The 144,179-nt window shown below is 39.2% G+C and overlaps 2 protein-coding genes across 4 annotated transcripts; one reads left to right on the forward strand and one right to left on the reverse strand.

Moving 5' to 3' along the window:
- The first annotated feature begins 202 nt into the window (after positions 1–202).
- Positions 203–80,793, forward strand: KIDINS220 (kinase D interacting substrate 220). Of its 3 annotated transcripts, XM_055810217.1 has the most exons (30): positions 203–358; positions 7,520–7,669; positions 14,536–14,634; positions 16,088–16,186; positions 17,687–17,785; positions 18,663–18,764; positions 19,369–19,467; positions 20,336–20,533; positions 22,548–22,646; positions 25,133–25,231; positions 25,629–25,727; positions 26,627–26,804; positions 27,251–27,415; positions 28,787–28,966; positions 29,319–29,484; positions 30,410–30,561; positions 31,022–31,311; positions 36,842–36,982; positions 37,605–37,848; positions 38,016–38,104; positions 39,078–39,222; positions 40,773–40,935; positions 57,007–57,185; positions 58,515–58,741; positions 63,381–63,491; positions 64,384–64,440; positions 70,762–70,908; positions 73,280–73,378; positions 74,505–74,753; positions 78,404–80,793. In XM_055810217.1, exons 2-30 carry the CDS (start codon positions 7,562–7,564, stop codon positions 79,673–79,675), a joined length of 5,355 nt encoding a protein of 1,784 aa, XP_055666192.1. In that variant the 5' UTR covers positions 203–358; positions 7,520–7,561; the 3' UTR covers positions 79,676–80,793. The 3 variants fall into 3 exon arrangements, with proteins under 3 accessions (XP_055666192.1, XP_055666193.1, XP_055666195.1); XM_055810218.1 differs by lacking the exon at positions 64,384–64,440; XM_055810220.1 differs by lacking the exons at positions 63,381–63,491; positions 64,384–64,440.
- Positions 80,794–102,229: 21,436 nt separating this feature from the next.
- ID2 (inhibitor of DNA binding 2) lies at positions 102,230–104,287 on the reverse strand. Its single transcript, XM_005238151.4, has 3 exons — positions 103,836–104,287; positions 103,542–103,606; positions 102,230–102,860 (listed from the first exon to the last, which is right to left on the reverse strand). The coding sequence occupies exons 1-2, from the start codon at positions 104,181–104,183 to the stop codon at positions 103,550–103,552; spliced, it is 405 nt and encodes a 134-aa protein (XP_005238208.1). The 5' UTR covers positions 104,184–104,287; the 3' UTR covers positions 102,230–102,860; positions 103,542–103,549.
- Positions 104,288–144,179: the final 39,892 nt, after the last annotated feature.

Genomic DNA, 144,179 nt, shown 5'->3' on the forward strand with positions numbered 1-144,179 from the left:
AGGGCTCCCGGGCAGGGTTTTTTGTTTGGGTCCCCGTTATTAGCGGCTTCTATGCGGTTACTAGCGCGCCGGCCCCGCGGGGCTGTCCAACGCGAGGCTCTCGGTGCCTGCCCGGCGCCCCCCGGCCGGCCGCCCCCGCGCTGGGCGCTGAGCGGGTCCGGGCGATGGCCGCCCTCCCTCACGGCGCTGGGCGGGGCCGCCCCCCAGCCCACGTGACCGGCGCGGAGCGGGCGGAGGGAGGTAAGATGGCCGCTGCTGCCGGGGGAACGTGAGGAGCGCTCGGGGCCGCCGCCACCTTGTCAGCCTCCGGCTGGGCCCGGGGAGCCGCCCGCAGGGGCCGAGTCCGTCCGACCGCGGGGTGAGTGGCCACAGGAAGGCGGAGAACGGGGCGGCGCGGGCCGGGCGCGGAAGGACGGGGGAAGGGCACGGGGGAGGGGGCGCTCCCGGCTGCCAAACAAAGGGCGGCCGCGGGTCCCCCGCCGCTGCCGCCCGTCCCCCACCGCTGCCGCCCCCTCACGGTGGCGGGGCCCGGGGGCTGGAGGGGGCAACGGTGGGCTTGTGGGCACGGCCCCCTCCCGCCCGAGGCCGGGCTGGGCCGGAGGGCCGAGGGGCGGGAGCGACGGTGCCCGGGCCGCTCCACCCTGGCCGGCCCCGGGGCGGCGGCAGCGCCGTGTGCGACCGGCGGACGGGGCGCTGGGGGCCGGGGGCGGCTTCCCGGCGGTGAAATGGCCCGTGGGGTGCCGCGGGCACGGCCCGGTGCCGCTGTCAGCGCCGCCTCGTGCGCCGTTTTTTTTCTCCCTTTGTTAATTTGGGAAGACGGGTACGAGCCCGACCCGTTAGCGAAGTTTGGCACCTGTTTCCGAGGTGAAGAATCACGGAACGATTGAGGCTGCGAGGGACCCCCGCAGGTCACCTGTCCTACCCCCTGCTGTGGCAGGGCCACGTCCAGCCAGCTTCTGTGTGTCTCCAGGGAGAGAGCCGCCACAGCCTCCCTGTGGGCAACCTGTGCCGGTGCTGGGTCACCCTCACCCTGACAAAGTGTCCCCTGGTGCCCAGACAGCTCCTCCTGCCATTCAGGAGCCCCTTGCCTCTGCTGCTGTCACTGGGCACCGCTGAAGAAGTTGAGTAGCAAAACGTCTTCAGAATAGGGCTTTGCTACTTCTCACGTATGCTTAAAAATTGGTTGGGAAATGAGATTTCCTATCTGTAACTTCTGACAGGAGAAATAATACAATAATTCTGGAAAAGTGTTTGAATTATGGGATTACCTGACAACCCATCGCACCCCCCCATCAAATAGTAAAGAAGTGGAAAGCTAAAAAGGAGGGGGTTTTAATCAGGTTATAATGTGTAAGGGAATATGTGTGTTTGTCTGCTGGATAGGCATTTATTCTCTGTTCTGCAGTGGTGGTTATTCAGAGTAACTTGGTTAATAAGAAACTCACATCTACTTGAAATCCTATGCAACTGCATCTTATAAAATGTGACCTTAAAAATTTAAAAATCTTATTAACAAAGATCTCCATTACACAACTGACTTTTTTCTTAGGTGAAATACTCTAAAAGTTAGCTTTTCTTTCAAAGGGTTTGTATCTGTGACTAACAAACAAAATCTGTGATTTTATGATCACAGAAACACGTTGGCTTTACAGCATTGTGTAAGATGATGTTGTAGACTTTCTTGCAATGCTTGTGTGTGTTTTATACAGGTTTTAACAGAATTGGTTCATATTGGTATAATTTCTTGGAAAACTTAATATTGGCATCTGTTTCTATTTACTTTCTTTTATTTGAAGTATTTGAAAGCTGAAATAGTGTTTTGTCAAACTGAGCTTTTTGTATTCCTGTGTACAGGAATTGAATTTTGTCTTAGAATTCAGATATTCTTAGCAATACCGTATTGCTCATTGACCATATTTAAATTCCATTTTAAAGGTACATTAGTTTCTCTGATAAGGTTTAAATCCTGTGGTCAGATAATTCACAACCCCCTTCTTTTAAGTCGTCTTTTTAACTAGGATAGAACATGGATGTATCTGATAGTTGCTGTCAGATGATAATGGTGACTCCTTGTTTAAATACATATTTGCATTTTTCCAGTCTTTCGGATGTAATCCCCAGTCTCGGTTGTTTTGTTTTAAAAAACATTTTTAAAAAGCCCTCTCACTACAATATTTTGAAACAATTGTTGCCTAAAGTGCCTAAGGTGGAAAAGAATTACTTATGTATCTCCAGTTTCCTGTATTTCTTACTGTGTACTGTGATAACAGTTACAACCATAGGGACCTCCTTTTGCGCAAACTTTTTTTAGTTCTGTTGGTTAAGGGTTTCAAAATAACAAAGTCTGCATGTGTATCTTTAGTTACCTTTTTGTGTCTTTTAATATTTTCTAATTATGCTGTTTGTTCTTTAATGTGAAGTAACAAACAAATAGGGTAATGTATTAAAATGTTTCTCATCTGGATAACAGGAGTGTCGCTAAGAGAAGAAGAATAAATGTTTCCAGATAAATAAGGAAAAGACGAAAACTGGCATAAGGTCATTAGTCATACTGGAGCTTCAGGGACTGGAGGAGAGCTGTGGGTATAGACTATTTATGGAAACTTAGATTTTATTTATATAACATAAATATAACATATAGATGTTATTTCTTTCTGCCAGTGAATACCAGAAATTAGTATTTTAGAGACTCACTTCAACTGTTTTGAAAATTTGTTCTTTAAACAGAATCCTGGTTGACTCAGTCCCTATAGAAAGAATAGTTAAAAAATATTTACTTCTTCACATAATGCCTGACTTGTGATCTCTTAATGCTTATGAAGTATGTCCATTAGCAAGTGTTTACGATACGGTGTCATCAAGGATAGGTAATGTTTGTATTAGCAACATTCTCTGCAGCGTGAGCAAAGGTGATGTTCCAACATGTTTTTGAGTTCTTTATGCCATCATGAAGTATAAAAATGTTTGAGAACATGAAATTTATTTCTGTTAGTCTTTTATAATAAATTTTATATCTACATTTCTTCTGTATTCCATACTTCTTTAAATTCTGTTTTGGAAATGTGGCATTTCCAGTTCTTAAGAGTGACATACTGCATGGTTCGGTATCTGATTTGTACATGCCCAGATTTCAGCAGCACTGTAATTACTTTCTTTTACAGTTAACTGAAAGATCTGCCACAGTACTGCATGTTGGGAAGGTAGCTTTTGTGTCTGGAAATAGAAGGAAACATGTTAAAAAGAAGGTGACAATTTCTGCATTGTATGATGAAAAGTATGAATTTTATGTAAGTCACTACAATCTTTATTAAAAACAAAACAAGAAAAGAAAGCCTTCTCAATAAGGCTAGTGTTTGTTGACTGGTTTTGATATTCATCAGTAAGCACAGCTCACACAGTAAAAAAATTATGGGTGAGAGCTATGAAAAAGATGGTGATATTTGGAAAATTTTAGCGTAATAATAATTTTCTCACGTAGTTAGAAGCTGATACAAGATTCTGAGAGTACATTAAGTATCTGCAGATTTGAGTTATCAGAACCTCTGTTGTCAGTATTGGAGTAGCTGAGAGAAACTAAATTCTTGTAAATCAGCAAATTTTTGCAGTCCTTCCAAAACAGTGATAACGATAATGTCTGCTTCAGCTCAGGATGTGAGTGCCTTACAAAAACAGGTTAATCCTTGTGCAAACATTACCTTCACCTGAGCATTTGTGCTCTTAGAATATCTTTTCATAGTTCTTGGCGTGTTGTTAGTCTTATAAAATACCAGGATTTGGTGCCTGGGGGCATTGTGAGATTTTTTCAAGCTTGGAAGTTTGGATTGTGAATGAAGAGCTGGTTCATGGGCTGGGAATCAGCTCACTTTGGTGGGAGGAAAAAAACACCCCAGCATTAATCCTTACAGGAAAGGGGATCAGTTTCCAGATGGGCTCTTGATTTTCCACTAGACTTAATGAAATTTGGCAGGGATTAAGTTCTCGTCCTTTATTTTGGTAAAGGATATGCTACTGAGGTGTTTTTGTTCTAGGGTTCTTTGTTCTGAGAAGGGTATGAATATGTATTTCAGGAGCTTTTTCCATTGGAGGGGCCAGAACAGAGTTACTTACCTAGATAGAGACTGTGCCTCAGTCTCAGTTCAAAGCATTTATGATAATTTAAAAGAAGTCTTAAGTATTGGAAGAAATTTTAGTGTCCAGCACCCATATGGACTTTGGGTGCTTAATTTTCATAACATAAATCTTACTTACTAAAAAGGCGGACTCTGTCTGTGCTCTAATTTATATTGGCTTGGTGTCATGAATGAAAACATCATGAATGAACTTCAGCCTATTTTCGGGTATGTTTATTGTTCTTGGGGGAATGCTTCCAAAAATCATACCACCAACCTTGTTTACATATATTTTGTTGGTATGGTGGTGGGGTTTTTTTTGTCTTTTTTCTTTTTTTCTTTCTTTATTTTGCTGGGTTTATTAAAGGATGAGAACAATACTAACACATAGATTAACCTGGTGAATTCAGGTTGCATTTTAAATGGAAATTTCTGTTGCTGACTCTATAAACAGTGCTTTCCTAAAGCCCTCCAATGATACTAATCTTTTGGATGCTCCGAGAAGCTCGCCTGAACAATGGCAAATGGAAGCACAAGGATATGAAATTCATAATATCCGATTTTGTTCTTTTTTTAATAAAATAGATATAAAATATCAATTCTGAGAAGGGGATATGTGACAGTGAAGCATAGGGGACAAAGAATATTAATATGCTTGGAGGTGCTTCAGCCCTACAAAACTTCTATCATTTTTAAAAGTAATATTAACATGGAGTTAATGCAGCTCTGGATGTGTCATTGGCATCAGCTATTTCGCTGTTAGGCAAAGGTTTGAGTTGCCTCTATAAGGATTCAGATCTATATAAAGGTAGAAGCTGTGCTGTCGTGATAACTGGGAGTTCAAGTAATGATTTGTGAAGCAGGATACAGATCTGTAGTGCAGCGGGGCTGCGTCTGCCCTTTTGAAATATCACAGTAGGGAAAATCAAGGGAAAAATCTTTGAGGAGGAAGCAAGGCCAAATACTTTTTCTCACTAGCTCGGAATTAATTGGTGAAATTTTGATAGCAACTGCATAGCGTAAATCACTTGGTGAAACATTGTCATGTTTTGCTGGTGATATTAAATCTTTTCAGTTTAGTATTTGGTATGGAACATAGCATGGGGGTTTAAGGTACAGCTACAGGAGAGAAGGTGGGATGCTGCACAGGGAAATCAGAAAATGTGGTAGCAGTGGAGCTAGTGGCAAGTCATATTTCATGAATTTCTGTCAAAATATGTAAAAATGTATGGGAGGAATTCACATGCCTGCATGTGAATATCTAAACAATGTTCTAGGCGCTGGAGAATATCAGAGACATCTGCATAGGGCTGTAAGATACTGGTGCAGGCCATAAAGGAGGTGGACTGTTCTGGACTGGCAGCTGAATGCCAGGCAAGATGCTGACTTTTCTGGTGGTTTTGTATCTGAAATAGCAGTAGGAGCCTGTGTGTGGGCACTGAGTCACTACAGTCACTGTTCCTTTTCAACCTTTCATTTTTGGCATAGTTTAGGATTTTTAAAGTTTGCAACCTCTCAATTAGCTCTTCATTCTACTGAAAAAAAAAATAAAGACAGTTATGTGACACCACTGTTGTTCACCCCCCTTTGCATGACAGTACTTTTAACTATGCAGTAAACATTACAGACTTTTTGTATTCTTAGTTTATTTATAACTTCCTTGTGGTAGAGACTGGCTGTTTGTGCAGTGCCCAGTAAAACTTGCTGGCCTTTGTATGTCAAATCTAGATATTTTTTTGAACTGATTCTAGGTTTGAGTTTTAAATAATGTCTGAATGATATGATTAGCTTTGTGCATTTTTGCATGGTATGTGGACATTCAGAGCATGGAGAGTCCAGGTGCCGAAATCCTATTTGGAATTTATCCTTTAAGCTGCAACCTGGATTTTAAGCCCAAATTTAACAGTGGGAATCACAGTCCAACCTTTTCCTCTCTTCTTCCTCTCATGCTCTTCTGTTTGCATGCCTAAAATGTATGGTTTATTTTGTTGTTAAGCATTCGTGTGTTCCTAAAGTTCTTCTACATGTACCCAGAGCTGCTGTCAACTGAACTGGCTGGGTGTGTTGGCTTCTTTGCCGGCATTTTTATGTGCAAGGCATTTCCATATGCGAGTCATCTGATGGCTGTGGTGCTGCAAGTGGGCTCAGGTTGTGTCTAACATCCTGACAGCAGCGTGTTTGTCTATGTTTACTTGCTAAAGGAGAAAGGTTGGCGCAATACTGTTATGGTCTATGTAAGCAGTCTAAAGCTGAAGTAGATTGTTCCATTCAAACAGCTAAATCTAAGCTAACTTCTCCACGCTAAACATTGTGAAGTTCCTGCTGGCTTCCTTTCATTTCTTTTTTCCTAAAGTTCCATTTCGGTTGGGAGTGCAGAAAAAGTCACTGGCTGCTTTTCTGTGAGAATAAAAGTTAGAACATTTGCCTGGGAAAGCGATTGGTCTTTGGCTTCTGCCTGGTAGAGAATAGCCTAACCAGTAGGCTTTAGCTAGCACTAAACTGGAGTTTTTCCTCTGCTGTTACATTGCTATAACACACAAAAAAAAAGCCAGAGAGACCGTAACTCATGTCATCTACTGGTGAGGAGAAAGGTGGTAGTGGGAAGGGTGGAGTCTTAAATTTAGCCTAAGACTTCTCTGCATCCAGTGGAACTTAATTTAGGTGCAGTGAATAATTTAGCTTCTGGAGCTGTATGCATATAAATTTGGCACAGTAATACTGCTGGTTCTCTGAGCTTACTAGCCAACAGCTTTTTAGGAAGTCTTTAATGGTTCTTAATTGTCTGCATTCAGCAAGAAAAAGCTTTCCTGTCTTGGATACTGGAGGTTAAAAACATGTAATCAGTTGACAGAAGCTATGTTAAGTTTGACTAGCAAGTTAACAATGTGCCACATGCAGCATTTCTGGATAAAATTGGTGATAACTGATTTAATAAACGGTGTTTCTCAGACTTCCATATGGCTGCAATTTAGATAATATTGCTGTATTTCATAGTGCTGAATAGTGTCAATATTCTGCTTATGTACATAGAAGACAAGGGTTATATTGTAAATAACTAAGCACATGTAAAGTATGTAACATTTACAGTATTCCTATAATGTTATATATGTAGAAAAAATATGCAAATGAAGACTACTATGCATTCCATTCAAATTACATATGTAGACAATACCTAAGAATTAGAATAAATTCTGTAATTTTCCAAGAACTCAAAAGAGTAAGCAATTGAGTTTTCATTGAAATATAGTGTGTTTCACTGCAATTGTCTCTACAGCATTTTGATGAGGAGAATGATGGGTATTTCTAGCCAACCAATAACTTATTGGCATGTACAATTCATGGTTTCTAATGTCAAAGGTAACTCTCTTAGCCTTTACTTAAATTTTTTTTTTTTTCCTTTCCTGAAATAGAGGTAAGCTTTGTTACAGAAGCATTTTAAATACTGTGCGAAGATGGCAAGTCTAATGAGTCAGAGTCTGTTGACCTACGTAGAAGAAGGAAATGTTCCTGCTCTGAAAGCACTTCTTGAGAAATGCAGGGATGTAGATGAGAGGAATGAGGTAAGATGATTTTTTGAAAGTTCAGTTTCATATTGCAGCTTATTAGTTATTAGTTGCAGAATGAGTAATTAGTGAGATCACACTGGTTATTTAATGTACAAAATTTCAGTTTTATTTTCAAATGATTGCTTACCTTTGCACAGAGTGTTCAGTCTCTTTCAACATCTCAACATCTTTCATTGCATTTGTTTTCTGAGTGTTCTTCTGAGCTGGAAAATGCAGCTCCATCCTTACGTTGTGAATGAAGATTATACCTGTATTTCCACAACTAGGAATTGTTCCTTAGTTCGCAGATCCAGCTGCATGTGCGTTCTTGCCCCGTCCACTTTGGGGTGAAACCCGGGATAGTAACAACTCTTCCACCACATCCTGGTTTCCAGGCAAGAGAAACTTTGTTATATGATCCAAATAGAAGCATCTTTGTAATTTACTTTGAGCAGATGCTCACCTGGATGAAAAGACCTGTATCCAAAAAGTTAAGTCTAGATGTAACCAGGAGGATTAAATGACTTTACTGGGATTATGCGGGAAATCTTGATACACAGTAGAGAGTTTAAATATGGATTATTCAGAATCCTGTGATAGTGCAATAATTGTTAGTGTCTGATTTGAGCATATTGCCACCACCAATTTAAGCAAATGTGCTGCGGTGCTGTGGTTTCAGTATGCTGCGCTACAGATTCCTGAGAGTTTCTTGGGAGGTTTGATTCATGCAAATGTCTGTTGCTAGTGACTGTTTACATTGTTTTGCACAATGTTTAAAATTCAGGTTATCTTTATGTACTATTAAGTCTTCTGTGTATTTTACAAATAAGTTTAGATGATTTGATTAATTTGTTTCATCTTCTGTGTAGTTTTTCTGATTTGTAAGCATTTGGACTTTTCTTTCATCTGGATGTGCAACTTGTATCATAAAATTTTATTTTTGTTCTGATTTTCTAAATAGTGTTGTAGATCTGGAACCTTGTCAACTTAACATAGGATATTCAGAGAATCAGATTTGCAGAAAGATTCAGGATAGGAGGGACCTCTGGAGGTCATTGTATTCAGTCTCCTCCAAATTGCAGGACTAACTTCATTGTTATATCAGGTTGCTCAGGGACTTAACAGGCAAAATTTGAAAGTCCCTAAAAGCTTGGAGAACCTGCAGCCTCTCTAGGCAATTCTCCAGTGCTTAACCAGTCTTTGTTTAAAAAGATTTTCCTTTCCTTATGTTGTATTGGAATATCCTTTGCTGCATCTTGTGGCTGTTGCTTGTCTTCTTGTGTGTCCCTTGAGAAGAATCTGCCTTTGTCTCCGAAGATTCCCCTTCTAAGTCGGGTAAGACTGATGTTAATGCCCCCTTACTCTTCCCTTTTCCAGACTGAACAAATCCAGCTCTTAGTTTCTGCTTGCATGTCTTGTGTTCCAGTCTCATAACCATCTGAGTGACCCCATTGCTGGACTCTGCAGTTTGTCAATCTCTCTGTTGTTGGGAGCCCAAAATGGGGCATTGTGTTCTGGATTCAGCCTCACCAGTGTTGAGTAGAGGGCTAGCAGTGGTCTTGTTAATGCACCCCAGTATTTGAGTTGCCTTTGTTGCTGCAGGGGCACACTGCTGACTTGTGGCCCTCTTGTCCATTGGGACCCCATGCCTGGTTCTGCAGTGTGGCTCCCCAGGCAGGCGTCCCTAGCCAGTACTGTTGCCTGTGGTCAGTCTGATCCAGTCTCTCTGCATTTGCCTTTGTTGAACTGCAGAGGGGTTGTCAGGCCTTTTCTCTGAACTGCAGGCATATCAGCTGCTCTCCATAGCTTGGGGCAGTCTGTAAACTTGATTAGAGCGCTTTCTGTTTCATGGTTTGTGTTGATGAAGATGCTACAGTGTTAGCCCCAAATCAAACCCTCCCAGACGAGCATCCGTTACTGTGAACAGTTGGCAATTACCCACTGAGTCTAACAGTCTAGGCAGTTTTTATACATACCTTACAGTGCATGGAAGAGTGGCTTTCTGATTTTTTTATTTTTTTTTAAGTCTTCGAAAATGCATGTTTTGTTCTGCTGCGTTGTTTTTTTAAATTTGCATAAGATGGCAGGAATATTTTTGGAAAGAAGTCGAATGGCATATACCACTCAAAACCAAAAAGCATCATGCAATTGTGAAACCAATGTACAGAATTTAGCCTTACTGTAGTTATCAGTTCTGGCTTCAATTAAGACAGTTTTCTCTCATTGTCGACACATTTATTTCATGCTGTGCATGTGCATATGCTGAGGTAATTGAGATGGGAGAATTTTTGTTTCAGAGTGTTTACTGCATGCCAGGTGGTGAGGTTCATGTGTATCTGAGGAGTAGCTTGTTCCCTCTGCTGGTAATTCCTCTCAACAGCATGGCCAAAATTAGATGGATAGTCTGTGTTGACTTTATCTCAGCAGTGTCACTGCCTTCACCACCTTTTCTAAATTTTACTTCTCTTTTTGATGGGACTAAGTGCACTCCTGGGTTTCAGTAACTGCCTTTTTTGCAGAGATCATTTCCCTGATACCGAATTTTTTCAGTCTTCTGATATATTGCATTGGAGAAGGCAATTTCTGGAGACATGTATGGTTTGCATCAGTGTTAAACCCAGGGACAACAACTGTTTGTATGTATCAATGATAAGAGTTTTTTTTAAGTGGTAGCTCTTCACTGGAGTTCAGTGGCATTGAGTGCAAATTCTGTTTCCAGTTCTGGACCTGCCAAGATGTCTTTTCTTCTTGGGTAAAAACAAAATACCAAAATGAGAATGTCAGTGGAGTAGATCTAAAAAGACTTCTGACAAGCCAAGGTTTGCTAGTGGCAGGACCTCCCAGGCTGTAGTGACTTGTCCAATGGTAGGATCACCCACATTGTTACCAACCCTTTATATCTTGGCTGTGATCAGTTGCTGGAAACATTGGGATGTTCCAGTCAGTTTGCATATGGATGGTTTTTTTGGATTTACACCAGCAGTTGCAGTTAAGTGGAACAAGTCTCAGTCTCTCTGCCTTCTCCCTGCACATCCTTTTCCCTGTGTGCATTCTTCTCTGACACCAGATACATAGATTACTTAACAGCTAATGATAGATGCTTGCCTTGTCTGATACACTTTGATCCTAACAGCCTTCAGTTTCCTTTGATGTGTCTTTCTTTCTGCTTCTCTGCTTTTGATACTGAAGTACTTTATGCATCTTCAATTCTGAATCTTCCATTCTCTCATGGACTGCGAGAGAGCTAATCTGTAAGGTAACACTGCTGAATGGTTTCCCTAAAAAGATACAGGTGTGCCTCTTTATAATTTGGATATTCCAATATTTACACTTGGCTGTGATGTACAGATATACAGTACTTGTGAGAAATATAAGCATGTAGTTGTTGTGGAGTGTCTAGACTCCTGGGCAACTTTTGATACTTAATCTAGGTGTCACAGGGATTGTTTCTGTGTTGGTGCAAATCTCCATTATTTGCTAAAACATTGAAACTGTATTTGAGAATCTCCTAGCAAAAAGGGAAGGATGTTTTTAGTACCCCTATAGAAAAGTTTTACATCTGGCTAAGAATACCAGAGCCTAGTCTACAACTTATGACACGTCTTACAGGAGGGGATCCTTTCCTTACCCACAACATCCTCTTGACCAGAGATACTTTTGTTCAGTTTCTGTTACCCACCTGTGGAAGACAACAATCACAATGATAACAATAGTAACTGTTCAGAAGGAGATAAGAAGAATGCTCATGCTAAAATAGGGATTTTATTGTGTATTGCTGAGCACTGTTTGGAAGGGGCCTCTGGAGGTTACCTAGTCCTGTGTCCTGAGCGGAATTTGCTGCGTCCAGCACAGGGCAGGCCCAGCGTCTTTTCACAGAGGCTCTGTGCAGCTCCCCCAGCTCCAAAGCCTGGACACTTACATTCAGTACAGTGAGGCTCCTGTCTGCCCGTTTCTCCAGCCTGTCAAGGTCCCTCTGGATGGCAGCACAAGCACCTGGTGCATCAGGCACTCCTCCCAGTCTTGTACTGGCTGCAAATGTGCTGAGGGTGCACTCTGTCCCATTGCCCGGGTCATTAATGAAGGGCCACAGTATTGACCCCTGTGGTGCTGCACTAGTGACTGGCCTCCAGCTGGATGTTGTGCTGCTGATCACAACCCTCTGAGCCCAACAGCTGAACCAGTTTCAGTCCACCTCACTGTCCATTTATCTAGTCCGTTCTTCAGTAGTTTGTCTGTGTGGATGTTCTGGGAGACAGTGCCTAAATCCTTGTTAGAGGTGGGCTCAGCAGTATCTCAGCTCTTCATCCACCGAGCCAATGATACTATCACAGAAGGCAGTCAGATTGGTCAGGCGTGATTTCCCAAATCACTTGGCATCTGTATTTCCAAAATATTCATTTGCAAATAAAGAACTCTTCTTAAGGAGCAAAAGTTATGACTGTTCTCTCCTCTGGAGAGCTATTATCTTCTAGAAAATAGTATTTTCCTTCCTCTTGATTTTTTGAGCATTTTAGGGGTTTTTTTTGTGTCCAGACCTAAATACAGCTGCTTGTTGATACAAAATATACCTTAGGAACTATGCAGGGATACCATTTTGAATGTATACAGTGTATGGTTATAACAATATAAACTTATACGAGAGCATAATTTCTTCCTGTAAAAAAATTACACTGTTAGATATTAAGTTATATCGTGTCACAAGTAATACTGTTTGTCATCCATAATGTCGTGGGGAAAATTCTGTGAAGTCTGGTTAGGGAGTAGCTCATAGGCTGGAAAGCTTTTTTGAAAGAATCAGTGCATTTCTGTGACTGAATTTTTTTTTAATTATTTTGTTCAAAATATATATATATAAAGAGCAGAATGAACCCCTCAAATATCTTTATTAATCTTAATGTTAACTGTTTTACTAACAAAGATTAGTGATGTTACTGTGTTTTGATTCTGCATTGATTTTTATTTTTTTCAGGGAAGTTGCTGGTATATAACTCCTAAGATGTAACTTTTGAATTATTTAGAGACTAGATAATTTGAGGTTTCTATATGGTACAGAGAAAAGACAGAAGAGAGGGCAGGACGAATTCTTTTTGTTTATTAAGCTTGTTGAAACTCACAAATCTACTGTCAAATTTACGAAGTTTTACTTTTCATCATTGTGGTGGGTTGACCCTGGCTGAATGCCAGGTGCCCACCAAAGCTGCTCTATCACTCCCCTCCTCAGCCAGACAGGGGAGAGAAAATGTAACAAAAGGCTCGTGGAATAAGATAAGGACAGGGAGAGATCACTCAGCAGTTACTGTCACAGGCAAAACAGACTCGACTTGGGGAAAATTAGTTTAATTTATTACCGTTCAGATCAGAAAAAATACCTTCTCTGCACCCCTCCCTTCTTCTTGGATTCAACTTTACTCCTGATTTCTTTACGTCCTTCCCCTGAGTGGGGCAGGGGAACAGGGAATGGAGGTTATGGTCAGTTCATCACATGTTGTTTCTGGCACTCCTTCCTCTTCACACTCTTCTCCTGCCCCAGCGTGGGGTCCCTCTCACAGGAGATGGTTCTCCATGAACTTCTCCAGTGTGAGTCCTTCCAATGGGCTGCGGTTCTTCACCAACTGCTCTGCTCCAACATGGGTCCCCCCCCATGGGGTGCAAGTCTTTCAGGCACAGACTGCTCCAGCCTGGGCTCCTCTCTGGCATGGGTCTGCAAGCCCTGCCAGCAAACCTGCTTCCACATAGGCTTCCCCTGAGGTTACAGCCTCCTTTTGGGCATCCACTTGCTTCAGTGTGGATATCTGCTCCGCTGCTAACCTCCACAGCCTGTCTCACCATGGTCTTCACCATGGGCTGCAAGAGTATCTCTACTCAGGTGCCTGGAGCACCTCCTGCCCCTCCTTCTGCACTGACCTGGGGGTCTGCAGAGTTGTTGCTCTCACATACTTTCACTCTTCTCATTGCTGGCACAGATTTATTTCCCCCTCCCCCCTTTTTAATATGCTATCACAGAGGTGCTATCACTATTGCTGGTTAACTTGGCCTTGGCCAGTGGTGGGTCCATCTTGGAGCCGGCTGGCACTGGCTCTGGTGGACGTGAGGGAAGCTTCTGGCAGCTTCTCACAGAAGTCACCTCTGTAGCCCACCCCCTACCGAAGCCTTGCCATGCAAACCCACTGTGGTCGTGCAGAGCAGTTGTATCTCAGAAGTTTGCTGACACAGAAATAGGCTAATGGAAGGGTGACAGATTGTAGCTGACTTTGAAAATGTCCTTGAAGGCAAATAAAACAGCTTTTCTATCTTTTCCCTGAGGTGAGGCTGTGTGTTAAAAACCTGTGTTGCACAGGGCAGGAATAATTTGGTCTGTGTTTGATGTAATGTCAGATGAAAGTATGGTATATAGGTTGACTTTTTTGCAAGGCTTCAGCAAGAGATCTTACTGTTACTCTGAATCAGTGTACATGTTTTAATGGCCATTGTTGTTCTTACATTGGATTTATGTACTTCTGAACAAGTGACCGAGTTACTTCAAGATGTAAAGATGTACGGGGTGTATTAGAGATGTCTTCAGTGGGCAAATCATTCAGAAAGAAAGATATTTAGCAATGTAACTTTTTTCTGGTAGCCATTTTTAATGGCTGAAATGTTGGGTTTTTTTTGGTTTTGGTTCTTTTAATCTCTTATGGGACAGGGTTTAATGCCACATTCTCCATTTTAATTGCAAGTTTACTGCATTGTTTGAAAACCAGTCCTTTTCAGTTCTTCTCACTGGCAGTTAAAATGTAGAAACAACTTAACATTCCTGTATAGTATATGGCCTTTGATTGTTGGTGTGTGTGTCATTTGCATTGTTTCCCAATGCATCACTTTTCCTATCATTTTGATTTCAGAATGGCCAGACTCCGCTCATGTTGGCTGCTGAGCAAGGCAATTTAGAAATTGTCCAGGAGCTTCTCAAGAAGGGAGCTAATTGCAACTTGGAAGATGCAGTAAGTATTAGTGCTTTATGTGATGGTACCTAACAGCAGAGGAAAAAGAAATTTCAAGAGGCAGGCAAAGAAAAGGAATTTAGGTTAGAGTTGAGGGGAGGGAGAAAAAAAGGTGGAAAACAGTGACATATAAGAGACATTTTATCCAAAGTTGCTTTGCTCTGTATTTCTCTGATTTGATTCCTCATGAAGAATAGGGATATTTAAGATGTTTTAAATGTCTGAGGGTCTCTGCTGAATGTTGCTGCTGATTTCTTAGGATTGGCAGTCATTGACATAAAAAGGCAGGTGGAATAGAGAAATTCAGCATCAAAAATGAGGTCTGGGTGATTTTGCTCATCTTGGTGATGTTGTGGTATGTCAGGATATTTTATTTATTTATTTTATTTGTTTTTGTGTGGCCTTGGTGTTTTCCAATAAGTACTGAGGGAGGATTTCAGTTAAAGGGTTATTTCAGGTGAAAACCAGAACAGTGACAGAGAAGGGTTTCAAATTTATGAACTGTCTTCCTGCCTTTACAGAAGAGGTTGACTCTAGGTGAGAGATGCCCAGAAAGGATGAATAGGACAGAGGTGGTGTTAAAAAGTTTTGAAAGGTCTGTATATTCCAATGAAGAGTGACAAACAGGGAAAGGATGTTGCTTGGGTGGTTGTATTTTATTCTTCTGTACCTGGTTTAATTTTAGCAGTGTAGACATCCAGAAAAGGTCTGGTATGAAACCTGTCACTTCTAAAAAACCAACCAAACAAAAAAGTCTCTGTCTTTTTTGAGACATTTTATTATATTTGCTGTAAATGCTACAGTTCTTATAGGGAGAACAGTTACCACGTGAACTGTTGCTGTATTTACGTGTGAATAGCACATAAAACAGTAGTCTGCACCTGGACGTGGTTTGAGCAGTGGATGGAAGGGAAGTGTAATGCAAGAGGAAACGTATCTCCTGAAGTGATCCTAAATCTAAGAGCTGTGGTCCAAATTCCCCTGCATATTAGCCCCTTGGGTGCTGCCTATTAGCTCCACTTGGGTGGTGACAGACCACCACCTTTTTATGTAGTCTTGGTTGCCGTCTTATCCCTACCCAGCAGTTCTCAATGTCTTGACCTCATTCTCTAATCTTTTGTAGGTGTTGCTTCCTCCATAAAATTTTTAAGAAGTTAACCAGCAGTGAAGTGAGGAGTGGAGAGTGATGGATATTGGGTGGGAAAGGAGATAATTGGAGGGGAGATTTTGCAGTAGTTGTTGGTCTGTATTTTCATGTGTATAGCTGGCAGGTAATGTATGAGTACTTTTCTGTGTGTTTTGGTTGGTGTTGTTTTTTGTTGTTTTTTTTAAACAGCAGCTTTTTTAAAGAGTTGTAGATTTCCTATTGGGCGTTAAACACTTGAAAAACAAGGTAATTGTACTGAAATACTGAATATCGCTTTTTAAATGTTTGGTTTTTTTCTTTTCGTAGGATAACTGGACAGCTCTTATTTCAGCAGCGAAAGAAGGACATGCAGCTATTGTAGCAGAGCTACTCAACTACAATGTCAGTTTGGAGCATCGGGATTTGGTATGTGCTGCCCTAGTGTAAAAATAAAGTAGTTCTTAGTAAGAACAACAGTTTTGGCAGTTGGAGATTTCAGTTCTGTAAAACAAATCAAAGATCTTTTATTCTTAAATTATGTACTCTGCTGTTAAAATGGAAAAGAATATATATTTAAATGTTGGTTTTACAGCTGTAAAATAGTTGTTTTAGTGTTAATAATGGCAGCTTGTTTTCTTCTAGGGCTGTTTTTTTCTTCTTAATTTGCTTTGGAAAAAGGTTAAACTGAAGAACAGTTGGATTTTTGGCTGTGTTTTGTGGGGGAGAGTTTTTTGAGGAGGGAGGGTTAGTTTGTTTTGTGGTTGGTTTTTTTGTGATGATGGCTTTTTTTACAGTATTCTGGTAAAATAAATTTTACCTTTTCACAGAGGGTACCTGTCCGCAATTACTTTTCCTCTGGACAATTGTGATTACTCACATAGTAGTCCTTGTTCTTGATATCCTGGAATTTTTTTTCATTCGTCTTCCCAAATTTTTCATATGGGAAAGTGGGTGCTCTAGTCCACTCCACATAAAGCCTTACAGAAGTTACTTACATGATTAGAAGATTAGATGCCTCTGAAGAGGTATAGTCTTGTCTCCATTGACTGAAGAAGGAATTAGGTACTTGGAAGGACCAATTTAATTCTGCTTAAGTTAGAGTATGGAAAACCACTAGGGGAGCATTGAGGTGCTTCCTTCAATTAAAGTTCTATTCTGTCTGAAGGCTGAGGCATCTTACATCTTACCATGTCCTGCTAACCTAACTTTTTCATAAGCATAATGTTAAGCACACCCACGAGGCCAGTGGTTGATTTCTAGGGCAGTGTCAGTCTGAGAAGGATTTTTTACCTCCTCAAAAGTGTTTTATAATAAAAATTGTGTTTACAATTATCAGAGACATACTGTTATTTTAGACTAAGTTTTGGTTACCTAATCTGGCAAATGCCTTAGGTAGTGAAACTTCTTGTCTCCTAGTTTACAAACTTGAATGAACACGCTAATGCAGTTTGAAGTTCATTGCTTTTATTACTCCCTTAAGAGGACACAATTCGCTTCTTTTTCATGAGGAAGCAAATCATTACATAATTACTGTACAAAGGCCAGCTGTCTGTTACACAGATCAAAAGTAAACACTCCATATTAATTGATTTGGGTTCTAGACTTTTGTTTGAAGATAGTGCTTTCTTTTTTGGTTTGTTTATCCAGTGACTAGATTTGTATGCGCTTGAAGTCTGAACTGAGTGTTTACAGCAAATTCAGGAACGTTTAGGACATGGTATACTCCCAAGTTTTCTACACAGCAGGAAATTGGTACTTTCATATGTGTTCTGTTATTTACCCTACATAAGTAGGATTACAAGGTTGTGTAATTAATCTTTACAGTGTTTTGGATTTAGGACAAATACAATATGAAAGAAAAGTTAGTAATTAGGATTCTAAAGAGTATTTTTCATTTTTTGCATTTCTTTGAATTGTACTCGCCAGGGAGGGTGGACTGCCCTGATGTGGGCATCATATAAAGGCCGTACTGAAGTAGCTAAACTGCTGCTTGAGAAAGGAGCAAATCCAAACATCACAGGAATGGTAAGTTTTAGTCTTAAATGCCCCCTTCTCCCAGATGTTTAAAATCTGGAATTGTACATTCATCTTATTATCTTGATTAAACATTTTGCATGTTTTTGCAGTATAACCTTAATAACTATATAAAGGGATTGCTTTAATAATCTGTATGACAGCCACTGGTTTTTTGATTAATTTTTTTTAATTAAAGCAAGTGAGTGTATAGTCCTAATAAGATTCAAATTAGCAGGAGAGGAAATAATAGAAAAGATCAGTAGTGTATCTAATGCTACTTGTATAACAATTGTAATTTTTCTGCATCTGTGTAAGTTAATGTAGTAACTAATACGTGTAATTTGGAAACAACAATTCATTTTAGTTGTTTCACAACAGTTACCAAATGGGCTAATTACATAAATATGTACGATACATGTGAAAGAGAATAAAAAACCTTAAGATTTTGAGATTTAGTTCATTTGCTTAGATTTTTTTTCATTTTACCTTGCTGATTGCTGATTCCACCTGGTTTGCATGTGCAGCTTCTGCATGCGTGACATGACTGGTCTGCGGTCCTGATTACTTAAGGATATTGCATAGCTGTCTGTTGCTTCTCCCTTACATTATGTTTATATTAAGATAAGGATGTGAATTTTTAAGCCTTAAGACATTACAAACCAAAATTACCTCAAAACAGTAGACATCTTCCTAGGTGTCATCTAGACAATGTACTAGGCAACGGTTACCGATGTGTAGTTAGATTTATTTCTGTATATTCCTTCTTTTGTGGGTTTATTGTCTCTGGGAGCATTGTGATCCATACTGTTCATGAAAAATAATTAAGACTGTAATTTTATTTCATGTATTTGGTTTTCTGTTTTTTTTTTTCTTCCCCAATTCTAAGCAATACAGTGTTTATCCAATTATTTGGGCAGCAGGACGGGGCCACTCAGACGTAGTACATCTCTTACTGCAACATGGAGCTAAAGTGAACTGCTCTGACAAAGTAAGTTATATGTATATAATACTCAAATTCTTTTATGCTTGATATCTTTCTTGTAAAAGTAAGTTTTATTAAAAAAATCTATGAGTTTTTGATGGGAAAAACACCTGCGGTTTTATTTTACCCTTAAGATTAGGATCTGTGTGGTATGCTGGAGATGGTTGTGAACATTTACTTCAGTGGAGCATACTTCTGTTCTCTAAGCTATTGGAAACCTTGCTATCCTAGGTTGCATAGAAAAATAATGTACAGCTATTGTCTACAAAGAGGAAGTTAAAATGGCTTTTCAAATGCTTGAAAATTCACCAGACCGAATTATGTCTTTGTAAAAACTAAAGCAATAAAGCAGGGGTCCTCAAACTTTTTAACCAGGGGGCCGGCGCGCGGATGAAGTGGCAGGCAGTCATCTGCGGCTGCTTGGTTTCCCCCCCCAGCCCCCACCGGGGGGGGTCTGTAAATACCGGGGGCCGGATTGAGGACCCTGGGGGGCTGTATCCAGCCCGCGGGCCGTAGTCTGAGGACCCCTGCAATAAAGCATAGTATGAATACTAGATTGTAGGGGGGATACAGAGAGCAATATGATAAAATGTTCTAAATGTTTTTTCAGTATGGAACCACTCCACTGGTTTGGGCAGCAAGGAAAGGTCATTTAGAGTGTGTGAAATACTTGCTGCAGATGGGAGCTGATGTTGATCAAGAAGGAGCTGTGAGTAACTGTTTTCTGGTGATAGGGTGTGGGTACATACATGTGTGTTCTGTTTTATTTTATAATATAAATACCAAGAAATCCATGAAACAAGATGAAAAGTTGATGATGGAATAATTACCTTGTAAGGGTTATTTAAACTGCTTTGTGCCTTTTAATAAAAATATGCAACTAGGGAGTCATATAGACAGTTGACACACTGTTATGTGAAGTGTAGATTTTAATGAACATGAATGAATTTCAGTTATTGTTCTCTGAAGGTTAACACTATCAAAATTCATTCTGTACCCAAGCCCGATATGTCAAACAATTTATTCTTCAGTGCCATTTGAAAAGTAAATCAAATGCAAAGCATCTTTTGAAAATAATAAAGACTGTTGTACCTTTTCAGAAGGTGGAAATTTTTTAGACATTTTCAGCTGTGTTTTGTTTTCAAATAAAACAGATTTTATTTTTTTAAATGCTTGTCAAAATAAAGAATCGGTAAAAGTGGATAACTTTTGGTATTCACATGATTATTTCTGAAGTTCTTAAACACATTTGTGAGTGGGATAGGCAGACCTGCTTGCTCTAATTATACTGTGTTGTCATATAACAAGATAATAACTTTACCATGCGTGTAACATTCAGGAGTTAAACTGATCTGATGCTTTACTGTTTGCGTTTGAAGTGTTCTCTGCTATAGTACTTAGTTTATTTCTTTTTTTAAAAAAAAAGCATTGGAAGGGTACTTTAAAACATAAAACTGAAGTAACATTTGGATGGCTAAGAAAGTAATACCAGTGAGTATTCTTTCGTTACTGAAACTGCTGAGGTAATGATGGTTTCTATATCCACTGTACAGTAAAATCTGTTGTTTTGTTTTAAGAATTCTATGACAGCACTTATTGTCGCAGTGAAGGGTGGCTATACTGACTCAGTAAAAGAAATACTGAAAAGAAACCCAAATGTAAACTTGACAGATAAAGATGGAAATACAGCTTTGATGATTGCATCGAAGGAGGGACATACTGAAATTGTGCAGGATCTTCTTGATGCTGGAACTTATGTGAACATTCCTGATAGAGTGAGTTAATTTTCATCATAATTGTCATTTTATATATATGAAATAATGATATATATTTAAATATCAGCGTACACAAATTTGTGGGTACATGGTTTTTCTGGCTTTCTAATTTTTCTGCCACCTAGGGGTATTTTTATGTGTTGCTATGTTACAAGTTGATGTAAGTGAAGGTAAAGGATAAACTACAGAAGCTACTCTTTCTTTCTTTGAGATTCTTGAATTCTGAGTTTCCATAGGGCATGGACATGATTTATGTTTGTATATTTTTGTGTACATAACGTAAAACTAATACTGAATTAACTTGCAGGTTTGGGGTGGCGTTTTTGTGTGTTAATACATGTGGCAGTGCTGTTGAAATTATAGAACAATGGATATTATAAAAAAGAATATATTTTGTTCAGTGTCTACCCTTACATCTTTTACAATGAAACTTTTTACTATGAAACTTGCGTATATAAAAGGAAGACTTCAGGTCTGGGTTAAAATGTAGATGTAACTGTGGAAAGGTGTGCTGTGTACCTGAGCTGTGATTTCATTGTTCAGTAGACACATGCAGTGCCCAGAGTGTGAATCTGCTTGCTAGTGACTCAGGAATTAATGTGGTTACTTATATAGGTGCCTTGGAATGTCTGCAATGTCCTCTTGACAGTAAGGTTTTTTTCTAAAGTGTCACAAGTGGTCCAAACACTGCACCATGGGGCTGTGGGTGGTTAGAACTTAGGTGTCTCTGTCAAGATCAGTGTTTTAGTTTAGAGCAGCAATATGGTTTTGAGGCTGAATTCCCAATCTCTAAATGGAACTGCTTAAGGTTTCACAGAAGAGAAGAAAACCTAATATTTGCCACATTAAAAGGATTTTTGGATGCGTTTTCCTTTATTTCATATGTCAGCTTAGTGTGTTTCTTAGATGGTTACATACTGAGCTGCAGTGTTTCATGTGACAACAGATTTGATCTCAGGCACATATCAAAGCAAAACTTTTAAATATTTAAAAAAATACATTGCAGTCTCCATTCCCGCCTCTTCTGGCACGAAATTCTACAACTGCATTCCTGTGCTTTTAGGAAGGATAAATTAAATTACAGCTTTAAGTACAGCTGACTGTATCTCAAAAATAAAGCAAGCAATGAGTAGTCTTAGTTTTGGATGCGAGAGTAGGTTTTGATAAGGAAAATCTCTTGGTTTGCAGCCAAGTATGTAATGACTGATTAATAGGGGATCTACTGCTACTGAGGTTTCTAACTGAATTCCATACCTGTGATTTAGCTATACTTCTATTTATTTTTCCTGCTTCATCATAAAAGAAGTATTAGGTAAATTCAGGATTTCATTTTCTGAAATTCTGACATATCCTTAAGTGTATTAAAATCAGAAGCCTTAAACAGAATTGTAACTTTATTTTACATATATACAACTCCATTTACCACAGCCAAGTATCTTTTTCTTTTGATCAATTTCACATAAAATCAGCCTTTTCCTTCTTTTCTTTATAACAGCACAGTCTATGTAAACAGGATAGCAGTCAAATCTGCACACACACAAAAAAAAGATAAAATTCTTTAAAATACTTGGAGTTATTTTGTTAGCTGTGAAACAGCTAAAGGAGACATCCAACATTCCTGTCTGATTGTAAAGTGGTTATTACTGTGAGTGGTTGGTCTTCCTATGAGTATAGAAAACAGCTGGATTTTTTCATATTCATTATTAATTTGTACTGTTGTTTTTTAGGATGGTGGTTTAAGCTGGGCCTATTTTTGGTGCTCCCATAATATGTTTTTCCATAAACATATTTCGTCTCTTTGAAAAATTGTACTAAAAAATGGATAATTTTTTCTTCTGTGTACCCATTTTTTGCAGAGATAACTGGTTTTTTTGTGGTTCTCTTGAAAATGAGTGCAGATTTCTTTATATAAGTAGGCATAATGTGTATTTTTAAGCAATATTTTATTCTGTGTTGCATTTCTTTTGTTAACTAGTATTAATTAATCTTCAGTATTCTTTCATAATTTTTCTAGAGTGGAGATACAGTGCTGATTGGGGCTGTTAGAGGAGGTCATGTTGAAATTGTAAGGGCCCTGCTCCATAAATATGCTGATATAGATATCAGAGGTCAGGTAAGTACAACAATGTAAATGTTAAAGTAGTTCTTAAATAGGATGTGAATTTGAATACCATGTTTCTAAAAACATGGCTTTGCTCTTTTTACTTTGTGGGAAACTCGGATTCCCATCAAACATTAAAAATACATCATACTGCCATGCAGTTTTTAAGATATAAGAGATATGTAGTTGCAATGACTTGTTAAGCAGCATTTTTTTCAGTTAATTTGTTTAATGGTTGAAAAGCAAAAGATGTAAATTGAACTTATTTCCTCTGCCCTACTGAAGAGATGAAATACTTTTTAAAAAAACCCTTAATATTATTCTTACTTTAACACTTAATATTTTTAATGTAATTTCAATATATTAAGTACAATACACCTTAGATCATATCTGTTGTCAGGGCAGTTGTGTCACTGTGCTTGGTTGGTTCTTGTCTCCGCTAACTTCCTTTCTTGCATTAAGTGGTGTTGTCAGTGATTTCTGTGTTTTCTACCCACCCTTTCTTCTTTTGTCCCATGATTAAGATACTGATTTTAGTCTTCTACCAAAAGCTCTCTTACTCAGCACAGTACTTGTTTTTATTGTTACATTCAACTTACTTTCTTTTGTTTGAAGCTATTCAAATCACTCTGCTTGCGGGCACATATGCTCTACTGAGTTCGAACACAAAACTGAGTCACGGGGAGCTGCAAAGATTCAGTATGCGCTATTGATGCAGAGCCTCTTTGAGAAGCCAAGAAGCTTTTGGTTTGGAGAGAAAGTAGTGTTTGGATCTCTTCCTTTAACCTGCCATTGGAAACCTGGAATTGTGTGTCTCAGCTTTTTGCTGACATGGGTCTGAAAATCTGGAGCTTTTCAGACATCTTGATATGATGAAGGCAGTGCAGAAACAGCAGGAGAACCCAGCCTCATGGTGGGCAGGGAGGGTTGTGGCTGGTAGTGTGAGGGTGTCTGTATAGCCATTTGCAGTGGTTAGTCTAGAGAATACATTTGTGGCCTTGTTGACACAGCATCAACAAGTCCACATTGTTGTTTTCAGTACCATCAGAGGAAGATTGTGGCTCTGCACTTGCTTCAGGACCCGCAGTATCAAAATCAGTGATGAGCACTAGTGTTCAGCAACTCCCCTACTGTTTGGCATTGCCAACACCTGTCTGTCAGCCAGACCTGTTCTGAGGAGATTTGCTGCCTGCCCAAATCTGTGACATTCCAATTCTTGTCCAGCCTTCCAGCAACTGTGTTCCTTGCTGCTCATTCATCTTATATGGACACTAGTCAAGGGAGACCTTGAGCAGACAAAACATGACTATAGGGCTCTAGGAGCAAGTGTTGGGGCAGTGGAGGGTTTAGGTGGTGGTCTTACCAGTGCTTCTGGTAAGGGGAAAGAATCCAGCTGGGAGCATCTGGCAGACCTGTGCCTGTCTGTGCAGCTGATGTTGCTAGTGAGGAGACAGCTTCCTCAGGCTGGTATCTTTCTGGAAGCAACTTGACTGCAGAACAGTTGGCATGAAACCTAGGTGACCAGAGAGGAAAGAAATCTTAATGATCAGGCTTGTTAAACTGGCAAGAAAGGCTTTAAACTCAGTTTGCTGTGAAGTGCTTGAGTGGGAGAGGAAGAACTGGAAATGAAAGAAGTAAGCAAGGGAGAAGGCTGCAAGGGAAACTGTGACAATCCTGCTTAGAAGCAGGTATGTGTTCAGAGGCTTTTCTTAAATGTCTCTGCACATGTGTGCCTCAAACAGAAAGAGTTGTGGTGCAGTCACTAAGCTGCACAAAGATTGCAGGCATGGAGTCTTGCTGGGACAGCACACATGGCTGGGAAAAAAAAAAATCACACAAATTGATTTGCAACTTATCAACCATTTCCCCTGGTTCCGTGATACAATGTATGGCTAATCTGGGTTCTGGTACTTGGGGTTGGCTGTTCATGTCCATCTACTTTTACAGCTTTCCAGCTTGCATGGCCTGGTTTTAGGCCAGCCAACCAATTCAAGAGTTTTATTAGACTACACTGTAAAATTGAGAACAAAAATGGGAAAAATGTTGTAAAGGCCTGGAAGTGGTTAGCACAGGAATATATATATATATAAAAAATATTTTTTTAACTGCAGAGAAACATGACTTCACATAATAGGGGTAAACCAGGACAACATTATGGAAAAAGTTGGTTTTATTTCATTAGAAAACTTGTATATTTGAGTTACAACTGAATATATATAATTTTAAAAGTTGTTTCAAGATAGGTTGAATCTGCTTGGATTGTTAAAGCTCTTAATATATTTGGCATAGGTTTTTAAAATAGACTTGTGTTCTCTAGCCACATTGTCATTCCCCCTCAGCGTTCAGCTGGTGTGTCAATTGGATTTGGTGGTGTTGCCCTTTGCCCTGAATTGTGTTAAATTTGCTATATTATGTGCTGTTCTCAATACTTTGTGTACAGTTTTTGAAATTAATCCAACTGTAAACATTGAATACTCCTTTTTTTTTTTTTTCCGCAGGATAATAAAACTGCATTGTATTGGGCAGTTGAGAAAGGAAATGCTACAATGGTGAGGGATATCTTGCAATGCAACCCTGATACTGAGACTTGTACCAAGGTAATGATGAGAATTTGAAATGAATTGCTTTGTTTAACGTATGTTCTCAACTCCTGTGTGATGTTAAGATCATAACACCAAATTCAGTTTGTCAAGTGTTGGTACCTTGCACATTGTAAAAAACCAAACCCCAAACCCTTCTGAAATAGAGAATTTATTCTCAGCAGTGGTAATGTCCCCTTTGTTGATAAACGTCACCTGCTACTAAAACTCCATAGCAGGGAAGGTGTGGGTACTTTCAATAACATACGTGCTGAAGTGTTGTTACTTGCACAGTAAGATTTAATTTTAAAATTATCTTTTTGTGTTTGGGATTTAATTTGTTATGCTGTCGCTAGTTTTTGCTTGGTTTTGAGTATATGGAGATCTTTTTATTATGCCTACTTTTCCCTTTTAGGACGGAGAAACACCGCTTATAAAGGCAACCAAGATGAGAAATATTGAAATAGTAGAGCTTCTTCTGGATAAAGGAGCTAAGGTCTCTGCTGTAGACAAGGTAAAGCATATCTGTTTACTTTAGGATGTGTAATCATTTTAGTTTCGCAGTAAGAATATTGTAGTGAGCTGTCAAGGCTAATACAGAAAGAGAGCTTTCCATATGCTTAATAATTAAATAGACTATAATATTTAAATATGTATTAATTCTCACCATTAATATATTGATCTTTTGCTTGTATTAGGATGCTTTTAGTAATATGAAAAGAAAAAATTCCGGGTTATCAATAAAAATTTCACAGATAAGAATACTATTTCTTAGTACATTTGAAAAAGAGCATAGTGTTTGTGATTTGTCACAGATGTTTGTTTTTGATTAATAGACATTAAACTAAACAATACCAAGGAGAAATAGAATGGTTTGTTGCTGTCCTCTTATGCATTACCTACTTTGACTGTAATCCTTTTAAATACAGAAACATTTGGTAATTTTAAACCTCTTAGTATTATATTTAGGGCATATAAGTAATAGTGTTGATTTGGTGGGATAAGGAAACTTTTACCGGAAAGCTTTTTCGAGAAGTTTGAACAGACATTGAAATCATTCTTAACAAGCAGTATCTTTTGTTCCAACCAGGTTTCTGAATTTGCTCGTAGACACTTGTTTCTAAGTAAAGATTACAGTTTCCATGAACTTTAAGATGCTATTATAAACATTTGAGAAAGAAGAGGCTGCCTTAGCTTTAGCATTACAAGAACTCCCTTTTCACATGTCTTTTCTGAAACTTTTGCAATGCTCTTTTGAGGGGAAAAAATGCTTGCTGTAAGGTGTTGTGATGTTTGGAATACCTTAAGATGTATTTCAAGTAAATAACACATCTGAAATGATGTGGAACATACAGTCTGTTCATAAGCTTAGGAATTCATGTTAGATATTACTCATTTTTCACTTAATTGCAGAAAGGAGATACTCCACTTCATATTGCCATTCGTGGAAGAAGCCGTAAACTTGCTGAATTACTCTTAAGAAACCCAAAAGATGGTAGATTGCTTTATAGACCAAACAAAACAGGAGAAACACCTTACAATATTGACTGTAGCCACCAGAAGAGTATTTTAACACAGATATTTGGAGCCAGTACGTATAAGTATTTAATTTTCTATTTTTTTTTACTTGCTTGTATATTGAGAATCCAGTTTATTCAATTCTGTATTGAAAAGTGGTAACTGTTTAGGTTTTTTAATCGTGCAGCTAATGGGAGAGCTTTAAAAAAAATCAGTTCGCAAAAAAAATTCATCATTCTAAAAGCCTAACAAAGGTCAAATGTACCTTTTGTTTTTTACTTTGACATTTGATACTGTGCAACTTCTGTTGGTCGTTTTGTTTTTACATAGATTTTGCTTGTGTAGGAATAATTTTCTTTTGACTTACTGTGATTCGGGTTTTTGTTTGTATCTTTTGTGTTAAGCTCTAATGGTTTTAATACAAATACAGGCGAACCTGTCATGATTCTATGTATGAAAATTGTCATATTGAAGAGATTTCTAAAAGCAAAGTTCTGTAACATAGTATTTGTATTACAGGACACTTGTCTCCCACGGAATCTGATGGTGACATGCTGGGCTATGATCTGTACAGCAGTGCTTTGGCTGATATTCTGAGTGAACCAACCATGCAGCCACCTATCTGTGTAGGCTTATATGCACAGTGGGGAAGTGGAAAATCTTTCCTGCTCAAGAAGCTGGAAGGTAAGAGTTGATTTAGCCTTTTCTGTAGGTTCAAATCTATGAAAAGCATCGCGTGGGGGTTACTAGTTTTTGTGACAGCCATTGGTTGATGTAATGTTATATGCAGGATTTAAATTTTGGTGTGGTCAGGTCATCCACAGGTTGCTTTGTTCATTTATACATTGTCGATTCCATCTTTAAGTGTTTATGTCTATTGTCCTGTGGGTTTCCTGCAGCAGTGAATCTACCCTTAGGTACTGCTGAAAGTATGGCTGCTGAAATGTGCCTTTCTAAGGGTGTTCATGTGTCAAATCAGGTTCAGACCTCTTTTGCTGCAGTATTTATTTATTGTGCCTCCTAGGAGTTGTCTTTTTTTTTCTTTTATGTTTAAGAACAAATTCCAGGCTATTAATATTTTTTCTTTCTAGTATATTTTCTGTGTCTAGTTTTCTTCCCTTTTTCCCTTATTTACTTTGTTTTTTTGAACTTTCTGAAATGATAGAGGATGGCAAATGCAATATATGAAGAGCGTCAATGCTTTTTGCAGTGGAAATAGACATCTTTTTTACAGTTTTAGCTTTTTCTAACAAAGGATGTTTTTCCGAGATGTGCAGTATAATTCAAAGTACTTTCACCAGTCTCAATGTTTGTTACTTTTTGTGATTTCCGTGTTTTTAAAAGCTTCTATATTAGTCAAAATAGGTCTCTGTTTATTTTGTTCACCTCATGCCCCATGTCATAAACAAAAAGCAGTGTGCATTTTTGATTGTGGTGTTTATTGCTGATGAACTCTTAAATTTTTAAAACACTTTTTCAGTATTCCTGTACCTCATTCATCTTTTTATTCTGGATTGTGTATTTAATATTTCTTATCCAATAGATCCTAACTAAGTTTCTTCAGGAATTCCTGTTTTAGTAAATAGGAATCAAACAAACAAGTAAATACTGAAGCCTTTACATTGTACTGTTATATACGACTATTTGGGGAATATGGTTCACATTTCGATGAATGAAGTTTTGGGGGTGTTTGGGGTTTTTTTGACAGATATGATGTATTTATTTTTCTTGGTTTCATAAAACATGTTTTAAACTTTTGAAGGAGAATAGGAAGTGACATAGGTTTTAATATGCCTTTAAAAGTAGAAATTGACAGCAAACAGTGCAAGTATTATGTATGTAAATCATTTCATTGCATGGATGAGAACTTAGGGTTTGCGCTTAAGTTTGAAGAAGAATTCAAGCATCGTTGTCTTTTTTGGATCAGTAATAGGGAAAATGTATGGAGTCTAGTGAAAGGTGTGTGTTTTTCAAAGATGATCATTATTATACCTTTTTTGCTTTCTGTTCTAGAATGTTAACGTGTGAAAACTGCTCTTTGTCTTTTTGTTTCAGATGAAATGAAGACTTTTGCAGGACAGCAGATCGAACCTCTTTTTCAGTTCTCCTGGCTTATTGTATTCCTCACAGTTTTGCTGTGTGGAGGTTTGGGTTTATTGCTTGCTTTCACAGTGGATGCAAAGCTTGGAATAGCCGTGTCGCTCAGCTTATTAGCAGTTCTCTACATTTTCTTTAGTAAGTCTTAATTTATATGAAGTTTTGGAAGGTTTTTATCTGTTTTGGGGATTCAGTATTGTTTTGTAGACATGCATTGTGATTCAGAAAAAATATTAAATATTTTTTGTAGAAAATAGGATCCCTTTGGACCCTTTCCTTGTGTTTTGCATGTAATTTGTGAGAGGGTATTCTTAAAAACAAGAATTTAGTATATTAACTTCACTGTGTTGCTGTTGCCATTCTCATTTTTAGCCATAACTGTTAAATATTCATTAGACTCCTTTTATCTGTTCAGACTTCATGGTTCTTTCAGTTGTGAACATTGACTAAAATAGAGCCATAACATCTTTTTAAATTTTCAATATTTTAGCTGTAATTTACTTTGGTGGCCGAAGAGAAGGTGAGAGCTGGAACTGGGCCTGGGTGTTAAGTGCAAGGTTGGCAAGACATATTGGATATTTAGAGTTGCTTCTCAAACTCATGTTTGTAAACCCACCAGAATTACCAGAGCAAACCACTAAAGCTTTACCTGTCAGGTTAGTTATTTCATTTATTTACTCTGAATGGATAATTCAGGTTCACTCTATCAGTTTTCAAACTCTGTATTAATATGCATGTTTATCTTCTTATGAAAAGCTGATGAGATTCCTGTTTGAAAAACAGTAGCCCTGGAAGATCACGTAGTTAATTTTTTTCAGTGGGAGGAAGATAGCATTGTTTTCAAGAAAAACTCTTTGCCAGTCAGTGAAAGGTACTGCTTTTTAGTATTAGGAGTTTTGACTCTCTTATTAATAGAAATTTGCAACAGATAAAATAAGAATTTAATTTATAGGTTACTGTGTTATGTGTAATGCTTGTTTCACCGATTACTTCTGTTAAGGTCTTTTTTAAATTATTTTTTTTTTTAATTTCCCGTAGGTAGAGCATCAGACTGCTCAAGGCTTCTAGTTTACCTGAAAGCGAGGAAAATTTATGCCATGTGTTTTATCATTTTGTTTACTCCTCTTGTTTAGAGACTTGTATTTTAGCCTCATGGTGCTTTTATGTGATCTTGTTCTTCTGGTTTTTTTTTTTAATTCTCCATAAATATTTGAAAATAGCTCAGAATGCAGTTTTTAAAATGCTTGTCAGTATTGTATTTTGGCCTTATAAAGATATTTTTATTTTTTTACTGCCATCTGAGGTGCTGTTAGTGACATGATCATTTTTATCATCTTAAGAAATCAAGTTTTAGGATAGGAAGTGGGGCAAAGAAGAGGTCGGTAACAGGAGAAGTAATAAAGAAAAAATATTTAAATTCCATGCAGAATTTAAAAAAATTTAAATATTCAAGTATTTTACATTTTGTGCCACTTGAAAAAACTTGCAGTTGCAAGGATGCAGAAAGATTTTTGTTTTGGTTGCCAGAAAATATTTAAAGCTTTCTAAAGCATACAAAATACATGGTTTTTTCTCTTTCAGATTTTTATTTACAGACTACAATAGACTGTCCAGTGTAGGTGGAGAAACTTCATTGGCTGAGATGATTGCTACCCTCTCTGATGCATGTGAAAGGGAATTTGGTTTCTTAGCAACAAGGCTATTTCGAGTTTTCAAGACAGAAGATACACAAGGTTTTTGTTACCTGAATTACATTTCCGACTATTTCATTTCAATGCACTGTTATCAGGGGTTCTGTTTTTCACATTATAAGCTCTTTTTAGAAACTGTTGTAGTCGTGTAGAAATCTATACAGAAGGGAAAACTCTTTGTATTGTTCTGGAGAGAAAAAAGCCCTGATTTCTTTGCTCATCTTGATTTTATTAATTACGTAAAGGAATATCTTCTGTGAAGTATAGGTTTCAGAAGTGTCAATGGAAATGTATATTTATATGTCATCCTTTTAGATGCAGCATGGTATTTCTCCATAGCACTTCAGTCATTGTTTCTAAGTCAGATTGTGACGGGATGGTAACGCTGCAGTAACCTTTTGTGCAAGTTAGTTTTTAATGAGAAGTATGCAAGTTAATAGATTTTGTATGCACCTGTTACTACATTTTACATTAATTTTAACAGCAAATACTTGTTTCCTAGGTAAAAAGAAATGGAAGAAAACTTGCTGTCTCCCATCCTTTGTGATTTTCCTGTTTATACTGTCTTGCGTTGTTTCTGCAATTGCCCTCCTGGCGATTTTTAATGTAGAACCGGCCAACATGACAGTGAATGTTATTCTTATATCAGTTACCTGTGTTGTTGGTTTGGCCTTTATCTTGAATTGTCGCACGTGGTGGCAAGTGATGGATTCAGTTTTGAATTCTCAAAGAAAACGTCTTCACAATGCAGCCTCCAAACTTCACAAGTTGAAAAGTGAGGGGTTCATGAAGGTAATCATTTGTATGAATTGACCATTAAAAAACCTGAAACAAATCCCCAGACCTGTAGCCTTCTCTCCTGGTTTTGACTGAGATAGTTAATTTTCTTCCCAGTAGCTGTTACAGTGTTGTGGTTTGGATTTAGTATAAAAATAATGTTGATGACACAGTGATGTTTCTGGTTGTTGCCAAGTAGTGTTTATACTAAGTTAGGGAATTTTCAGCTTCTCATACTGCCATACTAGTGAGAAGGCTGAAGGGGCACAAGAAGTTGGAGGGGGCAGAGCCAGGACAGCTGATCTAAACTGGCCAAAGGGATATTCCATACCATAGAGCATCACGCCCAGTATATAAACTGGGGGGAGTTGGGTGTCGGAGGGGATCGCTGCCTGGGGACTGGCTGGGCATCGGTCACGGGTGGTGAGCAGTTGTACTGTGCATCACTTGTTTGGTTTGGGTTATGGTTTTTCCCCTCGCCTTGCTACTTTTCTTTCTCTTTTTATCATCTCCTTTTTCATTACTATTATTATTACTTTTTACTTAATTTCAATGATGAAACTGTTCTTATTTCAACCCATGGATTTTATGGGGTTTACCTTTTTTTCTGATTCTCCTTCTAATCCCACTGGGGGCAGTGAGCAAGTGGCTGTGTGGTACTTATTTGCCAGCTGGGACTGAACCACAAAAGTCCGTGTTGGTGCCTAATGTGGGGCACAGAGTGTTGAGATAACAACAGATCTGACCAGAGTGTTAAAACAGACTTGTTATAAATATTCCTTTTGTTGATTTAATAGTTGCTGGTCACAGTGTTGATTTATTTGCTCTCAGAGCTGTTGCACATGTTCAGAGTTGTGTTATGATGTAATACCTTACTTTCAGTATGTGTTCCCTGGGTTTGTATTTATCGCCTCTGGGGCCTGGGCTAAGGTTCTTGTTTTGTTGTACTTTGTAATGCTGGCTTGTGATACAATAGAAGTGCTGGTCATGAAACTAATCCGGTACGTGTATTCAGCATTGCCATCACCTCTGTACTTTGGGAGTCATGTAATGGGAACTATTAATAAAACCTTGCCTGCCAGGTTGATTACAGTAGTGTTTGAGAATTTTGAAGATTGTGGATATCCTTGGGATCTTGAAACCAGCGTGGTCCTAGTGCAGAGAACCAGCATGTTGCTGAATGTGCTCCGGAACTTGTTTAAAGTAACTATTTAAGAATACCACACAGAGATCTGTCCCAAGGCTGGACAGTTAAGAGTAGCAGGGTGTGTGGGATAGTATGGGTAAGTGCCTAGGACAGTGGGCACCTCCAGTGTTTTGGAACTTCACCCCTGAACAAGTGCAGAATCCAGGAAAACCAGTGAAATACTAGGAGAAACCATGCTGTCACCCTGGCAATTGTGGAGAGACAGAAATCACTGCAGTGTGCTGGGGCTTGACCCATGCCTGCTGGGTGCTGTTCAATGCTATTCAGTACCCTTAATGGGAAGAGAAGGTTTCTGGATCTGATGGCAAAGTGACAGACACTGCGGCTACTCCAACCTTGGTGATAAGACACTGCGGCTGAACCAGAGAACCAATCCATGACAGTATCAGTCACCCCTATACACAAGAAGAAGTGGACATGAAAGTCAGCTTGTTTAGTAAAGGAGAACGAAGCAGGACGTCTCAGGAGCAAGAGGAAGAGGCAGAACAAGAAGTAATCACTTGATTCCTGTCCCTAAGTGAGCTATGGGATATGTGAAAAGATTTTTAGCTGTTTGCCAGGTGAGCACATTATCACCTGACTGCTCTGATGTGAGGTGACAGGGCTAATGGTTCAGAATTAGAGGACAGGGAAGCTGAGCAGCTGGGATCGCTTTCTAGGGAAGGGAGTATTGACAAGGTGATTGGAAAAGGGACACAAGTCCTCAGCTGCTGGAGGTGACTCCTGTGAAGCGTGAAGGAAAGGTGTCCCTTCAAGGAAGATGTTACATGTCGCCCAGGCAAGTGGACTGCAATAGAGAGAGGTATCCGGTACCTGAGGGAATTAGTCATGCTAGAGATGATTGGTTGTGACTCAAACAACATGCAGTTACCCACAGATGCAGATCCAATGCACACAACCCATGTGGTGGAAATTTATATGGAGCACACCAGCATTGTATGCCAGGTCATTGGCATCAATGAGCTGTAGAGATGAAAGGGCACTGGTGGTGGATGAAGTGGCTTGCTGACTTCAGGTATACGAATACAATCTCTCTTCCTCCCTTCTCTCAGCTGTGGAGAAGTTGGTCCAGCCAACTTCTATCAACAAGGATAGGTCCTACTCCTCACCTGTACAGACCTGCGGCTCTGCTATTAACAGTAAACATCCTTTTGCTCGAGAGGGAGGAGGCAGAAGCTACACACCACGGGGTACACTGTGATTTTACCTGTGGGACCATGGAGAGGACATGAGGAGGTGGGATGGAAAACCCACCTCAACCCTAGAAGCACGGGTACTTGAATTTCAAGGAAAATCAATCACAAATAGAGGTACTTCCAGGAAGGTTGCTGCTGCAGTCTCCAGTGGGCAGTTTCCCAGATGGAGTGAAAGGGCTGACTTAGTCCTGATCCTATGGAAAGAAATTCTAACCCATTTTTACAAGAAGTGGAGAACCCTATGACCAGGATTAGAAGGGCCCTGCCCCCAGCTGCGTGGAGGAGAGGGACAAGCAGGTTTTCTGCACTGTGTGGATCTGATGGCCTGGCACGTCAGACGCAAGGAGTATAAGGCTCTAGTAGATACTGGTGCACAGTGTGCCCTAATGCCATCAGGCTATACAGGGGGTTGAACCCATTTGTATTTCTGGAGTGACAGGGGGATCCCAGCAGCTAACTGTGAGGCTGAAAGAAGCCTGACTGGGAATGAGTGACACAAGCACCCCGTTGTGACTGGCCCAGAGGCTGTGTGCGTCCTTGGCATAGACTGTCTCAGGAGAGGGTATTTCAGGGACTCAACAGGGTACCACCGGTGGGCTTTTGGTGTAGCTGCCTTGGAGATGAAGGAAATGAAGCAGTTGTCTACCCTGCCCAGTCTCTGTTGTGAGGTTGCTGAAGGTCAAAGAAAAATGGGTGCCGATGGCTACCACAGTGGTGTGCCGGTGGCAATACTGCACCAACAGAGACTCCCCGATTCTCGTCCATAAGTTGATTCATCAACTGGAGAGCCAAGGAGCGATCAACAAGACTTGCTCACCCTTAACAGCCCCATATGGCCAGTGCAAAAGTCTAATGGAGATTAACAGTGGACTATCGTGGCCTGAATGAAGTCATGCACTAAGTGATGCCATACCAGACATGCTAGAACTTCAGTATGAACTGGAGTCAAAAGCAGCCAAATGGTATGTCATAGCTGATACCCCTAATGCATTTTTCTGAATCCCTTTGGCAACAGAGTGCAGGCCACAGTTTGCTTTCATTTGGAGAGGCATCCAATACAGCTGGAATTGACTGGCCCAGGGGTAGGAACACAACCCTACCATCAGCCATGGGCCGATCCAGGCTGTGCTGGAACAGGGTGAAGCTCTGGAACACCCGCAATATATTGGTGATATTAGCGTGTGGGGCAATACAGCAGAAGTTGTTTCTGAGAATGGGAAGAAAACAGTCCAAACCCTTCTGAAAGATGGTTTTGCCATAAAACAAAGTAAGGTCAAGGGACTTGCACAGGAAATCCAGGTTTTTAGGAATAAAACGGCAAGATGGATTTTGTGAGGATGGATGTGAGCAGCAAAATAACAGCTAGGTCTCCACCAACTAGTAGAAAGAAATAGGCTTCCTTAGGTGTTGATGGTTTTCGGAGAATGCATATTCCAGAGTACAGTCTCATTGTAAGCCCTCTCTATGAAGTGACCTGGAAGAATGATTTCAAATGGGGCCCTGAGCAATGACAGGGCTTTGAACAAATTAAACAGGACAGTATTTTTTCTCTTTCTGTTTTTGTTATCTCCCTTTTCAGTAGTATTACTATTAGTAGTATATTTTATTTTTTTTTCAGTTATTAAACTGTTCTTATCTCAACCAATGGGTTTTACCTTTTTTCTGATTCTCCTTCCCATCCCTCTAGGGGTGTGGGGGGTGAGCAAGGGGCTGTATGGTACTTAGTTGCCAGCTGGGATTAAACCACAAAAATCTTAAAATAGAGATTTATTTAGTTTAGTCATTTATTTAGTTATTTATTTAGTCAGGCCAAGTCTTACAACGTTAGAATGAGACTTGGTAAGTTTTTGAAGGGAACACTTCTGCTGGTGTACAAGATTACTACTTCTATTGCTGCTGGTGTACTTGGTGTGCAAGATCTGTCTGCTCAACTGGGAATGTTAAATTTGGGTTATGTTTTCAGTTTCTAATTTTGTTTTTGCTGAGAGGAAGGTACTAGGAAAACAGTTGTTCTAAATGATCAGTGTTTAGTAAAAGCTTACTTTAGATCATAAGATTAGAAAGAATAACTTAAAGTAATCTAAAGGTGAAAAACTAAGCGTAACTTTGGCTGTCTGCAAGACCTCTTTACCAAGAAAGGAGTGATAGCACTGAAAGAACATCCCAAAACAGTCCGCATCTCATGAAAAATGATAGAAAATACTATTGTTTTGCTGGGTTGTGTCTAAACTGATAAAAAATGTACCCATAAGGCTGTCATCAAATATCCTCTATGGTCTTATTTGAAAATAAATTTTAGCGTCATGATGGTTACCTCTGTAGGTTACAGCTCATACATTGCGTAACAATATGTTGTGGTGATACTTTTTGTAGCACAGAAGACATCTGTGTCTTGCTACTGTGTTTCTTGACAGTTGTTTTTTGAGGGGTATTTATCCGGCATAATTTCAGCCATTTAAGAGTTAGGTTCACCCTTTGCAATCCAGGGAGAGAAATAGGTTTTTTTATTTCGTATGAGTGATGTGATCTTAATGTGCACATTCAAGTTTAATCTAGTGGTGACTAGATCAGTTTTCAGTGTCTACCTGTTAGCTGCTGAAATTAGGGCAGGTGAATTCCACCTTTGTGTCTGTATTAAGGGTAGCTGTTAACTGTGTAACTTGATGCTGAAAAAACTTTAAAAATCTTCAGATTTCATGTCCTGAATAGGAGTGACTGAGCATTAGAACATAATTTGCTTAGCTGAAAGGCAGATAGAAAATTTTAGTGTACGTTTTATTTAAAACCTTTTTTGAGGATTAGATGAAGCTACAAATATTCTTGTTTATTCTTGAAATACTGATTTACTGTGCTTAAATATTACTTTCTTTTAAAATAACTTTGCCATGGAATTTAAATGAGGATAGTTTGTGATGTTAAAGTGGAATATGCGGTTCTGCTGTACATTTTTGTGCAAATTGGAAATCAAAATTTTGTAAGTGGCACTTTAGGACTTTCACTTTGGGTATTTATAAGTTTACTTTTGTAACCTTACTGAAGTATTTTGGGGACAAGTAGCAATCTGCAAAATGAATTATATGCATTTCTGTGAGTTTTAGATATTATAGTGATATCTTTTTCTTTCTACTTTTCATTTTTATAGGTTTTGAAATGTGAAGTGGAATTAATGGCCAAAATGGCAAAAACCATTGACAGCTTCACTCAGAACCAGACAAGACTTGTTGTAATTATTGATGGATTGGATGCTTGTGAACAGGACAAAGTTTTACAGATGCTGGATACTGTGAGTTGGATCATTTTATAAAGCTGATCTCTGGATCATCTGGATTATCTCATTCATAGATGAGCTCAGATACATACAGTAATTGTGTCTGCAGAGTCCGTGTGTTGTAGTCTTTTAATGTTTGTGTGCATTGGCATAACTGTAATATAAGAGCAATGGGTTTTAACAGTTGAAAATTAAATCCCCGTAGTACTACACGTTAATACTTTTGTAAAGTTTTGAAATAATCATATGTAAATTACTGAAAATTAATACTCTGTTGAAATAAACTTAAATGTTTGGAGAGGTTTTCATACTTACTTTTTAAGTACTTTAGATGAAAAATACTAAAATGGTAAATATTGGGGGGGTGGGCTAGAACATTACTGCATAATACCTTCTTGGTGATTACTTCCACTGTAACTACTACTGCTAACTTGTCAGGTATGGTTATTTCTGATTATGAAGTTCCTAATATTAGATATATCACACTGAAGGATGTGACATCTGTATACATCTCTTGTCCCATCAGATTTATAATTCAAACAGAATGAACATAAAATGTTGAGTTAGATGTTCAAACGATCCACAACTATTAATTATTAATTACTGTTAACGGAGTGTTCCATCTACTTTTTTACAGGTGCGAGTCTTGTTTTCAAAGGGGCCATTTATTGCTATTTTTGCGAGTGACCCACACATTATTATAAAGGCTATTAACCAGAATCTCAACAGCGTTCTACGTGATTCAAACATAAATGGACATGATTACATGCGAAACATAGTCCATTTGCCTGTTTTTCTGAATAGCCGAGGGCTTAGTAATGCAAAAAAACTGATGGTAGCTTCGACAACCAATGGAGATATTCCGTATACAGATAATGCAGGTAAGGTTATGCAGCAGGATAACACAAAAGTTACAAAACCAGTGTTCTGAAAATCTGTTTTTTGGAACAAACTACTTAAATAATTGGCAGATTTTTACTGTTATTTTAAGATCAGTCAAATGTATATGAATGGAGAAAATGCTTAGCTTTTGTTTTCTTTTCTGTAGGATTGCATGAAGAGGTTGACAGAAGAGTTTCTCAGAACAGTCTTGGGGACATGACCAAGCTTGGTAGCAAAACAGCTCTCAATAGGCGGGTGAGAAAGATTTGTAGAGTAAATGGAGATACTGATAATACCTTTTTTCTTCTCTTTTCTTTTCTTCTTTGGCATTTTTAATGATGTCCACTTGGAAGACTTATTAAACCATTCTTATGAAATTAATATAAATGATCCATGTAGGAAGAGTACAGTTATAAATCAGCAGAGTGATGCACTGTCAAAGTGGAAAAAGTTTACTTTTCCACAAATACTTAAATTCAGCTTTCTGTGAATGCCGAGATGATACAGCATGCTGGTAGTAGCTATGATCTATGTATGTATGTATATTTTGGATTTTTGTTTGTAAGCCTGCTATCACTTGATCACAGGATGTTTCAACAAGGGGCAGTAATTGAACAAATCAAGGAATTTAGAATATTATAGTACTAGAATTCTACTGCAGCATGTCCAACACACTTTCTTTCCTGCTTTCTGTTCTGTTACCCTATCTTTATGTAAGATCAGGAAGTGGTTGAATAAAAGGTATCTAGGAAGTAGTGAAAAGCAACACAGTCTGAGGATTCTGAGGTTTTTCAGCTACCGTAGAGACTTGGGGAGTTCTGTAGCAGAGGAACCTGATGTTCACTTCAATTTTAAAATGTAATTAGTAAGTGGATGGCATTTAATTTTTTTAAGAGAAAGTAGGAGATTATGATGGCTATTCTAAAATTAGTAAGCCTTTTACAGTGTATCTCGCTGTGTCACTCTATTTTGCCCTCTCAGAATTGGCATGGAACCAAAATGTGTAACTCTCACTAGTTCTTGGCTTGTATGGAAATCATGTTCAACTGTGACCAGAATTTAATTCTGATTTAGCTGTGTAAATATTTTTATGGTATTTCATGTCAACTTCACAAACACATATTCACAAAGGTTCTAACTTTATAATCAAGTAAAACTGAAGTACTTAAAATACATTAAAAGTTTTTGATACTAATCAGTATTCATTGCTTTTTTGTATCTTTATCAGGATACTTACCGAAGACGCCAGATGCAACGTACCATTACCCGCCAAATGTCTTTTGATTTGACCAAGCTGTTGGTTACAGAGGATTGGTTCAGTGATATCAGTCCTCAGACCATGAGAAGATTGCTAAATATTGTTTCAGTAACAGGTAGGTGTGGCATGTTTGTGTACAGTAAAGTGTGTTGTATTTTGATTGCTTGTAGTTACTTCTTAGTGTGTAAACTAAACAAGTCAGTCCATGTGTTGATTTTAAAAATCCTTCTGATAGACTATTTTGTGTAGAATAAAAAAAAATTAAATATTTGTTGTTTCATTGACTTCAGTTGGGAGGCAAATGATTCTAGTCTACATTTTTAGGAAATTTTATATTTGTAAATTTTTAAGTGGGATAATAAAATACATTTTTCAATTTCATAATACTCCAATATGAGCAAAGCTTGTAGTACTGCTGGTATCTTAAATGGTAAACTGCGAGGCAAAACCAGGTATGTGTCCTTTATGTTTCTGCTATGGGTATTTGGAGTCTTTTTTCTGTAAATGGTTGTCTGGGGCTGACGAAAACATTTTATGAACTGTTTTCCTTCAAGAAAACATAATCAAGACATTGTATCTTTGAGGTTTAAAAACTGGAAACAACTAGAAAAGGAGTTATGAAAGTCTCATAAAATCACGCTTCATATAGCCAGTGAATGGGGAATGATTATTTAGTGTCTTTTTCTGTTACAGGCACTAAAAGGCACTGAATAACCTTACAGCTAACTGGTTCACAAATAGCAAGTTGAGTTACTTTTCACACTGTATATAGCTAAGTGCATAACTCTACAAAAGTATCATATGGATGCTGGAAGCTTACATGGATTCAGAAGCAATTAAATATCTGAAAAGTAAAATTCATCGTCTGGTTTTTGCAAACTATAGTACAGATGTGCAAGTATAACAAAATCATAAGCTGTTGCAAAAACAAAAAAAATCCTGCAATAACACTTCTAGTGTACTATTATCTGTGAGTATATATATATGATGATTTCATGAAGAGCTTCATGAGCAGAGCCTTCAGCCTGTAAGTTATACATCATCACCAATATTAATAATGTAATTCTAGAAAATTGGCTAAAACTTGAAATATATGAACTGTAGCATTAACTTTTTCTTGGTTTTAAAATTAACTTCATTTGTGATCCATACCTTGTCTTACTAACTTAAAACAGTCTTTTCTTTATAGCTTTGAAGTTTACTTCATTGGTTCTTGAAGATGGCAGTTGTATGCTTAACTTGTTTTGACCATATTTCATATGTTAATACATAGATCTTTCACAGTATTAGCATGATTCTTATGTTTAGATTGAGAAATTAATGCTGTATGAAATACTCTATTGTTTTTTGTTACAGTAACTTAAGGTTCACCTGCAACAGGATGATAGTAATCAGTGTTTAACCTGAAGCTGAAGTTGACCGTTTTAGAGAGTCTCAGGTTCTGATCATGTATTTTCAAGAAATTTTATTAGGTTGTCAAACGATATTTTTAGATGTGACTTGAAGTGATTTTGAACTTACTGAGCTAAAAATACAGTAACAGGAAATTCACAGATCAGGTTAAAGGACTTGCATAGCTGTTACTTTGAGGAGGGAAAAAAACCCCACAGCCTTTCAAAAGAGAAAAATCCCCTGTGTTTCTTCCCACTTTCCCTGTTATATTAGGTCGTTTGTTGAGAGCTAATCAGATCACATTCAACTGGGATAGACTGGCTAGTTGGATCAATCTCACAGAGCAGTGGCCATACAGAACATCATGGCTCATACTGCATCTTGAAGAGACAGAAGGTGTTCCTGATCAGTTGACTTTAAAAACCATCTATGAAAGGTAGGTGCTCTTCTGTTAATGGTATACACCTTCATGATTAAAATATTAATCATTGTTAATAATTGTTAGAGTAATACAACTTTCAAACACCTACCAAGTTGTAATCTAAAATTCCCACCATCTTGCTCACCTCTGTCAACTTTTGGAAACTTCTAAATTACTTTAATTGCCATTTGGTGTATCATGGACGAATGTGTGCTTTGTATTAAAACCACAATTACACTAGAATTCTTTCACAGATAGCTATCTGTACTTCTGTTTTTTCTTGATACAATTTTCATCTTTACCTTGGCCAAGCTAGGAGTTAGGTTTTCTTCCCTAGTTAGAAATCTGAACTAAGCGCTACAAAAACTGTCCATACTGGTAAAGGTCTTTGAAGGTTTGGTGCTTAGCAAGCGTGCTTGAAACTATGGCAGTGCCTTATGCTGTGGTTAAGGAATACAAAAGTGAAGCATGACTTTTTCCATTGCTGATACAAGTTGCTGTCCAACTGAGCTGTGTAACTGAGAACAAATTGTCCCTGTGTTGTCAGCAAACATGCCTCTCCAGAACCTGGCTGCTTGTAAGAAAGGGCTTGTGGATTGTGGCAAGTGACCTAGTGACAGTAGGAGGAATGGAAGAGGAAGAATGTGACTGGGAGTTGGGCCTATAGCAAAAATGCAGAATCTGAGAATGAAAGCCAGTGAGAGGAAAGAAGGGTTTGACTTTGGTAAGAAGTAATTGAGATCAAACGAAAAGGACAGCTGAGGTAAAGAGTGAAGACAGGGATTAATTGAACGAGTTACCAGAAAATCTAGAGACTTTTCAGGGTCCAGGGAAAGAATAGAGAGGAGAACGAACTTGGACAGAAAATTTTGGGAAGGTGCCCTGCACTGGGAATCAAGGAATGGCAGATGATGAACTGGATGGGATGGACTGGAAATAGTTGAAGTGCTGAGAATGGCATATGATTGATTGGGAATGACAACTGGAGTGAGTTGTATTGGGAAAGTCAATGTAAGGTTAAGATTTGAAAACCCAGAAGGTAAAGGGGCAAGGGTCAACTGGGCATGATGAGGCTGAGGATTTAAATATACAAAGAGGGCAAGTAGTAGACTGGAGTGGCTTCAAGCTGGGGGGTTGTTCCTGAAATACCAAACTTCAAAGGTAAATGAGTGATTAGAAAACACTTTCCTCTAGAGAATGGGTCTAGTTTCTGGGTTTTGCATTTCCTATGTGAGTGTAAGATACCTGTGAAATCATAAAGTAATGGGAGCCCACCTCTCCATTGTTGGTTCACAGGGCTAGTGTCACAAATCTTTATGTGATCAGGTAGAGTAATTCAGAATCATCACGGATTCCCTCTCCTGCCATGCTTTTCAGTACCTTTGCTGTAGGTGTTTCTGACTTCCCGTTATTTAGATCTGCCATATGTCATGTTTCACAATTTTATATTTTCAGTATTTACCCAACAAACTTATTACAGCTTTTTGATTATTATCATCAACAGTAATAAATCACTTTGGAGTGATTGAAGTCCAAAGCTGTCTTCAAGACATAACAACCTTTATGTTTTCTGATAAACCTAAGGAGGTATTAGAGACCTGATTTGTTCTTGTAAATAGGTACTAGTAATTACAGTATAAACTAACATTAAATCTGTAGTAAACCAATGTGAGGAGAAGGAAAGGACAGTCACAATTAAATGTGAATGGCTTATTTGGGTTCTGGATTATTTGTTGTTAGTACAGACACTTGAGCTGTTGATATTCAGTGCCAAGTGGAGTGTGTCAGGGTTTATTAGTTCAGGTGTGGAGGAGATTAATGACTTCTGCTATGCTGTTGTACCTCTTGCTGTGCAGGTTGTTTGGGAGTAATATAGCCACTTGAGTGGAGTGCCAGTTCATAACTGACAGTTATAAACATATAAATAAATTTATAGTGTATAAAACTAGGATCTGTAATGTGAAGAAACAATGAAGAACCCTGTACTAGATATTGAAAAAGGGAAGGTGATGATCTTCTTTTAAGTAAAGCTGTCTGTATTCTACCTGCAATACCAGGAAAACAAGGACAAGAAAAAGGACCAACATTCAGGATTCTCTCTTTAGCAAAAAATCCCAACAGGATTATTTGATATGAAAATTATAAAGCTACAAGACTGAGTTTAATTAATTAGCCATAAAAAAGGGGGGTTCATAATAACAACATCGGTGCATGATCAGGAAGAGAGTTGATGTCTCTTAGCCACTTCTGTTGAACCTGTTTAAGGAATTAAATATGTAACTGCTGATGTCATGACAAAGCTGAGATGTCATCTTTCTGGTGATTTGTGTGATCGTCTTTACCATATGCTGAATATGAAAAGGTCTGTAAACTCTTCTCTGGGGTTATCTAATGCTCAAAAAATTCTGTTTTATCCAAAATAATCCTTTCTGTGTCACTGTAATTCTTCTTATCTACAACTGTTTGAAGTCACTTGGCTTGAATATCTGTTTCTGTGTCAATTCAAAGTAGACTATTTACTTTAGTTCCTCTTTTAAAACTTCAGTTTCTGTTATCTAAGGTTTTCTGGTTTATAGAGCAGCTTTCCCATTTGGAGTCTCATGAATAGATACCAGATTTTGATACTTTTATAGCTTCTGTTCCTGTACTGAGTTTGTGTTATTCCTTCCCTGCCTTTTATTCTGCAAGCATTTTTAAAAAAATATTTTGTTACTTTAGAACAGGAGTCAGAATATAATATTCCTAGTCTTGAATAGTTTGTGTCAAACTACTTTTTCTTGTGACAGTGCAAATTCTTCTTTGGTTTTGCTGCATTTCTGAATTCTGTGTTGTGGGAGTGGGGTCTGCTTGGACATCTCTCTTGGATGAAAGGAATATTGTAGGTTCTGTGTTAAGCGTGGGAGTTTCACACTGAATCACATTATATAAGGAGAACGCTTTGATATTTTAGTTTTCCAACTTTTAAAATATCACGTGTTAAAAAGCTTGTGAATCGCCAGGGTTCCCTTGCAGTGAGAACTCTCCCTTGCCTTCCTCTTAGCTGCTGACTCTGCGGGGCAGAGGGTTAGCACGCTGGATTGATCTCTTACAGGTACCCTCAACTGAAGAGTTACAGTAGATAATTTGTGTGTGAACTTGAGGGTATGACAGGTGGTAACAAAACCTATGTTGTGTTACTGCTGTATCTGTGGAGGCAGGTTATACCCAGCTCTTTGCTATCGATGCTGCTAATGCTATAGGGAGAGTGATTCCGTGCAGGAGTTACACGGGGTACCTGTGTGTACGGGGCAGCTGTGCCGGCAGGTGGCACCAGCAGAATGACTGTCTGTCCAGCTCTGGCAGCTTCTGTTTGCTTGTTTGTCTCAGCACATTCTGTATTTGTATTTAATGTTAGTGATCTTTTTCACTAGGTGCTTTGATTTTTCAGTATTTCAAAGAATAAGCAGTACTTCAACATAAAAGAAGCATAGTAAAATGGAAAGAATCAAGTAGTCGAGCATTAAGAAAGGAAAGAATAAAACCAGTCTGCAGTTATTTCCCCTCTGTGTATGCATTATGATATATGATTTGTATGATCATATGCTATCTTGCCTCCATAATATTACTGTCTTATAATGTCCAAATTTAATTTTGCAAATTGTATAGACAGGCCATGTAGTAGAGGGGAGGGCCATCTTCTGTCACATCTCAGTGCTATCTGTTGAAAAGAATGCAGTAGGAAAACAAAGACAACTGAAAGCTACTGTAGAACTATTTGTCAGTGTGCGTGATGCTGGACTAATTACCTCTATCATACCTTTCACTTGGACAGTATTTGTGCTTCTGTTGGGAGGCGGTATACAGTTCTGTAGGCTGATATTAGTAAATGCTCAAGTGTTCAGAGCAGTATCTGAAGCTAGTGGGAACTCTGTTTTCAGTTGGAATACTCTGGGGGGAAAAAACAGGTATCTCAGTTTGGTTACTAAATAAAAATACCTATATCTCTGTGCTTTATTTTTTTATTAAAAAAAAAAAAAGCTAAGTAATGTATTCTGATTGTGAAGGATTGTTGGGGAAAGTAAATTTGCAAGTGCTTTTCTGTAGATACTATGATGAATATGGAAGACTATATTGATGAGTATGAAACCAGTTCTGTCAGGAGTAGTGTTTCTTTATTGTATCATACTTCACAGAGATGGGAAAACCTACTGAATGTTAAATTTACCACAAAAAATAAGAACAAAAACCAAAACCAAAATTAGGCTTCAATTTGTGACAGAGGCACTCCTCTGTTGAACAGTCTTTATGAATTGGAACCACTTAGACTTTTCTCTTAGTAACGGGTGGACACACTATATTGTTGTTCTTTTGCAGAGGAGAACAAGCCCATGCTTTGTAATTGTGTCAAATTTTGGAAATAAAAAAATGGTTGAGTCTACATTTTTTGCTTTTGATCCAGATTCTGGAGAAGAATATCTTCACTCTTTTTACTTCCTTAAATTACTTGCTGTATCATCTCACTTCTGTCTTCTTACTTCCAGCCTTTCTCTTTGCAGGTCTAGATCTCTCTTGGGTTGGCTTTCCAGCTGGTATTCTTATTAGCATCAGTATTTACTCCTTTGGGTTTATGTGTTACCTCTTCAAGTCACCTTATCATGTGAAATGCCAGGATGGTTTGCAGAAGTTGCAAAAAGCAAATTTTTAAAGCCCTGAAATGGAATAAAATACATGCGCTTTCTGTAAATGAATTTGTAAAAGAATTAAGTTGTCAGATTAAAGCAAGTTTCTGTTGAATGTTTGCAACTGATTCTTCTCAGACTTGTAAATTAGCCAGCTATGGGAATGTGCTCTCTTGTGAAGGCTAAATGAAACATCCATAACAGCAGAATAAATGTCAGTGCCAGATCTAAATAAATGATATACTGGGAAAAGTCATTGTGGCTTTTGTAGAGAGAAAATATATTTCAAGAAAGTGAGTTCTCAAACAGTCGATGAACGTGTGAAGGCAGCAATGTAATATTTTGAAATTAAAGACATTTTAAGCAAGACTTGATCTAAGAACATTTAAATGTATTAAAATGTAAGGTAATAACAGGCAAGATTGCCTTGGGAAGAACAAAAGAAGGAAGCAAATGACAGGAGTAAGTGTCTCATGAGAAACTTGCAGGTGAGGTTTCCAAAGATAATCCTGGTGTTCTTTGACATACCTGTAAATGGTCTGGCAGAGGCAGAAGATGCAATCGGGGAATATAACCAGGACAGCTGTTTCACAGAGGGTTGTGGAAGCAGCTATGAGTAAATTACTGGTCAAAGTCATTGTGTATATAGGTATCGTAACGTACTAGGGAAAATAATCTCATCTATAATTCTGCTACTGTAGTAATGGGCTGTAAATCTGCATTGAGGAAATTCATTCACAAATCATTGGTGATTTCTCTGAAAAAATACATTCAGTGCTCAACAACAGTCAAAAATGAAACTGTCTTTAGAAGTTACTAGCAAAGCACTGGAAAGAAGGAAGGTATTGTATCATCCAAATGTGTTATGTATCTAAATTCTAAACATTGTGAGATTCTCATCACCACATTTCAAAAAGATTGTACCAAAGTAGAACAGATATTAAAGAGGATGAGGAAGGGCCCTAGTCTCGCATAAATTTTGCTGTGCATATCATCACTGTCTGATTTCCCATGCAGTGAGGAGTCCTAGTTTTGCTTGAATACTTGCTCCTCTCTTTTTTTGGATTCTGAAGTCTTCCGTGGTCTAAGATGTTTGATTAACTTACTTAGTTTCCCCCAAGGCCTTAGTTTTTAATTTCAGTTTGAGGCTCTGAGTTTTTAGTTGTCATACTTTGTTTCTTGATATTTTCTACTGCTTAAGGCTGTAGATGGCAGTGATTTGATATTGCCACCTTGTTGATTAAAAATCATGCTATTAAAGCTGATTGTATGGGAGAGAATGTCTTCTCAGTCCCTTTCCTCATTAAATTTACTCACTAAAATGAGATAATCTGCTGAACACATTTTATCTGTTTATATCCTCCTTATCTCGGCAGAAACCAAAGTCTGCAGTGCTTTGTCTATTGAAAGATGTTCCTAAAAGTCACTAAATCAATTTTGTAACCCTCTTGCCTGTAGGCCTTTGTCCTTCTGCAGCCTGAAGGTGTTAGGAAGAATTTCTGCCTCTGTGAGTTAACCAGTTGTCTTCTAGATGTGGCAGATATACCAGTTGGTCACTTCTTAAAGGTGTTAGTAGCTGGACTGTTTTCTCCAATTAAAGTCTGTTCCATGTGTTAAGGTTTATACAGTTGAAAGTGAAATTCAGGCATGTATATGCCCCTTGAGTTCAAGAATGCAATTCAGAAAATGACCAACTAAATTTTTAAACACTTGAAAAACTATGGATGGTCTGAATTGTTACCCTTGAAGTTCCTGCAACATCTACAGTTCTGCTAGCGTGAATGCCTGGAATTGCTAAACGCGAGGCCTGAGTCGAATCTCCTGGTGCTTACCTTGTGGCTAGAGCCTGTCAGGGTCCTTGAGAGTCTGTAATAGCTGAAGCCCTTAAAAAGCCTAGACAAATAAATGTAGATTGAGCATGTTTGCAGCAGGAGGAAAAGATTAGGTTCAGCACAAAACACAGCAGCAAAGGCTGCTTTAATTTTAAGATAGGTATGTTTGAATTAGTTATACCAAGTGCTGGGGCAGGCTGCATGACAAGTTGAAGGAACCTCTGGTCCTAGTGAGCATGATGAATTCTCTAGGCAGGGACAGGCACTATAGTAAAGTTCCAGTTGGCCTTTGAAAAGAAGATGACAGGGAACACGCTGCACGCTACTAGAACAATGTGATGATCTACCTGCTGTGGAGGGCCCCTTGGGGGAAAAAAGTCAATACAAAGTTTATAATAATCCATGAGAATTTCCTCATGATCATGTGTGGATTGTTTAGCATTGAGGTAGAACATTCACTCATGAATTAGGTAGATCCATGGTAAGTGTTGTCCTCTCCTTCATGCAGTTAGGAGCTAGATTGCTTATCTTTTTGAATATAATTCTAGCCATTACCTGGTGAAACTGTGAGAAATGTAAGGCTGGTGTATCTAGGGAGATAGTTTGAAGAGAGACTGTGACTCACTGTCTCTTTGCTTAAAGATATTCACTGGGGACAGGAGAGTGAGTGTCTATCCCCAGAACTGAATTTACCGTTTGTTTGATGATACAAAATTCAGGTATTCACACAACCTTCTATTCAAGCGCTTCCAGCTGGCTGGTTCTGATGTTACACTGTTTGTCATCCTTGATGTCGTGAGGGACAGTCCTATCTGTTGTTCTTTGCCCAGACTTTGCTCAAACTGGGGTATTAAGACAAGGCTTGTCAGTTCTTTGTGAGGATATCAGCAGATAGTTGCTGGTCCCTGAATTTATGTAACGTGACTATTCTTATGTATTCATTCAAAATACTAGAACATGAGAGCTTGGCTCAGGATAGAAAAAACTCTCATGAGCCATCTGTTCAGATTTAATGGCCTTGAAAACATGCTTTTTGAGAAGCTGAAGGGAACTCTGGAAATCAAGAATCTTACATCTTTGATTTTGGAAAAAGTTATGTCTTCCAGAATGAGAAACTGGTTGTGCTTTCCTCAGAGTTGTAAGTATCCATTATTTAAAACTTAGAAACGTTTAATTTATCCATCACTTGGGCTTAATTTAACCTCTGCAATAAAGTATTTGTGCACGTATGTATGCATGGCTACCTATGATGGATGTCAAATTGGATGGCAAACTGATGTACCGAGGCAGAACACATGACGTTTAGAAGAATAACATAGTAGCTTTCTGTTATTCAGGGTTCCGTTTTGTGTGTGGGACTAAAGGATCTAAGCCAGCCATAGCTCATTTTATTACTTTTTTTTTTTTTTATGTTTTTGCAACTCTTAGACCATTCTAAGGAGTAATTTGTGGAAGGTGTCTGCCCTGTCTGATTTATCAATAATGGAAGATACTAGTGTTTCTTCATTTCTAGATGTTACCTTTCCTGTTTCAGCACTAGTATATGATTTTGCTTGGTTTTTTTCTCATTCTTTTTATTGAAGTTACCCCTTATTGGAAGCAACCACAGAAATATCTCTAGTAATGGTAACCAGAGAAATACTTCATTTCAAGTTACTAGACAACTCATCCTGTTTCTCTTTTTATTTTTTTTTTCCTCCTTTTTTTCTTCAGATGAAACTGGTAAAAACTCATGCAGTTACAAGTGGAACAGCAGGTTGATTACTGTAGATTTGGAGTTCTGTAACAGTTTCATCGGTGCTATGTTTTACTGATAAGTTGAGATCTTTTGTGTGATACATCTGTATGAATCAAATTAGGAAATGACCTAGGCACTTTAAAACATTTTTGTTTTGCATACAGTAGAATATTCTTACTTCATTGTTTACTGCTTCAGTTTAAGAAGGTGTATTTACAGCATACTAAAAATACCACCAAGGTATAAGTGGTATGAAATCATTTTATTAAAGAAATTGATTTCATAAAAAATCAGAAAATAGTATTGTGTAGCACTAGTAGTAAAATTTATTTTTCCCCATATAAAGGCTCATTTATTTTTATAGCAATTTGATGACACATCTGCTTGCTTTATTCAGCTGAAAAGAAAATGTTGGTTCTTGGTGTTTTGTAAAATTGCTTTGTTAAATTATTTTCGAAATCGTTCAACTTTTAACAAATGACATTTGATGCTAACATTGGAAAGCAATTTCAGCTAATTAAGTAGATCCTTCTATAAACCATTGGAACATTAAGATGACAAACTGTTCATTCAGGATTATTTTAATTGGTACAATTATTGTAATTTTGTTGCAATTATGTGTTGAGCTAAAAGCTTTTGTTTAAATCATTTGAGGGTTTTTGTTAATATACATAAGTAAGAAGAAAAGAAGTAAAATAAAAACTGAAGATAAGCATTATCTGTCTACTTTTCCATTACAGTGCTTTACACAAGTATCTATTAAATTATTCTTTTAAAAAAGTATGTTACATGTTTTCAGCAAATCTCTAGCAATGTTAAAATTGAGCAAGATCATTTGAAATTTAACTTTTCTGGAAGGTTATGATGTTAATTCCAGTTTTGACACTGTTTAAATACCTTTTAATAATACCTTTAAAAAGGGTGAAATTAACTTTTGAGGGATTTGCGAGTTGTATAAAATCTATTGATGTATTAATTTAAGAAGTGTAGCTCTTCAGTGATTATAGAAATTAAAAATGAAAAAGCTACGGAAGGTGCCACATTAATCACTCTGATTATAATGTTCTCTGCAATCATCTTTTGCCCAGGCCAGGTTTAAATAAATCACTTCCTTTAAGTAGACAATTTCATATTCCTTTAGACCTCACAGTGAGGCATTACATCTAAATATTTAACCTGCTTTTTGTTTTTCAGTTTCCTATTACTATGTCCTACTTAAAACGCAGGGTACATAAATTCACTGTGTTTCTTACTGTGCTAATAGTCTGGTGTCAGTGTTACAAGGCAGCGCACCAGGCCGCAGCTGGGTGGTTGGTTCCCAAACTGTCTGCTACATAGACCTACCTGAAGCAGGGCATAAAAGAAGACAGAGGACAGGACCAGAAAGAAGTTCAGATGAAAAGGTAATAGGGAGAGAAGGATTGAAGCAAAAGTTGAGCAGAACAAGACAGAGGAGTATTTTTAGCTTTTTTTTTACCTTTGTAATATAGGATAATGTCCTATTTCTAAAATACTTTCCAGATAAGTTTAAATGCTTACAGTATGGTTAAAGTGCATTAATGAGATCTCTCAAAACTGCTCCTGTGTGTATTTTCAAATCCCTCTGAGCACTGCCGATTGATACTAGTTTAGAATAGAACACAGAAACCTTAATTTTAACACTATAAACAATTTCAGGAAAAAAACCAACTTTTATTTTTAACCTGAAAAAGTCAATTCAAGAGACTTCTGTGCTTTTTTGGGGAATTGATAAAGTAGGGAAATAAGATCGGAGATGATGTCTTTTTGTGTCTGCTGAACATCTTTGTCCGAAGTAGAATATTCATTCAAAACCTGAGAACATGGGAGGTTGCAAGGTAGGTAATATGATAAGCTGGAAATGCATCTCAGCTACATACTGCTGGTGGCCCATATCCTGGCTCTTACCTCATGATAAATGTGACATAATCTGTCTCGAAAAAAGAGGAGATAGAACACTTGCTTCATGTTCAGAAGAGGCTTGTGTCTCATATTGATGTAAAAGCCTACCACTGAGCAGTAGCATAGAATATGAAATTCTTTGGAAGCTGATGCTCTAGCATTCCTTGCAGTGACTTGCTCTTATGTCCATGCAATAAATTTGCCACATTAGGTCAACTCTGTCATAAAAAGCTGCTTCAGAAGGGCAAGATACGGAACAGATCAGGTAATCCAAGAAGTGTATAAATGAAGTTTTGTTCTTTGTTTCTGGTTGACTTGAATTTTGGTTCATGTATATGGTTCATAAGTTAATGTAGTATAGCAATTTTGCCTTTTTGCCTTCCTTTTCTGGATAGCATATGCAACAGGTTGATAGATTAGTCTGTGACTTACTCTGAGAAATGAAACTCATGCTTCTAAGAGTGAAGTGTTTGCTGTGGACTTTTGGAGGAAGAGAGTCCTTTTGCCTGGTCCTAAGGTTTAACTGCATGCCATAACGTAGCCCTAGAAAAGAACCTTGTGCTGGAGACTAAGATGAACAATGGCCACTTCTAATGCTAGAGGACCTGCGTATATTTGCTGTATTGATAAAGTCCTACAGGTGGAGGTATTGAATAAAAGAGTCACTGCATAAAGCCATAAAGTGGCTTTGTAACTGACGTTCAGTGATGAAAATACCAAAACCAGATTAATACACTATTTTTGTATTTCACTTGTGTGAGTGATCTTGTTGGACTTGTCAGTTAGTGAGACATAATTACTTTTTTGTTTACAGAGCAGCTTTGAGCAGTCTTAGATTCTTCTGTGCTACTCTGTAGCTTTCCATCTGTGTAATAAATATAGTGATTTTTTTAAAAAAAATTCTTCTGCCTTCTGTAATGCAAACAGCACTGCAAAGCTGTGAATGAATCCAGGCATTTGTAACTGTATTAACGCTTTTTTTAATTATAAAGAATGCCAGTGTAGGGTATATTCTGGAAAGCTGTATTAAAACCAGACCTTTTTAATATTGCTCAGTGACAGTACATGATAACTGGGTGTGGGAGATTAGTTTAATAAAAATCAATCTTTTAAGGATCAAAATGTTTTTGCTTTTTGAAATTATCAAAAGCAGGAAGTCAGAAGAGGTGCTTTATCTACTGTTGAATTGTGAATTGGATAGTCAGTTTTGCAAAGCAAGCTTTCCTGAATATCTACAGTAATAGTTTTTTAAATAGCTATTGCATCTGTTCAGTGAAGTCTTCACTGCTTAATATGCACTGAAGGGTTTATGGTTTTCTTCTAGATAGGTATATCAAATTATAGCTTTCTATTTTTTTATCTTTATTAAGATAAAACATTGATTACCTTATGTTTTACTATTAAGTGCATGATGACTTTTTATTTCTGCCTTTATACAAGTGGGTATATGAGCAAATGCTCTTTTTCAATGTTCAAATGACCTGTTGCAAATTGCAATTTGTAAGAATGTTTGCAGCACTGTTCTTAATATGTTGACAGTACTGCAAATTTTCTGTTTTGTGTGAGAGCTTTAAATAAAAATAAAAAAAATCACCCTTAGACTTGAAGATATACTGACCAGACATGAGAAGAACAGGATAAATAGTTTCAGAGCAAAGCATTATATTATTAGTTTTGTTAGGTATTAAGAGATCAGATGTCTAATTAGCAGACTGTTAAGCATGGAAATTTCATATTGCGTTCCAGAGTGGCCCAGATTTTCTGGTTTTCTGTCTCTCGGTATCAAACCTTTAGAAAGAAATGGTTTTTTGTGTAATTTTTAATGAAAAGTTATTTCATTTTTGTAAGCAACATTTTTAGCTTAAACTGTGTTGAGAGAAAAATTTAAAAGGCATGTGATAAATAAAACATGACGTGGCTTCATGCTCATGCCTTCTGTTGCTCTAGTTATTATTTAATAACAATTACTTAGGTCTGTTGCCTTTTATGGAGTGCAGAAGTTAAATGACTCTTGTCCACATAGTTACTTGCTCCTGTAAAACGCTGGGCGGGGCGTGGGATTTAGGTGTGCAAAGAGTAACTTGTAAGATTTCTTTGTTTTCACGTTGAGGAAGGAGGTTTGGAAAGAGTAGGGAGGATGGCCCTTCAGGGTATGAGGACTTGCAGAGAAGTCAACCTTCCTCCTGTCCCAGAGCAGCAGGGCAGGCTGCTCCATGAGAGAAGGCAAACTGGGAGCAGGAGGGCAGGGGGTTGTCCTCATGAGCAAGAGGTGCAATCACATAGCAGCCAAACAGAAAAATCAGAGCAGGTTCAGTGACAGAAAGCAGGGACAGCAAACAGCCCAGTGGTCTGTAGCCATGAGGTATATTTTAGGTCAAGCCAGGAAGTCAAGTCAGTGAATGAAGATCAAGATCAGTAAGGTATATAGATGTAGCTCGGGCAAAGGCCTGAGCCTGAAGGCAGTTCTTGAATCAGGCAAGAGAGGCCTCCAGTGAGGTTTCTTGCAGCTCTCGGAACAGCAGTCCGATCCCAGGTTGCTCAGCTGCACTGTATCAGAGCTGGTCTTGAGCACAGGCAGCGAAACCCCCGGGCAGGGACGGGGGAAAGAGGTGGTAGAGCCTAACATAACCGACTGAACAGGGAACGTGGGCACAGCACAGCCTTCAGTGTGGATGAAGGTAGTGGATGCTGCTGCCACTTTACTACCACCTGGTTGGGTGGTGAAGGACCACGTCCGGTGGTGGTGACCATCTCCTGCAGTAGGTGATGAATAAGGTAGGCTATGTCCTGTGTAACCCAACAGCCTGGCATCTTTCTCTAAGCAATGCTGGCAACATTCAGTGCTGGACCCGCTGTGGGACCATGATGGTTATTTTCCAAGTCAGTCATGGAAGTGCAAGGTGAACATAAACTAGAAAAAATTTGGAGCAAATTTACCTTCTCTTAAACGGAAGATAAGTTGATGTACCTCTGTGTACTTGTAGTAAATTATTTGAGGGAAAAGTCACAAATAATCCATCGTTGTTGGAATATGTCTTAATCCACGCTGAAAGCAGTTTTTAATTACAGCAGCTCATGGAAAGGACACGTGTGGAATAACGGAAGGAATTTTTAAGGTCCTCTTCTGTCAATGTAATGTTCTGTTTTGAGCTCATCCCTTTTAAATCCAAGTAGTTTCTCATGGAAACAGACACTCTGTAACACTGACGGTGTTTGATGTTCTTGATGTAAAGAATAATTCTTCTGCCTCAGGAAAATCTAGCCCCAAAATGAGAATGGGGTGTTCACAGTGCTTTATTTTTAGATCTGCATGCTTTTATTTCAGAAAAAGTAACTCCTAAAGTACTTTACATGCTAACCTTTTATTTTTTATCTGAGAAGTACAGGCACATACGGTTTTTGTGGCTCTTTGCCAGAAGATTATCATTTACATAAATATTTCTTTCAAAGGCGTAGTTTAAGACATTGAGCTCAGGAGGTTAGAATAGAGACTTCAATCTGCACACCAGCAGTTGGGCTATTGGCTTCTGAACAGTAGCTTTGTTCATCGTATTCAGAACACTGTTCTCATTCAGACTTAAGTAGAGCTGGCATTAAAATTCAGCTAATTTGTTTCATGTGATTCATCAGCTGTGTGTTTTATTTAAATCTATGTCACATTCTTTTTGGCTTTTTAGTTTGTAGATTTAAGTGTTGAAGTAGGCCACTCTTTTAACTCTTCAGTCCCCGACTTAAAAAGTGACTTAATTTTCATTTTGCCAGTGTTGAACTCAAGCGTGGAAGAATCAACTGTTTCTGTTCTTCGAAACTAACCTACTTCTGGGTGTCAGGCTTCTCTTCTTACAGAAGACACCACCTTTTATTCTTTTCAGGCTGGAGCCTGTGAAGCTTTACATGCATTGAGCTTCCCTAAAGTGGATAATCCTACTGCCATCCTGGTGACATCTCATAATAATTTACAAAGGATTTACCTTTGTTGGAATAGGCTACTCTTACTTTTATGCTTTATATTTGTTATGTTTTCCTATGCTGTAGAAGTAACATCTCATTGTGAGTAAATTTACTTGTAGATACTACTTGTGACAATGTGGCAGTTTCCTCCATCTATTAGGTTTGTGGTCCGTTGAGATATTTTCTGGTAAAATCTGGTATAAGAATTTGTTGATTCAACTTTTAGTATAGGGCAAGACTGTCCTAAAAGATTAGATTGAAAGATTAACACACAGTTAAAATACATTTTTAATGTAAAAAGTTGCACTTACTTCAAGCATCTAGCATTGGTGCTCAGTTCTTTTATTTCTTGTAATGTTAAATGCTAAATATTCTGTGTAAAACTGCCACTGTTGTCTCTGGAATAATCCCATGGTACATAAATTTCTACTTTTTATGAAGGATCTAAAAATAAAGATAGAAGTTTGTTGCTTTTAAAAAGCTAACAAATTGTGAAATAAGGTAAGATAGTTCAGCTAATGATAGACTTAGTTCATAAGCTGTATTCTGATACAACCAGATTTATGTTTAAGTGTTCTTTTCTTTTCGTAGATACATGTGTGTATTTATTTAATGTAAGAGATTCTTCATTGCGCTTTGACAAGTTACTGGGTATACATGAGGGCTCCTTCCTCCCTTTCCACCCATGCATCAATGCACTCCTTTCCCCTGTGACAGCACTGACAGTTGCCTTAGCTGCTTTAATTGCCCAGTAATCAGAGAAAACTCTTACACTTCTTGTGCTATGCTAAGTTCTTTTTAACAAGTTACAGCAGCTCGCACAACAGTCGATTATGCTGTCTCCCCTTTTCATGGAGCTGCAATCAAATTATGTGTTTGGGAAAAGCCATTAACTAGTGAGGTGCAAAATTCATTTTGTGTTTATAATAAGTTTGTTTGGGGTTTTTTTCCTTATAACTTTTTTCTATTTTTACTTTAGATACAGTGTGGTTACTTCACTGGTATCCATACAGAGCGCTGTAACTGTCACTTTATAGTCATTACTAAGCCATGCCAACCATTCTCACTGCATTCTTTCACAGTTTCCATTTTTATTATAATGGCTGTGAGAAACATGTTTTCATTTTAGTAATCTTTAATTTAGATTATAATTTCTCATTTGGTATCAGATAAGATACCAGTCATGATACTATGAGATGGGATGTCGAATAAGATAGGTCCATCTGACCCATCGTGTCAGCCTCCATCACTTGCTTGCATGTGGTAGCTTTTCATAAACTTCCACAAGGCTAACGTTTAAGCCTTCTCCTTGTTCCTTCCTGAAACTCTCCTTTATACTAGTGCTTACAACCCCACCACCCCCACCATTGCTTAACAAGTCATAATGCATCAATAGTCCCTTGTATTGATCGTGTCTCGTTGTTTTGTTGTTCTTTATTTGTGGCTTCTTGTCTTAGAAGGTGAATTACTTGAATGCAGGCAGTTGTTTTTCCACTTTTTACCATGAAATCATACACAGTTGAGTTTTGATCAGTCTTTAAGATACCCGAGTGTTGCTGTTACAAGAAATGTTAGTTTAAAAATGAGATTTTTAACCAATCAAATTTTTGATTGGGGTATCAGAATGTGGATGGATTTTTGAAGTTAATGTTGACAAATGTTAATTTCCCCTTACGCTGGATTTGATGTTACTGATCTGTAAGTTCCTGATCTGATTTTAGTCTTCTGTATGACTTCTTTGAGATTTCTCTGAAGCATGCAATTAGGTCAGATTACATAGCCATTCATGATTTTTTGCGTATTAGAAAATGTTAAATTGTTCTTTCTGCGGACAGTGCAGCTCCTTACAGGTTCTATTCATTTTCTGGAGAACAGGGAGAATGGATGAAAGTGTACTAGTATTTCACCCTAGAGTATCCCTGTGCAGGTGGAAGTCATACTTCAATAAATATAGTTTATCATTTATCTAATTTTTTTCCCACCCCAGAATTTCAAAGAATATTCCTACAACTAAAGATGTTGAACCTCTACTTGAAATTGATGGAGATATACGGAATTTTGAAGTATTTTTATCTTCGCGAACACCTGTTCTTGTTGCACGTGATGTAAGAACCTTTTTGCCATGCACTGTGAACTTAGATCCCAAGCTACGAGAAATCATTGCAGGTGAGTGTGCTTTCAATTAAATGGCAAATGGCAATTGTATTATTTAGTTTCATTTTAGGTAAGGCTACTTTGCATGTTTGCAAATGTTTGATGTTGTTCATGAAATGAGACCTTCAGATTGTCTGATTTGACTTCAGTAACAGGCCATTCAGTTTCACTGAGTAGCTTTACTGTAAAGGCCAGATCATACTAGACTAAAGATTCTCTTCTGGAGGGGGCACTCCACTGTTCTTGATTAGAAGATTGCTTTAGCAAATGGAGGAAACCAATACACGTAATGATGTTTTAGTAGTAGAGATGCAAGTTGATTTCCACATCTTTGTTAACAATTTTGAGTAGTGTCAGTAAGATCCTGTAGGACTGAAGCCAGTGAAACAAAGTGGAACATCTCCTTTTAATGTACACCCCATTAGATACCTGTGCAGTTGGTACCCGTGAGTTACTTTTTAGTATGCTATGACACTTAAATTCATCCTAGGGCAAACGTTGTTTATTGTGTGGTGGTTGTTATGCAGTTATCTTTACTTGCTTGTAGTCTCAGGTTCAGGTACGTTCTGTTCTGCAAACTCCACTCAAACGTTCTGACTGCTTACTGCGGCTGTGGATGCATGTGATGCATGGTATGGCGCTTCTTGTCCAGTCTTAGGCTATTGGCACTGGAGTAAGGCTAAGGCATGTTAACATTTCCGCCTATTAAGAGACACTAAAGCTATGAAGAAAACCTGAACTTTAAATTTAAAATAGGATCCTTATGAGTCTTTGGTGTGACAGTCGGTATTCTAAGTAGAAACTGAATTCAGGTATTAATAGTTCTCTTTGCTTGTCTTTTCTGTCGTGACACTTCAGTCCTCAACTGGAATCCTATTTGTTCTTTCTTTTTTCCAACTTCCTTCGCTGTACTTGAAAGCTGCAGTGGGATGGCCTAACTTTGTTCACAAGCTCCATTCCATTAATCTCTTCAGAAACAATACAGGTCTGACTTACCACATCAGACAAGCTTACCGTCGGAGACATGCTTGGCATGATGTATTCTTGCATTTCTTCCCATTTGGGTTGGGATTTGTAACTTGTCCTCTCTCAGGAAAATATTTGGAGTACATTTAATATGCCTGTGTAAATCTATGCAATAAGTTGTCCTAACTCTCCTAAAGACTCCTGTGTAGATGGGATCCTCAAGAAAAATCAACTGAATGCAGAAGAAAGTGACATTGGACATTCTACTTGATGAGTTCTGATTGGAATTAAGTACACAAAGATTTACTTTAATAGGCAAAAAAATCAAAACTTTTTCAAATACTTCAAGCAAAATTTTGTTCTTATATTTTTCAGATGTTCGTGCTGCAAGAGATCAAATGAATATTGGAGGACTTCCTTATCCCACGTTGCCTTTACATGAGGCACCTGCTAGAGCAACATCTCTGTTCAGTCAGCCTTCATCGGCTTGCTCTTCTACAACCTCTTTCAATGGACCTTTCAATAGTGGAGTTTTATCACCACAACCTCATAGCAGTTACTATAGTGGTATGACAGGACCTCAACATCCGTTTTACAATCGGGTAAATAATCGAGAACCAATTAACATTCTTCTGATGTAATCTCGTAATACCGCAGATGTGATCTATAAAATATTGAAAGATCCATTCAAGTCTTAATTAGGGATGAAGAAAAGTCCAAAAGTTGGTAAATTTCACGCTACTGTTCAGTCACTGTAGTCTGGGTAAATTACATCAGAAAAACAAATTACACAGTGAGGGGAAAAGGTCAAATGATTTTGAGACACTGCTCAATAGTAGGATGTTGCAGGGTTGGGTTTTTTTATTTTTGTGTAGTAAACTGTACTCAGTCATTCATATACTTGCTTATGGACTTTGGAAGGGATCCTGGCTTTTTCTTGGTGACTTTGGTTAACACATACAGAAATTCATGTGGGGAGCTACATCACAAGAATATTGTCTGTCTTCCTTTTTGTCTCTTTTTAAAGTTGTTCTGGGATCTTTTCCCTAAACCAGTGTTGCACTAGTTTTATGCAGTTTACGTTAATTCCTTTGAACATACATTTTTGACCTATTTGCGGGCCTCGGAAAACACAGTCCTGGGCATGGCTCACTTGAAAATTGAATGAAGCACTTTACTGTGTAGTTGGATCAAGTTTAAACTTTCTGTTTATGTGGTATGTATTCAGTATTTTTAAACGTTATTTTTTACTTTTTTTTTTTCTGTGCTACTATAAGCGGGGGGGGAAAGTAGGAAGTTGATAGAAGTCACAGCTTACTTCTATATACAGGAAACGGCCTCAACTTTAAGTAGACTTGACTGTAGGGAAATGTTTAAGCTAATAAGGTGGAAAGAAAATTGAGATATTCCTAAATTGAAGTTTGTTAACCAAGGCAGAAAAGAGTGCATGTAGCACAGAACTTCTTCAGTTATCTGTTCTGAAATTATTCTTATATACCCTCAATATGGGGACAATGTACTGGTTTGTTGAAAGTAACTTGAAGTGACACATACTTTGAAGTAGTCCAACAATGGTAATTGCTTGTCACGTGAATCTTTGTGCTGATAACTAGCTCAGCTTTGTTAAGGTAGGTGTTTAATTGGAAGCCCTGTTTTTGTGTCTGTGTTACTGTACATGACAAGGCTTAAAGTATGGGTGATACATAGTTGAAACTTGTATGGTTTTTTGGCTCTAATAAGCATTACAGAAGCAATTATTGGTGAGTCATAACCTGTTCTTACAATCGGTTTATTTGTCCATTTATATTGAATGCATACATAGGCTTACAGGCATGCTTACTTTTTTGCCTGCTGAAGACTAAAATACTTTTTGGTTTGGCCTTTCTCTCTGGAATTTTATGCTGCCTTTCTAAGGTATAATTAGGTTTAGTGCTTCACACTTTCGAATATTGGCAGAGTTATCTATGTTCATTACTTTGGAGTCATAAAGGTACTCTTGAACACCACATACTAAGATAAGTAAGGAGAACAGTATGATAGTAGAAAATATATACTGAAAGGCTGTTTCCTTCAGCATTTTTAATTGTATTTCACTTTTCAAGTTTTTGTAAAACTGATGTTTAAAAAGCAGAACAGCAACTGAAGAATAGGCTCTCCCCAGTAGGAGTTTCTGGGAGAGGTTTGGATACCTGTGTGACACAGCACAAGGGGTTCAAATGCTTCTGTGGAAATGCCTGAATTTTATGCAAAAAGCCTTAAGTTCTTGAGATAGATGCCTTATTCAGACCAGTAAATGGATCCTGTCCTGTTGTCTTTCAGCATTCATTTGTGCTTTAAAAAAAAGCCTTTGAGCTGGTGGGGGGAAAACTCTTTACTTTTAGGAAATATAATTTTTTTTATTATGCTTTTTTCTTTAATGCTCCTGTGTTATGGACTTTGAACTTCCAGTGGCATAATCTATTCGGTTTTTGTTTAGAACCCCATTGTCCCTCTGTATAGCTGTAAAGAGAAGATTATAGTCCCATTTAGCAGCTCTTAAACTTGGTGCTTTGGCTCTCAGTATTGGGCTGTACTAGATGTGTACATTTTACCACTGTCTAATGGCCTGGTTACAAGTTGGATTCAAATTCAGGTTCTCAAAATCGCTGCTGTCCTGGATGGTTGTGGAGATCATGTTTCTTATGGGGAAGGTCAGAGCAGTAGGCAAGTCTAAATGGGATTTCCTGAGTGGGAACTAGAAATTATGGTACACAAAGACTTTTTTTTTTTTTTACAAAGGGGAGCAAATTCTTTGATATCTTGGAAAAATAATGAACATCATGCTTATGCTTCAGAGGCTGTCTGCAGACTTGGAGAACAGCTCCACAATAGTTTATGCCCAACATCTATTTATATTGACCTCATGTTGTCATGGTGTCTCTATTACTATACTTCAAATGAAGATTGAGTCTGTAGAATTCAAGCCTATATCAGAGAATTAATCCCATGTTTGGGAAGCAGTGGAGTAGCTGAAGTGGGCTCAAGGCGTAATTAGAAATTATGAAAGAATTGTGGGATAGTTGCCTTATTGGACAAATTTTTTTCATTGCTTTGTAGTTTGATGACTTGCAACCAACAAACAGGTGCTCGCTATGTGTTTCAGAGGGCAGTCTTTGTAGTGAGAGCTAGGCATTTGGATGCAGTGTGATCATTAAGCATTTCGTGCTTGGGGGTTTTCCACGTGGTTTAAGTTGTTAGTGGAAAACTGAGGCATTAAATTACTCTAAAAATAACATTAACTTTTTTTTTTAAAGAGAGTTTAATTTCTAGAAAACACAGTGGAATCTGTGCCTTATGACAGGGAAATAATTTTAAATCGGCGAATTTTCTGAATCATCCTATAGTAATCAATAAATGGTAACACAAAGGCTAGGTATTGGTTCTCCTGCCTACTTAAAACCAACCAAACTTTTCCCATTTAGACTATGGTTACACTGCATATTATGTAATGCTATATGTTGGAAGAACATATGAAATTTTTGTGGTAACTGTGTGAAAGGCTGAGCAGAAGATTACCTCTGGCAGCTAAGACTATGGAACTATTTGTATTTTTCGTAAATCACTCAAAGTTTTAGTATATGCCATGTAAGTAAGTGATGCGTGCAGGAATTAAACTTGCATTTCTCAGTTAATTTACAGCTGCTTCTGAATGCAGAGGTTTTTTAGACCTTATTGACAAATCCAAAGTGGAATATTTCAGCAGATTTTACTCCTCCCTCATAGACTTGCCCTTGAGTCATAAAATTATTAACTATATACTGAATTTGGTGCAGTAGACTTACCAGAATCTTGTCATGTGCAGAAACACAAACCAAATACATTCCATTTTGTTAAATAGCTGAATAATACAATTTTGAAAATACTATATATAGAAACATCAGAAAGCTGTAATACAGCCATTGTTTTGAGATTTGTAGGTTGTCTTTTTGTAAGAACTGGGTAATGAGTTGAAAGCAATGAGCGCTATAATTCTGCTCTTCCTAAAGTCTAAAGACTCTCTTGTTTTCCAGTACATTGCCTTAAAAGAGAAGTGATAACAAAATGAAAAGCTTCATTTCAAAACCTAACTCAAATTCACACATAGGTCAAAACAAAATTTCATTGTATTTGAAAAGAATTTTACTTTTTAACTGCATTACCACTTGTGGGGTTCATGACTCAGACGCATGCTCATACACACACGCACGCGCACACACGTTTCATTGCATGCCAGTGGGTAGTGTGTGAATTTCAGGAAAAGTGTTTATATACTTGATTTTAGCACTTGAAAGGTGGGAGCATATGGAGTCATCTGTTAAAATGGAAGTGTATTTGTAATTTTGAGATCTCTATAGCTTCTAGAAGTGACTTGTTAAAAGTCAGGGTTCTTATTTGGACCCTTTACACTGATGTGCTGATAAGACTTTTGGAAACTTGGGTAGTGTTTGTTTTCTTGAAATCTGTTAGTAAAAAGGGATAAAAATGAACCTGGTGATAAAAGTAGTGATTAGTGTTAACTGATATTTCTGGGGAAAAAGAACTATTTCTGTTTTAAAAAAATGGTTTTTATATTTGTTTTATAATAATTAACATTGTCCTTCCTTTAAAATTGTATTTGTATTGAACAACATGCATCAACGTATTTCCTGCAAAACAAAGCTCAAATACTGTCTGCTATAAAAATCTATTTATAGATTCATAAAATCTAGTATTTGTGGAAGCCTTCAGATTGGTTACCACAAATATGGGAAGTTCTAGTGATGCTATTATGTATCACACTTTTTTTTTTTTTTTTTACAATTGTCTTGGGGGTATTATGAATCATTCTAAGTTTTATTGAGCATCTGATTTTGAGTTTAGCAGGTCAGAGTGGAATTATCTGAATTACCCTGAAATTCTCATTTTCCCATATTCAAAACAGATGTTGGAGTGTAGCTACCAAAACCACTCCAACTCTGTTCCTCCAGAAAACCATGCCAGAGCACCTATTTGCTCTGGGGAGGGTAGAAGGGGGTCAGTTGCTGAGGGATTTTGAAGACCTCACTCCAGAGCTTTTGATTGAATTCTGTTCAATGCAAAAAATAAAGCTATTAGTAATTGTTATTTTCACTTTATTAAACTGAACTAGAGGATGTGTTTTGTTGAAATAATTTTTATTTTATTACTACATTTTGATTTGTGTAATTGTTTGTCCCTTTTTTGTTACATTTTTTTTTTCCATAGCCATTCTTTGCCCCATATCTTTACATGCCAAGGTATTACCCTGGCAGTTCTCATCTCATCTCACGTCCACCACTAAAAACGAGTTTGTCCAGAGATCAGAACAATGGCCTAGTAAGTATTTTGAAGGATAATTCAAATACTAACCTAGACAATAAATATAGTGAGTAATGAAAAATTAAGATTATTAATGATGTTTTACTATTAGACAAGTACAAGCTCTTTATTATAAATATTTTAAGCAAAGGTGTTGTTAACATGTAATGTAAAATGTATTTTGTTTTATCTTTAGAAGTTCCTTACAGAGGAAAACCAATTCTAACATCCAAATATTGAGGTTAGAGGAGTATGACCTGTAATACTGGCAGGAAAATAATTTAATGAAAATGCCAACTGTACTATAGTAAATAAAGTGATGTAGTGTAATATTTTAAGAGAAAGACAGCTACTTGTATGTTTGTGTTAATATTTTTTTAATAACACAAATTCTGTGACATGTCTGGAGAATATAGAATGACATCCTTTAATATTAGAAATTGGAAGGCCTTAATAAAAAGTTAAAAGGAATGTTTTAAATATTTAAGTAAAACAAAATACATTTTATCTTAAGTATGCATCAGTTGTAGCTTGGTTTTGCAAGTACATATAATTCAACATTACCCATTGAAAAGGAAATATGAGCAGACTTTTCTAGCTTCCTGTAGAATAATAAAATTCCTATTTAACAGTATTTATTTTACTGACAGATGGCTGCTCAAATGAAATTAAGAACTAAGGAAAGCTAAAAATGTAAAAGCCTCACTTGTCAGTCACTTTAATTCTAGGATATTGATACAATGAACAGAGCTATTAAAAGGTGGTAAAATCTTTAATCACTTAAAGAAAACAAATATGTTTCTGTTGAATTATGTATTATTGCGAGATCGTTCTCATTCACTGTTTACTTCATATTTTCTGTTGAGCCCTTGATCATTTTACCCAAACCATAATATTTTGTTGTTGTTAGGATGTTATCAAGGAAGATGCTGATGAGGGGCTTCCTTCACCCACAGACCCCTCAATGGTAAATGAGTAGTCATGTGGTGTGGAAATTTTAGCATCTCATTGCTTTTTCAGCAGTAATGAGTCTGCATTAATCATAACTGCAGTTCACTAACACTGCATCAGTGGCTTTGGTGGGCAAATAGAGTAGTTGAAAACTAATGTAGTTTGTGAATGAATTTAAGAGCTAATGTTTCACTTAAAAGATGTATTATATTTTTCCCTGTAGTTTTCCCCTTACTTTTCTCAGTAGCTATGGTGAGCTTTCAGTAAAGAGAGTGTTGTGGTAGTTAAACAGTGACGAATGACAGCTGGTCATTCACCACTTAGATTTTAGAATGAAATAACTGTGGTTTTTCTGCTTTAGTCAGCTCTCCCACCTGATCCCTGCTTGTTTAGTTGGTGACATAAAGCTATTGCAGTTAATACAGTATAATGCAACTACAGATAGCAATCTTAAAAAGTAATAATTGTTGATCATAAGCTTATTCATGAGTCAGAATGCTAACATCTACCTTTTTCATTACTTCATTTTATTCTAAGTGGTATCTGTTTTAACTCTTAATTGTGAGTATTGATGGAAAATCATTATGTATTACCAAAACAAAGAGGTTAATATGATTGTCATCATTCTCTTAATACTTTCTGCCAATAGTTGTTGGCAACAGTTATAGTTTGATCCCAGTTATTTTTTCTTCTAGTAAATAATTGGAAAAAATGTCTTTCCATTGTTGTGCAATGGAGAAGAACCCACACATATTCCAGAACTGTATTTAACTGCACATAACTTTCACTGAGCACCCATGTACAGGCAATGCAATGCAAAGTGTACCCTAAAGTGCTCAGTCCCAGGTCGTTAGCTACGTTGTGTGAAGGGACAACTTTAGAGTAAGTTTTCCTTGTAGTATATTTTCGGTGATGTTGAAGTCTTCCCTGTGTTTGATTCGTTATCTTGGTACCCCATTCTCTTCCTACTCCTTTGCAGCTTGTCAGTGCAAGGAGAAAAAGCAAGGACTTTTGAGGAAGTAGTAGAGTGATGTCTAAAGTATGTGTGCATCTGTGAGCGTGAGAAGGGATACAGGGCTGGAAAAGTGGGATTTAGTCTCAGAACAAAGTAGTGAATGAGCTCCAGCAGCAGACCTGGACCTGGTTGCTCCTCGTGCTTGCTGATGTGAGTGTGTATTTTAAGCACATATAGGCTGCAGTTTCAGGCAGCAATTCAAGAGACTCGTGCAAGTTGTGTAGTCTGTTGGCTGTAGGTAAGAAAATACAGGGGTTAAACTTTAAAAATAAACTTTCTTTGAAATAATGATAATGAAGGATTTTATTAAATCTGGTTTTGAGTTTAATTTATACTACTGTCAGTCTATGGAGTACAGCACATCAGATCATACAGTTTTCAAAGACATAACAGTATTTAACCTACAGTGTAAATATAAAATTTTGAATTTTTGAAAATCTCTTGGGTAGTTGACAAGGATGTTGTGTGGGTATGTTATTTTGTGTGCCTGACAGGGTGCCTCATCAGGGTTTCATCTATTCTGAAAACACTTCTTTTGTAGACTTGATTGAAATTTCTGTGAAAGGAACAGTATTATACTTGGTTTATGTACTGCAATTATCCATAGGTGATGGGTACAATAATTTCATCCAGCTGTTTAGGTAGTTCTTAATTGATGGGTCATTGCTAGTTGATAAAAGATACAGCTTTTACTTATTAAATGGATTGGTGCATGCAAAGTAATGAAGTAAACTAAAAAACTGTACGAAGTAGTTAATGAACACCAAGATGTGTGATTGGTTCAGTGATTGAAAACAAGAGGAGTGTGTAGAATCAAAATTGTCATTCATGCAAAACTGGCAAGGAGCCAGAAATGTTGTGATTTTACTTCTGTGTAAAATAGAGAATAATCATTGTTTTGAATGTTCAGGTCTTACTGGGCAAAAAAAAAAAAAGTTTCATGAGGAGTGTCTTTTTTTTTTTTCCCATATGTATGGATCATCATTGCTATTCATTGCATGAGTTGACAGAGCTGCGTTGAGGATGTTACATGATCTAGTTAAGGCCTTGCCATCATTGTCAGTGAGATATTTGAGTTGACTGAGTTCTGAAATTTCAGATCCTAATCATTAGTCTTGTAAAGTCTGTGTAAGTCTAGATTAACTTAGTGGAAATCAGAAATATTTTGAGAGCAGTTATCGCTTCTGCCACCTTCTGTATTTGGAGTCTGTTGCTGATGATAAAACTTGTCTATCTCAGACTGTAGTTTACTGTTCTTTACTGAATGGATCAAAACGTAGATGGCAAACCAGTAAGTTTACCAATACCATCTATGTTGTTGTATCGACACGAAGGTTGTTGCAAATTTTTGGGGTATCAGCTTAAATCACTAATGAAAATAGACTTAAGATGTCAACCTTTGCACATCTGTGATGGAGGCAAACACGCATTTCTGCTGACTTTACAAATGGTTATGTCTGACAGGAACTGCAAAAACTTATGTAGGGCTCTTCTGAAGAGTTTGTTGTTGGATTGCAGTGTTACCTGTGTCCGTTCATAGTATCCGTTGTTGTCTTAGATATCAAACGAGCATTAGCAGTGCTTAACTGTCATGAACTTAATTGTGTGCTTTAGTTTGCATTGTTAATTATGACTTGTTAGGATGCAGCTTGTTGCATTATTATTACCTTTTTTAATACATTTTTCATATTGCATTGAATGTATAATACCTTAAGATGTAGTATGTGTGCTTTGAACAAGAACTAACACAGCCCAGAGCACGTAGTGTAGATAAATGTACAATACTTTAAACTGTAAGTGCTTTTCAAAAGTTTGAGGATGAATGAAAATGCGTGGCATGGGAGTTTTCATATGGATTATCCAGACGCTTTTAACGTAGCACTTTTGTGCTTTGAATATTTGTTCTTAAAAGTACCACCTTCATCAGTTGCGGGGGTGGGGGTGGTTTACTTTTCTTTGGGAGGGTGTGGTTAGATAGAAGTGTTCAAAGTTATTTGAGATACATTGGTGCTGTAATGTGATCTTGAAATGGCAGGAGGATGTCTAGTTAAAAGCAGAATTTTCCATCAGAAACATAATGTAAAACCGTTACGCAAACAAAATACAGTAAGTGTTGCTTTTTTACAAGTGCGGAGTGGAGTAGTCTGCTTATAGAAAAATAGCATTTGTATAACATATATTAAATATATATTCTGAAGGTCTATCTTAAAAGTTTCATCACGTTATGAGAATATCCTGTTTCTCTCCTAACACTGATTTCCTCTGTTTACTTTAAATCATGTCATCTGTATGTTCAACCTTTCTGATGTTGCTTTAAGCTGTTGTTTCTTTTCATTCTGTTTTGTCCTTTTCTCAAAGCTGTGTAAGTCTGGGTTAAACAAAAACAGACAGGTACAGCCACTTTCTGTGAATTATTGTTCACTTGTTTCAGAGTCATTGCAGAAGCTATCATACTGGCGCTTCATGCTGGGCTGTCTGTAAACTAGTGCTCATTACTAGCCTTGAGGTTTGTTTTGACAAGCTGCTTTTAGCTTTTGCATGGCAAATACTTTGCAAATACTGTTCTCTAAGCATCTCGAACAAAACCACTAAGGCTAAAAAATGTGTCAGTTTAAGTACGGTTTTAATTCACTTACATGATGACAATATCCCTAAAGCTATTACTTTACTTATTCTTCAGAGAGTGCTTTTTGTAGAAAATGATTTGGATTAATGTGCATCTATTTCAAACAGTTCACACTTCTAACAGAAATAGTCTAAATATTTTAGTGCTTTTCCATATTACTTTATACACAGTAAGCAGAGTTTCTAAACTAACTCTTAATGCATGCAGAAAGAATGACTTGTTCTTGATTGTTAAAAAAATATTTTGATCTGAAGGAGAATTGTTAAATTGGAAGCATATTTGTAGATACATGATAGATAATGTATTTAATAGACCCAGAGAATAAAGGCAATTGCTTACACACACTGCTTAGGGATCATTTATTTTAGTAGTGCCCAGTGCCGCAATGTAATTTTTGGCTATAACATTTTCTTTTATTCTACTTGATAACCTTTCTTGCAAAAAATAATTAAGATTTGAATTATCTTAATACTTTTTCTTTATTGATGTATTATCTAACACATACCAATAGTAAATAGTGTGTTTATGGAGAAGAAAAACTCAAGGCAATTTTTTTAAAGAGGAAAAAGAGATGTACATAAAAAGAGGTATATGATAAATAGTTTATGGGTAAAGATTCTTCCTGTCATTTTCATCAGTTTGATGGTTGGATTATATCCTTACCACGATAAAAATTTTAGCTGTGCTAAAAGTCAGACTAGATTAAGACCTAAACTCCCTCCTTTATATGCCTAGTATGATAATTAATGAGGTATTGTAGACACCTAATTAGGGAGACATCGCAGAATCTGAAAAGTAACTGTCTTGTCCTCAGAAGGAATACCAAGCCCCTAAATTAGCTGTATTCCCTAGACTGTAGTGGAATTATAATGCTTAATTTTTAAACTTTAATTTAGGTAGACTAGCTACCCAGAAAATAGGGTATAACTTTTGTTTGTGTAGTGTCTGGTTGATGTCACATAAAAATATAAGTGGTCAAAGGAACAAAGGTTGGTGCCCCAGCTCTGTTTTCAGGCAAGTGTGCGAACTACTAGCTTAGGTTTTTGCATGACTTCCTGTAGTGTTCTTGAGTGAAGTTGATAGTTTGACAGTTTTAAGTTCATTTCAAGCATATCTGGCAGAGAACTTTGGGGAAATTACATGTAATAACATCTAAATCTGAAATTCAGAGTAGCTTAGGTGGGGAGCGTGCCTACCCCTCCAGATCAGGCTATCTCTGATAACAGTAAGTTAGAAATTACTCTGAAGTTAGGTAATGGGTAGTAGGCAATGGGTTTTGGATTGCTGCCTTGGAATTAATAGTTGAATAAATTCTCCTTAAATATCCTGCTTTAGATAATTCAGATATGGTTAATGCCATCCTGCATGATAATCCTTGGTTTTCACAAGCAATATATTTGGATCTATTAATTTATATGAATTCTGCAAGATTAAATAATTTGAAGTAAATAAATAAAACCGGAAGCAAGTATTGTGACTAAAAACAGTCTTCATTGCTGATTTGAGGGTCAAACTTGATTAACTGAACTCTGGATAGTCAAAATACACTTTTACATCCCAGGTGTTACACATGTGCTGATGAGCTCTGAAGCTTTAGAAGCTCTTCTGCACCTCCCAAAATGAGCTTCATTTGGTGCATGGTCTACAGTGCTGGAACCAAAATTCAATGTTTGGAAAAAGGGGGAGTGTGCAACGTCCTTCCCAGGAGGAGGTTGTACAAGATATTTCCTAGCTGATAAACTGCTTCTGATTTTGCTTTTGGGAATTTGGAATCACTAGTGTAACTGTTTAGAGCTTTGCACTTCGCTCCTACTTAATGCACAGGTCCCCATCCAGGGAGAACGTGGGCTTTTTTGAGAGCATACGGTCTTAGTATACTGACTACCTGCAGATGCATTTGTTTTCTTGTTCCACACTTTGGAATTCCCAGAAGCTGGCAACGTTAGCAGGACAACTTCTGTGTTACAGATCTGAGTTGTGAATAATTTCTACCTAAATCTGGCCAAAGTTGAAGATACGTGAAGCATTGTCATAGTATCTTGGAGAGCAGTGGTCGCTGCTCTGTGTTTCTGTACTGTGGCATACAACCCCTTGTTTGATCTTGGATAAACAGGGCTGAAGGAACCTCTGGATGTTGCTAAATTTTTCCTGTGTTGCTAAACAGATGTTGCTAAAATTGTCCAATAAATCCAAGCAATTGAGGAGTTTCATTTTAGGTCACCTTCGTATGTTACTAAACCAGGAGTTTTTAAACAGGACAGGAAAATCTAAGTTCTGCCTGCATTATTTTAAAAAAATGGGAAAAAAAACCCCCAACCAAACCCTAAACCAAACTAACTACTAAAATTAGGGGGTAACTCTTTAGTAAAGGTGCATTTGAAATTGATTAACCCTTACTTAATATTCCTGATTTTTATGTTGCTTTCCTTAAATAACATTATTTAAGAGACTTATTGTCCCACATAGGTAGGACTCAAGATACTGTGTTTTTTCTCATATAAATACCTATAATAAATGTTTCCCGATATGGAGATCTTCTGATAGTAATAAAAAAGTGCCTGTGCATTCTTATTCTCATCTCTTAGTTTTAAAAGATAGTTGAACACAGCTTGATTTGTGTTAGTGTATATTGTAAAATTCTGGGTTTACTGAGTATCTGAACAAATCTTATGAGCCCATTTTCTCACTTCTTACAGGGAGCAGGAACAGGCACAGGATCGACTGCAGGAGTATCACATGTGTCTCTGAGCACAATGAGTGTGGAAGCTGTGTGTGAGAAGCTGAAGCAGATAGATGGTCTGGACCAGAGCATGCTACCTCAGTACTCTGCAACTATAAGAAAGGTATCAGCTGAATTTCGTTAATGTATTTAGTACCTAAACATGGAGATAAACAAGGAAAAGGAAATATTTAGTTGCCTGTTTTCTTGAAAATGTTTATTGAAACACACCGAATACCAAAACAACCTGTTAACTTCTATGCCTGCTAAGTTTGGAAAACATTTTAATATGAGCATGTATTTTTCAGAGAAAATACTCTCTCTCAAAAAGGAAAAACAGACTCAGAGATATGAATGCTGATGAGACTGGTTATTTTGAGAAAAATGTTTTCAAAATTGCCACGTGTAGATGAATAGGGTTGCAAATTATATATCCAGGTAGCAACATCCCTTTTTTCCCCTCCCTGTGAGAAATTGGCACATCTCTTCTGTTGTAAATGAGTGGTGAATATGGTTCCATGTCTCTCTTGTCACAGTATTTTCTTCAGAAAAAGGCCATTGTGCATTTTTCTGTTACTGTTCTTTTCTCTGAGACATTAGCACAGAATCATTTTTGTCTTTATTACTTTTTTCATTATTCTGTGTGCTCCTTTTTGTGGTGGGTTGACCTTGGCTGGACACCAGGTGCCCACCAAACTGCTTTATCACTCCCCTCCTCAGCAGAACAGGGGAGGGAGAAAAGGAAAAACCCAAACTTGTGGGTCGAGATAAAGGTAGTTTAATAAAGCAATAGCAAAGGTCATGTGCGTGGAAGCAAAGGAAAACAAAAGAAGTTATTCTCTATTTCCCATCAGTAGGTGATGCTCGGCTGCTTCCTGGGAAGTAGGGCTTCAGTATACATACTGGTTGGCCTGGAACATAGAAGTCATAAATAAGATTTTTAATAGTAATGTAAAAATAATATAACACCCCCTCTTCCTCCTCCTTTCTTATAGCTTTTATATTTGAGCAGTTGTCATATGCTATGGAATATCTCTTTGGTCAGTTTGGGTCAGCTGCCCTGGCTATGTCCCTTCCCAAGATCTTGCCCACACCCAGCCTACTGGTGAGGGGGAGAATGCTGGAGATGCAGCCTTGGTGCTGTGCCAGCACTGCTCAGCAGCAGCCAAAACACTGGTGTGTGATCAACACCTTTCTAGCTATTAATACAAAGCACGGCGCTGTGAGGGCTGCTGTGAGGCTCAGCCAGACCCAATACATTTTTACAAAGAAAGAAGGGAAAACTGAAGGTTGTCATTAGTGAATGTTTTTGCTGAGCTCGCTTTGTCCTGGTACCTGTCATACCTTAAAAAATACAGGGAGGATGTTAATTCAAGGATTAAGAGTCAGGTTTATCATAGGAAGCTTCAGCGGTGTTGCTTAAAGCAAGAAGTAGGATGTCAGATTGCAGCTCATTAAGTGTAGCTGCAAAAAATTCCAGTTGCATCAGTGGCTCTAGAGTGCTAAAAGAATGTACTTATCAGTTACCTCTAATCAGATCCCTCTTATTTATATTCTTGCATTTCTTACTGCAAGTGATAGCATGTAAAAAAGGAGGAATGAAAATAGCTTAGCCTGATCTTTTTCCTGGTTTGATTAAGAACATCTGCTTACTGGTATATGGGAACAAAACTGTTGAGAACCCTCAGACTGAGCAGAGCTGTCAACTTGGGTCTTCCATTTGTGGCTATGTTTCTAAGACATGATGGTTCTTTTACGTTCTGTCTATCCACTGATAAACGGCATAAAAAGAAATTACTTCTCATTGTTATGTAATAAAAATGGTTTGGTATTGACTTTGGTGCTGCTATACAGCACTATATAAACACTATATAGACACGCCTAACACAAGGAATCGCCTTCCTGGAACATAGGTGGTGTTCAGGCACATCTGTCTTAATCTCCAAATGACGATGAAAATTTCAAGTCTAGTCTTTTATTCCTGATGATGGGAGGAATGTAAGCTTGTATTTATGCAGGGAAGGAACTTGATGGAGTTAGTACTGATGGTAGGTGCCTCAAGCCGTGGGTCAGATGATGCCTGGGAATTAATGTCTGATTATCTTCAGATACTTGGGTATCTGCAGTCTGTGTTCAGAGTCTGAGGAATCTAGGCAGATGAATGTGTGTGTGTGAAATTCTCTACCACTGATGTGTTGTTTCCTTATGTCTGTTCATAGAACGCAGTCATGTTGTCTTTCATACACACATTTTTGATGGGTTTAATATTATAATTTTTTTCATGACACCTAAGTTCTTGCCCATCAGCAATCATCAATACATATTATTATATAAAAACCTGTGTTTATTTTATAGGATTGTACCTAAGAGCGGTGTTGGGGAATTTCACTAGCAGTCCCCATCAATATATCCAATTTCAATTACATTTTTAGTCTGATACTGCCGTGCCGTAAGTCTCATATCGATAATTTACATTATTTAATTTTATTGCTTAGGCAAATATAAATGGCCGTGTCTTGGCTCAGTGCAACATCGATGAATTGAAAAAAGAAATGAATATGAATTTTGGTGACTGGCACCTGTTCAGGAGCATGGTAAGATTTTCTGTTCAGTATTCAGGTCTTCATAAATAAGTCTTTTTCATTATGAACCTTATCTTTTTCTCTTTCCTGTTGCCTTTCTTGTTATCATAATCTCTCAGATGACAAGTATTGTCTTAAAACATGCATGCATTTATTGTTTTGTTACTTTGTCTTTTTGTCTTGAGCACTTCAATGGAGGAATGGTTGCCTATGGATTTGCATCTTAATTAATTGTGAACTGTGAAGTTTTGCCTCCTCTTTTTGTAGGATCTGTTTTGCCTGCGTGGGTTCCCTTTTCCCTTTTTAAATTTGCCTATTTTAATGTAATTGTCAGAACTTAATTCTCTTTTGAAGCCTCTGTCCTCCTGTTAGAAGTTACTCAGTGAGTTTAAAGTCTGTTAGTGTCAGGAGGTGGACAATCAGGCTGTTAAGAGGTGCCTGGTGGCACATAATTGCATAAGCATAATTTTTAAAGAACCTTAAGCTAAAAATCAAGCCAGTGAGGTTGATCAATACAATATTTGATCGATGCATGCTTGTATAATGCGAGAATGCTGTATTACATACTATTACTGAAGCATACAGACAGATATCTGGTTTCCCCCATTTCCCTCCACCTGGTTTGAAAGTTTTACGGTGAGGGTTATGCATCACAAAGAACTGTGTTTTCTCTTAAATATTTTTAGTATATTGCCAGATTTCTCTCTGAAAATAACAGTAAAAACTGCCAAAACACTGGGAATTACCAGATGAGATTTATTGTTAGATTTAGGTTGATTAAGCTATAAAATGGAAGTGTGTGGTTTTGCTTTTAAATTTGTAATTTATCACTTATCTAGTTTTACAAGAATTTAGGTGGTTTGTGGCATATGAGTTTTTTTAAGGGTCTAAGCAGTAATAAAATTATTTTTTAAATAACAAAAAAATCTTAAAATGTGATTTGCAGTAAAGACAATGAATGCACTAGATCTCTGAACAGATTTTTCTTCACAGTTTTCCATGATCACGACCACATATGCAAGTACACTTTTACAGTTGTGAATTCCTTGTTCCTATTTTTAATAGAATTATTCTTTAACAATTTTGAGGACTTCTATTTATGTAATTACATTTATACTGTCTCTTTTTGTGTGTTAAGATACTTGAAATGAGAAATTCAGAAAATCAGGCTGTTCAGGAAGATCCTCGTGGAACAACTGAGCATGTTACCACTGCGATTCCTCATAGTGAACTTACGCGTCGTCCTGGGCACAACACCGAGTTGCCTCACACTGAGCTTACAGGTCTTTCTGGTCAAGCTCCCTACACACTTAACTTCAGCTTTGAAGAACTCAACACAATTGGTCTTGATGAAGCTCCTCCACGCCATAGTAACTTAAGTTGGCAGGTATTTGATAGACATGTATTATTCTTCTTGCTTACCTGTGTGGCAAAGGGTTTTTTCCATTCCTGGATACAGACAGGTCAAGAAATAAGTCCACTGTAATAGTTCAGGTACTTCCAGCTCTGTGTCTTGCCAAAGACCAGTTTTGCAGAGATGTAAACTCTAACCACGCTCTGTGAGTCAAAGTCTTTAGTCTTTGACATCTGAAAACTATTCATCTGTTCCAGTAATCACTCTTCCGTAGGGAAATATCAAAATCCAAGCTGTCATGCTTTTCTCATCTAGCTGAGGGCAGTGTCCTACAAGATTTCTGGTTATCATAGTATTCAGACTTTGTGTATGAAATATGTGTATGAAATATTTTAGCTATGTGCTAGCCAGATGTTATGCTATTAAGGAGATTACAGATACATTTATTGTGACTTTTTAAATAGACAACTGTAGTGCTCCGTGACATCAGAGCCTTGTCCTGATGATGCATAATCTATTCATAGACTCCAGAGCTGACATCCAGGTTACGATCAATTTTCTTCTGTGTCTTATGAAATCACCCAAAGCGTGTGATGTCTTTTGTCCTTTCTAAGAAATAACACAAATCAGTTGATATCTAAATAGTGATTAGAATTAAGAAGGAAAACAAAACAAAAAACCCAACGCAAACGTTTATCAGTTTTTTCATCTCTGAAAGTTTCAATTAGAAAGTCTTGAAGGTGCATCAAAATATGAAGACACCCCAAATTACTAGCTATAGGTGATATTTTTAATATCCAAAGCTATCACTGAAAAAAGTTTTGAGAAATACACATCCCAGATACCTTTGTGTGTGTGTGTGGTACTCTGTTGCTGGCAATAGGCAGTAAGGGTAGTCAGGATCACAATATATGTTTTTCCAAACCTAAGTGGCATGAAGTGGCATGACTCAAATTTGTTACACCATGTTTGTATCAAAAGCACAGAAAGTAGTACAAGAAAATCTTTTCTAAAGCACTCTTTAAAATGCAGCTTTACATAAATAGCGCTTCTGATGCTTACATAGTTTTTGAAGTTGAATCAAAAGAAGGAAAAAGATAGTTTGTCCTTCAGAAAATGTTACAATTTTCCTGTGGAATTTTTTTCATTGATAGTGATTAAGAAAGAATACTGCCACTGGTGGTGGTGGGTTGACCCTGGCTGGACACAGGGTGCCCACCAAAGCTGCTCTATCACTCCCCGCCTCAGCTGGGCAGGGAAGACAAAATACAATGAAAGGCTCGTGGGTTGAGATAAGGACAGGGAGGGATCACTCGCCTGTTACTGTCATGGGCAAAACAGACTTGACTTGGAGAAATTTTTTATTAGCAATCAAATCAGAGTAGGCTAATGAGAAATAAAACCAAATCTTAAAAACACCTTCCCACCTATCCTGTATCTTCCTGGGCTTAACTTTACTCCTGAATCATTCATCACACGTTGTCTCTGCTGCTCCTTCCTCCTCGGGGCGGGGAGGGCTCCTCACATTCTCCCCCTGCTCCTGCGTGGTTCCCCCGGGGGGGTCACGAGCCCGGCCAGCAAACCTGCTCCAGCCCGCGCTCCTCTCCCCGTGGGGCCACAGGTCCTGCCAGGGGCCGGCTCCAGCGCAGGCTGCCCATGGGTCACAGCCTCCTTTGGGTTTCCACCTGCTCCGGCGTGGGGTCCTCCCCACACTGCAGGTGGGGATCTGCTCCCCTGTGGACCTCCATGGGCTGCAGGGGCACAGCCCGCCTCACCATGGGCTTCATGGGCGGCAGGGGAATCTTGGCTCAGGTGCCTGGAGCACCTCGTTCCTCTCCTTATGCACTGACCTGGGTGTCTGCAGGGCTGTCTCTCTCACGTATTCTCACTCTCCAGCTGAAGTTGCCATTGCACAGGTTTTTCCTCATCTTAACTGTGCTACCCCTGAGGCACTACCACCGTCACTGACGGGCTGGGCCTTGGCCAGCGGCGGGTCCCTCTTGGAGCCGGCTGGCACTGGCTCTGTCGGACATGGGGGAAACTTCTGGCAGCTTCTCACAGAAGCCACTCCTGCACTCCCCTGCTACCAAAATCTTGCCGTGCAAACCCAATACATTTGTAGAAAGGTGTACTACTGGAAATGCACAGCAAAATCAAATATTTCTCTCTTTCTTGAGGAACCATAGCTGCTGTGAGTATGAATAAATAGTAGTGAATGTGCATAAATGATCGAGTGTTAATATTTCTGTGTTTCTTACATTTTGCTTTTCGGATTAAATTGCTTAGGAGTCACAGCAGATAGAAGTCATTTAAACACCTTTTTCCTTTAGTTAATCATGTTCAGCTGTTCCCCAGTATTCTATACAACATTATTGATTTTTATAAAAAGCTGTCAGTAATGTTTGCTTAGTAGTATAGAGGGAATAATGGAATGGTAACCTGTAGATCTCCTATATGTTGCTTGCTGGGGGGGTTATGAGCATCTTCTGAGAAGGAAACAAACGTGTTGGTTTGCATTGCATTTCAGTGCAGAACAAGAAAAAGGAAAAGATGAACAGAAAAAAGAAAGATAAGAAAGATGCACATAAGATTAGGAAAAAGGTGGGGGGAAGCAGAAAAGAAAAACAGGGTGAGAAAGGAGAAGGATGGACCAAGAGGATATATCTATATGATTAAGCAGTTCTGTTCCAAATCTTAAATTCATTCACAGTGTTTGAATCCACACATTAATTTTCCTGCTTACATTTAGCTTGTTAAAATTACCTGAACCCTTTCAGGTTTTTTTAATAGCGTGTTCTAGTAGAAGGTAGGTTCATTTTCAGTGTTGCCCCAAATAAGACATAGTACCTCAACAGTCTTTCAGTATCTTGTGCACTGCAAGGTTGAGTACATTCCCTGAATTACTTGTGCTTAAGTCAGTGCCTCAGCTCTAGTGCACTGGCCACTGTACATCTTTTACTGGTGGTAATGAGCAGCCTGTTAAATGCATGACATGAAGCCCTGCGTTCAGCCACAATCCACTGCTTTACTTGTCCAGCGCTGTGCTAGACCTTGGCTGTAGCATTTAATAGATGGCCTAGCAGCCTGTGCCTGTGGAGTTCTCTGTGTGCACACTAAAAGAGAGCAGAGGTGGAGGCAAAGAGGAATATGTTTGTTCAAGAACTGATTTTTCTGAAATCAGCTGTACACAATGGAATTTTGCCAGGATATACTGGGGTATGTAGGATGAGGGTCTTTGAAAAAATTGTTGAGAGATGTTCAGCATTTAGATGAACTCTTGCTGTCTTTCCAATATAAAATGCTCGTTTTGTAAATGTACAAAAATTTATTAGAAAAGCCCATCTTGACATACAAATTCAATTGTTACAATTACATACTCAAAAGAGTTGGCTTCAAATGGATAAGATGCTTTTTTGTGGAAATCTTCCGTTATGGGGACCAACAATAAGAATACTTTGTAAGTTTAGTGGATGTGTGTGTGATTGCATATAAGTGATTATAGTGAGTGTATTTTAATTATAGCACTGATGATTTCACTTGCATAATCTTTTCACAGCAACAAAAAATCATTTAAGCACATACTTGATGCTTTGAGTTATTTAATTATAAAAGATCAGTAAAAGTAAAAATAAATAGTTCGTTTAACTGTTATCTCTCTTTTCTTCTTTCTTTTTCTTTTCCAGTCACAAACTCGGCGAACTCCAAGTCTTTCAAGTCTTAACTCTCAAGATTCTAGTATTGAAATATCAAAGCTTACTGACAAGGTACAGGCAGAATACAGAGATGCATATAGAGAGTATATTGCTCAAATGTCACAGTTAGAAGGCGGTGCCAATTCTACTACAGTAAGTGGTAGATCCTCCCCTCATAGCTCAAGTGCTTTCTATATGGGGCATAGTACATCAGGGGGTTCCTTGCATTCCAGTTCAGAACAGGAAAAAGGAAAAGATGGTGAACAGAAACAAGATGATGGAAGAAAGTCCTTCTTGCTGAAGAGAAATGATGTTGTTGATTACAGTACTTCAGGTGTTTCTACTAATGATGCATCTCCTTTGGATCCTATTACTGAAGAAGATGAAAAATCTGATCAATCTGGTTCCAAGCTTCTCCCAGGGAAGAAGTCTTTGGAAAGAACAAGTATTTTCCAGGCTGCAGATTTAAAGCTTAAAGGAGTTACTCTCCGGTATCAGAAACTTCCAAGCGATGAAGACGAGTCAGGAACTGAGGAATCAGATAATACCCCACTTCTTAAGGAAGGTAAAGATAAGAAAACAGATGGCAAAACAGAGAAGCAACCGAAATCTCCGGAACATGGATCTGAACCTATTAGAACCTTCATTAAAGCAAAGGAGTATTTGACAGATGCCCTTTTGGATAAAAAAGATTCGTCTGACTCTGGTGTAAGATCCAATGAAAGTTCTCCAAATCATTCCCTCCATAATGAAGGAGCAGATGATTCACAGCTTGAAAAGGCAAATCTCATTGAGCTTGAAGATGATAGTCACAGTGCAAAAAGAGGAATTCCCCACAGCCTTAGTGGCCTTCAAGATCCAGCTGTGGTTCGCATGTCTATTTGCTCAGAAGATAAGAAAAGCCCTTCTGAAAGCAGCTTGATAGCAAGCAGCCCAGAAGAGAACTGGCCAGCTTGCCAGAAAGTCTATAATTTAAATAGAACCCCTAGTACAGTAACCTTAAATAATAACAGTGCTCCAAACAATCGAGCTAATCAAAACTTTGAAGAAATACAAGGTATCAGAGATTCACCTCAAATTATCCTGCATCCTGGCTCAGGTTCTAGTTCAACTGGGGTTCAGAATGAGAACCTGAAGAGTGTTGCTCACAAGCGGAGCCAGCGTTCAAGTTATACCAGGCTTTCTAAAGATTCGTCAGAGCTCCACACTGTTGCAGCCTCAGAAGGGGCTGGTTTTGGAGAAGAAAGGGAGAGCATCCTGTAGAAAGCAGCCAGGTTAAAACAGAGTAGGCCCCCATGAATTGTAGCTTGCTTGGAATTCTTTGTCAGTGTGTGGTTACATTAAGCTCTGTAGTTTAAGCTTTCAGTATTGTAATAGAAGGTCTAGATTATTTTCAGTCATTTTCTTGGAGAGAAGTAATTTTTTTACAAGAAGCAAATTCAGACTTGCCCCATATATAAAAGCAGTACTTGTCAGCATGAAAAATCAGTTCTTTGTTAAGACACTGTGCAAAGGTTTGGTCAGGGGCAGATGTTATGAAAGTGAGTATGATTTAATTGTTGAGATTATGGTGTGATTTTGCTTTTCTTTTGGGATATGTATTACTTATCCCTTCTGAACATTCCAGTTAAGTCTGCATATCTGCAGGTGAAGTTAAGATTGTGCATCTTTGCCATTTGATGTAAGAGATGCCAGAAGATTGAATATCACCTGTGACACCCTTATCAAACTTTCTGTTAATTAGTGGATTAATGTGTGCAACATATATTACGTATGTTGAAATTTGAGTGTTAAGATACCTGTTTGGCTATACGTATGCTTTTACTCTGTGTACGTTCAGTAATTGCTGTTGACTTTGTGAACTTCGGGTAGAGTGGTGGTAATGTTTGTAAGCAACATTGTCTCGACATGTCATTGGATTTGGCAGTTATTTATAAGATAATGCCTTATCATTGATTTAGTGGATCCGTTATTTATTATAGGTATGTAATTTTACAGTTACTGGTCTTAAATAGATGCAACCACCTGAGCTACGTTAAAATACTGTAAGGATGAAGTATGAATGTGATGTCTGAACTTAACGGAGTATCTGTTGCTGTGCATGATCTTCCCTTGGTACAGTGTTTGGTTATGGAAAGAAAAATAATCAAGTTTGCCATTTTAAAAATAATGCATGCTTTTTGGAATCTCATCAGAGCTGTATGCCAGCTTCTTTATTTCTGAAGTACAGTGTTTGAAGATTTTTGTGTCATCTAAATAATGTACCTGAATGTTACTGTAGCAAATACTTGTACTGTCCAGTGAAATTTGCATGTTGAGGAAAAATTGTTCAAACTAGACTCTGGTAGTACAAAGATAATAAAAAACAAAGTGCCATGTTGGGTTTGCGTCCAAATTGTATTTATTGCAGTATTTTATTTCTTCACTTGATAAAAATGTCATATCCATGTTGTTTTGGTTAAACTACTTCATGAATTTAATTAAACAGAATGCATTAAACCTATATTGTTATCAATACAATACTAAATAAGCATCGAGTATAAAAATAGATTTGATAAATGGAGTTGCCAGAGCAGACGTCTCTAAAGGAAGTGCTGTGAGCTGCAGAGATGGGGCCACCTCCTGCTGGTCCAAAGCAGTAATCCCACTGTTTGTGGCAATTAACATGTGCTGGTGGTTTGGAGCAGCTTTGTTTCTGTCCTACTGCATCTACAACCAGATGCCTCCAGCAGGACCATGTGGTCATGGCCTCCGTTGTCTAAATCAAGAGGGTGCTTTTCTGTGCCAGAGTCAACAGAGAAAAACTGGCTTTACCTAGGCTTTTTATTTTTTCATTGCATGAATGTCTCATACTTACAGGACTGGAGTTGTGATCAGTAAGTTTTTGGATTCTGTTAAATTGGTATTTGATTGAATTAAAATTTACTTACCAGAGTGTTACAGAAGTGTTGGAAACTTTGTGTGCATGTATCTTAATCTATAAGAAAGATGATTAGTTTAAACAAAAAGCCTCCCAAAACAAAATCAGAAGCCCCTGAAGCCTGTGTAGCTTGCTTGGGAACAGTTTTTTGGTTTAGGTGGTTCTTCCTATTGAAAAAAATAAAAAAAAAAGAAAAAGAAAAGAGTATATCGCTACTTTCTGAAATTTTTTGGATGTAGAAGCTTTTTTACATAAAGATACTTAGAAGCATTGTTTCATAAGAGAGGACAAGAAGTGTAGCTTTCATTTAGACATATTGACAGTATTGATGAAAGACATCAGTTATTTCAAATCTGTTCTTCAAATAATCCAAATAGGTGAATTTTAAGTTTCCATATAACTCTGAGATCTTTGTGTTCCTGAAAGTTTTATTCCTCAAGGCTTCATAAAATACCAAAATTGGGTTGAAATGGGTCATTGAGTAGTAAACTTTTCAGTGCTTCTATCTTGTATTCACTAATACCAGCATAATTGCTTATCATCGCTAAGAAACAATAATTGCAAGCAAAGTGTCTGTGTAAGATTTTACAGGTCTTAATGTATTTCTCTTTTTGGGTATGTAGACCTGTGCCCTGTCTGTGATGTGGGTACCTAAAATCATTTCAGTTCCAAACAGTGGTTCAGTCCTGCTTCCTTTAACTGCTTTAACTGCATTATATAGTAATGCATGCTGCAGTTTATATAATCAGATGTGTTCATGGGCTTGTTATTTAACGCCTTCCTAGCGAAGTTCCTAGAACCAGCAAAATAAGAGTGCTTCATAGCCAGTTCCAGGACAGTATGCTACAAAAGGTGTTTATTAATGGTCCGGGAAATAAAACTGACTCGTGGAATCTGCTTGCGTAAAAATAACTAGACAGAGTGCATTTTTCTTCTCTACTGAAGCATCTTTTTAATTTTTTTACACAGGTGTTCATAAGCAAACAGAAGAAAGTGTAGTACTCTGATAAAGGGAGAGAGGAAAAGAGAGATGAGAGAAATGGAGTACTTAATACAGCACAGCAGCAAGAACCCTTTTAGTACGTAATAGATACGTATGTTAGTTACTGTAATGTTTAATGAATTTTTCACATACAGAATATGAAAGAATAGCATTTGCAAGAATTAAAAATACGCTGCAGTTTGATAGCTGAAACTTGTATTCTCTGTACCGCGGTTACTATGGTTACTAGCTTGCTTAGTTTGTTGCACAATTCTTGGAGTTAAGAAACCATAAACAATTTCCAGTGTTGAAATCTTAAATGTTAGCTATGTGATTTGTGGGAGTCATGGAACCAAAGAGTACCATGGAGAATGGTAACGAATGAAGATTATGAAACAATAAGACAACTGCAAACTTATTTCTGGTACTCTCCACTTTCCAGAACTCTTGTAACAATAGTTTATGTATCTACTCTAATTTTGGATGGCTGAACACTACAGGAACTTGAAACCATGACTTCTTTGCCTAACTGAATCTGAAGAGCACAGCTTGGCTTGTTCTCTTGTTCTGATGCCTGGATATGTTTGCATGGTAGGGTTAAATTGGTTTTGAAAGGAAAAACTGGATGCAAGTAACATTCCAGGATTTATGTGAGACTGTTATGGCTATTTGGCAGCTTTTTCCAGGGTTGCAGTTTATGAGGAAGGGGGGAGAGGGAAATTCTTACATCTCACTTGTAAAACTTGCAACAAAATAATGATCTAGTAAAATTCTTGGAGATTCAGGAAGAAGGTTTCCATTTTGTGCCTGTCCTATTCAGTCTGGGATATCTGGTCACCCTGTATGCCTTTGCTCATGCAGCAGAATACATATGTGGTTTTAGTATGTTTTCAGTCCTTGGCTTTCTTAAGGGTTGTTGAGGGTTGGGATTTTTTTTAAATACTGTTGATTTTTTTTGTTTCTTCTCGTTATTATTTTTTATATATAATCTTTGGGAAACTTTCCTGGGACACACTTAACATGGGTTTATATGGTATGCTGAAAATAGGTGGTTTCTCTTTTTATCTGGGGTTCAGCTGTTCAGTTCTGTCCACAGAATCCTCAAAGTCCATTTTTTATCTTTGATCATTTGTGGGAAGCTTTCTGGACCTCACAGTGAGAATATGGGAAGTTCTTTGTACAGGCACAAGACACAAAGGCAGAGGATCCCAGTAGCATCTGTTATCCATAGTCCAGCATGTTGCACCCTGTGGCCTCGATCATCTTGACCAGCTTTGTCATCTGTGATGGGTTTATTTAAGTTTCTAAATACATTACCAAGAAATTGCAAAAGAAAATAATAACCTGGATATTTGAGGTCTCTTAACTAAAAGCCACAGTTGTGGTAAAGTAGATGTGTTAATACCTAGTAGTGAATTTTCAGACACATGAGAAATACACAACGTGCTAGTTAGTGTGAGATAAAGCTTGCTGTTAGGATTTTGGTCTTTTCTGTGCCAAATAATAGCTGTAATGGGGAGAACCTGGAGCAAAATTCAAGTTCCAGTTAAGCAGAGAGGACTGAAAAGACTCTGCTAACTGTTTTCTGTTAGCCTTGTGCATTATATTTTCTAGATTTAGTCAGGCCCATTTCATCAGTTTAAGGGCAGGGTGGGGATAATTTTACCTAGAATCTTTCTCCATGGGAATACAGAACAGTTTCATGAGTTTGACATGTTCTCACAGGTTTCTGAATTTCAGCAAAAAGGAGAAAATATAGGGGAAGTAGGTGCTCAAGAATTGTAATAATATAAATAATATTAAACTGTGTTTCCAACAGAACTAGGAATTTTCTAAACACTAATTGGCATGTGGAGACCTAACAAACAGTGTTAAAAAGATTATATTAGCTATTTAACATCCTGATAACTTTTTCATTAAAGATGTCTATCATGCAAGCTGAGTATGCAGTATGTTCTGCCCTTTGGTTAACAAATAGAAGTAGATTATAGAAGTCAAAATGCAATTTAAGGCTCATAAGAAGTTTTTTTTTTTTTTTTCTGTAGTGTGTTTCATGTTTTATTTCACTGATCTTATGCTTAGGTTGCTTATGATTGCTTTGTTAAAGTCTGCATAGAACTGTAAGATGTGTGTATTCATTGCAGCTTAGCACAGCTTCTGTAATTCTGTAATTGCAGGCACTGCAATGATTCGGTTCTTTGGTGGTAAAACATAAGAGTAATGATATAGGAGGGTTTTCTTCTTTTATTGAACTCTGAGGCTAACATTTGTATTTTCATTTGCAAGGCTGACTCCTGTGATGCACCTAGTATTTTAGTCAAGCTTTGTTCTGGAAATGTATGCCCCATTTTCTAGAAGGACTCAAAGTTACAGGGGTTTTAGCAATTTTTTCTCCGTTATAAGTGATTGTAGTTCCTTAATAAAGCTGATACTCACAGCACCAAATGTTTGTTTGTCTTAAAAAGCATTAAAAGGTGTTTTTTTTCTTTCCCAAAGCATGTTTTGTTATGGTAGTGACATTGGTTGAACTTCTAAAAGAAATACTGTTGGCCAGTTTCTTTCTCTTAGTTTATCATATCTTGGGGTCACCTTCTGAAGTGGAAGGGGAAAAAAGAAAGAAACCTTGGAATATTTTAAAGAACGTGGTCTTTTGGAGAGAAAAAAAAATAGGTGAGAGGTTATGTTGAGGTTTAATGCAAAAAAAGGTTGTATTTGAGAGTTGGTGTATATTTCTTTCAAAGATGAGATTCTAGCAACAGAGCATACTTTTTATTATGTGAGTTCTTAGTTGCCACTACATAGCACGGTGTACAGGGTTCTTTCATGTTTCAAGTCACCTTTCTGAGAACTGGTACCATGCCACCTCATTGCTTCTTACAGAAGTAACCTGGATTGCAGAGTTGTCTTTGTAAGTAAACCAGTGTGTCTGTCTGCCATTACTTGAGTACAACATATTTATTGTTTATGAAAGAGAAGGGAAGGGGAGGAATAACAGTGGTTCATTTTAAGATTTTATTTGTGTCCAGGATTTCTCATGATAGAAAACAAAAGAACAAAGTTTGAATGGTTTCTATGGGTCCCTGGAACCTAGAAATAAAAACACAGGCATAAAATACTGACTGTGGGGAACAGTAAAACTAAAATGGAAGTTCTGTGATGCCTTACTGCCTTTCCTCACTAATTAAACTACAGGGAAGCAATCAGCAGAGATTTAACTTCTTTGGTTTTTAATATTTCTCTCTTCTGAAATGGTGCAATGGTTTGTGCTTGGCTAAAGGCAATACATATTCTTGAATCTGTTTACATATCATGGCACCTTCAAATCTTTCTGAATTTACATAGTACTTTTCAGAGGCAGCAAAATTTTACTAGCCTCATTTTGGACACCAGAAAAATCCTTTCCCACCTCAGCAATAGTAGAATATGGAATTATACCTATATTCCAGGAGAGTCAAGAGTTGAGTGCTGAGCTTTCATCTGCCAGTCAAATTGGACTTTTATTGATATCAGAGGCTTCCTTTATTTTATGTTCTTATAAACCATGAGAAGTCCTGCAAACTAAACAGAAGATTACTGTTAAGTTAGCTTTCTGTCATCACTCAGCATTTTTGTTCATCCTCCTCCTTATGTTTCCTGTTTGACTGTAAACCTTGCAGCCTGTTTGTGGTCCTGTGCTTTTGGCAAAAAGTTATGATTCTAACTCTTGAATGTCTTTGGCGTGCCAGTCATTTGGGACTTAAGTATGTCTGCTTTTCCTTGTTCTTACTGGACACACTTATGTCCTGTCTTGCCCCTACTCACCCTGTGCAGTGCATGAGTACATCGTGTAGAATACTTGGAGCTCTTTCAGTTCTGCCTCACCACCTGACTGGTAGCTGGGGCTTTGGTCCCTGACAGTGTAATTTAACCTTCTCTTCAACTTCTTTTATCAAAACCTTAGAACCGCTGCACACTGCCATTTTTCCCACTTCAGCAACGATAGAAAATACTGTCTTGCTGTGGTGGTGGTGTTTTCTTCTTGGATGGGGATTTTTGTTTGGTGGGGTTTTCTACCCTAGGAAGGTTTTACAACCTACGTAGGGTCTACATTCTACAATAAATATTTTGCTCACTTCTCTCCGTCCTCTTCCTCATGTCCTGGAAAATTCACAGGATATACATATCCACAGTCCGCAAAATAGGACTTAAAATACACTTTATCTGATAACTTTGTTGTGGACAGTAATGGACACATCTAAAAAAGTGCAGTAGTTTATATCTGCCAATGGAAAGAACCTTCAAACGCTTTAGTGGAGGGAAAATCTGCTTCTTGATTTCCTTACAAGTATTCTTGACAAATAATCAGACAGTGCTTGCTCAATAAGATAAGCCCGTTGTCACCTCATCCGCTTTGTAAGTAGTCTGTTAAGAGTCTAGAAAAACTTTAGGGCTGCACGCAGGAAGTGTTACTTTTCCTCATGGACATCTGTAAGTTACGCTTGATGCTGCAGGTCTGAATGGCACTGCAAATAATGTAATGTACAGGATATTTTAGCTCTTGCTTTGAAGTAATCTAAAGAAAGATAAACTTTGAGGACTTATGTTGATGAGTGTTGATCTAGTATGCCAAAATTTATGAGGTTCTACATTTGTTTAAAGACTCAAGAGCCAACCTTCGGTGTTCAGGTATTTTTACTCTGAAAGATAAAAAGAAATCTTGATTTTTTTCATTTTCCATGAAAGACAAATCCTCAAACCATAAGCCTATTTAACCTCAGGACATATTTACACCTTCAGAATATAAGGGAGGGTTGCAAGGTTTTGTTCTTCCTGGATGCCTTCTGGTCTTAATTTTCAACAACATCTTTTCAGTAGCTACTTTCAAGGTGTGATGAGGAACCATGAATAATTTCCTCTGTTTTCACCATCTGTGCTACCTTCTGCCTCTCTTCCATCTGATGACAGACTAGCTCAGCTTCATCAGATCTTTTTATATGCTAATATGAACTGGAGTCTTTAATTTCGTAGTCCATGGCTACAGTGTTCAATAATTATCTTTTGTTTTGTTTTACTGCACAGTCTTCACATCAACTTTCAGGCCTCTCTGTACAGTAATTTCTTTAAGCACCTGGTAGGTTCTTTGCGATACTGGGACCCATAGTACTCATTTTTCTGCATTTACAGTACACACACTTCATATCCAAGCAGAAAGTACAATAGTGATTCATCTTAGATTTGCAAAAGAAGGCAGTTTTGCTTGAAATTCAAATTCAGGAAAGTAGTCCCATTTCTGTTATTTTCCAATATAGGAAGGGGACTGTTGTTTTATTCTTATCCTTGAAAATATTTGAACTTTCAGAAAAAAATGCAAATTACTCATTTGAGCAAAGACTCATGATAGTTCATCTGAGTTGGACCAGGACTCCTTTGCCTGAATGACTGGCTTCTAAAAACATACGATAATACCAGTTTGCTCAGGTTCTAGAAACTATTTTATGCTTCTTCAATATTTTTTTTTAATTCAAAAGCCAGTAGATTTTTTCAAAAAAATAACCTATATTTAAATAGCCCCTGGAGTTCAAGAAAGGGTGGGGAAAGAAGAAACCCATCAGGGTTTTTTTTTCCTCAGGTTCCTCAGGTTTCATTTCAGGATGTGAAAAGTTGGATAAAGTAGTTGGACACTCATCCTCCTACTACAATAAGTTCCTTTCTAGTTTTTCTGTAGTACCTGGGAAAACAACCTTATGGCATTTTTGTTTGGTTTTTATTTTGTTTTTGGGGTTTTTTTTATCTGTCGACATCTGTTTTGAGGCCTAGCAGTGAACTGTATAATCCCATGGCATACTTCTAGAAGTTGAGAAATCCCAGACTGTGACAGTGAAACTCAGCTACTTTATGTAAAAAGGTGTCTCTTTCTGCGTATCTCCATTACAAGACGGTAACATATCACTTCTCAGAGACATGCTCAGACTGAAGAGGAGGAAATTCTGCTCATCAATATCTCATAATGTAGGTCTGAAACACATGTTGGGCATTTCTCTTCCATAGTCAGAGGTGGGGTGTTCAAGTGGCAGTTAACACCGAAGAGATTTATTGGAGCAATGTACAGTATGGTACAAGGTCTACTTCTCACAGGCCAGAAATCCTTGGGTTTTGTATGTTAAGCACCATATTCATCTGCCCATTCCTCTCCTGAGTGTTTTAAATATGTGGTGGATGACTTGAGTCGTGACTGGGAACAGAATTGTAATTTCTTTGTCCTGATTTTGTGTGCGTGCATATATATATATATATATATGTACGTATGTATTTATGAATCCTGATTTATTTCAATGCATATTTTTTTACTTTACTGTAAGCAGCAGAGCTTTCTGTTCCTGAAGTGTCCTTAACTTTAATCCCTGTTCAATATATTCCCAGGTCTATGATCAGGAATTCAGTGTGCATGTTTCTGGGATTTCTTACATCACATAGAATTTTTTGCTCTGTCAGTAACAAATCTCGAAATAACATCTCTTTCTAATCTCTGATGTGATGAAAAATTCCTTACCCTCCTAGTCCACTCAGCCTTCCTATTTCAATGTGAATACTGGATGTCTGTCAGTGTTAGGAGTACTGATGTTCCCATGCTATGGGAGAAATCCTTAGCCTTCTGTCTGTTCTCTCCCTGCTGAAGGTCCAGTCTTTGGACTTTCTGTTGGAGCTAAAGAAGCTCAGCCATCCCATGATTTGCTCCACATTCACTTGGCAAAGTTGTCCTGGCGCACCACTTGCACATGTTCATTCAGTATTCTCAAAGGTTCTCTAGGTTTAATTGAATTGCTTGCAGTCTGGAAGACCAGCAGGAGCAAACCAGGTAATGATCAGGTCTGACTACAGGACAGAACTTTGGACCTTACAACATTGTTCAGGAGAGCAGGTGAAATCCACATGTGAGACTCGGCCACTGCCACCTTTTTGGACAAAGTGTTGGTGAGATTTTATGGCTTTCCCTCTTCCCAAGTGATTCTGTTTTAACTAGGGAATTTAATTCTCATGTAGCCTCCCATACCTAGGCCATTCTTCCATGACCAGGATGTTAGGAGGTGGTGGTCGTGTCTTCAAGTCAGGATCTTTCAAGTCAGCAAAGCTATCTGAAAAGTCTGCTAAACAGGATCATGATATATGACATGTCTACAGTGGAACCTGCTCAGTCGTAGTGGCACACTTCATCAGAACTCTGGCAGCCACTGAGGAGAGTCTCCACTGTAGATAGTTGTCAAGCTCTTCTCTGCTTGGAGCAGGGCCAACAGACTTTGAGCTGGTGTTCAGCAAAAGTTAGGCCATCAGACGGGTATCTAGGAGTTAACACTAAGCTTGTAAGATCGATCCATTAGCCTTAGTATAAAGGTTTGGACACCCCTTTCCAGGTCACTGAGAGTAATGCATGGAGATGTTTAAATACAGGTTTTAAAATGGAGAAAAAAATTTTGTAGGTTACCCTGAAGAGTAAGTCTGAGAAATCTGGAATTTTGTAGTGGAACCAGGACTGAGATGACACAGCACCTGTATCTCAGGTATGAGCTGCGGATGTGGAGTGAACACATGCTGTGGACAGTGCAAAAGTTGAAGATTTTTAACTGCCTGGGAAAAAGTGCAATTACAATATAAATATGCAAATGAGCAACACTTCTATGAAAGTAAATCACTGCTAAAGAAAAGAGATTTCAGAAAAAAAATACTGAAGGTAGTAATTAAAATTTTCCAAATTGATGCTATGTAGCACTGAAATGTGCTCAGTTCAGTTATCTTCGAATTATTTGGATTTGGAAAATACTCTAAAGAAAACATCATTAAAATGCATTCACATTTAGCTATTGTAAGGCTTTCTGTTTAGTGCTTTCTGATGAAAACCAGGCAGAAACACAAAAATAATTCAAGGTAGGTTGACTGTGTAGGCTTAAGGACAGCACCAGAGACTTACCTTTGGATATATTTTTCTTCTCTCCAATTATCCTACAAAGCTAAATTATGCAGAGGAATTGTGTAATCCTAAGAAATGAGTACTTACTAAAAAGAGAATGCTTTTAAGATCAGGAACAGGAGGTTCTGAACGCTTAGGCTTGTCTAGCATACCAAGAATTTTTGTCCAGATAGTAATTTGAGCGCATTTGGTTTTTCTTTCAGTGACTGGCTCATGTCAGTATGGCCCAGCTTTGCTTCGTGTTGAAGCTAAGGATCCAGTCAAGACAATCCATAAACCATGATCACTTTTCTTGGAGAAAAGAGGAGACAGCTGTATCATGGAGATACAGGTGTTAGAAGGTAGGGAAGGACTACCTGGAAGCGTATTTGAGGGGAAAAGGGAGTGTCTGGAGAATTACAAGTCATCTTCACTTTGATCAGTCTGCAAGAACTTTATTCATCAAGCTTTTGTTATTCATCAGGTATTTAAACTTCAGGTCTGAAAGTCAATGTGGTGTTTTCAGGAATGACCCTTATCAAATTGCTCTAATTTAGTCCTTTAGCTAACTGGCCTGCAGAAGATGGAATCAGCAGATGTCATGCATGTTTTACTGCAGTAGGACTTTTTTATCATCGAAGCTTCAGCAAATCATGCAATGAAGTGAAAGCAGACTGCTTGAAAAGGTAGACTTGGAGCGATTATCAATTATCCCGTGTTAAAGCAGGGTCGCGTCCATTTCTGTTCGGTATTATTATTAGCAACCTTATCGGTGGAATTTCAGAGTTTACTCTTGTCTGAACTTGCCTTATCCCAAAGGGCAGAATCACTTGATACATAGAGGACTCTAAATTAACATGATGTCATTCAATGAAGGCAAGTATAAAGTATTGCGCTTATGAAAGTGAAATCAAATGCACAAATATAAAATGGAGTCTAACCCACTGAAATACTGCAGAAGAGAATGGGGTTTTAGCATGGCTGGTAAACCAGTACTAAGCTAACAAGGTAAGTGATGCTGTTGGAAGTAGAGGGAAGAAACGGAAATTTCTGAGCAGTGTATTGATAGGAGTATCATACAATCCAGGAGACGCGTGCCTCATTGCTGAAGGTGTGTTGTGTCCAGACCTGAGCACCTTTAATAAGCAACTGGAGGAGAACAGCAAAAATACCAGAAAAAATTACTTACCGGTGTGTAATACTGAAAAAGTTGGATTTGTTGAGTGTAAAAGAAGGAAGGCTGAATGGACGTAATGTTTTCATATGTGAAATACTGTTACAGAAGTACTTTTAGAAGCTGCATCAGTCAAGCACAAAGTAATCAGCTGTCTCATTTGCGGTGGGAAAAGAACAACATTCTGAAAATAAAACTTTCTAATAAAGTAATATCAGCATTACCTGGGGAAGTTGTGGAATTTCATTCACTGGGAGCATTTGAGAGTAATGTAAGTGAACAAGAAGAATCGTAAGATAACTTCCTGCCACTCTGGTTTGCACTTTTTGGTTTTACATAGCAAAAATGCACAGAATTTTGTTTCAAGCAGCAGCTGTCACTGCATTCACCACCGATAGGACTCCCAAAGGAAAAACAGCATGTGCCAAACCATTTGTTTTCCTGGGAAATTCACTGAAGGGAGTAGGCCTGAGTGTAAATACCCGTGAAAGAGAAAGAGTTGCAAAATTCCCCTGCAGAGGAGCAGAGATAGAAGTTCAAATGCAAAAGGTCACACTTTTAATCTGTACTGAGAAATAGTGCCAGGGGACACAAAGCTGGTTGGAGGCAAAGAGGCAGTGGCAGCAACAACGGGAAACCCCAGACCATTCCAGTTGTGTGGGATACAATGGCTGCCAGCTTGAACAGAGGAACAAACCAGTATATTTTGTATATCGGATTAATAACTTCTTGTTCATGCCCTTGATGGCCAGGCTTCTAGTCACAAGTGCGATTCCTGTGTTTTGCACAGTAACCTTACATGCAGCCTGTCTTCATATTGGGTTTTTGTTTCTGTGTTGCAATGTTATTAACATTGATATTTAAATGTATGCATCTTGGAAGAATCTGAGAAAAATGGTTTGCTGTTTACTTTTTAACTTAAGGAATTTTGCACTTCAGTGCCCAGTCTCTCCTTTTCTTACAGTGTCATTCAGGCAGGTTTAATTGTCTCTTCAGTGTTTACATTATGTTCAATTCCTCATGGGTCTGCACAATTTAAATCATCTTTGTACTATTCTAGGATGGTAGGAAAGGAGAGAGAATGTGTATCTTACAGGCTCGTTTAAGCAAAATGCGGCCTCCATAAAATCATGTTAGCTGATCTATATTCAGGCCCAAAGAAATGTATTTTTCCTTCCGCAGAGATATGTGGAAGACCAGTGCTTATGCTTTCTCCGTGACTTTTTTTTTTGCTTAGCAACATAATCAAAACTAGGGCTTGAATCTGTGTTAACAGTACTCACAGGGTAAGAACCATTCTTTGGCATGTTGTGATAGAGTCTATCTTGTTGATACTGATACACTTTCTTTAAAACATAATACTAAAAGCAGTGGCTACTCTGGGAGGGTTTGTAGGCCGTGTAACTCCCAAGTCATGACTGGCAATTGTTTGAGTGTGTGGCAGGTGCAATTTCATGTGATAAATGACCAATTTTAATGCCCAAGACTGTTGCTGCCATTGTTTACTATTACAAAGGTAGCCCAGTAGCATGCCATTTCAGACATGCTGGTTTGTAAGAATTCCCAAGAGAGAGGACTAAATTTCCCATTATTACAGATGCATAGAAACATGAAGGAGTGAAATGACTTGCAGAGGTCACATACAAAGTCTGTGGGAAATTGGGACTAAAAGCTATGTCTTGCAGCTCCCAGTTCAAAGTCTTAACCATGAGATTGTTATTTTCCCCTACGTTGGTGAAGCCCTGTTTCATCACCTTCAATAGCTGATAAATTACTTCTTTGAGCTGCTTGAACACCAGAACTTTGAAGGGAAAGGTAAGAAGTGTTTGTGGCTTTTAAGTGTTTTCATGGACACGTTAAATCATTCACCAACTTTATAGGCATCAAATGAAATGGACTTTCTTTCCTGACATGTAATTAACTGCTTAAGAAATGTGTGGAAGCCATCAGTTGATCAAAAAATTTAAAAATACATTTCAGCAATAGTTCGGAGACTAAGAAATAGTAAACTAGTACTTTTAAAGCTTGATTACATTCATAAAGCTTTTTTTTTTCCTCTCCAGGAAACTGAAGAATGTATACAAATGCCTGCTCAGCAAAATACTCAGTTACATAGAGGTATCTCTTAACTGAAGGTGTCTTTGTGAGTGGTCTTTTTTGAGATCTTTTTCTGTTAGGACTCACATCAAATGGCCACACAGTTACCCTTAGGTCCTACATTTCCATGTGACGGTGTCTCAAAGAGAAGAACAGATATCCAGTAATTGATTATGTGAAGTAATAGTTCCAAGTGTACTTCCACTGAAGCCTTCCAACATCTACTTTTGGGTATGTCTGTACTGTAGTCTGACAGCGTTAGGCCAGCTCACACAGATGAGTATGACTGAGGCAGCTATCTGAAGCATCCAGAGCAGTCAGGCTGTGAAGATTTGTATGTTTTCCATGGCTGTTTTCTACACTGAAGTCTGTACTGGACAATCTTCTCTGGTGTTGGGTACCTAACAGGATGGAAGTTTGGTTAGGATCAACCTCACATACTGCAGTCATGCTTTCCAGTTATACTACAGATGTATCCTTTTTTGGGGTTGGACAAATGCTGCATCTTCATATCCACTCCCTCTCTAACTTTAGAGTTGCTGCATGAATTAATGCCCACAAAAATCGCATTTATAGAGTTGGTTTGTTTTTGTAAACCTGAAAATTGTATATCAAAAGAACCTGCTGTTATTAATGAACAACTTTCATTAGCAAATCTGATTGACAGAGAAATTTAGATCACAGAACTCTTTCCTCTCTGTCACTTACTGAACTCTGCTCATCATGTCCATTATTTTTGATAACAGTCCTTTTTATCCTTTTTTGCTTATAGAACTGAAGGAAAAAAACCCACCTTTTATTCCTTATGTAAACAATGTATTAAAAAAATCTCCTGATTACTTACTTATTTACAGATTTATTGGTAAATCTCTGAGATCATGTGAGGCATTGGATGTTATAAATACATAGGATTTTATCAGAAATAACACTATTCAATGAACCTGAGTATGGAATCCAAAAAAATAAGTTGTCAATTGACCTGGGTTTTTTTCCTCTCCCTGTTTTAAGTGAATTACATGCTACCTATGATAATATTCTGTTGTTACAGTATGCTTGGCAGGAATTGAGTTACTGAAGATGATTCATTTGTAATTTTCCTAGCAAATGAACCTGCAAAAGGAAGTTTTTAAGAAATACTTTTACAGGTAATTATCTTATTTTTCCTTAAAAGTTAAATGTGGTCAATTATGGCAGGCATAAGAATGAAGGGCTAAAATCCCAGTTTATCTTCTGTAGGTTATGCATATGTGAATAATCTACAAAATGAAAAAAAAAATCATCTATGTTCTGGTTGAGGTTCAAAGCCAGCTGAAACTAGCACTTTATATTTGTAAATACTGTGGAATTACAACAGAGTTTTTTAACTCTGTGTTAAAACACTTTAGTGAGGTTGGACGATAAATCTGTGCATTCCCTTCCTTAGTTCACAGGATGAGTAAGTTTTCCATACCTTTGTTCTACTATGTCTGGGGTTTTTTCTTGTAGAATTTGTGACTGCAATCACTTTCTACATTGTAAAAATACTTTCTTCTGTCCTGCCTCTTTGTTGCCTGGACACATGTTCTTTGTCTCGTTCATTGTATTTTCCACTTTTTCATTAGCCGTGATCCTTTGCATAAAACCTGCTTTTCTTCCCTTCTCCAGCAGAATCACAGTGATTATCTTTGGGGGCGGGGGGTGGGTATACGATGTCACTTATTCCTTTGCCCTGTGTATCCCTCTTGTCTTGTTCATCCACTTTTAGTCACATTTCCATTGTTTTGTGACAGGTTGTTCCCACTATATTTTTTTTCCAGTGGAACTCCAGTAAATCCTGAAGTACCTGATTCATTTTCTCATTCTGATGCCTGGTTTCCAAGTTCTCTTTTTCCATTTGAAAAATTTAAAGTTATTTTTAGGCTCATAATTCACAAATCTGCTTTCCTCCAGGTCTGCCATAGTCTAGGTATATGCTTCTGCCTTTGGATATCTGTAAGTGCTTCCTTTCCCCAGCAAGCCTTGTTCATCCAACTTTTATCTTTTTGGACAATAATGCTGACCTCAGAGGGTGCTAAAATAGTGATAAATAGTAAGTACTCAAAGATGCCCAAAAATAACATACCATTCAATATTAGTGACAATCTGGTTCAGATTTTCAGATCATGAGAATTTTCATAATGCTGTCAATAAACTGCTAATTGCATGTTGGATGTGGTATGTACATAACATACACAACTTTTAATGCATGTATTTATTAAAAAGGTCCAAACAATTAAGCTTTTTTTTTTCCTCTGAGCATGGGTTTTTTTCTAAATTAGATTGGAAGGAGAAAAAGATCCTTAATTAGGTGCATGAATCAGACAAGTTCAGTCAAAAAGTTCGGTCTCCAAGGAACTCTTAAAATCTTTGAATGACTGAAGAAGCAGATTTACAGTGGAATTTAGAAATTTAACTTTATAGGTACTGTGAAGTTTTAATACTTACAGGATGAGGTCCAACCACTTCCAGCTTTTTCTGTAAGAGTGGCAAGAGCAACGATGGGATAATCTGAGCAAAATGGGAATCAGTAAGGATTAGTAAACAGCATGTGTCGCACCTTATTTTCATATCTGTTGGGTCAAAATATGTATGTGCAGTAACACAGCATTTTAACAAGAGCTAGACTGAATTTATAGATTTGGCATGTAGTTTACTCAGCCTTGTAACTGTTACATCTTTGAAAGTTACTAATGGGAGGTTTACTTAATGTGTTTTACACAAACTTTTTAATTAAAAAAAGCAAACCCCTGGCAGTGGCACTGTTTTTTCTTATATTTACGAGCAGAAATACAAAAGCACAAGTAAGATACTTCTCCAAGAAATTGTGAAATGTAGCTTAACCAGTTTTCCTGAAATAGCCTTCCCATCACTTTTTTCCAGTGTATGAACTCATCACTTATTCCAGTATATTAACAATCTGGACTTAAAAAAAAAATTTACATGTTCGCATTTGTGGCCTTTTTTTTTTTTTTTTTTTTTTTTGGCATACTCTTGCTCTTGGGAGCAGATCTTTCCTACCTTTAACAAATGGAAGATAGGTACTTTCTGTCATCTTCCACATCTCTTGCAGTTAACCTCCTGCATAACTATGTCAATGAGTTAACATTTTCTCTCATTTCTAATGAGGTACGTCTCTGTACCTTTCTGATGTACAAAGTTATGTCTCTTCTAGAGTGCGTCAATATGTGACAGCTGGGTATGAAGCTACCGGTCTGAACATGGCAGAAATCTCAGCACCAGCATCTGTTGTGAGCACAAACTCTCCTGTATTCTCTGCTCTCTATATTGGTTTCGAGTAGACTGTAATCACGTTCCATCTCTTCAAGTACTGCACAAATTTCTAAAAGATCACATAGAGTTTGTGGATGGGGTTTACAGAAAATATGGCTGAAGGACACTTCTAGAGGTTGTCTAGAACATGGCATTTCCCTGGAGTGCTGCTTTCAGACGTAGCTAAACCAGCTTAGTTCTGTGGGGTGTAAGAAACTTTCTGCTTGAGTGAGATGGTCGGTCTGGTCTGGAGGCTGTGCTCTACTCGGGTGAAACTCGCGCACAAGACTGAAAACACAACTCAAAACTTCAATCTCATTGCTTTTTTTTAAGGCATGATGTATTTCTTTGATCTTGCCCAGTCTAATGTGCAGCAGATACTTAGTCCCACATTATCTCTGGCCTCCCCTTCTCTCTTCTATTCCTGCCCTCTCTCTCCCCCTTCAGAGTACGCTACACCTCTTCTCAGGATCAGAAAAAAAGATAACAGGTATAACTCGGGTAGGATATTTGGCTTCTGTGTTGACAAACTGTACAAGGAAGTGAATCTACATGCCACAGATACCAGGAAGGCTGTTCCCAGAGAACATAAGGTGTCGAGAGTACATGGAGGAAGTATCCTATAATGCTGGTCTTGCTTTCTTCCCTAGGCATCAGCTACTGCAGCTGTCAGTGACAGGGCTGCACAAGGTGGACTTCACTGAGGCAATACCGCTGGTTCTGTGTCTGTTCAAATGCAAGATAGTAAGCATCAAAATAATTTGTTCTCTTCCAAATGGAAAAGAAATTCAGCAGATTTACAGTCCAGTTCTGTTAAAAAAAAAAAATCTTTAAATTTTTTAAAAAAAAGCTTTGTGTGAGCCTTTGAAGTTGTGCCATTGGTAGTAAAGCTTAAGAGCTGGCTCCAGCTCTTAGTTTTAAGCAGAAATACCTGATCTATTCATAAAACTGTTCACCACAGACATGGTGTAATTTGTGGGGATATTTACTGGAAATTATAATGACGTATTCTTTTTGGCAAGCAAGGTAGTTACTTTAATTGTTTCAAATCCGGATAGGTCCTGTAACATCATATAACGTTGTATTATCTGTTAATGCTTCATGTTCTTGTGAGGATAGACAGCTAGCCAAAGGGCTGTCTTCTAGGGCAGCCAGCAACACTAAGTCCACTGCAACACTTGCTGTGCAATTAATTTTTCTCAGTTTGGCCCTATTTACAGTCTCTGCCCCGCATCCCCTCATGTTTGAAGTATTTCTCAAGGCAAGCAACCAACTAAAATACAAATTCCTCTCAGTTACTATGATTGACTCCAAAAGTAATTGCATTTGTTTTTCCTCTTTTGTTTCCTCCTTCAATTTACTTTAGCAAGTGACTCACACAATCAGGGACTATTGCTGTGCAATATAAGCTTTCTGGTATTGAAATACTGTTTGCATTTGTCTCGTAGACTTTAGAATTATGATAACTTAGATGGCTGTTCTAGAGAGGAAAATGGTAATGAGGATGAAACAAATTCAGTTTCAAAGAACATTTTCATTTATCTGTGGAATCAGAAAATACTGATCCTTTTGCAAAACAGTAGTTTTAAAGAGTATGTTTGTGAAAACCTTTTTCTAAACAAAATTACATAGCAGCGTTTATGTAGTTTACTCAATCTTTTGTCATGCGGCAGTTGCATTGTTACCCCTCTTCTTTACAGCTTCCAGCAAAGGCTGTGCAAATTATTTCTTGTCACATGTAAGTGAGCAAGGGCAGTGGTAAACAGGAAGAGACGCTTACTCACAAATGTGATAATTCTCATTAGTAAATTATTATATATCTTTTCCACATTACATTAATCAACCCAGATGGCAAACTGCCATATGGGAGAATCCTTAACATGTACAAGATCGTTTAGAAACGTGTTTTCCTTTCCAGAGTCAAACACAAACTAGTGCTGATCAAGCGGTGCTTTTCCCATAATGGTACAAGCAAAGTATTTATGGTTTTAATGCAACTTTTTCCTCAGATTTTTACAAACCGCTATGCTTCAGAGTGAAATTCCCAGCCAGCAGAACTGAGTTAGCTCAAACGCCATTTCCCAGCTGCAGCTATAAAATATGATTTTTTAAAAGAACCCACGGAAGACCCGTGCTCTGACTGTTACTCGTAAAATGTGAAGAATCGAGCGGCTGACCCTTGTAGGAGCACGTTTTCGCTTTGCGGGGCCTGCGGTCCCGGCCCGGGCCAGAGGGTGGCACTGGGCCTCCACGCACCGCCCGGCCCCGCCGCGGCCCGGCCCCGCTGAGGGAGGCCGGCCGGCCTGAGGAGGCGGCAGCTGCAAGGTACGGTGCTATTTTAGCTGGGAGTCGGCGTTCCCGCTCGCGTTCCTGTCAAACTGCTGGCACTGGTTCTGTAAGCGGCGTGTAGAGTGGTTTTGGTGCAGCAGACGCAAGGCTGTTGTCCCAGGGGAGAGCGAGCGACGCCCCAGCCGCCGGCGCCCGGGGTTTCCCTTACCTGGTGGCAGGCGGCGGGGCCTGTGGGATGGGAGGTTTCTGGGCAGCTGCAATACGTATCACCAGCAGTGCGTTACGTGCTTTATAATACAGAGATGTTCCCTGAAAATCCTGATGGAACATTTCAGTGTGTGCTCCTGGCTTAGGATGAGATGAGGAGCGGGTCCGTGTGGTGTTTGTGACTTAGGATGAGATGAGGAGCGGGTCCGTGTGGTGTTTGTGACTTAGGATGAGATGAGGAGCTGGTCCGTGTGGTGTTTGTGACTTAGGATGAGATGAGGAGCTGGTCCGTGTGGTGTTCAGGGCAATAAACAGGCAAAGCCAGGTTTGGAACCCTCTCCTCTAGAGGCGAGAGTCCTCTTCAGTCTCTTGTTGGATCCCTTGGGTTTTTTTTCACTGTGGGGAAGCGTCTGTGGGTGTGTTTGCAACTTTCACACATGGCGTGCTGGAAAAGGTTTTACAGTGTTTAACTGTTGATTGTTGCCAAAACCATTTTGCTATCACGTAGCCCAGTACGGGTCCTCTCGATCTGTCGCGTTCAGCTGGTCAGCTTACAGTGGCATTGGCAACAGCTGTGGTCAGAGACAGTGTAAATGGGCCAGGGACAGTGGTGAAAATTTCAGATTTTTCTAATGTATTCTGGAAAGACAATAATGGTGCTATTGAATAAAGAAATCCCCCATCTTCAAGGAAACTTCAAGAATTAATGTTATGGCTTTGGGCAGTCAGCTTTGACCTTGCTGTTTATCTTTGAACAACAAAATCTTAAGAACAAAACCAAAGAGTGACTTCTTTAAGTAGAGCACCTAGTTTAAGCCCCTGGTTCTTATCATAGGGATGCATTGTCAAGTCGATGAATTAGTTAATCCTAAAAGGAAAAAAAAAATTCCTTTCTTAATTTACATTTTTAAAAACATGTTTGTTTGTTTTCCTGCTTAGCTCCCCACGCCTTGTAAATTGTGAATTTCTCTTTTGGCTGTGTGTGATAAGGAAATTGATTTCATTCTACAAGTGTCTTAATCATCCAGTAGCTTAAACATATCAAAGTGCAAATGCCTTTAGTTTTTAAAGGGGTTGAGCTTAAAATAATTAGTGATCTGACTGTTGCAGCTCCTTAATTTCATAAACTGAACTGTTGGTTTAAAGTGACACTAAAGTCATCCTTTGAACAACAGGGTTAAAAAAATAGTTTTGAGAGGGAAATGGGGTGGCAGTTACATTAGATTGTTACTAGTTTGGAAGGATGAAGATCTCAATATTGCGATTAAAACCGTGAATCTGTTACTGTTCAAAGTTAGCTAAAAAAGACACTAAAAGGAGTGTTTTAGGGACCGAGGTGTGCTGATTTGTGGCAATGAAATATTTTGCTGCTGGGCTGTCAGGGTTAAACGTTCGTTGCACGAAGTTGGAACAACCCCGCACTCTGGGTGTCGACAGTAGCAGGGTTCGGCCACAGGAGGCACAGCCAGCGTGTGTTCGCTGAGGGGGGAGAGACCCTTAATCTCTGCTGGGGGGGCACGGTGGGAAGCAGATCAGCTCTGTCCCGCGTGTGCCGTGCCCCACCCCTCCCCGTCCCAGCTTTCGCTAACCCTTCTTGTCTTCTGATTGCACTGATCCTCTGAGAGAGTGTGCTTCTGCTTGGGCAGGGCAGCTTCTGTATTAAGAGATCAGAGCTGGCTTTCTCTCAGCCTACGTGAATGGATTTGGTGTCAAGGGCAAGGAAGGGCAGCTGCTGCAGCCCCAGAGCACCACCCACCCACCTGTTTGCTGGTGAAAGTGTTACTGGCGCCAGGTGAGGCTCCTGCCTTTCACTCTAAGAGTCCCCAGAGGACAGAACCCTTAAATGTGCTCCCTCAGGTCCCAAGTGTAGTGCCTGTCAGAGAGCTGTACTTACCCAAAGCATCAGTCAAGTTTCCTCTCCTCCCATTGCAAGTGATTCTTCTCAATTCATATATAAGACTCAAAACTTCCCATTTCAGGCAAGTTCATAAGTGAGCTTAAATTAGAATGTCATCTGATAAGGCACCGTTCCCCCATCCACTGTCTTATGACAATTAAACAGATCTAATGAACAGTAATAGTGCCTTCAAAGGCTACAGTAAGTGTCACTTGAATAAGAGTAAGGGATATTGCATAGCTTCTGAGGGCAAAGGGAGAAAGAAATAAACTGTTACTGGCGTTCAGGAATTTAGACTCCTATTTCAAACTTAATTTAATTCTTATGGAGAAAGAGTCCCTTTAGGAGCAGCCAAAGTTTAATCAGTAACACAACAGCGATTTAGCTCAATTCTCAGTATCTTAGTCATAGAGAAAAGCTGCTGCAACTGATTAGAAACCCCATTTCATTGAAATACTGCATGGAAGCATGAAAATTCCAGTGTGGAAAGGCAACAGTCACTTCATCATTCTAGATCCCATGTTAACGCATCACCAACTCTTACATTCAAAGCCTTTTTAGAGAAACTTAATAGTTGGGGGACTAATAACTACCCACAACCCTTAATTCTGAGCGATTATTCTAAACACAAATTAACAGATCTGGGCCATTACTACTGAGAACTGAATCATCCATAAGGGTGGGAGAGAAGAAGAAGAAAAAAAAAGGCAATAGTCCATGGGAATGTCTCGGGATTAACTGCTTTTGTATGTTTCCAAACACTTTGTCAATAGCATTGCCTCTGTAATAAATTCCTTTTCTAGTTCCTTTCACACTGTTTACAGACAGATCACTTACAAGTTTAGAATATACACTCAAATAAGATTTTCCAAGTTACAAGAATTATTATTCACTTCACATAATTTTATTCTTTATATTCTCTACATACTTGAATTTTTACTTGGTAAAGTCGTAACAGAATGTATAAGTATTTAAAAAAAACAACACAGCACAAGTCAAAGCCAGCAAACAGTTGGTCCCCAAAGAATAAAGAAGCAATCAGTTCAATAAACACACTTGATTTATTTTGTATAAAAAGGGTTAAGTTTACAACTAAACTTTTATAAAAAGTTTAGCATGATTAAGTACATCATTACACTTTTTGCAGAAATGTGTATTTCTGCCACTATACAAGAAAACTCTAATTAAAGAGTTCACAAGGTTTCACTCATATATATATATTTATATATAAATATATACACAGCATTCAGTCATAGGTTTGTGTCAAAAAGGTAATTTCTGACCAGACTTTCCTAAAAAACTGAACACTGAATCCTTCTGGTACTCACGCTCCACCTTTGGAAAAAAAAGGCAAAGTCTGCTTTAAAATGGGCAACTCCTTGTGAGATTTTTGTTTTGCTCCCCACGTTGGGAATAGTATATAAAGGAAGCCTTCCAACTAGGGAAAGGGTATTTAAGAGTCTTCATAAATAACTAGGTTCAGTCCAAGTTGAAGAATGGGGTGGGGATAAAGATCAATCTTGAATTTTTTTCTTCTTTATTAATTTTAAAAGGTCCTTTTAGTTAGATGTGGATTTCCCCCTCCAGATACAGCTGAAAAATAAATTCAGCACCTCAAAAAAGAATCCTGTAGATATTTTCTTGTGCAAAAAAAAATCTCATCAGTGGAACACCTGCAAGAGATTGAAAAAGAGGCAAATTTAGGAGAATGCTAACAGGGCAGAGATCCGGACAGCCTGGCGCCAGAGAGGAAGCCACAGTTTGAACATTTAACCAAACACTCAGAGATTGGGCAAACCCTGGCGTCCAGATGCAACACATACACGCTCACACACTCGCTCTCAAGAGCACAAATTGAACATTAAAATAACACACACTCAAGGGAAAAGGGTAGAAGGAGGATTCTCAGTCCAATCTCTGTTTAGATCTCTGTAAATACAGCGCTCAGAGGCGCCAGTCTGCCTCTTACAGCAATTATATGATTAAAAGCAGTCACTTATTTAACTGATAGCGCAGACAATCCCACATCACAGAATTTAAGGAATTGTGCCAAGATTCCCAACTCAATCAGTCACTCTGGCCCAGGAAGTTATGACTCCACGAACAGATAACGAGAGCATTTGCATTAAGCAGCGACTTGTATCACAGCAGCCTGCGCTGCCTGATGAACCTTAGTAACAAAGTACACTTTGGACTCTAAGATGCAGTTTGTAAGTCTTAATTTCTTACCGATTATAGAGGCATGTCCTGATCAACTTTCAGGATCGATTTTTAAGCAATAACCACGACGCCCTCCCATTCCCCGGGGAGGCACTTTTTACCCCAAGTTTAGAAACAAGATGCGCTGCACTCACCGTTTGATTCAGCCACAAAGTGCTTTGCTGTCGCTCGACATGAGCTCTGAGGGGAACTCGGACGCCTGCGAGAAGCAAACAACACGGGGGTAAGGGCGAGGTGGCCGGGGGGTTGGGGGAGAGCCGTCCCGGGCCTCGAAGCGCTTCTCCCGCCGCACGCCCGGCTACAGACCCCGGCGGCGGGGCGAGGCGGCCAGCACCGGCCCCTCCGTGGCCACCGCGCTCCAGGCGTCGCAAATACCGACTTACCCCCACACACACGCAGGTCAGCGGGGAGCCGGGGGAAGCACTTACCTGTAGCGAGAGGATGCTGATGTCTGTGTTTAGGGTGGTCAGAGGAGTTCTGGAGGAAGGGTTCTGCCCGGGTCTCTGGTGGTGGAGGCTGACGATGCTGGGGTGCGAGTCCAAGGCGATCTGCAGGTCCAGGATGTAGTCGATAACGTGCTGCAGGATTTCCATCTTGCTCACTTTCTTGTTCTGCGGGATGCTGGGCACCAGCTCTTTCAGCTTAGAGTAGCAGTCGTTCATGTTGTACAGCAGGCTCATGGGATCATCCACGGGGGTTTTGCTCCGGGAGATGCCCAGGTTGTGCTCCGACAGGCCGTTTTTCCTGACGGACCGCACCGGGCTGAAGGCTTTCATGCTGGGAAGCGGGCGTGGAGCGCGGTTCCGGCGGACGGGAAGCCTGCGGAGCGCTGGCGCTGCCCTCCCCCTCTGCGCGCTGCCGGAGCTCGCACTGAGGCGCGGGGCTGCGCGGCCTGCTCTTATACTGCCGCCGCCGCCGCCGCCGAGGCCGGCCCGCGCTCGCTGCCATTGGTGGCCGCCGGCACGTCCATCACCCCGGGGCGCCCTCACTGGTGGGGCGGGCGGCGCGGGGGCCGCGCGGGCCTTCCGCCCGCAGAGCCAATCCCGGGAGGGGGCGTGGCCACGCCGCACAGCTGAGGGAGTAAATAGTGCGCGGCCCGCTGGCGCCCGGCCCGCCTCGTGAAGGCGCGGGGCCCGCAGCGCGGCGGGGCGGGTAGCGCCGTGCGGGCACCGGGGAGTCAGGGCGGCGCTCCTGCCCTCGCCCCCTCCCCGCTGTGCCCCTCTCCGTAAGCGCGCAATAGCTACCAGGGTGAGGGGCGCGGGACAGCCGGCTGAGGCGGCACCGAGGTGCCGGCGGGGGCTGAGCCTTGCCGAGGGTCACGGTGAATTGGAGCATCGAGTGGTTTTTGCACGTACCTCCTTAAATACAGGGCAGCGTAAATCAGTGGTCGGGTCAGCGGCGGAGCGCTGGTAGGCTGCAGATAGAATGTCGAGAATAACGACAAATAAACCTATAGATTCGACTGCAGCTTTCTGCCCTGGTGAGGACAGGACACCGAGAGCCCTGATGGGGTCAGGCGGCAGTGCTAGCTCCGTGCATAGTGAGGACAGGGCTATTTTAGATGATGCTATTAATTGGAGATCATCAAGCAAATGTGTGTATTGGAAGTGCATTTACATGGATTGCCCTTGAAAGGCTGCTCATCTGCACCCTATCAGTGCTTGTGACACGGTACTGTCATTAATTATGCATAGATTGTTTCTGGTGACAAATGCAAATACTTACTACAAGCTGTACTTTTTGCAGCTTTTGGTTGCAGCCAATGAAACATCTTCCAGAAACATTCCAGAGGAAAAAGTTGGGTTGGTGTTGTTTGGTGGTTTTTTTGTTTTGTTTTGTTTAGCTGGAGAAGTTACTTTGATTGATTAAGTTTAGCTCCATTGTATTTTTCTGTATTTCACTGATACAAACGGCTGTATAACATACCGACGTAGCTTCCACCCGTCTTTTCACATACTACCTTAGGCAAGTTAAACTTAGGAAAGCGTGGACGCACATACACAATTAATATAAATGAAATTCTACATAAAACGCAGCAGTTCAGTAACAACCACCCGGACACTTAAAAGTACGTTAGTGTTCGTTGCAAACAAAAACGTAGTAACGGCATACATCCATAAAATCCGTGAGGATTGTGCTGTCAATCATAACTATTGAAAGCAGACAAATACGGGATTTATCTGCGCTGTTGTTGCATAGCTACACTAAAGGAGCTGGGGCTGTGGGGGAGGAACGTTACGGACACTTGGAGACCCAAGCTGCGGAGAGCCGGATCGATATTTCTGCCAGTTAACGTCGCATTCCTGAGCTGCTGGTTGGCTCTTCTCTAGCCAGGGCATCATGGTGGCTGTCACACCAGGGTGTTTGCCCCGGGGCTTTTCTCTGGGGGTGGACTGTAGGCGGTGCTGAGGCTGACAGGAACACAATTCAACGCGTTTTGAAATACGAAGGGTGAAAGTGAATCTCAACATTCGATCTGATAGGAAGACAAATACATTGTTCAAGTGCAGTTAAAGAGCGTACATAATAATAAAGAACACCTTGTCGATTAGCGACTCGATTAAAATCGCCTTTTAGAGCGACTTCAATCCTTTCCATCACTGAAATATCACTTTCAAGCGTATCTGGTACTTGATCTGCAGGCACAGCTTTTAGTCCTTCAACGTGCTTGTGCTTCCGTCTCATGAATGCACCAGTGGAAGAAATTTTGACGCTATTTTTGGTATAATAATAGCCAACGTAAACAAGTACGTTCAGGCTTCTCCCATCACTGTCGTTCTTGGACAGCGCGGCAGCTTACAGTAACCTCCGTCCGGGCTTTGCAGAGGACCCCTTTGCAAACGGTTTCGGTTTTACATACTAAGGGCTTCACACACTTTCTCAAAGACTGGGAAGTTGTGCGGAGAGGCTAACCTGCTTATTTTCTCTCGTGACAAGTGACAGCCACGTGCGCTTTCTGCACGAAAAGCAGACCCGCGAGTGGGCAAGCTCCCCTTACCCCGGGCAAGCAGCCCAAGCGCCTTTTCCTAACATTTCGTTCCCTCAGCTCTGCTCTTTTAACCCGGGAAGCTTCGGCAGCGGCTGCCCGCCCGGAGAGCCCCCCGCTCCCCAAGACAGGTCGCACGAACGCTCCCCGCAGAGGCGGCAGCGAGGTCGCCGCGCCCCGCTGGGGGCAGGCGGGGGAGCTCCCCGAAACCCGCGGGGCAGCGAACCCCGGGGCCGGGCCCCCCGTGCGGCGGCGGGCGCCTTGGGTAGCCGCGTCCGCCTCTCGTTCTCAGCCGGGATTTTTACAGCCGGTTCCCAGCCCCAAACGCCGCTGCAAACAGCTGTTAGGAAGCCGCCGCCGCTCGCCACGCACAAAGCGCCGCTTTCTCCTCCGCGCCCCCCCTCACCACTACCGCCGGGAGGCACAAACTTGGGGCTCCGCGCCGGGGGCCCGGGCCGCCCCGCCGTGGGGGGCCCCCACCGCCCGGCGCCAGCCCGCGGCGGCTCTGGGGTGCGCGGCGGCGGGTGCGCGGCCGCCCCCGGGGGCACCCTCCCCCGCGCCCCGGGCGCCGCGCCCCGCCCCGCCCCGCGCCCGGGGCCGGCCCGGACTGCGCGGCGCCAGCCCCGTGACATCAGCCCTCGCCACCGCCCCCCCCCGCCCGCACCGCCCGGGCCCGGCGGCGCCGCTCAGGCGGCTGCCATGGCGACCGGGGCTGCGCCCGCGGCGGCGGCAGGCGGCGGCCCGGCCCCGCTTCCCCCTCCCGGGCGCACCTGCAGCGGGGGCCACCGCCGGACACCCCGCCATGCCGCGGGGGGGGGGGGGCGCCCGCTCGCAGAAAGAGGCGAGAAAAGAGTAAAACGGGCAAAATCGCGCATGGACGGAGCGTGCATCCGCGGGAGAAACCCCGGCGCCGCTCGTCCCCCGGGGCCGGGCCGCCGCCCCCCGGGCGGGAAGGAGCGTGCCGGGAGAGCGGGGGAATTTGTCCTGTTCTGCCCCCCCCCCCCCCCCCCCAAAAAAATCTATGAGGAAAAGTCATGCTTTTTCTGAAGGCTCCTGGCCCTCTCGATTTTTAAGGTCTTCTAAGGCCAGCCCCTGGTTGACACAGCCCCCCTCTGGGTGACACAGCCCCGCTCTGGGTGACACAGCCCCCCTCTGGGTGACACCCCCCGGTGCGAGTGCCGGCCGTGGGGCGAGGGGCGCGGGCAGGGTCCGCGGGGCTGCGCCGGCGCCTCGTCAGGGACCGGCAAGTTCCTACGCGGGTCCTGTCCCGTGCCTCCGACGAAATTTATCTAAAACATCTAATAATAACGTAAATGGTTTTAATTGCCGTGTATTTAAGCCATCAAACCAAACTATATATATTAAAAAAATTGTTGAAATTGGCCCGTTTCCAAGTCATTGACACCATCCAACCTATGCAAGCGGGGTGTCCAAATGCGTTTTGATACAGGAGTTTTCAATGTGCTAGGTGAAATATCTCGCTAAACCCGGCTGCTTTTAACTACCCGGCCCCTTTTGTTTGCCTCACGTTTCCAATTCATTCAAATAAAGAAGTTTAGAAGTTTGGGGTTAGGCTTCCCCCCCCCCCCCCCCCCCATTTCTTTTCTTTCTTTTGAGCGGGAGGGAGAGAGTAATGCATGCAAAATATTTAGTTACAACTTCTGCGAAAGGCACCGATCTGTAACAGCATTTTCTACTCTCACAAAGGATTTTCCTGTTACTTTTGTTCCGGTCACAAAATTAAAAAAAAAAAAAAAAGTCGGAAGAAAAAAAAAAAAAAACTTGGGGGAGAGATAAGGTCTGGAAAACAATCTGGAATTGCCAGGCTGTTGGTGGGAGCTCTGCGGGGCTGGCGTCAGGAAGTCTGCGCCGCCTTCTATTACTGTTGATCCAGCTTTGTGCAGCTGCACTCAGTACAATTAGCTTGTAGAAACAATCCTGCTGTAGGCAGCCTCTTCCCTTCAAAGTGCTTTTCTATACTGATCCCCTCACATCATGATGCTGGAAATCAAGTCACAAGCCGACCACTGTTTGGCCAACATCATCTGTGGGAATTCATTAACCTCCATCCCAGAGATGCAACAAGAGATTGTTTGTCCAGAACTAAACTTACAGCTTAATATGATGTAGCCCATACAGGAAAAAACCTGTGTCCCCATTTCTTTTTCTTTTTTTTCTTTTTTTTCTTTTTTTTTTTTTTTTTTTGTGTGTGTGTCCATAACAAGAAACACATTGTGCAGCTTTTTCTTTTTTTCCTTTTTTTTTTTTTTTTTTTTTCTTCTTTAGGGAGTGGGGAATGTAGCTGAAACCAGGCATGAGCCGGCTCCTGCTAAAACTTTGCCATCAAACTGTTTTTTGGTTCATCGGGCTGCAGTTTCCATAGAAGCAACTTATCCCCACGATCATCTTGTTGGGTGCACTTTGCAAGCTCATTTCCCGTCTGAGTTTGCTCTGCTACTCTCAGATGCTGCAGCTGACACATTTCCTCCCCGTGCACTTTGCACCCACCTCATCCTTGCCCAGATGCTCAGGGCTGATTGTGCCTAAAAGGGGGTTTCATCGCGCTCTGCAGCTGCCTTGGGGGAAGGGAATTCTTTTTTTTTTTTTTTTTAAATTTTATTTTTACTTTCCCCTGCTTCAGTGCTCAGCTCCATGCCATGCAAGCAGCAGGCCTTCCTTGTTCCCCCTGTCCCCAGCGCTGCAGTACTGGCTCACAGGGATGGGGCTGTGGCCGCAAGCCCTGTTCCACGCACCAGTCAGCGCTGGCAGTGGCTCACCCGGCGGCCCCGGTCCCGGTGGCATGGAGCTGCCCTTGGGACACTGCTGCTGTGCACCACCAGCTGGGAAACGGGGCTCTGGTGTGCCCCATCTGCGTGGGCAGCCACAGAGCAGCGGCAGGGTGACACCTCCCTGCTCACGGGGCTGTTTGTGAATGACCACACTTTCTGAGGGCATGAGTCCTGCTTCCCGGCACCCCCGTGCTGCCCGTGGCAGGGCTCTTGGTGTCCTGCTGGCAGCACCTCTCGGGGCAGTAGGGCTGGCATCATTGCTTCCCCTCACTTTTGGCCATGAGGATGCTCAGGGCCTTGCTTCCCCCCACCCCACTCTGCACCCTGCTGTGTTCTTCAATGAACATATGGGTGCACCTTCTCCGAGTCCCATTTCCCAACTCCATTCTTTTATGGGCCATATTTGCAAATGCCATTGATCTGCCAACTGTAAGATCTCTCTTCCTTTCCCCCCACTATTCTTTTGAACAATGTTGCTTTTGAACAGTATCACTCCCTCCATTTCCACTTTTAAACATCCCTCATCTGCTGCTGTTATATTCCCAGGCTGCGTGCTGGTGGAGGCTTGGGAAGTGTTGTGACAAAAAGTACATATTTTCTCATTTTTCCTAGGCATCTGCTTTTTGGTCAGAAGTGTTTGACTATCGGATGGACAGGCCTTTGTTCTGATTCAGTTTTGACATGCATATCATTTTGTCATCACATGCCCAAACTACTGTTCTGCAGGAGTGCCTTTTACTCAAACTGTATTTTCTAGCACTCCTCTGCAAGGGGGCGTTTCTGTGTGAATTGTGTGGTTTTGCCAGGACATTTATATCAAGTTCCAATTCAGACTCCTCTGTTTTAATGTTTTCATCTGTTTTGTAAGATTTCTTATTTCTATAAGTAGGACCAGTGCCCTGAAGGCATTTCTATGTAAACTGCCACCTGCAAAGGGCTGTTGCTTACCTAATGCTAGTTGAAGAACACCACCATGAAAACTTTCTGGAAGCAGCATCTCTCTGGCATAGTAAGTGTTTCTGGTGTGAGGTGTATTAAGTCTACGTATTAACTTCTATGGTTTTACTCAGAAACAAATACATTTCCTTTTAAAAATCTCGAACTATTTTATTAATGCAATGTCCGTGTTTTAGTTGTTGCGTAGCATGTCTTCTAAAAGTGTTCATAGTGAATCAGTTAGGTGTCTCTGACTTAACATGGTTGTGCTAAAATCTGGGATTGAACAAGTTCAGTTCTCAGTGCATGGCTTACGTAGCAGGTGATTTTCATCTACCACAACTTTTCTAGTGATACTTTTAAATTAGTATAGGTATAGAATGTTGCAAATTTTGCACTCCCCAACAATTCTCTGGAAAACCCATTTAGAAAAGGGAACGGGGGGGGGGGGGGTGGGGGGGGGGGGGGGGTGTCAGGCAGGTGATTACTGACAGTACCTTGCATGTGGTAAGGAACAAACCAAGGAATAAAAAATGGGCTTATTCTTTCCTTTGTTAATTATCTGGCTGGCTGGCCCAGCTCCCCTCAGCCTTCCACATTGGCCTAACTTTGATTTTTAGGTACAGACCCGTGGGAATAAAAGCACAAAATGCTTGGCTTAATTTCACTGAAAAAAGGAGGGAATTGGATTGGTCGGAGAAGTTTATGAAAATCAGTTCCAGGTATGGTTTTAAACACCACCACCCCTCCATTCAAATTGTAAAATTATGATAAATTCAAGTATAGATGCGTTTGTATAGTATGCTTTCTGTGTTTGCTCTGGCTCAGTAATAATGTTTCATGAACATAGAGGAAAAATGGAGTCTGTACTGCGACTGTCGTCTAATTGTTGGTGAATCTGTACTCTCACCTGCCTGTTCACTTCAGGCAGAATACCTCAGTTACGTGGTGGAAAGCTTTGCAGTGTTGAGCAGGCAGTACTAATTTGGTGCTTTACCAAAGCTATTGTTATTGGTTATGTTAGGACAGGACCCACAGCATTCTCAGTCCTTTTTAACTAACTTATAGAGCAAAATTTTCTATGGCGGGAAAGCCTAGTTCCATTCGGGGTTTGGATACTGGAAGTGCAGCTTAGCGAAATGTGTACTGCATCCCAAATGCAAGTGCACCCTCACAAGTCCTGCTGAACCACAGGAATTCCAGTGCAGTTTCGTAGGCTGTTAAAACTTTGCTTCTTTATAGCCCCAGAATGAGCATTATCTAGGTTAAGCTGACTTTCTTAGTGACTGTCACCTGCATAAACCCACCTGGGAATCACAAAATAGGTACGTGCCTAAATCTTTTGAGAGGTCTGGTCCAGGAGGTGTGCTCAAATCATGCTTAAATGTGCATTGACAGCATGGAGCTTAGCAAAAGCGCAGCAACTGTAGCTGCCGGAATGTTCAGAGGGAGAAAAGGAAAAGAACTGTTGCTTTTTTATAAGCATTTTTTCTCATGAGAGCACTTGCCCTGGAAGTGAGAGACTCAGATTCAATGTTCTCCTTATCAGAGGTGATACAAACTCCCTCCTGCTTGCAAAGCACCCCTAACAACCAGAGTAGAGATAAGGCTAAGGTGGAGGACACCCACCCATCCTGTTCAAGCTTGCCATGCTAAGGAAACAGATGCAAATTTCAAAGGGCCAGAGGGATTATAAACAAGAGGGAGCCTGACACTGTAGGTCAGAGGTAAAGGCATCTCCTGGATGGCAAGAAGCCTGACGACCGGGCCTGGCCTGGCAGACCAACCCATTCTTGAGGGCGAGGTTCATCTCACCTTATCATAGATATTTAGAGGTTTGGTGTCTGTCTCTCAATAGTCAGTTAATAGAACAAGAGACACCTGCAGAGAGTGATTCATTCTGTGCCTGTTCACCACTTCTTTCCGGATGGAACGAAATCTCCTTGCTGGGGGCTGTTGCTCCCTATCAGTTCTCGGCAGAAGCTAGACAACCAATTTCAACCAGAAGCCTGACTTATAGATGCCAAGTGAGGTGAATTCCACTGTAGATGACTAATCTTTCTCATGCATCATACCTGATTTTAGCCTTTAAGAATTGGTATATAATCAAAGTTAGTCGTTTGAGTTCTGTCTCTGTACAATGGTCATTCCTTTCGTTGGGACGCTGGAGATGGATAGATGGGGTGAAATGTCTGGGGATGATGTGTATCTTTCTTTAAGCCTGTAGAGCCTGAAGGTCATGTGTGCCCCTAGTTGGCGCTTGTGAATCCTGGCACTGGGTGTCTGCAAGTTAAGCGTGGAACTATTGAATGTCATCATGCAAACTTCTTTTGTGGATGGTCTAAGTGACTAGAGGCACTACACACTATTTTTAAGAGAGGAGTCAGTTGCATAAAAATCTGCATTAAAAATGTCAGAAGATATAAAGAGGCTACAACTGGGATTTTCAGAGAGCTGAAAGGCTCCTTATTTAAATCAAAGAAAGTTAAGTACTATGGAAAATATCATAAAGTGTATATTGCATTTTATGCACTTGCATACCCAGAAAAATGTGTCTCTAACTTCTAAAACTGGAGGTTGGATGCCTTTAAAAATGTTACCTTTAATTCTAGCCCTGAAGAGATAAGCATGTAATTTTAAGTTTCAAAAAGTTAGAGGTTTTTTCTTAGTTTTGATAATATGGAGTAATGCTGAGGTGTACTACAGGATAAATCCCAAATACGTACCTCATTGTTTCATCAGAGATCAGCAAAAGGTCACCCAACTTTCTTATCAGATTACAGGAGTGCAAGTGTTTTCTTGTGCTAGTCTAAGTTTGGTGCACACATATTCTTTGCAAATGGATGATCGCAGGAAAAGACAAGCTATGTGTTTTTATAATTTAATATTTGTCAAAGGTCATCAAAGGGTTATGTCCAGTCATTTTGCAAAATTTAGATCATAGAGGCAGTGGTGGACAATAAGTGTCCAGTTTGGTGAAATTAAAGTCATATTTCTCCTCATGGGTTTCTAGCTACAAATGCAGTTAAGAGATAATTCTACCACATTGTTCATGTCAGTTGCTCCATAAGGCTGAATGTCTTCAACTATTACAAAACACTTGCTTGAGAAACCCTTCTACTTCTTTTATCAAAATACTGAAAGTATACGTGTACTCAAGTTGTTCAAATTTGGCAGCGTAAAAGTAACTGAGAATGGACTCAAAATTAAGTTACTTAAAGCCTCAAGCTACTGTTTCCAGCAGAGACAAGAGGTCTGAAAATGTTAAAAGGATGTGCAAACTTAGAATATTTCGGGCCAGAACACAACAGCTGGTTTATACCTAGCTGAGGATCTCAGTTGTTCTCTGTTGAACAGTCAGAATTCAGACTTTTTGCATTTTTTTAATTTCCTGCCTTCTCACTCTGCTTTGTTTTCACTCCAGTAGCAATGGTTTTGTGCTCCTTAGTTGCTTTCACAGCTCTACAGGTCTCTTCGCTCTGGAGATGGGATTCACCTCACTTGACTTAAGGCATGTGTCTGGTTGATGTCTACATCTAAGCCCGTCTTTCACGACTCAGTTTACAGACAATTGGGAAAATCGTTGCTTCTGTGGTGACTTATTTCTTCCTAATACAGAAGTCTAAAGGACTCTGACTATCCTGGTGTACCCCTTTGACTTCTGAGCCCAGTTGTCCTTAGCCCAGCCAGCATATGGTTTAACTAGACACCCTGGCCTTGATGTGGATGATCTACACCAGGGTTGTTTCTCAGACTTTCTTGTCAATTCTCCAAATTTGTGTGTGTGTGTGTGTGTGTGTGTGTGACTTGACACATTTTAATTAAAATACTTGACAGCAACGAGAAAATGAGTAGTGACTAATATACTTTCACTAAGAAGTTGTTCTGGCTGTGGTCTTGTGGAGTACTGGGGATTTACAGGACACAGTGTATGACCTCTAGGCTAGATGCTCAGAGTTGTAAACTTTGAGAGTTGTGAAAGAGGCAAGACGCTCCCGTAAAACAGCTGAATTATGCTGTGGAGAACTTAATTCAATCCATGACTCTGCCACAAATTTTTTTGTGACATGATGGACAAGTCATTTAAAGCAGACATTTGTCAGAAGACTGTTTACCACATGGGAAGTCACGGGAGTTGTTCTTGAGTATCTAAAATATAACAAAAATGCCAAAGCACTCTGAAGTAACAGGTCCCATCTATCATAAGCTTGGCAGCCAGACCTGGAGTTATTAACCAGCATATTTTCTGGTCAGCTGCTTCACAAATGACCACTGGTTTAAAGTTAACACCTTATAATTATTTTTCTTTTCTCCTTGAAAAGGGAGTATTCCTTTTGAGGGAAGGACAGAGTATATTCTAGTCAGTGTAGGAAATGATTCTAGGGTGGTTAGAAGTTCGTTGTAATGAGGGACATTCCAGTCTCCTTTCCTGCAAGTTTTTCAGGGCCCATAGATTGCTTCTACCTCCTGCTCTCCAGCTGGGAACTTGAAAGGTGGTGCAGAGCCAGTAAGGTGACTGTCAGGGACAAGGTGACACTGACAGCGAGACAATAATGGGTTGGTTGGCTTGAGCGTGATGGGGCTGGAGGGCCAGGGAAAGGGAAAGTACCAGTCACGGCTGAATAAGGACTTGGAGCTGGAACAAGGAAGTCTAAGGATTAAAGAGGGGAACAGGGGAGAAGGGTAATTCAAGTTTCAGATCTCTGTTCATTGCTGTAGGTTTCTTTCATTTAAAATGACAAGCTAAAATAAGCAACATTATCCAGAAAGTGAATGCTTCTAAAGAAGTTTCCTGTATTTCTGTCTCCTGCTAGGGCAACTTGTGAAGTCAACTGTGGTGATTTTAGCCCTAGCTAGATAAATTTCCTAGCTTGTGGGAGATACAGGTACAAGACTGATCCAGTGAGGTCTGTATAACTTGTCACGTAAGAGACACTCCAGAACTGGTCATTTGGGACATTCACCTGGTGCAGTGGAAATTCTGAGTTGCAGTCTGAACCGGGAAGAACAGCCTATGAAACCTTGGTTTTTGACAGGCCTTTTAAACATCAGACCACTTCTTTGAGAATTTCCTGAGAAAATATTCAGGAGAATACTCTTGGTTTTCTTCTGAAGCATGATAGTAAGACTGCTGAAATATTGAAAAGTTTCACAAGATGGGAAGAATCATTCTTCCTTTATCCATTTAGTATCATCTGGGGTGCAGGATCTTTTTGTAGGATCCAGCATCACTGTAAAGACTACCTGATATTAAAATTCTGATGAATATTTTCAGGGTATTTGGCTCTGTTTGTAGAAATTATTTAGTACAGAGCGAGCATGTTCTGCTTCAAAGGTTTTGTCTTTTTTTTTTTATGTGAGCTTCCACTTTGTTTTCAATAGTGTGTGTGTAGACTCTATCAAGGAAAAATAAATGTCACAGGAAAGTTTTAGGTAATTTTTTGTTGTCTGGGTGAGTTTTCGCTGTAATGCAGATGTCCCCTTTTTAAATCTGGTAAAGGCATTGCCATCTGGGGAGATAATACTCTGTTCTTTACTGAGAGCAGCAGCACACCTTGCAGAATTGTTTTAGGGAGCAATCTGCAGTGTGCCAATTGCTCTCTTTTCTGCTATTTTGGTAGTGTTTTGTGGAGTTAAGCGCATGTGTATAAGCTGCAAATGTACATTCCTGTATAGAATAAAGCAGGCTGTCTGCGTGGATCAGCTGTTATGGGGGTGGCTGTGGGTAAGACATGAAACAGGCTGTGGAAACTCCTTTGATGGAGCCTCAATAGTCTTGATGCTTTACACACATGGGGCCTGATGCAAATCCACTGAAACCCGGGAAGACTTTCCCTGTCAGTTCACAGATTTGGATCCAGCTTCAGGTGTGTTTGTGAATGTACATGAGGGATGTAGCTGGTATATGGCTAGTATAGCAGTTACCCATGAGAATGGAGAGGGAATTTGTTTCACTGCTCTGGGTTGGCAAGTGGATTTTATCTAAAGCTTTCCACTTGCACATAGCCAGCCTGCTCAGGTTCTAAATAGATTCTACCCTCAGACTGTAAAGAACAAGATAATCACTTTATGTTATGTACTTGAGAGCTAAATTATTTTAAAAGTCTGAAATTAGCAGATGAGGAGGAATTTATTTGCCAGATACATTCAGAAGCAGCTTGGGAAACCTGTCAGAGCCTAGCTTTAACTGCTTCACTAGTGGCTGTTTGACTTAATAGCTCTCGAGCATGCTTACAGTATGAGGGAGACCAAAACAAAATCCCATGATGCATGAGATTTTCTTCCAGACAACGAAAAATGCCATCAATTCATAAATCAGATAGTTCAAGAGGAAAACCTGCACCTACAGCCACTAACTTCACATTACATCCTCTGTGCTCCAGGCAAAAAAAGAACTTGCTTTTTTTTTTTGACTCTCTTTATCCATTCTTTCCAGGTCTATTAACTTAGTACATTGCTGAACATGACCTTTGCTCTGCTAGCAATGCCGGTCTTTACCACGCGTAAGTCCTTTCCCCACTATTTTCATGCTTTCCTGCATCTTATCCTCCATGTATGGAACACCAGACTCAAGTCTGGGAAATTCTCTCCAGCTATTCTCCTTCAAATCAGCCCTTAAGATGCACTTCAACCCTGATACCTATGGGGCATTGCTGATAATAGCTAGGCAGAGTGGAAGTTAAATTGTTTTCTAGGCAGCCTATGTGAAAACATGCTTGCATTATTCCTACTGTGGTTTTACTGTCAACCCTTTTCCTGCTGGGGAGGACAAGGCCATAATGTCATTTTAGTAATCACCAGCTGTCATTGGAAGCTGACGTAGATAAAAGCAGCTCAGCTCTTCTGGTTGTTACCTTCCCTCTCCTTCAGTCACAACTCTACCAGGTTGCTTCTTTCATTCTTCATGACTCTTGCACATCTGTGAATGTAGCTCCCTTGCCTTGCTAAGGGACTGATGCAAAGAATATGTTAACACATCTTGGCTTCCAGCATCAAAGTTGGTTTGGGGCGGGTTTTCTTGCATATGGAGCCACAGATCTTAACCCTTCAGAGTGGCAGAAAGGCTTCCTTCTTAGTTGCTATTACTTGCCTAACTGTGTATGGAAGGGTCAGGCATCCTAGCTAATCATAGCTTCAGACAGGCAATTCTTCAAATTGTTTTAGGGTTTTTAATTAAAACTGTAGGCTCCAGCATCATGTGGCAGAGAGCCAGTATCAGTCATCTGACAATAGCCTTCGCCATCTACCAACAATAAGGGAATTCCTCAGCTTATGCTCCAGAGGCTTCTGAAATGCTGTGAACGGGTGAGATTGCTGTTTGCAAAGCACCCTGCAACATTCAGCCTTGCAGGTCTGCTGATTTTTAAATTATATAAACAAAACCCTATAAGCCCCACATAGCAGAAAGATACTGACTTCTGTTTATACTGTCCAGATCACAGATGCTGAGCATGAATGCATGAACAGTCCTTTTGTATGGTGTTTGACACTTTCTGCGGCTGTCTGCACTGTTTTTTAATATACAGAATCCCTGATTCTCCACTGCCTTGCACCCTGTCTATTCATTCTCACCCCTGTGAAGTGAGGGTAAAACACTATCAAAACAAAATGGTACCATTTTGCATGTTTTCCACTCAGTTTGTACAGGTGTAAATAACTACAGAAAGAACAGGGCAGAGCAGAACCTGACCCGCAGTCTGTCTCTCAATACGTCAGGGGTCTTGAAGTGGGGGGATGACAGAACAAACACAAGCTGTTACCTTGCCATTTTTGCTAATGTTTTAAAATCAGGCAGCTTGCGAGGATGACAGATGCAAAAGTCAGGCAGTACTTAGTTGCTGTAGTCCTCACGTGATGTCTTCTCCTAGACCAATAAAAGTGTTACCCGTGGCATGGATAGGTGCTTATGATAGCCGGTATGGAAGCAGAGTTATCAATGAGAGTCATCTTTCTGAGTTGTTTAGCTGTTGCATTTAGTACTGGAGAAAGAAAAATCCTTTGTTCCTTCTGCTGCTTGTTACAGTACCTTAGCTTTTATAGACTGTTTTAATGGAAAGTGAGCTCTTCAAGCTGTGGTAAGCCTGCTGCTTTGGCTTCTGGGTCCTGGACATCAACAGCACTCAAGTTTGTTGTTTTTTCTTTTTTTTTTTTCTTTTTCCTTTTTTCTTTTTTTTTTTTTCTTTTTTTTTCTTTTCTCTGTCATGATAGCAACAGAAGACTGTATTCATCCTAACTGATTCTCAGTCATTCTCCGATACTGCCTGACACAGCTCTGCAAGTAAGCACCCAAGCTGTATTCCTAAAGTGGTAACTCTTTCCCCTTCCCATCTTTCTCTTCGCACAAAGCCCAGCAATCTGACACCTTCCTTACTTTCCTGAAGAACAGCACATTATATGATCCTAGCCCAAGTGCCTGTTTTCACCAGGACACAGAATTTAAGTTTATTTTAGACTTGTGATAATATATCGCTATTACCCCTTTGCCGGATGTCCCTCATAAATATATATCCTGTCTGCTCTGGGCCCCAGACTGCCCTAGCTTTCTCTTCGCTCATCTGATTTTTTCACTTCCAGAAATCCTGTCCAGTTGCTCCTGTAGCTGACACTGTTAGCCACTCTGAATGCTGGTTTCAGGCTGCCTATGTGCTTGTAATGGAGAGGTTTATCACCCTGGTGGTTCCTGCAGGTAGGAGGTAAAGCTCTAAGAGAAAGGCCTTGTTGCTGCAGTGCCTTCTGTAGTCAGTGGATTAGCACTGCTCTGTGCCCTACTTCTGAGAGCTTTCAAGATGTTGCATAGTGCTGTTTTGAAGTGTTGTCTCTAGAAGGGAGGATAAGGTCAGCAGATATTGTGGCCACAAAATAGAAAGTGATATAGATACAATGCACTTCACCATTAATACAAAAAAAAAAAATGTTGGATTGCACCAAAAGAATCCACCCTCCCTTCAAAAAAATGTAAAAAATCAAAGCTCTATGTAGATAAATACTGGCAAGACCTGAATTGAACAAATGTTACATAGGCTGTTGTAGTGTAGGAATAATGGGCAGAAGTTGGAATCAGAACAGTAAATATTTTTACTTATCTTCAATTGAAATCTCAACCTTACCATTGCATTAACATATCCACTCACTTTTAGAAACTATGTGAATTTTCATGACTCATTTGAGTGCTCTGTAACTATTTGTATGCAAATGTGACTCAGACATTCTCAAAGTCACACACTTTACCCTCCGTTGGAGTTCATGCACAAACAGGAGTGGTGGTGTTCCTTCTTACAAACCTTACCTTGCCTAAACACAGTCCTGTGCCTTTTTCACATTTATGATAAAGTTTGAAGAAATAATTGTGCCTATAATTTCAGAGTTGCTTTAAAATGGAAGGACTCAAAACCAGAAATATAAAACCACTTCATATCAAAAAGTGTTTTTTGTTAAAATGCTGCATTCTTATATCTACATTTTGGAGGTTTGAAAAGGACTACTCCCAACTTTCAGAAAAAAATGTAAGTTCTGGCCTGAGAACAATGCATGAGAAAGTTCAGCTGAAATGTAACGTATCCCTCAATGCATGCAGAGACTTAGAATGAAATTGCCATCTCAACCATCGCTAGGACAGACATAGCTGATGAATAAATGTATATTGTCTAGTATAAATACAAAGTGTAATGCCAGATGTGGACAGTGCAGAATGCAGAAAGGCAGTAAACTGAGTAAACATCAAAAGAAGGATTAGCCTTAATTTTGAGGAATCAGTTCCAATGAGAAACAGAACTGAGGATCTCTTTTGCACAAAAGCAGTTGAGGTACCTTTCCAGCTAGAAGAGAAGCTGCCTGATCTGTCACTGCTTTCCCATTTGAAGCCTCATCAGCCACAACCTGCTGTATATAACATACAGTTCAAAGGCTGCCTTTACTTCTGAGGATCTCTGGCATGGTTGTAGGCTTTACATAAGCCCAGTAAATTTGGTTTGCAGCTCTTGTCAGATTTTCTAGAAAGCACCTTTCTGTTCTCCATGAACATCTGTAAGACCTTCTGCAGCAACATCCCCCACAATGCAATCACACAGTGTGTCTCTTTGTCAGTGGTAGGAAGTATGTTTTTATGTTTGTCTCTCACAAAGTCCAAATGACTATAATGGAGTCTTCCAGAGTTACTTGTTCAGAAGCAATGTTTTTGGAGTTCGTATGTGTCAACCTCTTGTGTTTGTGTGCTTCTCAAAATGTTTAGGCTTTCCAGATACTTTTAAGAAGATAATTCCAGTCCTTTTTCTACTAAAGTAAGCCTTGAAAATACAAAACAATTATAAGGGTTAATTGTGCACTGGACATTCTGTCCCCACACAAAACCCCCCAAAACTATGGTGACTCTTCTGCTGTCTCTCAGAGGTCTATTGTGTCCCATGGAACTTATTTATAGATGCACCCTAAAATCTGACAGTTTTGTGCAGCTTTTTTGTAAGTAAGTGTGGGATTCACCTCACAGATTAAGACATCAACATTCAGAGGCTTGATTTAGTTGCCCACATGTAGGAGTCAGGCACTATTTGAAGTGCTCAGGTCTCCCATCCGGACTCCAGCTGCTGCTCCATGTTGATAAAGAAGTCCTATATGTGGTGTGCCATCCTTGCCAGCCCTGCATGGATTTCTTGGACACCCAATTGTACCTCAAATGACACCAACTGTAGCCAACGGACATCTAATCAATACACTCAGAGGAGTCTCCAGGGAGTGTCTAACCAGTTGCCCAAACATACATGTCTACTTCTGAGTCAGTTGAATTGCCCTGTAGCCTTTGACTGCTAACTCACAAATTGACACCTACAGATAAGACACTAAAATTGTTGCTCTTATTCCGGGAGATAATTTCCACACTACGTGTCATTTGTTTGCTATACCATGCTTTTCTGGAATGTCCTGTGCACCCAGCACAGGGCGACAGGCCAATGCATACCCAGCTGTGCACCTGATTCTGTGCCATGTGACACGCTGCTGGTTTTCAGATGTTTGCTTATTTGGAAGTTTTTGTCTGTTTGTCTGATTCTGGCATTACTGCCATTAGTAAGCAGCCCTGGCACAGGTACCTGGGCTCTGCTATGGTTGCAGTTGATGTAGCTAAATCAGCTAAATGGGAGTGCACTCAAGTATTTTCCCATTGACACGCCTCTGACTGTTAGCTATGTGATCAGTTGGAGACCAACTAAGGTTTCTAAGGTGACATGAAATTAAGCAAATTGCAAAAGATGCAAACTGTAAAGACAAGAAATTATATGAGCTTGGTAGCTGATACAGCTGTGAGTTTCAGACTGATGCATAAACTGTCAACGTGAAGATCACTGCAGGATCAGGTCTTATGAATGAAGCACTCCCTCTTTTCTTAATGACAGCATCATTAGTAGTGCAGGTATGTAGATCTCTTAATCATGCAACAGATTGTTCCTGCTGCACTTAAGAAGCAGTTCAATATAATAGCCACAAGCTGAAATATTTGCAAGTTTGTGAACTTCAAAGCAAACTTTGCTTCTATCTAAAGAGTCTTACAAACTAGTAAGCATATTTTCTCCCACTCATCTTTAAAGAAATTACAAAAGAATATATACACCAGGCCTGAAATTCCTGCCAGTCCTTCATCTCAGTTTTCTTGGCATATTGGTAAGGAATCTGGACGCTGACATTTACTGTTAATGAGTACCTTATTTTACAGATGTGTTCTTGTTCTGTGTACTAATGCTTACCTGAAGTGTTTGTGCTCCTAAGGAGGGCCAAAAAAGACACCTAGAAGATAAACGCTGAAGTAACCAGTGAAATATTTTATTGGTTGGGGTTTTTTTAGTTTGGAAAGTACAGGTGGTCATTAATTGAGCTAAATTTCTTTGTTATGTTATGTATCTGTTGATTATAATTCTACAAATTATCTGCAATCTTCATTTTAAAGGCTAGTCAACCACAGGAAAAATAGGTCTCCTGTGGCTTGTGATGGATTAAATGTAGAGGCAGCAAATATTAGGGAGCTGTTGGTCTATACAGACAAAAGGTGCAGGTAGTGGCTTGATTGGAAACAATAATGTGGATGAAGTGTACCTAAACATAATCATCAGGTGGAAAGTAAGGATGTAAAGAAGTGGCAAGGACAGAAACTCCAGAATGGAAAAGATATGCAAAAGCTGAAAAAAACTTTCCTAGAAATGAAAACAAAAAAACCAAACCAAATCCCACCAGCAGTAGGCAGGAAGGATTAAAAGAAGTGAGGTAAAAAATAGAAATGCTGTACACTTGCTGCTGATATCCAAGAATCACTAAGTGACTGCTGTTGAAAGCTGGACTAAAATCAAGGGAGGTGAAAAGTTGGAGGACTATTTGAGGGGAGACTAAAGGAATGTGTCTACCCTCTGAAAGACAAAAGCAAAGATTTCTGTTGGTTTCATCAGAGCAGAACTGAACCCCCTGTGAGCTATGGAGAAAAAATGAAATCAAAGTTTTTGTCTTTTGTGGTCCTAAATTTACATGTGATTAATTTGATGTTTTACATTCTGTAAATCGAGTGTTTATACCTAGGAAAATTTTCAGGACTGAAGACCCTTGCAATGTCTTTCCTTGTTCCTTCACTGGTAAGAACAGCATAGTCTCCTCCATACTTTGTGCTTTTGTGCCTCAAACCACAGCTACTTCTAGCTGTGAAAATGTTCTAGCCTCTATGTCTGTTGGCTCATGTCCTCTTCTGAGGGGCTAGAAAAGCTGTTCTTCATGTTGGAGATTTCCTTCCAGGTCATTAGTAAAACTGGAATTAACTGATTAACTTGCTGCACCAAATCCCTGAGTAGATGTGACTAGATGCTATTGCACCCTGGGTGGGATGGGCTGACAAGGCTGTAAAGGATTCTCCTTCCTTTGCAAACTCCTGTGAGCCTGATTCCAACCAAAATTATGTTTTCTTTTTTTCTTTTTTTCATTCATTACAACTTTAATAAGGTGTAATACAGGAGCAAAGTGTCTCTGACTCCTGGGACAAGGGGAAAGGAATTTTTTTCCTGTCTTGTGTAGCATCACGAAATCAAACAGCCCATACCCCAAGTATGGAAGTTGCAGTGAAAGTACTGTTACTTGCAGGGATGCAAGGAGCCGGAATACAGTTTCCACCTGCAAGTAGAGCTCTGGTTGGCCGAGGAGACAGTTTTACCTTTTTAGTTCCTCCTCACCCTCTTGTGATTAGGGCAGTGCTGTGTGTGAGCAGGGCTGAGGAGCTCTGACTGAAGAATAGGCACCATGCTGACAACGTGCCAGCATCCCCTTTCAAACCAGCAGTCTTTTCCCTCCTGGTATCAGCATTACCTTTGGCATACATCTCCAAGGGTTTATAGCCAGGTGGCAGATGGGGAGATACCACATTGTAGTCTCAGAGTATTAGGTGAAGTGATTTTGTAAATACATCATGTGAGCTGTTTACCAAGGTGAATGCTTGTATACTGGGTTAAAAGACTTTCAGGCAGGGTTGCATTGTTCTTAGTAGTAGCCTATAGGAAGAAACAAACAGCGGAGATGCATAATACCTAGATTACAGATAAGCAATCCCTTTGCAAATACTGGGGAAGCAATTGCAACACCATGCCATGCATCCATGCCCCAGGCTGCATTTAAACAGCTATTCTGCCTGAGTCGGGAATAAAGAGGTCTAAAGTACATTGAATAGTTAAAAAGGTCCTTCCAAGAAAGGATGAGATCTGTTGTCAGTAGGTGTCCCAGACACAGAGTGTGCCGACTTCTTTAGCAACTGTCCTCAGAGACTTGAGCAAGTGCATCCTCCTCAGCAGCATTAAGGAACTTTCATTCATGCCCCACCCCACCCCACCCCCCCACCCCCCCCACCCCCACCCTCTGAGGGGCAAGAAATGTCTCATCTCTTTGCTATGCAGGACAGCTTGGTTTTAACCAACACGGAAACTGCTGCCTGGAGAGGAGGAGACATACTGTGCCGTGGAGAGGACATGTGTGATTTCTTGAGGATGCTGATCACATTTCCTTTTCATAACTGCCTGGTGCCAAAGGGCATACAGAAAACTTTGCTAGAAACCATCCATTTGGTGTGTGAGGCTGGCACAGTGGCCTGCCGTAGCAGGACTTACTAACCGGGACTTGAAACTTGCCTGGGCTTTGCTCTCAGTTCCACATTTTTGCTGCAGCAGTTGTTGCGTCAAGGCCTGGTATCACTTCACAGGATGGGGTCCTGTCTGAATTCAGAGGGACCAGGGAGGCCCTTAGGTAGTATGGTGTTTCTCTTTGCTCTGTATTTCCTGCTTGAACAGTTAACGTTGTGTTAGGTGGTAGAAACTAGTTAACTTGAAAGCTGAAGGATGGAGAAATGGAGTGGGCTGGCTCTCACTCAGCAGCTGTTTTTCATGGATAGGTAAAACAAAGTAATTGTGGGAAGAGTATTCTTTCGCATAATCAACTATAGAAATTCCACGTTTTTTCTTTGCAATGTTTCTTTGCAGATGTTATTTTTTCTTGCATTTCTTTCTATTTCTGTTCAAACAGAAACTTTTTTTTTTTTAAGCAAATTGCCCTAAATATTATAAATGCTCATCAAATGCTTCTTTATTCTTATTCTTTATTCTTATTCTGGGACTGTTGTCATGTATCCTAGGACAGGTTTGGATGCACCCAGGGTAATGTTTCTGAGTAACTGTGCTGGTGGAGCAGTCACTGTACATTACAGCCGTCTAGCCCTCTGGAATTAAAAGTATAGAAGGAATATCCTCAGACTTAGACCTTTGTATACTTAAATATGACAAACTTAAAGATGTCAGGATTAAAGACATGTTTGGTTGGTCCCACTAATAATGGATACTTCTGAGTTAATTCACCCATGAGCAGCACATATATCCTACCAGTATTTTTTGTTGCTCCTTTCCCAACTGAGTAACAAATACTTCTCACGAATCATGACTGTGCACCTTACTGCACTAAGCACAGACAAGAATATTTTTCCCAGAAATTAATCCAGCACAGGTGCTGTCACCTAGTTATAATGCAGCACCTAGTTGAGGTATTGGTGACTGTATGTGCTCCCACATCTTCCAGGGGGTTGTGTTATATCCAGTTGGAACTCCCCCATAAGGCAACCATTAATTGTATCTCAGTAATAAAGTGTGTCTTCTGTTATTTGAGACACTATGAAATATTTGTGGCAGATGAGAATAAGAAATCTTACAGTTTCTGCTCCAAAGCTGTTCCTGATTCTCTGTGACTTGGTCTTAAGTTCTATGTAGCTTTAGATGGCTTTACTTTGAATAGCAGATCTGTGTTTGATGCCATTTTTGGCAAAGCAGTCCTGCAGTCATTAAGTAGAATGAATGCAGAGCTCTACGATCTATGTGACGGCTCAGTGACATTTACAGGATGTAAAAAAGAACTTGGGAATGGCACTACCTGGGTCAGGCCGATATCCAGCTGCCCAGATGTTTTGTCTCCAAAAGCAGAAACGAGATGTTATTTAGGGAGACCATCCTAGCCTGGCCACTTTGTACAGTCCATTCCCCTTGACTTCCCTAGCACCCACAGCAGTTGTGTTAGGGATGTTAGAGTGTAGCCCTGCTTCGTCCTTTCAGTGTCTACTTGTTGACTCTTGGTCCATCAAGTTATCTCATTGTTTTTAATGTTCCTACAGATGCAGTTTCCCTCCACAGACATCTGCATCAGCAAGTTCCAGAAGTTCACTATGTGCTGTTTAAAGAAGTACTTTTACCTCTTTTAAATAATCTCCTACTGGTTTCATCAAGTGACCCATGGTTCTAGTATTGCAGAAGTTGTTAAACAGTTCTTCTTTCAGTTTTTTTTACCACTTTTGTGATTCTATAAATCTTACTTATATTCTCTTTCAGCTGCCTCCCCTTCAAATTGGAGCCCTAATCTTTTTTAGTTGCTCATTCCTTCTTACAAATGCTCCACTCCTTTGATTGTTTTAGTTGCCCGTCTCTGTATGTGCAGTAACTGTACTACATTCATCTTGAGATGCTGGGACCAGCACTGTGAAAAGTACTCAAGGTTTGCGAGGGATACCACAGACAGTTTCTCTAAGGAGAGTTTTTAGTCAGTTACCCCATAAACTCACTGTAACTTTGATCCTGAGCTGTCATCTGTTAGCCATACTGCTTCCCTCTGAGTTACGGAGCTGGATGGATGTTATGCTAGGGTGCAGGAGGGGGATCGTGTGTGACATAGCTTTCTGCTTTCCTGTCCAAAGTATCAGTCTACCAGGACACAGTGTTAACCCATACAAAAAAAAAAAAATATATATATATTGGGATACATGCAGACCAGAAGTGGAATACATATTGACAAACCATCTCCAAAACCTATACGAATTGTATGTAACTAACTATTCTTTTCTCTTTAGTCAGTATAAGGCTAATCTTGGACATATGCATCTATAATACCTGTTTTAATAGACCACATTTGTTCAAGTACATTATTACTATAAGAAAGATGGAGTTTTCAAATAAGGCTACCTCATGTTGTCATATCAAGGCAGTATCTACATACTCATTGCAGATGGTGTATTACAGAAATAAACTTTCTCATATTTATTCTTTAACAAACATTGAACCATTGCCATTTAAGCAAAGTTCAGCTCCGTACATCTGATGAAGTAAAGGAAACTGTTAGAACATAGTTGCCATTAACACAGTCTCTCTTTAGCAATTCTTTTTTTATTGATGAATTTACCATTTTGTGGTTAAACAGTTTTTCATCTTGGAATATTTCTGAACCCACCTTTTAATAGAAATCAGAAAAATTGAAGTTTGTCTTGTACATCACTACTTTGGACAGCTCTGTTTGGAGAAAAATAAATATAGCAGAAATAAATTAAAAGAAAAGGGGACAAAACAATCTGAGCTGGAAAGAGAAGAGTGCAAGTTTATTTTATTTCCTTGGTTGTGTAGGAGTCTTGTTAACCAGTATGTAATGCATGGTCATGTAATAAAACATGCTAGACATTAAAAGGCAAAAACCCAGTTCACAGATGTTGTAACGTTATGAGATAATTTTAGGGAGTGAATGGGGTGAAAAGGCTGGATTTGTTAGAGAGGAAAATACCTATGGAGGCCTTTTCTGTGAGCAATACCATGACTTCATTACCATGTCAATTCTGGGAAAAGGCTCTGATTTAACACAGCAGTTGGCTGGATCCATATGGAGCTGATGAACCTCTGAATGAATAGTGAATGGAAAAACTGCTGGAATCTGCCTTCAGCTTTGTTCCCAGGATGACCAATGTAAAAGGCCTAAGAGCAATACTGCACAGATGGTATAAAGAGGTAAGAAATCTGCAGGGTTTAGTTTACTTTTTCTTATACTCTACTATTTTTTTTTTTCTTTAACCATATTCCAGTTTCTCCAACTCTATTTGCTTAACTGTCTTTACTCACAAAAAAAGTAAAAAAAAGAAAAGCTTTCGGGAAATGAAATTAATTCAAAAAACATATGTAGCACTAAACATTTACATAAAAATACAATTTAAAATGTTGAATTTTGTATGGTATAGAAGTAATTGAAAGCATAATTGTGAAATCCTGAAAAAAAAGCTAGTTAAAAGTTTAACAAAGAACTTTGGAATTACTTCTTCAATTCACCCTATGTTGTGGGAATATGCAGATGTTCACATTTACACAGTCATGTATGTCCACTAGGGTTACATGCTTTTATAGTCTGAAGCATCATCACAAGTGCCAATACAGTAAATCAAAAGACTCTCTGGCATTATCTAGTTTCCTTTCTGGCTTTAAAAGTTAGAACAGATGTCACAAGAGAGGACAAAATGGATTTTACCCACCGAGAGGAGCTTTTCTTGCCATCATTAATAGGAGGCTCCTTGAAATGCTAATGTACACAGTTTGTGTTGCCGGGTTTGCATAGAGATGGTGGGAAACAGCTCTGATCCCAACAAAACCTTTTGTTATTAATCAAGAAAATCTGCTCTTCTGAAACAGCAAAGCAGTGAAATGCTGTGGCTACTTGCAATGCAGAGATCTCTATAGCAATCTCCAATGAACAAAAATGTAATAAAAACTGTTCAGCAGTTCTATGAGATATGGCGCATGTAACAATTTATTTGCAGTGATTTTGCATACACCTTCTTTCCTTTGTCATTTCAGCATGTGTATTTACAGTGGAAAGATTACACCGTTTCTATATTTTTTCTGACTCTCCACTCATTAAAATCTTGTTTCATTTCATAACGAATCTAAAAAGCAAGCTTGGGGCAGAAAGAACTTTGAAAAACAAGCTTTTCTTCTTGAAAAATTCTGTCACAGAGCATGAGTTTCTGTTTGATTTGATGTTAATACCATATAAGATATTTTTGCTTCGTTAGAATATAGGATTATGAGATCTTGTGAGCCCTTTGTGAGTGCAAACATATTCTGCAATGTTAAGACAAGCATGCTCCTCCTGTTGTAAATGTGACTTAATTTTTAGTAGTCTTTAAGAGAAGAGGTTCAGACCCTGACGTTGCTTTGTGACATATGACCTCTTATTTTTAAGAAATACCAATGCAATTAAATCACAAAGTATTAACTGCTGTCAGACATTCATTGCCTTGTATAGGATGCCTCAGCAGAAGCCTTCTTTCCCAAAAGTATTTGGAGTATGAATTAAAGCCAAAAATTCAAGGAAGGCCTGAATTAAAATGTAAATTCTTTGCCTGGTATTACTCATCACTGAAATCTCTGGCTCAGTCTCTGATCAGAGTTACATTAAATTCCCTATCAATTTATTGTACACCAGTTCCACAACACATTAATGTGTCCTTTCACAGATTCATTGTGCTGAGACTTCAATATATGGGCACAAGAGAATGAATTAGGGATGAAGCATTAGCTCAGAGTTTAAGCCTCTTTTAATTTCCTTCCCTCTGTGGATCTAAAGCAGATACTTAACATTTTGCATTGCCATAGATTATTGCACTTTAATTTCAATTGTGCTTTTTCTTTAAACGATGGTAATAAGCAGATACTAAAAATAAATAAAAAATGGTCGTTATAATTCATGCAAGGTGTTTGAGATGACCATAGTGTAGTTACGGGATAATACAGCATAGGTAGTAAATTTTAAAAGGGGAATGTTTATTTGTTCATAGCTTTGTCTGATACAAATTTTGTAAAGCCATCATGAAAGAAAGGAGTGAAATAAGAGGAGATGGGGAGATTTTGTGGAAAAAAACCACCAAACTGCCTGAGCGAAATATCACTGATTCCATCACTGAGGAGCTGTTTCAGTCACAGGAAATACTGTAACAGGCAAGCAGGGAAAAACAAAGCTAGAACAACTAGTTCTGACAAAAGTCAGAAGTGCCTTTGGCATTGTAAAGGTGTATAGATGAAATGACCAAGGCTATCTCTAAGTACTTCCTACAAAAGAATTATCTGTTCTCTAAGTTTCAATGTGTAGAATTTTTCCCAGTCTCCGTTTGCCTTTCAACTTTACAGTCAAACTTCTGGTTTCATGAAAGCTGCATTTCAAAGGGGTCTGAAGTGCCTGTGCCCCGGTACCAAAGGGTCTGCACTACCTCTGCTGCTGAACACAAGACTTCACTGCTCCTTGGGAGTGTGGCCAGATTAACTCACATGAGGCTGCACTGAAAATCCCAGTTTGCAAGGAGGGGGTACTGTTCATCCAAAATAACAAGCAACAACAACAAAAAATCCTACCGAGCGTGCTTAGTGGGACCTGCTAAGGCTTTTGTCAGAGACTAATGACTTTGACCTCACTATCCGATCCCTCAGCACAGAGGTAAAGATGGAGACTGTTCTTGGGAAAAATCTTGATTAGGAGGGCTGAACTATCCTGTGTCAACAAAATGCCCTACAAACCCCTTGTCTTAATAGCCCTGACAAAGTAAAGCCATCGAACAGAAACACATTTAAGGCATATTGTCCTCTGTAAGACTTTAGTCTACCTGTAAAGTTTCAGTGATTTAACAAAAGGAGGTGGTTTTTTTCAGAAGTACTATACTTAAAATTGCTTCAAACCTTTGCAGACGCTCAGATGTCTAGATTTCAATCAGGCTAGAAACCCACATTTTTGCTTGTGTTGCTAAATTATGAGCTAAGCTGATATATGGCTGTCTGAAATATATCCATGAAAGGGTTTATCAGATAGATTGTTTTTTAAAACCAGTGCAAATTCTTTGTATGGACACTCGACCTGAAGATTTTCATCAGGGATTAAATGTTAACTGACTACTTCCCTGTGCAGTCCTTGTCAAATTTTGTTCTCACTTCCTCTGGTCCTGGGTAACTTCACTGCATTTGAAGTGGTTATTCTAAATTTGTCCCAGTGTAACAGACCAAAGTTTAGTTTTAAGAGTGTCTTGGAGGAGCATTGTCTTCTGTTGGTGTGTTTGTAGATTTTTGGCTGAGAATCTGGAATAGGTGAGCAGTCCAATTCAGGTGTGAACTCTTTCCCTATGCTGCCTTGTAGGGAGGTCTCCTTGTCTCTGTTTTTATATACTTGAAAAATGGGTGTGAACTGATAAAAAATCAGATCTCTTCACTTGTTCCTTTGGCAACATTTTACAGCCAGCTTAAATAGGCAAGGTGCAAGAAATCAAGTCCCGTTTCCTGCATGGGACCCGCTGTTCCTGGCAGTAAGTGTTTACAAGATCAAATTCCTTTTTGCGGAATAAAAATAATACTTTAAAAAGTCAGGCTGTATATGTAAATTATTTAGGGATAGATCTTCAGTGAGTTTTTTAAATGAAGCAAGTATTTATGATATGAAGGCCTTCAGGCTTTAGAGAACCGTATATGGGCAAGTGGCAAAAAAGGTCAATCTTTTTGTATATTTAAATCCGTCTCCAAATTACTTTGAGTCTTGTATCATTTCTGCTTTGTCTGTGTCTTTTTCTTTAAACTTCCGTAGTCAGGTAGCACCCTGCAAGCTGCGTTGAATCTGACACCTAAGATAGCCTTATAAACCCTGCGGACATTAAACTATTGGAAAACAGATTGGGTTGGTAAAAATAAGTGTGCATGTTCTCACAGAACCTGAGAAAATCACACCTTCACTTTGTTAAAAAAAAATCTGTTTGTGCCACTCCAGTAATCACTTCATAACTGGTGGGAGAGCAGAACATATGTCTCAGAAGTGGTAGAATATAAAAGCCTCTACCTCTAATCCTATTTTCTTTAAGGGAAAAAAAAAGCAACAAAAAACCCCAACCTTTTCAGTATGTCATCTGTAAAATCGGTGCCAAGGGTTTTCTGCTTAAAAATGCTAAGGCATTTTGTGGCGATTTCTGTGAAACTCCTTGGTTAATCCTTTTGCAGTTTTATTAGCAAGCGGAGTACCGAAGAAGTAAAGCAGTGTCAACAAGGGTGTTGTGAATGGCTTTTGTAGCCCTGCTACAGCTAACGAATCCTACGTGCCTGCTGTTCCTGAAGCATTTCTTGGTTAGTTGTTTATGAGGGCTGAAATCACCTCTTTTCAAACTTACCTTTTGGACTCTGCACCAGTGTGGTAAATATTAGGTAACAGGATATTTACAGAGGGGTCATTTCCATAGAGAATGGATGGGGCCTGAACATCGATCTGCTAGAGAGGGGAGGGGAAAAGAAAGAGGCTTCTTTTCTTTCAGGGGGTTGGGTGGTTAAATGGTCAGTGGTGTGAATGCTCTAATGTGTGGCCAGGCTGCTGCTTGAAATTCTGAGAAGAAATCTCAGTCTAATGCTGCAAGCATAAAGAGGAGATGATGACAATTTAAAGTGTGATCAGCAGGACAAACGTGTCTCACTTTAACACTGTTGGAATCAGCATGGCGACAGGTTGTGCCTGGGAGACCTTGGTCCGGCAGCATCCAAATTAGATGTGAGAATACAGGCTAACTGCTGACGTTAGACACAGGGGTCTCAGGAACGCTGTTTTTGTCAGGAATCAGTTACCCTTTCGTCTTCCTTGTGAACTCCTTCCACCTCCTCCCTTCTTCCATTTTGCGTATCAGGGAGGTCAGAGATTGGAGATCCCTCCACGTCTGAGCTAAGCCCCAGGGCTGTTGGGTGATCTGCAGGTTCCCTGATTGCTGCCTTTTGTTCCTGGCTGTGACCTCATTCTTCTGCTGGTTTCAGGTAGGTTAAAGCCAGGCTGTACACCTCTGAAAGGCAGCACCTCCAGCGGTATCTTGTCCTTGGCACTGTGCGGCTTCAGGAGTGACTCAGATGGAGAAATGCCACTGAAGGAGTGACTTGCACCATAAACCACACCACCTGCTTTTTATCTTCTTTGTGGCTCCAGGCCTCACTTCTGTGGTATAGGCCAACAAACAGTCCAAGGATTCAAAAAGTACTTACCTTTATAATCATGCTCTGCTGAATAAATCTCTTTCAGTTGATGCGGGGCACATAGCTCTTTGATAACTTTTATTGCACAGTGAGTGTTAATGGATGTATATTGCGTGGAAATGAAAGCATGCACATTGCTGTGTGTATTCATTTCTAGGGAGTTATTTATTCAGATAAATAAGATTTTGCAAAGCAGTACTCGGCTATGCTTAACCTTTATTAGTAAAAGTAATACTCGGTGTGGTATGATTTCTTAGCATCAATCCAAAATAGCAGCAAAAAGAGTAGGTAGAATAGATGTTGACATGAGGATTATAGCATTTATATTCTGGTGATTATATGTTCTAGATGCCAAATCAGATTGTATTATAAAATTCTAAATTAAGAAAATACTGTACCTAGTTCTATTTAACAACCTGGTCTAGTGGAAGCTGGCCCTGGCCATGTCACGGTGGTTGGAACTAGACAGTCTTTAAGCCCCCTTCAAACCCAAACCATTCTATGATTTGTGAATCTATGATTTTAAAGCAGAACTGGATGAAAAATAATTGACTTTTTTTTTTGCTCTAGAATAGCTATTATACACGGCCTTGCGCTCTGACCTTTTCTGTTACTTTCACTTTGCCTTTGTTCTTTATTTAGAACACAAGAAATAAGTCATCAATTTCTGTACACCTTGCGTATGAAGAGGACCAATTCCATATTTATCAGAGTGCCATACAACCCTTCTTCCACGTCCCCCTCATTTTCAGGTAAATTCTACTTAGCAGTTCATTTCTGTTTAACCTCAATGGTTTACAGTACCCTGGAAATCCTCATTAAATGCCAGTGAATAACTTTTTTTTTTTTTTTTAAAAGGAAGTAAAGCAGAGCTTTTTGTCTTGCTGTGTCTTTAAATCTGACCTTTATTGTTTAAGTTGCATTTGAAAAAAAAAGAAAGTGTCAGGTTGTTGAAAGATGAGTGCGCTCCATTATGCTGTGCTCAAGGCGCTGAGAAAATCCCATTGAGGCAGTAACACCAGCCAGTGTTTACAATGCTACATTTTAAATGCATATTGGAAAAACAATGATAACAAAACGAATTTCCTGCATTTAACATCGCTATAGTTAAGAAAGCATAATTGCACCAAATGCCAGGATTTCTTTTTCAACAGCAACCTAGTTGGCCAGTGGTTGCAATGAATCACATTGTGGCTTGAGAATGGAAATTCTCTCTGGCTGTGTGCTGGTGCTCCCAGGTCCCTCCAGGCACACTGGTCCAAGCATGGATGTGAGTGGAAGAAGGGCTTTGGAGGAACTCGGCTACCTACTCTTGTCTCACCTCTTCTGCATTTCCTCTGACTCATGCTGTTGTTTTGAGGTGGATTTCCTCTCTGCTCCCCACCTAGTATATATTCGGAAATTCAATCGTATATATGCTCGCGTTTCTTTGCTTCAGGCTTCTTGGCGAAGGGAGAGGTCTTTTCAAGCCCAGTACCGCAGTTGCATACTGGGCTTGCAGTCAAAGCAAGTCAGGCCTGCAACAGTGGCGGTGGTACTGGAAAAAGAGGTTATTTTGCTAGAGTAAAGGGAAAAATAGAAACAAGAGGATCTCAAATAATGAAAGAAAGTTTAGCGTGCATGAAAACCTGGCACTTTTCTAAAACACATACTGAGTCAACTGGAAACCAAGTTACTATAGTCTAGAGCTATTTGAATGACATTTGTGAATAGTTTTTTTCCATTAATTGTTGAATAAATGACTCAGAAACACATTTGCCCCTCTTTGACAAGCTTTATGTATGGTTGAATACTCTTCTCCAAATAAATTATTCATAAATTTTGAGCAATCAGTGAATAACTTATTCAAAATATTTTTTTCATTATTCAGTCCTCCATCCCATGGACTGTGGGTGAAACTCTGACTGTGTTAAAGTTAGTGAAAACATTCTGAATGATTTGACTGATGCCAGGACTTCACTCAATTAAAAGTCTTTTGAGAACTAAGCGTTGCTTTTACCTGTGGAACTTTAAGTATTGGAGGTAAACCTGCCTGTGAATTTGATGTGTAGAAAAAAATGAGCAGGAATTACTTCAGCTTTTATCAAGGTAATTAATTTAGGTTATAATTTGAATCTGGATATGTGAATACACAGTTAAATTGCTTTCTTTAGATTTCCACAACATGATATTTCCTGTCATCTGAAGTCCCAGGTTATGTTGAGTAAAATCCTATGACAATTGTTGAAGAGGGCTCAGGTCCTGGCTAGTTTCCAGTTTTGAGTATTATTAAAGTTCTTCAGGAGTACACCAGTCTTTGCTTTTTGTTTTGTTTTATTTTTTAATTGCAGCAATCTTTGAAAGTGTTCAGAGTTTGGGGTGTGTTTAACTGTTCTCTTCATTGACCAGATAAAAATTATTTGGATGTTTCCAAAATTCTGGCAAAACATGTCATTTTTTTAATTGAGAATTTTTTTTTGCATTTTACAGCCAGTCCTGGAAATTATAATACACCAGCCTTAATTGTCCCTGGAAATATGATGTGAGTCTTCACTTCTTGTCTTTAATTTGTATTGTGTAACTTCATGTAATTAAGGCATGGCTGGCGTTATGCCATTGTTCGTGGGTGAAATGATTCCTATGTAAATACTTCATTTTATACTGTTAATTGGCAAATGGTATAGAGTGCTTTGAGATCCATCTGGAGAAGTTACTGCATATGCGTATGGTCATTATTACTGCGTTATCTCATTCCTTGAAGATACACAACTGCTTTATTATTTGCTGAGCTGTAGGAGAGTACTTGGTACTATACAGATATGGAAGGAGAAAATGCTACTGCCCCACAGAGCCTACGGTAGGCTTGCCTGAGTGAAACACATGGGTTGAATATTCACATTTCTTATTAGCGGAGATATAAAAATTTCTCTATAGCATTATGATTAAGACGCTTTGTAGGAGAAATGTACTGCAAGTGAATGACAAATGAGGAGAAAAGTAACTTGGTGAATAACAAGAGAGAGCAAAGCCTGTAAGAGGGGAGCAGAAAGATGAGAATAGGAAGAAGATTCACATGGAGCATTTTAAAGAGAGCTTGGAAGGAGGGAGGAGAGGTTGGGAAACTTGTGCTGTTTGACATACGTGATAGAGGGAGGGAAGGGAGTATTAAAGGAAGATAAGCAGGTACAGAACAAAGCAGAGCACTGATTTTAGCGTTGTGATTTGTGTTGGGAAATGGGGGTTGCATAACAGGAAAATGATGACTACTGATGTCTGGGGATGGAGAAAAGATGGAGGGGTGAAACCGAGTTGGTGAAGAATAAAACTGCATAAGGTATAGTTTCAAGAGTGTGTAATACAGGAGATTGGATATCTTTTTTGAGAAAAGAGAATTGTTTGAGATAAAGGAAATTCAGAGGTTGATGCTGTGATATTGTAGGAACAGGTGATGTGAGATTTCATTGAAAGGGGAAGAAGAACTGAGATAAAAGGCTGGGTTTGGATGTGGGTAACTGAAAATGTAGCAACCATTTCAGGAGCTGCCAATTCATTAATTAACTAATTTATTAGTTGGCTTTAAACTCAGTCAGACTTCTCTCTAAAGCTGGAAGATTCAGCCAGGCCTCTTCCTCAGAAGTGAAGTAGGAAAAATCTCCTGAAAATTTTTTGTTTAAATTTTTACGGAAGATAATTTTTTCCTCTGTTGCTCAAAGATGTTGCTAAAATTGAAGGCCTTAACTGATAAGACATAGAGGATTCTGCACCTCTGCAAGCATATGTGGCAGGAAGGCATCTTGAAAGCAAGATACTAAACCAGAGCTTGATAGAACCAAGAACTATTCCTGGTTTTCCTTAGTTGTCTATTGGGGTTTTGGACAAGTCACCATTTCTGTGTCTCATTTCTTCATACTCAATGGACGTGATAGTTTATTTCTGTTAATTGTTCTGTTCATTCATCTGTTTAATGTGTTCAGGATATGAGCCCTGGAAGGTTTTTGTCTTGGTTCTAACTTACCTCATCAAGAGATTGGCAGCTCCAGGCTTGATTTAGATCTGAAGCAATTGGAGTGATGTTCTTGAGGTGCCTTTCCATCTTTATTGGCAAGACGTGGATCAAAGGGAGGCTGTATTCCAACTGGATACCTCACAGAAGCACCTGCATTGCATAGGGTCAGTTCAGATCTTAATACATCCATGCAATGCAAAGCATAAATAGGAATACCGCCCACAACCCTAATTTAACTTCTTCTCATTTCCTGCAAGTGGAGTCAGGTCTGAAAGTTCTGGATTATGGGTGATCTGAAGGGGATGCTGTTCTCTTGAACTTGGACACTACACTGGTTGTGATATCTAAGTTATCCATATATAGGTTAAATATGATCCCACATCAAAACAAAAATAATACTGATACAGTATGGTAATCTGAAGATTCAAAATTAAAAAGACAGGCTATTGAATTCTTTAATCAGATGTTGTGTCTGAAATACCTCCACTTTTCTCTAGAGAGAAAAAGTGTTGGCTGTGGCAGTTGCATGGTATCAGTTATCAAACAACCTTTTAGCAGAAATCACTGTATAAAATCTTTTTCTGATGTGAAAGCCCACATGAGACTTTTTGTAAATACAGAAAACAACATTTATATTAGCAGTAAACTGTATCTTGTGTAAATAGGCTGTGTAGATTGATGTGAAAGGCTTAAACAAATGAGAACTGTTTAAAGTATGCAGTTAAATTCACTTAATATTACCTTGATTAACGGCAGGTCTTTTACGTGTCAGATCATTTTGCACTAATTCAATACAACAGTGTCTGCCTAATAAAAATAAATAGTAAATGATTTCCTGCTTAAATATCAACTGAAAATCAGTGATATCCTGCTTCCAACTGCACTTAGTGTCAATTATTGCACATGGCCCCGCAAAACACAAGTGATTTGTCTGTTAACCACTTATCTATCTATCTATCTATCTATCTATCTATCTATCTATCTTTAAGTCTGGTTTCACCAGGCTAGACTGAGACGTTACCTATGTTCAATTGCACATGGCTAGATCCAGTGCAACAGTCTAGGTTCAAATGAAGATGCCATTCTGCAAGTGAGCATCTCTGGATCTTGCCCATGACTTACTGGATCAATGATTAGAACAATCCTGAAAGGTTTTTTTACTCCTTAGTAGATGTGTATGAAACTCAAATCTACTTTAATGATTTTGTTCTGTGCTTGAGGACTATCAAGCCTTTTACTGGAATAGCTGACTGTGTCAGCAATGTGGCAAAGAGGTGCTGGTGAAAGGAAGGCTTAGAAGTATTTTTCACAACTGCTTTTTCTTGTGATGATGTGTTATTTTGCTGCCAGTCCATTTCTTTTTGTGAAAGATGAACCAAAATGGCTGACAAAATCATAGGCACAAGGCACACATGAGATGGCATTCTGGGCTGGAAAACCATCTTGCATGGCTGCATAGTACATCATCCCTCTTTCCATATGTCTTTGCTTACTAGTGAGGATAAGTAGGCGTTGAAGTAGGAGGCACTACCTGAATCATCTGCGGGAGAAATAAATTGCTTGGGTAGGCAATCGCCCATCATCCTATCCGCAGGTAGGCAGGTATCCTACATTTGAAGTGCTCAGGTGGCTGTGTGTTGAGAAATGTATTCCTTTTGTCTGGCTTTGTTTTTCAATTTCAGAACTCCCTCTCCTAGATGATTACACTCCTTCGAGGAGATCTCTTTGTTAGTTTCAAGCGAGACAGATGCTTTGGCTTGAGCTGGTAATAGTGCTGTTTGGGGGCTGACAAGCTGGGTGAATTTGCAGTGTGGTTGTATACATCCTCTTCAGTCACCAGTGCTGTGTGTTTAACTTCTCAATATGTTCCATCTGTGGTAGCTAACGTGGGTATGGAATTTATGACTGCAAAGACTGTAACATACCACAATACAGGAGTGCCTCTTGAGCTGAAATGAAGTTTTTAATCAGTACATTAAATGTTGTAGTTGATTGACAGATGGCTTTTTCTATTTTCTGGCACGAATGTACTCTAACTTGATTGTAACAAGGATATCACATTTTGTATAACACCTTTCATACTAACAGGTATTACAGAATTTTAAAATCCATGTGCAAGGAACACTTCATACACCATGGAAATACAACTAACTTGGGTAAAATGCAGAGAATTTAGGTAGAGAGAATGTAATTACGCATGCTGGAATTTGGCCAACACACTGAGATTAAACCCCCTAATCTTACAAGGAGTACCATGGGATCTCTAATGACCACAAATGGTCAGATCACAATTTTATGTCTCTGCCTATAATGCTTTACTATAACAAGGGTATTTTCAATTGTATAGTGCATTCATTATAATTATGCAGCTAATTTTATTCTCATTGTAATTTCCAATAATAAAGTTACAAAAGTGCCACTAAAATGTACGAACAAAATGATATGACACGATATTATGTTAAATACATTTTTGGGGCATATTCTGCTCTCATTTATATTGGTATCTTTCTTTGAAGCCAATGGAATTCCTCCAGATTTGTGCTGGAATAACTGACAACTGAAGTTGTCTTTCCAAGAGAGCATTTTTTATGCACATATATTGTAAATATGTTTGAAAAGTTAAATATTTATATTCTCTCCAAGTATGGGAAAGTCTTTCTTCTTTTATTTTTAAATCCATAAAATTGTTAACAGACCCATGAAAAAAGAATATTACAGCTCTATGTCTGTCGGTTAACCTTCACCACAAAAATTGATCTGTGGGAATTTCTCACAGTGTAACATACTGTATCCAATTCCATAGTTATTACTGTAAACCTATTAGTGCCACCTGGGTTTGCATATCTGCAGTGCTGTCCAAGTGAAGACAGATTAGCTCTATCACATGTTATGCCAGAGGGACAGCCTCACGAGGAGTCTGCCCTCGGGGAGAAAAAAAGGGCTCAGACCTTTAATGAGAACACAGTGCTTTATAATAGCATTTGGTGGCCTAGAGATTTTCTGTCAAGTCATTTCAAATTAAATTGGCAGCCTTGCAATGTTCAGCCCGTATGAGTTTTTGTGCGGTGTATATTGTTAATGTTAAACCAATTCGCACATAAGATCAACAGAACATACAGAAGCAACATTTGCATTGGTCCCTCTTTTTAAAGCCTGGGTCTTTATAAGCTACTGCAAAATGCTTTTTTCCAGAGCAAAATTTAAATTTGGGCTGAATTATTCATGTGTAAATTCAGAAAATTTATTTGTGAAATTATTTGTAAATAATTACACTTTTCTATATAGTGTAATAATGAAATTAGTACCAGTCTAGGAGTGAACTGAATGACTTCGTTACCAATTAGTGTGACTCCACTCCCACTCCCTCAGGCTGACTCCCACTGAAAGGGTGCAGAATTTGCCCCTGAGAACTCCATTTATTTCTTCTTATACTTCCAGGACTTTCCTTTTTTAAAATGTAACATTTATGTGATATTTTAGTCCTTCTAGTGTCTGAAAATTTAAAAGGAGATGATACTTGAAGATAAATTGCTATCATCACACAGGAAGTTTTTTCCTTAAGATTTTCCCATATTTGTCATTCAGGGCTCAGCCTGAAAAACACATATTGATATCCTCTTTCCGTGAGTATTGATGGATTATTTTGTGGGAAACTGGGGCCCACGTCCTCAAAAGTAGATAAATAGCATGTTCAATGGAAATCAAGAACTGGGCAGCGGGATAGCTATGAGGGTCCCAGATTGCATTGACAGTGATGCAAAGTCCTAAGAACACCTGCAGGATTTTGAAAGTTCATAAGCTCTGTAACATTTAATGATAAAGGAAGTAGTTTTGCAGTTTCTAGGTGTAGAGCATTAGCTGTAACTAGCGCATGGTAATATTAGATAAAAATTTGGGTTCTAGCTGAGCAATAGGTTTTGTAGAGAGGAAAGTCTAACATGCTGGAATGAGTGAAGGAAGGGGCTATTTTTGTGTTTTGGAGCTACAGGTTATCTTAGTCCATTATTGTACATATATTAGATGAATAAAGTTAGTCCTGTAATAATAAAGGCAGTTTTTTTCTTTTATTAGGGAGCATGTATTTTCCACATTTTTCCTGGAAGGCTACTAAGATCTTCCATCCCATATCTGGTATGTGCACATTTGTAAATCAGGCATGAGTGATTACTGTTGTTAGAGTTATCTAAGTAAAACTGAAGCACCGCGGTCATGAAACAAGTTTGTATTTCCCTTTTTATTTAATGTAATCCTTGTTTTGGGATACAGTCCAATACTGTGATTTCATAATATCCCCTACCCTCTGTATTCTGTTTTGTAATTGAAGGAAAAGTGATGACAGAAAATCTTCCTAATGTGATCACATTCTTATATGTAACTGTAAAAAGAAAAATCCAAATCTTGCTTCCTCAAATTAGAGGAGTAGGTCCACTGCATTTGGTAAGAGATTTATGCTGCCAGAGCAAGCATGACTTGATCCTGTGTGGTGTAAGCTAGCTTTTTTCCTATCTGCTAAATGTGTAGCCTTACTTCAGTGGACCTACCTTGGGCAGAATTTAGCTCAATTTTCTTAATTTGCAACACTAGAGCAAATTCATCTGTGCTGCAATTCCATTGACCTCTTAGGAGTTACTAAATAATTGGATTTGACCTAATACACTTTTCACCGTGTGCTATCTTGCTTTTCAGGGAGGTTAACACAATAACAGTTTTCTATTTCTGCACTCAAACACGAGCATCCTTTCTTTTTTTTTTTTTTCTTTTAATTCCCACTAGAGAAGACAAAGTACTGCTGTAAATAGTGCTGAATAACTAAAAGGTATCCACAATTGCCTTGAAACCTCACTTCATTAGTTCATGTTGAAATCATGAGTAAAATTCCTAGTGACATTAAGGTGGCAGGAATTTTACCACTGTTGCGGTTAGTCATTTTTAGTCAACTGTCGTCCGGTAAAAGTGGGGTTCACATCACAGAAGGATGATACCCTGAAGGGTTCTGTTTCTTTCCATTGACAGTAGAGGAATCTTAGATGAATAACTCCAAAAGAGCTACAAATAGAGAAAGAAAAGCTCAAGTTAAACATAAAAGTACCTTGCCACTATCTCTAGTGGTGCCTTTGAAGTTCAAAAGCTAGGAGTCAAATTCTTCAGTGGGCCTTCAACAAGCTGTGTCTGACATGGGAAGGTGCATAAAGCTGGGCGTCTCTCTGAGGCGACGTGAACTGGCTGAAGCTGGGTAGTTTGGCCTGAACTCATCTATTACTGTTTCAGGTGAATCTTTGTAACAGAGTAAGAGGATGCACAGGCCTTTCTTTGTGAAATTCTTGATCTTGATTATGTGTCTTGATCTTGGAATGATGATGTATGCATTAAGGTTTAATATGTGTAGGCAACACTGAGGTTACATAAAATGCTCACGTGCAAAGAGTTTTTTGTTTGTGTGTATTTGCAGGTTTGGAGCTTTAAGCAACAAATTTTCACTGGCAGTGTTAGTAAACTTAAGTCTGTGTTTTTGGAGAAATAGTTGGCCAAGGAAGACATAGAATCATAGAATTGTTATATTGAATAGGATTTTAAGAGCCTATTTTGAAATTTATTTATATGTGCCAGAGTCAGATATGTATTAATAGATCATACAAGTTACAGTCAATTGGTTTGATCAGTTAGTATTAAGACTTGAGATACAGGGCCTAATTCTGTACTTCCTAAAGCTTGTGTCATCAGACTTAAACCATATAAGATGCATAAAATGTGTTATTTCCATTTTACAAGCATCAGTGTTCATACCTGATGAACAGCATGGAAATTAAGGCCTTAATAGTAAGGTGCCTTGCATCTGATGCAATACAGACCGTATGTTCACATTAGCCAGCAGTGCAGACTAACAGCAAGGCATCTGCAGAAAAGAACCGGTGCTCTGGACCTGGTGCCCGTGCTAGGCACATTTCAGGAGGGTACCTCAGGCTGATGCTAGTCTAATCCCATGGACTGAACATCAGTAACCTAAGTGAGTAAATTAGGGCTCTCAGGAGCACGTCTTTCTGGTTTAGCTCTGAGACCACCCTGCAATGTGAGCTTAAGTGTGGTAAATGGGGATGACTGGGAAGTTTGACTCCAAAGAGTCCTTGTGATCCCAGCTAAAGCAGTAGTATAGATGCACCCTCATGGAGTGATTTGCGCATGAGTTGCTCACTTTCTTAACTGACTGCTTTTAAGTTTTAATTTGCATTTCTCGAGACTTTGTATTTAATTCTTCTGCCAGTGCTAACACGTTCAGGAAGAGCCAGTGCAGGTGTGTGGCTCCTGAGAGCATTGACCAAATGTTTCTACCTCTCTGGCCTTGTTGTAGCATATCAGCATGAGCAGATTAACAGTGATGATATGAAATGCAGCTATGTGATCTGAATGTCCTTACTGAGTAGGCTTTGATTAGCCAGTCAGCATAGTAGTGTATTTTAAATCATTTTTTTCTCCTTGTGAGGTGTATTGGTATGCCTTGGTTCACTGAACATATCCCCAAACACATCACTCTTGAATATCACAAATACGTATACTCTGCATGGATTGCAGTGAGGCTTGTGGTACCTATATAGATGCAAACCAGGAGGAACTACAAGGTGGAAAATAAATTTGAAACCATATCTCACTGAGGAATGGTACTGCAAGTGAAAAAAAAAATAATTCCAGTATAGAAACTAGATCCAAACACATTACTGATTATTCCTCTGCAATTCTCCTGCAAAACTTCTGATGGTCTTTAAACTGTTGTACTAATGTTTCAAAAGAAATGCAATTTTACAGAGTGACTTGTCTGGGAATAGAATGAGATTGAACATCTGTCCTTCTGAACTGTTGGAATTGCTTGGCTGAAGCAAATGTAAGATGAAAAAATGGAGATAAAAAGACAGTTGAAAAAAAAATAGGACTTGTTAATCTTTTCTCTAAAACACATACTAAACTTTTCAAGTTAAATTTACTCATACTATTTCCTGCTATTTTATACTACTACATCTTCCCACATAACAACTGAGTTAAAAAAAGAAAAAAGTAAAACTGGTTTCATTACTGAGATAACCGCATATGCTAGGACAATTGAAAAAGTCTGGTGCATTTTCTGATCACAAATTACAGTTTTATTTTTTAAAATTGTTTGAAAGAAATCATTTAATGATCTAGACTCTTGTATCATATTGTCAATATCTCAGCTAATTATTATGAAGATCCTTATTTTGCTCTTAAGCTGGCGTTCTAGAAAACATACCGGAATAAACAACCATTAAGCCTTTCCATGCCAGAAAGCACTTGAAGGCTAGTAAAAGGTAACGCTATCTTTTTAAAATGTTTTCAGCAGCCAGTAATCTATTTTCATGGTGTTCTCTAAACCCTATTATGAGGGCTGCAGATTCCTACACATGACCAGTCTTCAGTAGTGAACAAAAATGGCATCTAAATCCCAAGTGACACTCTTAAGTACTTGGCAGCAGAAGGGCTCTTCTGAGGAAGATTAAGTTAATGGAAGCATTTGGGTAACATCTGCATGACTCTTCGTCCTGGTATGGCCAACTCACACTGCTGCAACACGTGACGGAGGATTTCTTTGATTATCACTTAAGAACAAAACTGGCTGAAGTTCCTTTCCAGGCATTCGTCAGACTGTAATGTATGTGTGAGAGTATATATGTGGTGTAAACAGGCGCAGTTATAATGAGTGACCTGTACAGACTTCGAAGAGGACTTAATAAAAATCA

This window comes from Falco peregrinus, chromosome 7 (assembly GCF_023634155.1).
Source record: "Falco peregrinus isolate bFalPer1 chromosome 7, bFalPer1.pri, whole genome shotgun sequence".
NCBI lineage: Eukaryota > Metazoa > Chordata > Aves > Falconiformes > Falconidae > Falco > Falco peregrinus.

Excerpts from the sequence above, each read along its gene's own strand:
- ID2 (XM_005238151.4), bottom strand. The coding sequence starts at position 104,183 with ATGAAAGCCTTCAGCCCGGTGCGGTCCGTCAGGAAAAACGGCCTGTCG. Across the intron at positions 103,607-103,835 it reads TCAGCATCCTCTCGCTACAG|GCGTCCGAGTTCCCCTCAGA; the intron begins GTAAGTGCTTCC and ends TGCTTCTCGCAG.
- KIDINS220 (XM_055810217.1), top strand. The coding sequence starts at position 7,562 with ATGGCAAGTCTAATGAGTCAGAGTCTGTTGACCTACGTAGAAGAAGGA. Across the intron at positions 57,186-58,514 it reads GCTACGAGAAATCATTGCAG|ATGTTCGTGCTGCAAGAGAT; the intron begins GTGAGTGTGCTT and ends TATATTTTTCAG. Across the intron at positions 58,742-63,380 it reads AACATCCGTTTTACAATCGG|CCATTCTTTGCCCCATATCT; the intron begins GTAAATAATCGA and ends TTTTTTCCATAG.